This window comes from Leguminivora glycinivorella, chromosome 2 (genome assembly GCF_023078275.1).
Source record: "Leguminivora glycinivorella isolate SPB_JAAS2020 chromosome 2, LegGlyc_1.1, whole genome shotgun sequence".
NCBI classification, from domain to species: Eukaryota; Metazoa; Arthropoda; class Insecta; order Lepidoptera; family Tortricidae; genus Leguminivora; species Leguminivora glycinivorella.
Window position 1 is genome coordinate 28344126 of NC_062972.1, and position 121896 is coordinate 28466021.

The 121896-nt window shown below is 37.6% G+C and overlaps 2 protein-coding genes and 1 non-coding gene across 3 annotated transcripts; 1 reads left to right on the forward strand and 2 right to left on the reverse strand.

The window, feature by feature from the left end:
• Positions 1–57549: 57549 nt before the first annotated feature.
• On the reverse strand, positions 57550–106238 carry LOC125239236 (multiple C2 and transmembrane domain-containing protein-like). The gene is made up of 4 exons (XM_048146772.1): positions 106172–106238; positions 83813–83973; positions 57802–57955; positions 57550–57683 (listed from the first exon to the last, which is right to left on the reverse strand). Exons 1-4 carry the CDS (start codon positions 106200–106202, stop codon positions 57550–57552), a joined length of 480 nt encoding a protein of 159 aa, XP_048002729.1. The 5' UTR covers positions 106203–106238.
• Positions 73096–82654, forward strand: LOC125234607 (3-oxoacyl-[acyl-carrier-protein] reductase FabG-like). Its single transcript, XM_048140933.1, has 3 exons — positions 73096–73661; positions 81277–81471; positions 82170–82654. Exons 1-3 carry the CDS (start codon positions 73262–73264, stop codon positions 82328–82330), a joined length of 756 nt encoding a protein of 251 aa, XP_047996890.1. The 5' UTR covers positions 73096–73261; the 3' UTR covers positions 82331–82654.
• A 2576-nt stretch (positions 106239–108814) lies between the features above and the next one.
• Trnaa-ggc lies at positions 108815–108886 on the reverse strand. Its single transcript has one exon. It is a non-coding gene; the product is annotated as a tRNA-Ala (tRNA).
• Between the last annotated feature and the right edge of the window lie 13010 nt (positions 108887–121896).

Consider the following 121896-nt stretch of genomic DNA (forward strand, 5'->3'; position numbering starts at 1 on the left):
GTTGATGGATGGAGAGGGAGGGGTAAACCCAAACAACGATGGATGGATTGTGTGAAAGAGGACATGAGAAAGAAAGATGTGTGTTGAGATGACGACAGATAGGGGAGAATGGAAGAGGAAGACATGTTGTACCGACCCCACATAACGTGGGATAAGGGTAGGAGGAAGAAGACTTGGTATCTAGAGATTAAAAGGGCAACCTCTCAAAAGCATCTGCCTATAGGTATTTACTGATGGCTATGGAAAACTGATTATTTCAAACCCGTCCTACGCTTATCAACTTATGTAGCCTACATAATAACATAATACAAAATATTTGCTCGTTTCAGGGGCACGTCCGCATTGTTAGCTATCTCATCCCGCCCTCGCATAATGATATTATCCTGTACTGAATTTACTTCAATAATAGGTTACGTATATTAAATTACGAAATACTGATAACACAGATGCTACAACTTATTCGTATTGTCCGATCAAAGCAGATCTACCGTTTAATTTTACTCTTTGGTAGTTTGTTAAACTCACTGAACTCATAGGCCGATAGTGGGACCGGATTTTGGCCCTATCTATAAGATTTGACAATTTTAAAGTTGGAAAAGTGATAGATGCTTAATGAAATAGCAATAATAAATAGAATAGAATATAATAGAATATTTTTTATTCGAAAGCACACAGATAATAAACAATTTTACACTGACATAGAATAGTAATAAAGTGCCACGAAATGGCCTCACCTCAGCATATTGCTGGCGACTTCCAGCGCTGGTCTTCCGGTGAGACCATTAAGAAATGAGGCATATTTACAAGCATTTTGACTCCGAAATAGGAAAGTTCTCAACCTACCATGCTATCCGTAACATGAAATGAAAATTCAGTTATATACGGGGTCATCTTCGAAAACGTTTAATTTTACTTTCCACTAGATGTATTTTGTGTAGGTACACAATTAATGTTTTAAAATGATTGTTAAGGTACAGCGGGGCAAATCTCGAAGGTATTGTAACTGATCCATTTTTTCCATGATTACACTATGATGTGAGTTCTACATGTATCCACTGAACACGCCTACCATATATAACCAGTGGACCACTCTATTAAATAATGCAAACATTGTAAAACATGTAAAAAAAATGGACCAGTTACATTTGCTCCCCAGTCGAGATTTGCCCCGCTGTACCTTATGTAGGTTCATAATACAATAGTTTGGTCATTAGAATTGTAAATTATCTTATTATTGCGGTTCCGCACAGACATTTCAGTGCAAATGCGAAGTTGAGAACAGTGTCGCCATATATTATCTGGTCGACATTATTTTCACTTTATATACGTTTGTTGGCAGCCTTGCTTCTAAAGGCTGAAATCCACTATTGTAGTCCTGTTGAGCTCGAGACAGTATGTTTTTCGTCAAATAAATTAAGAAACTACTTTAGTTATAGTACAGTCACATCTCGGACACTGGCGATCAAATATATGAAAGATGCGCGTTCCTAGTGTAGGTGAACGCGTACTATGCTGGTGTGAGTGAGATATGACAGGTCGACTGTTCGCGTTTTTGACATGCGGTAACTGTGAGGTAACCAAGAGGGGTGGGCGGCACTTTCAGCGGGGAGCGGTAGTGGCCATACTGTACGATAGTACTCTTTATTATACTGTGGTACAGTCAATATTAGCAGCGGATGAAACAACTCACCAAAAGTATCTGACATCCTCAATAACTTTCCTAAATACAGATAAATATATATTATATGTTCGCGGTCAGAAATGTCAAAATTCATTTTATTTTCTACTAGTTTTTGCCCGCGGCTTCGCTCGCGTTAGAAAGAGACAAAAAGTAGCATACGTCACTCTCCATCCCTTAACCACACCTCGGACACTGGCGATCAAATATATGAAAGAGGCGCGTTCCTAAGCACACATTCTAAGCTCGTGTAGGCAAACGCGTACCATGCTTGTATGAGTGACATATGACAGGTCGACTGTTCGCGTTTTTGACAGGCGGTAACTGTGAGGTAACCGAGAGGGGGTGGGCGGCATTTTCAACGGGGAGCGGGAGTGGCCATACTGTACGATAGTACTCTTTATTATACTGTGCCTTAACTATAGGTAATTCCACGGAGGTTGAAGTGAATGATAACACACACAGCTAAATGAAGATTAGTTGTACAGTCTAGCAACTGCACATTTTTCCGTTTACGCTGCAACCTACTTAAGGCCGAGCCGTAATTTATTATTTTAAGTAAAGGTAAATTTAGTGCGTACCTAGCTCTCTTACGATAATCATCAACTAAAGGAACTGCCAATTAAGTTGCCTAGTGTAACCATTTTAAGGTGAAATAAACCAGTATAACATAACTCCATCTCTTCATCATCTCTCAACGCACTCAACCATCTCAAGCAAGGTGTACGGACTAACTGGCCCGTACATTAAATGGTCCTTCGAGCCTCTGCGTGTCCTGGAATCTCAAAAAGGTAATAGTGTTTTTGTTACTTAGTACGATAGTGAATCGGTTTGCTGGCCTCCCACAAGCGGGTCTCCCCAGTAAAATTGAGAAGGCACAAATATCGTATTTAAAGTGCAGAAGCTCTGATTACCTGTGGAAGGAAAGGACGCCACACAGAACCACCGGTGATACAGTCATCAACTACACGAGGATCAGAAGGCGCGCAGGAATCTGGATCTTCAAAACTAGCAACTAATTATCTGCCGTCGGGGTGCTTGAAAAAACGCCGGCGGGGGTGCAACTTCAAATTAACTAACAGCAACTTCAGGCTCAACTTACTACAAAGTCAAGCCTAACTTGAACAACTTAACTCACTTCAAGATCAACTTTCAACTTCCTTCTAACGACAAACTCATCATGACTAAACTTCAACAACAGCAAACCTGCTTTGAGAACATCAAGGCATTGTGTGTCAACTACAAAAAGGATTCGGCAGGCAGGAAAACTCGTGACTACTTAACCAAGCGGATAACTTCTCTCGACGCCTTATGGGGTGACTTCGAGAACCAACATGGGGTCCTTGAAAAGGAAATCGAGGACAAGAACATTAACTACTTCCAGGAAGATATTTACACGAAAACTAAAGCTATGTATGACGTCACTAAGGCGGACATGCTGAACTTGATGCAAAAACTAACTGACGCGAAGAGCACAGTCAGATTTGATCTTACAGATTTTTTGGAAGACATGGAATCTGGTTCGGACAGCGTCATTCAACTTCTTAACAAACAAGAATGCAACTTCAAGGCAATTGATCGAGCGATGTCAAAAATAAATGTCGGCGTAAACAGCGAAAAGTGGGAACTAGAGGACAATCTTAACATTCTGAAGTCAAAATGGACGGAAATCGACAAGCAACACTGGGAAATAGACGGCTTGCTCAAGGGTTCTCACGAAACTTACTACCAAATATTCACCGACATAGAAAATAGATACGATTCTATGCGCAAGGAACTCAACAGCAAGATATGGTCAACCTTACACTATCAGAAATCGGCGCCGCGCATCTCAATACCCGAATTCTCAGGAAATTATAACCAATGGATTTCTTTCAAAGATCTTTTCATAGAAACCGTCCACAATAACCCAACTATCAACAAGGCGCAAAAAATGCAGCATCTGAAAACTAAGCTTCGCGGAGAAGCGGAAAGATTGGTCCAGCATCTGACAATAAATGCCGACAACTAAAAATCATGCTGGGATATCTTAAACCAGCGTTACGATAACCGACGTCTTCAATTTATTTCATTTATGAACACCATGCTGAATTTACCTAACATTCAGCAGCCGGACGGCCACAATCTGAAGAAAATGCATGACGTCATAACTGAATGTCTGAGTGGACTAAACAATATTGGCTTGGATACTACGACCTGGGATCCTATTATTGTTCATTTAATGACTTTGAAACTAGACACCACCACCCACAGCGACTACGTACGGGACCTTCAAGATCACAGGGAAGTTCCAGTCTTACACGACTTTCTTTTCTTTTTGGAAAGCAAATTCATGGCTTACGAAACCATGAAAAGCTCCAAAAAGGATATAAACTCGCAGCAGAAGCCAGCACCCATCAAAACTTTCAACAAGGATCATCAGGCCAAGAAAACTAACTACAATAACTTCAACTATTTCAAGAATAATTCCAAGACATATCACGCGACCTACGGTCAGTGCCCTCTTTGCAATGGGGAGCACGTGTTGATGCAATGTCAGAAGTTTCTCGACCTAGACACAACTCAGCGAAACAACACGGTCGCAAGACTGCAAGTTTGCAAAAATTGCTTGTTTAGTCACGGGGACAAGGAATGCAGATCCAACAAAACGTGCAAGGAATGTAACTTGCAACATCATTCATTATTGCACAATAATACGGCCAAGAAACAAACAACTTATAATTTTAGAAAAAATAACTTTGAATCTAAGCCATCAACTTCAAATTCAACTCAACAAGCATCCAGCCATCATATAGCTACGAATGGCGTGGAAGTATTGCTAACTACGGTTCAACTTCAACTTCAAGCTAGCGATGGAACATACATTACGCTCCGCGCGCTACTAGACCAGGGGTCACAACTTAACATTATAACTGAAAATGCCACGCAACTACTGAAACTACCCAGGAAGAAACTCAACGGAACTATAACTGGAATCGGAACTTTAAGCTGCAAAGGGAGGCAGAGCTTACCTGCAAGTCCTTGCAATCCGATTATACATTCCAAACTAAAGCATTCATTGTTAGAAAAATAACTAGGAACCTTCCCAACTCCACATTCGAGAAAGGGAACTGGACGCACCTACAAAACTTGGAACTAGCGGATGCCGACTTCAACGTGTCGCGCCCTATAGACCTCTTGCTAGGGGCGCACGTTTACGCTGACGCTCTTATGGATGGCGTAATTAGGGGTGGAAGATTGGCTCCGATTGCCCAACAGACCCGTCTAGGATGGATTATTAGCGGGGAACTCGCAACGAATGGCCCACTTAGCTGCCATGTAACTTTAATTAACCTGGAGGAACTTACCAAGTTTTGGGAAACCGAAGACATCACCCAAAGCGAGGAGAATACGTCACTTAACGACCAGTGCGAAGCTTACTACCAGCAAACTGTCCAGCGAGGCTCCGATGGGAAATACATTGTGAAATTGCCATTGAGCGCGGACTACGAAAAAAAACTGGGCAATTCTAAACGAATTGCGGTCTCTCAGTTTTTACAACTGGAACGCAAACTACAAAGACAACCTAAACTGGCCGCAATGTACAGGGAATTCATGAAGGAATATGCCGATTTAGAACACATGAAACCTTCGGCCTCAACTTCATCCCAGGACTGCTACCTCCCGCATCATGGGGTGCTAAGGAAAATGCCATCAGTACGAAGCTAAGGGTTGTTTTTAATGCGTCTCAAAAAACAAGCTCCGGTTACAGCCTAAACAGCCTGCAAGAAAAGGGCCCTAACCTACAAGGGGACATCCAAGCATTGATTCTGAAGTGGAGAGCCTACAAATATGCCTTCTGTGCTGATGTTCAAATGATGTACAGATGCATTTGGATCTCTGAAGACCAGCAGCATCTCCAGAAGATAATATGGCGAAACTCGCCCTCTGAAGCCCTTCAGGAATACCAGCTTTGCACAGTAACCTACGGCCAAAAATGTGCAGGATGGTTAGCCACAAGAACCCTCAAGCAATTGGCTGTTGACGACGGTCATAAATATCCCGAAGCCGCCGAAGCGCTGAAGAATGAATTTTATGTTGATGACCTCATCAGCGGCCGCAACTCAATTGCGGAAGCAATACAACTACAAAAATCCCTAATAAACTTACTTAAAGGTGGAGGCATGAACTTACGAAAATGGTCGGCAAATGACCCAACTCTACTTGAAAATCTAAGCGAAGATCAAATTTCCACACAAACATTTGACTTCAAACATGAAGATTCTATGAAAACTTTAGGGCTTGGCTGGAACCCTAATTCTGACACTTTTTTACTCAACTGGAATCTAAACAATAAGCCTTCAACTAACTTAACGAAACGAACTCTGTTGTCGGAGATATCTCGTCTATATGATCCATTAGGATGGTATAGCCCTGTAACTGTGACCGCCAAGCTAATATTTCAGAAAGTGTGGACAAACAATATCTCATGGGATCAAGTTCTACCACGCGACATTCAAGAGGAATGGCTGAAATTAAAAACAGAGCTGCAACTACTAAGAAAAATCAAAATTAACAGATGGATCGGCGGAACATCAAAACAAATCGAGCTTTTGGGCTTCTCGGACGCAAGTGAGAAGGCTTTTGCTTGTGTAATATACACTCGCATTAGAGACGAAAGCGGGAAGCCATGCACAACTTTATTAGCAGCGAAAACTAGGGTTGCCCCCATATCACAAAAAACTACTCTTCCAAGATTGGAATTATGCGGAACCCTACTGTTGTCTCAACTAATGAAGAAGGTTATGGAAGCATACAAGAATTACGACATAACTATTAAAGCGTTTTGTGATTCTCAGGTGACTCTCGCATGGCTGCAAGGAGATATATCACGCTGGGAAAAATACGTAGCGAACCGAGTAGCAAAGATCAAGCAAATAATACCGGCAGACAAATGGCATTACATTAGATCTGAGGACAACCCAAGTGACTGTGCTTCGAGAGGCGTGTATCCAAGCAAACTAGTTAACCTCGACCTCTGGTGGCACGGACCGTCTCTTCCCGAAACTAGCCCGAAAAATGATGCTCAAAGTTTGACTTGTCTTTTTGCTACAAACATCGGCGCATTGAAAACCGAAGAAGCAACCCTAACCACAAAGCAGGATAAACACTTCATATACGACCTTCTTGAAAAATGCAGCTCGCTATCACGAGTAATACGAATCACCGCATGGATATTACGATTTATTACAAACTTGCGACGTAAGCAGAAAGCCGACACCAACTATATAACTACTAAGGAGCTAGTCGCTGCAAATGAATATTTAACCAGCTGCGCACAAAAGGAGGCATTTCCTGACGAATATAAACTACTGTTTAAAAATAAACCTATTCCAACCCAAAGCTGCATATACAAACTGAAGCCTTACCTAGACGAAAGGAAATTGATTCGGGTTGGCGGACGGTTGAATAACTCTAACTTGCCCTCTGGAATGAAAAATCCAATTATCTTACACAAAAAAGGGCGTATGACTCATCTCGTCATTCATCACGGGCACAGGGCAACATTACATGGCGGGGCGCGCCTAACCCTTAATTACATAAGACAACGTTACTGGATCATAAGCGGCAACAGAGCGGTAAAATATCAACTGCAACATTGCGTTCGCTGCCACCGATTCAAGCCGTCAACCACCCATCAGCTGATGGCGGACTTACCCCCGCAAAGAACTATCCCATCAAGGCCATTCACGCACACTGGTGTAGATTTCACTGGTAGCGTAGAAGTCAAAATTAACAAAGGGCGAGGTGTGAAAACATCGAAGGGATACATAGTTATCTTCGTGTGTCTGGCCACGAAGGCTGTACACATAGAACTTACTTCGGACATGAGCGCTGAAACATTTTTGGCTGCTTTTGAGAGATTATGTGCCCGCCGAGGCACGCCTAAACATGTTTACTCTGACTGCGGCACCAACTTTATCGGCGCATCGAAGATTATACGTCAAGAATTTGAACAATTCAAGCAAACACTGTCAAACTCAAGCTTTTTTGATGAAATTGGAAAACTGGAAGTGGAATGGCACTTCAATGCTCCCGCATGGCCTAGTGGTGGGGGAATTTGGGAGGCAGCCGTGAAATCCTTGAAATATCACCTAAAAAGAGTCCTTGGGGAGCAGAAACTTACATTCGAAGAGTTTATCTCTCTGCTGGCGAAGATAGAAGCTTGCCTAAACTCAAGACCGCTTTGTCCTCTTACAGAAGACATCGATGAATACTATAACTGTCTAACTCCAGGACATTTTTTGACCGGGTCAGCTACGTTGTCACTGCCGCACTCGGATTACAGTGACACCAAACACATCGATCTGCGCCGCAGATGGCAGCTTATTCAACATATGACGCAACGATTCTGGAAAGCTTGGTCATATGATTATCTAACTCAACTTCAGCGTCGAAGCAAATGGAACAAACCAACTCAAAATATTGAAAAGGATGACATTGTTCTTGTAAAGGAGGACAATTTACCTCCGGCAAAATGGGCACTCGGCCGCGTCGTAGAGGTTCACCCTGGGCGCGACGGCCTAACTCGCGTAACAACTATACAAACTCAAAACGGGACTTTCAAGCGTCCTGTTGTCAAACTTTCACCCTTGCCGATGAAACCAAGGGTTGAACTCGAGGACAAGCCATCGACAAGCCACACTGAGCAATCATTGGAAAACAACGAATCTGAACGAGGCAACACTAAGAAATCTACAAGATATCCTAGAAGAAATAAAGCCGCCAAGCTATCCTTCGTAACATTGTTTACAACTTTTATAACCATGTGCGCTATATCAGGGTCGCACGCCGCCAGCGCGTCGACGTCGGCACATATTACGAACCTTGAACCCGAGCGACCGATATATTATGATAAAATCGGCAAGGTACAAGTAATACATAATAAATGGACATTACTTATGTATTACAACCTAACTAACTATTGGGAAGGAGTTCGTCGCATTGAAACATACCTACATGGGGTGGAAGACTGGTGTGCGAAGACGGACCCAAGATATTGCAAAACTACTCTCAACCAACTGTACCACGAAATGGATCTCCTGCAATACTACAACTCTATGCTGCTCGCCCCTCACAAGCATCTAACCGACAGGAAGAAACGAGGACTAGCCGACGGGGTTGGGTACTTAGCTAATAGTTTATTCGGAATCCTGGATCAACGTTTTGCCGAAAAATACAAAAACGACATAGAAGCCGTACATGACAATGAAAACTACCTACTCGAACTCATCAAGAATCAAACAACTATCGTCGAACTAGAAAACAAGGTGCTAAAGAAAAATGAAGTTAACATCCAGCAACAATTCAACGTTATAGAGACCTTCATGAACGAAACGAATATCAACATAGCAAAAATTGAGTCAGCAGTGGAAATCGCCATGGCCACGAGCTACTTTAATTCGGCTTCACTATCAGCCTACCTACTCATCAACAATCTAAAGAACATGCAGGAAATGCTATTCAACACCCTAACTGATGTCTACAAGGGCCATATCGACGTCCACCTTGTGACGCCGGTCAGCCTAATCGAGCAAATGAACATTATCGCTGGCAAGCTGCCAAGAACCATATCTTTACCTGTTCACAACATACGAGAAGACATCAAGGACCTCTACAAACTACTGTACGTTAAAGCTCGAGTCACCGACACTTATTTCTTCTTCGAACTTCACATTCCTCTAATTTCAGATGAAGACTATACGTTACATCGTGCTATACCGCTGCCCGTCAAAACAACTCAAGACACTGTCATCGTGCAAACAAGTGCCCGTTATATAGCCGTTAACCTGCAGAAAAATACCTACATATCCTTTAAAGAAGAGGACCTTCAAGAATGCGTACAGTTGAAACTAGAAACTTTCATATGCAACAAAAACTTGCCAGTGTTTAACCTTCACAATGAAAACATTCCATGCGAAGCAAAACTAATAAGTCATCGCACGAGCACACCATGTGACGTAGCGCATACGTCATGTCAGAACGCCTGGATCGAGTTGCACTCACCAAACGCTTGGCTTGCCATTTGCTGCGATACCTGCACGCTACGAGCCATATGTGAACAAGATGTGACGTCACACACTATGACGTCATCCGGGATAGTCACTTTAGCACAAGGTTGCATACTGCAATCTAAATACCTAACTATACATTCACTAAACCAATACAACAGCAAGATGAAGATGGACTATGAGATAAACGTGCCCTCAGTAACATCATCCATTAATCGGATTGCAAATCTGACCTACCACAACATACCACATCTTTACCATACTGAACGTAAACACAAGGACACCGATGTAGAAGAAGTGGATAATAGAATACAGTTCCAGAAGAACAAGGAACAAGGTTTCCAAACAACTTTAACTACCCACGATATTCATCAATATACTATCAGCTATGTCTTGCTGGCTGCTGTCATATCTGCTGCTGTCTTTTGGGGAGTGGGAAGATGCTATCCCGATCTGTGCAAGCTAAAGAAGCGCAAACAATGCTCACTACAATCAGTAAGGCCACACTACGAGGATATCGAACTTCAACCGATGCCAGAAGAGAAAAGCCAGCCACAACCACAAACCGGTGCGAGACCAGCGAGCCACCTCGCGCCACGCCCGAGCCGTCGCCTCGCAACCAAGGACAACGTGTCATTCGACTTTGATTAATTGGATTTCTTGATTTATTTGTAATGGCTTTTCCTCTTGTTGAAATTTATCTTAACTTTTTCTCTCTCTTTTGGGGTTGCCAGCATGTACAGTCTAGCAACTGCACATTTTTCCGTTTACGCTGCAACCTACTTAAGGCCGAGCCGTAATTTATTATTTTAAGTAAAGGTAAATTTAGTGCGTACCTAGCTCTCTTACGATAATCATCAACTAAAGGAACTGCCAATTAAGTTGCCTAGTGTAACCATTTTAAGGTGAAATAAACCAGTATAACATAACTCCATCTCTTCATCATCTCTCAACGCACTCAACCATCTCAAGCAAGGTGTACGGACTAACTGGCCCGTACATTAGTACTGATTGCAAAAAAAAATAATGAATGAAATGAGTGAGTGAATGTAAAAAAACGATTAATATATTTTTGAAAAACATTATTATTTATTGATATACTTATCATTAATGGTATTAAAAGCAGTAAAATATAATGAACAAATCCTTTTATAAACCACCGTCACTTGGCATATCTTTATCTGATTCGTTAGGATTGATTATAAGGTTTTAGTTTTCGATTAAATCATCTATCATAGGTTCTCTTTCCCTATATCTTTCTTCGTTTTCTTGGGTCTTTCTGAAAATACTGTGAAACGTTTCTTTATCAAGTGCTGCTATTTCTTCGTATAATTTTCTCATGACGCTATTAAAATGTGAACTCAGTATTACTAGCTGGAAGTCGCGGTGGCACGAATAAAATTTTGCTAAGGACAAGCGATATTATTTTATTAAATTAAATTATCCGGTGAACTTTATAGCTCATATGAAATTTTACTTCTAAATAAGTATTCAGCTATCGATATATTTTATTTCGGAAGGATGTCCCTATGTTAATTGACGTTATTGCTACCGCGACTTCTATGTCTGCTAATAAGTAATGAAAAAATAGGTAAACACCATTTTAACAGCTACGAGGATAAAATAAGGCAATTTATTACATATTATCTTTGATTTCTACGATTTATATTACAATCATAATCTGACAATTAATTAATCACATACGAGATATTTTATTTTCTGTTTTGTTTGAAAATTGTTCTATAGACGTAATTCTTAACAAAATAGTAAATATTGTAGAAACTTTTTGGTCTTTCTTACAATTCACTGTTGAATCTGCAGTCAGTACATAAGAACACTAATTTCAAAATCTCGTTGTCATTACATGACAGTGTTATAGTGTGCGTGGCCTCAACTGAGTTGAAACTACCTATATCTCCACATAAAAAACCACGTCAATTCGACGCTCCATTTTGCCGTGAAAGACGGACAAACAAACAGACACACACACTTTCCCATTTATAATGTTAGTATGGATGTAAATAGGCAGGTAAGTCATTTTTTCGTTTAGCGTTTATGGGATGGTAGTAAGGTACTTCTGATGCGTTGTTATAAATAACTATTTTTTTATGGGCGATGTATCAAACATCATGATTTAAACAAGGGCATTAGAAATGATTTATATTTTACAGAATTTAATCCTCGTTACCTCACTTCAAAAAATATGCATTGTTCGTCAGCGCATTTATTCTTGTCTACTTAGGCCGAAAATACCGCTCCACTTTCCATCTTAATTGTCACCGGAGATTTGCGGCGCCGCGGTATTTTATACAGCAAGTACTGAAAAATCCTTTGAAATAGTAGATGTACAACAAGGACATAAAGGGATCCATTTTTACCCGAGGCAATTTTTTGTAAAATAGTAGACGAGGGTAAAATAGTACATTACGATACAAGTGCGTAAAAAAGGAAGTTCGAAAGGAGTGGCGATAAATTAAAACACGACCGAAGGGAGAATAGAATCGTTTATTGCATGTCACAAACCAGGGTGGCTAGCCGAATGGCACAATCGCTCACGAAACGCTCACGAAACGAAGCGCTAGTAGATATCTATCTCTATCGCGCTTGCATATTGGCGCGACAGAGCCAGCGGCGTATCGCTTTCGTTTGGCGTCGGAGAAATGCCATTCGGCTACGGGGCCAGATATAAAGGTGTTACATATAAGGAGTGTTTTAAATCGACACGAGTTACGAATTTCCTTTTCGCACGTGTATCGTACGACGTTTTTCAGTACAGATGAGCCTCCGAAGTTTCGACCTGGCATATAATGAACCACTTCTCGAACTAGTGCGTAAAAAAACGACCATCTGTACTGAAAATGGACATTATTTTATACCTTTGTTGTACACTCTGCTTTTCACCTAGATTGCGAGGAAATAATTATATTTTTTACGGCAATTTACACCACTACACGAAATGGTCGTAAAGCGAAATAACATGATACATGACCAATTCCCGCCAACTAACTTTTTTTTTTTTAATTTTCAACACGTGCTCAGAGTTTCAAATGCTTGGTTTTCTGCCAAATCATTTTTTAAACGACAATCGACTAAGAAAACTATAGGTATCCTTTTCTCTAGCACCCTAAAGAAAAGGATGCATATAGTTTTCTTTGTTCTTATTTACTGACAGACTTGGTTGACAGAGTATATTTAATGTGATTTACTAAATTTAATGACAAAAATACGGAATTCTAATAAATTGTGGCAAAAATTAAATTATAATATTACAAGTTTTGTCATCTACACAATATTATAGCTGAGTAAAATTGTGCAACATGTTTTAACTGTTTGGCTGCTGAGACCGACTTCCTTAGCCTAACTTTATGCTCTAGAATATAAAATGCGATTTTATGTCGTCTATGCACGACATTTAAAGGTGCACTTTTTGAGCATGAGAAGTGAAAATTTGTTTTTCTATGAAACAGTACTTAGACCCTGTGGGAGTCAATACATTATAAGAAAATAATGAAATACTTACATTTATTTATTAACGACATACCATATCTAAAGGAATAAGGATATCATATGGAGGCCCTGTGCACCTATGGCACAGTATAATATTTAAAGAGTACTATCGTACAGTATGGCCACTCTCGCTCCCCGCCAGTGTTGCCAGACGGAATCTGAAGTATACAGTAGAAAAATGAATAAAAAACCAGTAGATCGGGAGAAAAAGCAGTAGATTACAAATATTGATACCAAGTGCAGAAGAATGAAAGAAAAATTATGCTGTTACACGAAAACAGCCCTAGAACTCTTAAAACACTTCTCGCGATTTCAAATTCATGAAGATTGGCGATAGGTTTTGGAAAAAAAACAGCTTACAAAGGTCATTTTTGACAAACTTTTTTTTCTTTCTTATCCATGATCAAATGTTTGTATGGAACAAAAACCGACCCCAAAAGCCGCAGTCAAGAAAAACTTACTTATCCCATACAATTTTTACGAAGATTAAAACTTGAGAGATAAGGTGCATTAAAGTCATTTAATTCCGAAAGTTAAATTTCGAAAGTCGCACATAAATCACCATTATTTCCATCATATCAAGATTCCCCTTTCGGAATTACCAGAGCATTTGTGTCATTCGGAATTACCCTAATGCACCTTACACTATATATTATATGACTCAATATGGCTCAAACAGTTTGGGCAGCGTTTTCGATTAAGGCTCTCAGCCAGTGGGATCGTCATATTTCAAACAAAGTCTCAACAAATTATATGCCTAAACCTTCCCCAAGAATCACTAATTCACATAGGTGAAAACCGCATGAAAATCCGTTCACTAGTTTTTGAGTTTATCGCGAACACACATAGACAGACGCGAAGGGGGACTTTGTTTTATAAGGTTTAGGATGCATTCAATTGATTCCATTCCTATTCAGTATCGATGGGGCAGTTGTACAAATAAGAACTTTTTCTCAAACTCGCTATGAAATGTTTTCGGGAACTACTACGTATCCGGTCAGCTGAGTGAAGATGATATGTAAAGGAATTTCATAGTAATGGGGCCTTACCATGATCTCTTAACGCGATTCAGTTTAGGACCTAAACTGAACTGCGTCGCTATTTCCTACCACGACATTGTTATTGCGATCAAATTTCGACCGAGCGAGCGATAAGCGTCCCAGCCGTTTCATTCACTCATCTCAAGTGTATTTCGTACCATGACATGCCACTTGAGCCTAAACTGAATCGCAGGAATGTCAAATTTAGCGATTCATAAAAAGTTACTCACTTACCGCATTATTCTGAATCGCTTTGTTGTAACACTAGCGATACTAAATAGTTTTGTGTTTTTTATAAGGAGTAGGAGATGGAAAATATAACTAAAGCTAGTTTTATCACCTGATTAATTTATTATTTTGGTTTTTCGATCCTTACCGATTCGATAATAAAATATAAAGTTTTATGATTTTGTTTAGTAATATTTACGGACCAACTATTCCAACTAACTACACGTTTTTACATTTTTAGAGTACCCTATGATCTCGCAACTTTCGCAAAAACGCAAATCAAAAAGAGCGAGAAAAAGTCTGATCCTTTTTTAGTCGATATGCCAAGAGTCATGTTAACACTTGCGACAAACTACTTATGCCTAGAACTAGGATGGCTAAGGAATCAACTAGGTCTAGCATAACTTAGCGGATATACATTAAATTTAGACACGAGTGAGCTACCTACAAATACTAATGACTTACGTATTTGTTAAAATATCATCCAAACACTGCGAGTTCTATAGCCGAGCACAGCACTTCAAATACATAAATAAAAACTTTATTATTAATTACCTTGTTTAGAACATCGCGTTCTAAACATAAGCTTTAACGAACTGTCATTAATGTCATTATATATATTTTTATCATTTATTTATAGTTTTGTTCAAAAAGACACGATATTTTACACAAAATCATTGTAATTATTGTGAATTTTACATTGAAATATTTTAAATGTTTCTTTTTCCAGTTTCAAGAATAAAATAAAATTAAAAATTAGTAATCGTTCCTGGTTTTCGAACGATCAAACGTCACAAGGGGAAAACGAGATAGATTTATACGATTCCTATAGCGTCATCCTTTTCTTGTCAAAACGATTCAGTTGCGAACCACAGACAATATCGGTCTTTCATTCACTTGTACGCGGTTCAGTTTCGACTCTGAACATTGGAGGTCATGGTAGCAAATTGAGACGCTCAGTTTAGGCACCTAAACTGAACTGCTCTGCGTTTGAATCGTTTTTAAAAAGATCGTGGTAAGGCTGCAGTTCACACGAAAGCCTGTAATGCACCCTTCATTTGTTTCTAAACGTCAAATGCTGACACTACACCATGACATTTAGTAATCAAAACTACTTATCAAGTGATTTTTTTTTTCATTTCATTGCAAATTTGAGAAAAGCACTATACATGCCTCGCTGTGAAAAGTGCTTACAGGCTTCGTATCACTAACCTACTCAGCTGGATATACCTACACAGCATGTAAGCCCTTCTTTTCCGGCATCTGACGTAATGTACTATTATTTGATATGAACACATACAAAACTAGTTAGAATACAAAGAAAAAAACTTCTTGCAGCCGCCTAAATCGCTATTGCTACAACTACACTACGGACAATCTCATATATAAAGTCTGTCAAGCGATTTCTTTCACTAGAAAAAAAGCAGCAACTTTAAACATTGAAGGGATGAATGTTGGCCCATAGAAAATTTTAATTTATTGCCTTGACAAAGTTGTTGGACCGTCTATAGTAAAAATTTGAAGCCAATCCAATTGTTTCTACTAAAAAATATCGGTTTGGGAAAAAGCAGGTAGATTTCTTGAAAAATTACAAAAAAAGCAGTAGATCAGTAGATTTTTTCAAAATCAGGTAGATCTACTGCTAAATCAGTAGATCTGGCAACACTGCTCCCCGCTGAAAGTACCGCTCACCCCCTCTCGCTGCCGTGCGATGACAAGACACTGTATCTAAAAAACACCTATTTTCCAGAAATCGCAAAAAACTTTTTTTTTCTTTAATTGGCCACAGAGTCGTTATTTTTCATCCGATTGTAATGAAATTTGGACATTTTACAGATAATATGTTACTATTAGTGACCATTTAAAAATAATGCATTATTTATACTTCTTTCATGCATTTTAGAGCATAAACGTGTTATGTCGTAATAAACTTTATCAGTAATATGTGCGAGTTGCATTGACAAAACACTGTAACGCATGAATTACAGTGTTTTGTCATAGCAGACCATATTACTCCTAAGGGAATTCTAGGTGTGTACTATGTGTACACTATTAACTTAAACTGAAATAGTTGTCATATACCTTCTTATGAATAAGTAACTTTATACTAGTATGTGACATCTATTTCAGTTTATAAATATGTAGGTAATTCAATAAAGCAAACAAGCAAGGGATGCTGCTTCTGCTTCTGTTGCTTTAACATTTTTGTGGGACTACGTTTTCGCTTGTTTTTTCTTTGGCACAACTTCAACCTGAGACTCGGGTACTTCAGAAATCAGGAGCAGTATGTGTATGGAGCGTGCCATGCTCGGTAGTCTCGGTACCAAGATTCAAGATCGGGTGAGGAATGCCAAGATCCGTCGTCGCACCAAGGTGCAAGACGTGGGTTTCGTCATTACCAAACTTACATGGAGTTGCGAGGGACATATTGCTAAGCAGAGTGATGGCTGTTTAAATAGGAATAACTAAAGACGGCACTGTAGTTAATTCCGTAAGACAATCTGATATAGGTTGGTTCATATTTTCGTCTAATTGAGTCACTGCTGGATGTACTTGATAAGGCGAAGGTATTGAGTACTCAATATCCATACTTACCTGTTTCATCGGCTATTGTTGAGCAGCATAATCAGTAGAACAATTTATTTTGTTTGATGCAACATAATCATCTATACTTTTCTTATTAGTTTTGGCGTTCAGGGGTAGTTTATCACTTTCATTTTCTAAAAAACTTTTTAATCTGGCAAAATTCGATGACACATTTGAATGACACTCTCTGTTGCAATGTTTAGAAAGTTTTAACTTAATTTATTCCGTTCTTTACATACTCATTTTACTAGTCTATTGATATCCACACAAATTAAATAAAACAACGTGCAGGCTGCACTTAAGAAGTCCTGATTTATACTAAAAAAATACCTAAACCAAAACACTCAGTCAAAATTTCTCGTCGGATTATTTTGACAAAACACTGTAACTTTAGTCACCGGTTGAAGAAATGGGGAGTTTTATTTTGACAAAACACTGTATCGAGAGATGCAGTGTTTTGTCAAATGACGACTTTAGATTTTAAGAGTTACAGTGCATATTACAATGAAGGTTTTCTATGTTTTTGATAGAAAGTCAGTATACTCTTAACATGTATATATAGAATAGGGCCAGATAAGCTTATTGGACAGTATTACCACAAAACACTGTAACTCGAGTTACAGTGTTTTGTCATGGCACGGCAGCTCGGTTACCTCACAGTTACCGCCTGTTAAAAACCCGAACAGTCGACCTGTCATATCTCACTCATACAAGCATGGTACTCGTTCACCTACACGAGCTTAGACTGTGTGTTAGGAACGCTCCTCCTTCATATATTTGATCGCCAGTGTCCGAGGTGTGTCTATGGGGTGCTAGGACAAAAACAACAACATATCAGCATATAAAGACTGCGACTCTTTCTGACTGTAATGACCTAATGAACACAATTTTATTATAAAATTCTTCCTAACATATTTCCATGTTTTCACCTTCACTAACAAATAAAGCACCACTTAAATTAGATAGCAGTCGATCGTCCGTGCCCTTGGCATAAAACTGACAAATATGGGAGACGCCGGCATTGACCTTCAGGGCACCGTAACTGACTACGCGTAACGCGTAGGAACGACCTCATTGGAGCTTCAAACTACTTCAGGGCCTGTAGCCAAGAGTGCAATCGTTGACGCTGACGCTCGCGCTGATCGAAATACAGTTTAGCTCTGTCGCGCTAATACAGAAGAGCGATAGAGATAGATAGCTACGGAAACCCAGGGTACCTAGTCAACGTCACAATAGCTTACGCTTCGTAAGGGTTTCCTAGCTACCTATCCCTATCGTTCTTGTGGCTTTTGTAGCCTGTGTTTCGATCGCCACGTAGCGTCAAAGTTAGTCATTTTGACTAGGCTGTGCAGGACCAGTAGAAAAGATTGCAATCGTTGACGCACCGTAGCATAACCTATAGTTATCTCTCTCTATCGCTCTTTCGCATTGGTCCAGCAGAGCCAGTTGCATATCTAAGATGCGATTTCACTTAGTGCTTAGTGTTCAGTATGCGTAGCCGAATGCACAAACGCTCACGATAATATTTATTTCGTAGCTATCCACTTTTATCGCTCTTGCGTATTGGCGCGACAGAGCCAGACTACATTTTTGCGCCGATTCGGTGGCGTTTCGTGTCCCAGAAATGCCATTGACAACATTTCATATTTTTGACTACGAGCTATGGAATGTAGAAGTCTGTCAAAGGAAAGGAAATCTGTCAAAGTAGAACAGTCGAAAAATGACGTGTCAAAACCCTTATGTGCTTGCAATTGCAGCGCCACCTATCTATGGTTTTATACGTGCACTTCTGATACTCGTAAAGCTTTCGCTCCTTATCTCTAATCTCCATACTACGAGCGGTGACAAGTGTCATAGTCATACTCAAGTGACATCCCAACCGGAAGATTTTTTTGGTTATAGTGGCAGTTCCGAACAACTATGTAACGTCACTTCCCCTTTATAGTTATTTGTTATACAAGGGGGCAAAGTTGTATTTTAACGCCGAGTGTGGAATTGAAAAACGAGCAAGTGAAAGGATTCTATAGTTGAACCACGAGCGAAGCGAGTGGTTCGAGAATAGAATCCTGAACTTGCGAGTTTTTTAACACACGAGAAGTAAAATACATTTGCACCCGAGTGTAACACAAAACTTTTCCCCTCACTATAGCGAGGAAACTACAACGCAAAAAAATGCGTTTATCACTGCTTCCAGTAGTTCCACAGGTGGTAAATCATCTTAATTACTAGATTCACCTACTTTTATCAATTTTGAAGCAGTTAATTTGACTTTATTCAAGGACAAATTACTTTACCCACTAGTGGATAAAATGCGTTTTTACCCGCTGGTATTAAAGGACAAAACGCGTGTTTCCGAGCTAGTGAGGGGAAAAAGTATTTTTAATAATTTTTACTAAAATATGCAAATAAAATATTAAAAAATATATTTTCATGTTTTTGTGAAACGTTGTCTATTCGGCTACGGGGCCTGAATAGTTCCGTACGAACATTATTCGTTCCCTTGTGCACCGATAAAGGTATGGAAGTCAAGTGTTTTCATCTGCGAACGAACGAAAGAATACTCGCTCTAGTTAATATGTCCGACAATTTAAAGGCAAAATATTGTTATAAGAATGTTAACATTTTCAATTGCATTTGAAAGCTTCTGCTTGCCTAAATATTTGCTCAGCACACATACACAAGTCTCACCAATATCTCTAATCTAAAGCTTTAGCTATCTCAAAAGCTTCATTCTATAGAGCAGAGAATTCCATTCGGGAGCTTAGTTGTATCCCCAAACTGAGCCAAATGTATCTGGCTGAACCAACTTTAGATTAAACTGCAACCAAGAAAACTAAGACATTTATTTGATGGACAATTTAAATATGTAGGCAATATTATGTGACATATCTATGTCATATCATAAAGTTATATTAATTTTATGATTCTGTCGCGCCAATACAGAATGTTAGATATAGCTATAACGATACTATCGCAAGCGTGTAGGTATTCGGCTACGCACCAAAGCGTAAATGATTAAATATTCTAATTAAAAAAAAACAATGTTACGTAACGTGTTGTAAGAAAGACCCCCTCCCGCTACGCGCTCCCAAAGATTAAATATTCTCTGCTACGCACCCAGTAACGCTTGACAATATTATTATTATGAATCGAAAAGATCTTACATTACCAGTGTGCCGAGGGCGACTAAAGGTTTCACCCGACGAGGATACTTATTTATTTTCCCTTTTGAAAGCTAATTTTCCCACGCAAAACTTACAGAAAAACTCAAATAAATGAGTGACATTTAGAAAATAAAGTTAAAATGGCAAAAGCTTGCCCAAATTGGTTTGCGCCTGTCAGAATACGGAAATACGGACGACCTTTGCTGACCTTGTTGTGCCAGACGAGCCCGTATTAGATACTAATGAAAGCTCGATAAAAGTACTATCTACAATCAAGTTATTGAATAATTTCAGTCATTAAATTTATTTTATGAATATTATATCTCAATAACAGTAACACTAATTAGTGTCTTAGTAGACGAGTAGACGCTAGTTTCTTAGACAATTTAATACTATTTGACCTAGAAAAGATTCCCTTAAAGTTAAAATGAAATGTAATCAATAAAAAATGGTGTTTTTGTTTCATACGAAACAAGGACTTCTATATCAGAATTTATATTGGGCATGCATCTGAAAAGAATCCAATTGCAGTTGCAATCCAATGTAATTACACATTTTATTTTAATTCACGTGTTTATAACCAGTGATCGGAACCATGGGAGTAAAACTTTAACAAAACTTGCTAAGTGGACATTTTAAAGTATTTACGGTCATGAAAATATTAATATCCTTGTAGTAATGTATTAGAAATCTTGGATTCAGGTATAGAATCAAATTTAACACTGATCTGATTGTAATCTTGATTTTTTATTTTATCTATGTCAGCTCTAAGGTTTTGTTAAAGTTTTGCACCCATAGTTTTGATCACTGCTTATAACAGGTCGTATTATCGGTCATAGAAAGTTTATATATATAACGGATTTTCGACTTCTATTGACGAAGAACTGAGTAAATATTTATAAAGAGAAACAGAGAATCAAACGTTATTTGATCAAAACAATCAATCTTTGAACCTTCCTCAAACAAGATTTGTCGCTTGATTCTTTAATGCAAATTGTTAGAGGTAAAGTGAATACTGGAATAAAATAAAATTCCATATATTTGAGTAAATAGTGCTATTGTAAATAAATTAACAACAATGTTTTCCTCCACAATGATTAGGACTAATCCGTCTAACAATTTAGTTTTGTTCTGCAATCAACTTTTTTTAATAAATGTCAAAAAAATCAGCATATATGGCAAAATTGGCATTGTAACTAATAATAATTCATTAGTACTAGCCAGGATTACACACATAAGATATTATGATATAACAAAACCTCTTGATACTTAGTTCTCATTAAGCGAAATATCCTGCAATTTCAAATATGTAACAACGAATTAAACGACACCAATAGGGCGGTTAAATCGATATTGCGTTTATAAATCATCAAAACTTTAAACCAAAACGAATTAATAACATCTTTATGGCGTTTAACTCGATTTTGCGATTTAGAATATACGCTTATTATAATTTGTAAAAGTAAATTTGGCGTTCAATTCGTTTTTACGTAACGACTTAGTACACAGGGCCATACAAATTTTAACGTGTCGCTTGATTCTACCCCTTAAAATAAGGCTGTAAGCATGATTTTTCAACAAAGAAATAATCAATACTATAGATTATCACATTTATATCCGAACTGCACTCATAACTTTTTTTTCGGATTTTGGCGCTTAGTTCGCTATTCCATAACACCGTCCAAGTGTGGGTTAAGATAAGAATGCCTTTAAAGTTGTTCAATGTGAGCAGGGTGAGCAGGGTGGGGTTGCATGCGTGGATCTAGGGGGGGGGTCATGGGGGTCATGACCCCCCCCTGGAGCCTAAGTTGGCCATACAAATAGACCACGTGACTCCCCCTGGGGCCCCGGGCCTTTACCACGTGACCCCCCCCTGGGCACGAAGCTGGATCCGCGCTTGTGGGGTTGTTGAATGAGTACATGATATCAGAAGTCTGTTTCACCACTTCACCATAGTGACAATAATTGTCGCTGGCAACAACACTTCGCCGTTCATTATCGGTTCAATAAGTACCTAAATATTGACGCTGAGTAGTGAGTGCTATTAACGAATCATAAATATACACGAAATTGTCAGTGTGAATATCGCTTAGGTGCAACAAACCACCGATATCAGCGTACAAAAACCGGCCAAGAGCGTGTCGGGCCACGCTCAGTGTAGGGTTCCGTAGTTTTCCGTATTTTTCTCAAAAACTACTGGACCTATCAAGTTCAAAATAATTTTCCTAGAAAGTCTTTATAAAGTTTTACTTTTGTGATTTTTTTCATATTTTTTAAACTTATAGTTCAAAAGTTAGAGGGGGGGGGACGCACTTTTTTTTTCCTTTAGCGATTATTTCCGAAAATATTAATATTATCAAAAAACGATCTTTGTAAACCCTTTTTTTAAATACCTATCCAACAATATATCACACGTTGGGGTTGGAATGAAAAAAAATAACAGCCCCCACTTTACATGTAGGGGGGGTACCATAATAAAACATTTTTTTACATTTTTTATTTTTGCACTTTGTTGGCGTGATTGATATACATATTGGTACCAAATTTCAGCTTTCTAGTGCTAATGGTTACTGAGATTATCCGCGGACGGACGGACGGACGGACAGACAGACATGGCGAAACTATAAGGGTTCCTAGTTGACTACGGAACCCTAAAAAAGTTCAATATAGTTACCTTCAAAAAATTACGAGTTCTTTAATATACCTCAATTGATATTAAGATTTTATTTGAAATCTTTTGTTTGGCCACATTCTTAAACGTTTACCAAATCTGAAAAAAAAAACCGTTGAAGTTAACATTTATTTTCTACTTTGAAAAGATACATGTAAATTTTAACAGCGGTTTTGTACAGTCAGCAGCAGAAGTTGCGTAGCGGGCAATGTGTTCACAATGATCCTAACACGCTCTTATTGTCTTAAAAATAAGATCGTGTCAAGTTCATTTTGAACACCTTGCCCGCTACGCAACTTCTGCTGCTGACTGTAAGAGGTTCAAGTTTTATGAACTAGCTTAAAAACGAAACATTTTTATACATACATAATCTCTTTACCTACATCTGTGTTGTATATAAGATTTGACCTTTTCCACCTAAATGTTCTCTTCTAAATGTGAGAAAGGACGAAGGTAACATTAAAACTTTCAAGTGACGAAAACAACAGCACTTTTTGTTTCAAAGTACTTTAACCTTTTGTCTTTTAAAGTACTGAGCGGTATCATGAAGAATAGAGATTGCGTTGAGTTTTCTAGACACAATTTTATGTTTAGCAGTAGTGCACAATAATAAACAATTTGATATAAATAGTAATAAGCAACATGTACTTATTCAGCTTATTCTACTCGTGATATTAAAAACAATATTTACTAAAAATGTGAGTGACTAAACTTTTTCTTTAGACTTTAGACTTTTTTTGTATTTGTATTTTTTATATTTAGTGTAGTTCTTAGTTGTAATTCGACATTTAGAGACTTTGTACATCTCTAATTAATTGTAGTAGAGTTATACTTTAGTTAGAACTTAGAATTAGTAGTACTTATCAATTGTAATTTCAATTCAATTTTAAATATTTTCTAAATATGTACATGTGACGTGTAAAAGTGCCCCTGTGGCCTATTTGCTGAATATTTTTTTTTTATTAATGGGTATGAGTTTTAAATAAAAGGTAAAGTACAAAAAACACAGAGTAACAGTGTCTCATAGAATTTTATCACTGTCATGTTTTTTATGGTTTGTGTCAATTTCCCTTGATGAAATGTCGGAAATGTAGTGCAGCAGATATCTGATTGCCGTCTTAGAATAATTCACATCGCTCATTATTTATTATATGCTTTTTGAAATTTATACCCATAAGTCAATAAGTTATTTTGAGTACTTAACTTAATAATAATTAGGCTGGAAAACTTTAACAAAGTTAATTTAGGTTCACGTCACTTTTAATCAGGTATAGTTCCAACCATGCTTAAAATCGGGTCTGAGGTTATTTAGGTTTACTGGAAATAGGCTAGTTTCCTATACTTAAAATAATAGTACATTACGATACAAGTGCGTAAAAAAGGAAGTTCGAAACGAGTGGCGATATTAATTAAAACACGACCGAAGGGAGTGTTTTAAATCGTCACGAGTTACGAATTTCCTTTTCGCACGTGTGTCGTACGACGTTTTTCAGTACAGATGAGCCTCTAAAGTTTCGACCTAGCATATAATGAACCATCACTTCTCGCACTAGTGCGTAAAAAAACACCATCTGTACTGAAAAATATTTTCGAACTCGTTTCGAACTTCCTTTTTTACGCACTTGTATCGTAATGTACTATTATGCAGTGCACGAAATAAAGCATCACATAATTAAAAGAAAAATATGGACAGTAGTTACTTTTAATAGTATTTTTTCTACTTGTCGACTGTAATCTGTCAATTAGGACACCACAGACTAAACTATAAGTGCTAACTTTTCAGTGTTGGATACTCTATGGCAGTTTTATTTTTTTTCTGTTTAAGTCTATAAATAGGCAGTTCCGACTCAATTATAATAAGCTCATTATAGTTGACTTAAGTTAACTGTAATAATTTCAAAAATAGAACTTCATACAATTTCTATACTAATTTGCGATACCTGGCAAATTTTCCTGCATCTGAAACACATTTTTTTTTATCTGTCGCGTTATCGGCCAATCAGAGACGGTTATTACAAACAATTGGTTGCTAGGTAAGTAATTCGATGTTGATACAACCACAGAATATATAATAGTACAAATACAACGGTGAACGACTCTATTGACATTAATTTTAACTTGCATGAATGATGATATTTCCGTCCATTGATGATGAAGATGATGACTCGTAGAAAAAGTATTGTATACAATAGTGATATAATTAAGCTTTTCACTCTCGTACCGTACTATTAGGCCACTCAGCAAGCTTCGTGGCCTAAACATGGTACTCGACTGAAAAGCTTTGTATTATATATCACGATTGTATAAAATACTATTATGCAACTGGCGTTTAAGTGAGGTCAAAAAAGACGAGTGGCGTGAGTAACAATTTGAGGCGAAGCCGAAAATTGTTAATAAAGACGCCACGAGTATTTTTTGACCCAGTTAAACACCGTTGCATACAATACTTTTTCTACGACCATGCACTTACTTTTTAATAGTTTTCTAGAATGACTTTCGTGAAATTCGGCGGGCATCTTTTATGTAGGGTTTTAAAAAACGATCTATGCACGACACTGTAAATGACGAATAACAACACGGGAGTAGAAAAACATAATTTCTATTTAATAAGTCAAGCAGAAAGATATAAAGTAAATGAATTGACCGTGACGTCACTCATGCGCGGATCCAGGGGGGGGTCATGGGGGTCCCATGACCCCCCCCTGGAACCTAAGTTGGCCATACAAATAGACCACGTGACCCCCTCTGGGGCCCCGGGCCTTTACCACGTGACCCCCCCTGGGCACGAAGCTGGATCCGCGCTTGACGTCACTCCTCAGTATTTCATAGTAATTCCATATTAGCAAATCGTTTTGACAGTTCTTAAAAAGAAGCTGTTTAGACTAGTAGGAAACTAGCCTATTGTGTTGACTATAGTCGATCAAACAAGTTTGCAGCTAGAAAGTCGCGAAATTCAAATTCTCTGTGAGACGATAAACATTCTTACCTACATTGACGGAAATGGCTTGACAGACTTTATCTACTGCGTTTGATAGTGAAGCTGAAATGTGGCAACGGTAGTATGTATAAAACATCCACATGTCGCATTACATTTTAGTATTGTTATACACCGTGCTTTTTTAGGGTTCCGTAGTCAACTAGGAACCCTTATAGTTTCGCCGTCCGTCCGTCCTCGGATAATCTCAGTGATCGTTAGCACTATAAAGCTGAAATTTGGTACCAATATGTATATCAATCACGCCAACAAAGTGGTATAATAAAAATTGGAAAAAAATGTTTTATTAGGGTAACCCCCCCCTTCCTACACGTAAAGTGAGTGATTTTTTTATTTATTTTAACCCTAACGTATGATACGTTGTTGGATAGGTATTTAAAAATGAATGCGGGTTTACGAAAATATTTTTTTTGATATTACAACTAGGGAAGAAATCAAATTATTTTATTGAATATTTTGATTTGTTCTTTTTCAAGTAGTCACACTTTAGTTTTTTCTTTCGTGTATGAAATAATCGCTCCAAAAAAAATGCACTCCCCCCCTCTCTAACTTTTGAACCATGAGTTTAAAAATTATGAAAAAAAAACATAAAAGTAAAGCTTTGTAAAGACTTTCTATGAAAATTATTTTGAACTAGATAGGTTGATCAGTTTTTGAAAAAAATACGGGAAACTACGGAACACTACACTGAGCGTGGCCCGACACGCTCTTCGTTCTTCGTTCGTTTTTTTTGTTCTTCGTTAAATTCGACTCGTATTTAGGCTCATTGACCTGATTGCTATGAATACATAATTATATTAATTGGTAAGTGTGTGTAAACCTTAAAAATAAATAAAAGTTAATATCACGCACATGACAAAATAAATAGATAAGTATCTAACACTACATTTGCCCAGTCATAAAATTATATTTTCCCCTCACTAGCTCGGAAACACGTGTTTCGTCCTTTAATACCAGCGGGTATAAACGCATTTTATCCACTAGTGGGTAAAGTAATTTGACCTTGAATAAAGTCAAATTAACTGCTTTAATATTGATAAAAGTAGGTGAATCTAGTAATAAAGATGATTTATCACCTGTAGAACTACTGGAAGCAGTGATAAAGCGCCTCCTTGCGTTGTAGTTTCCTCGCTATAGTGAGGGGAAAATTTTGTAAATTTCACTAGATTGCAAATGATACGTTTTACTTCATCGTGTGTTCAAAACAAAATCGTCAAAAATCAGGATTCTATTCTCAAACACACTCGCTTCGCTCGTGGTTCAACTATAGAATCCTTTCAAATAAATCGTTTTATCAATTCCACACTCGGCGTTAAAATACAACTTTGCCCTCTTGTATAACAAATAACTTTTTAAACAACTTAATAACAGTAAGAATTGAAAAACTAGTATTCAACCTTCCTTTAAATTTAACGGAAAAAAAAATAAAACATGTTGTACCTATTTCAATTCAATAAACTCATCTCAAAACAATGTAGAACCTGTCAAGTCAAAAAGCGCTCCTGTTTTCTTGTAATCCTGTTTACGGGAATAATGGTAAAACAAAGAAAATGTTGAATTATTCAACGACAGTAACAAAAAACAGACAAATGAGGTGCGAAGTTCAGCGTCTTTGCCTTTTATATGTCAGCGACAATAACAACATTACCTTTTAAAATGTATCTGTGGCTTATTATATACTAGCTTTAGCCCGCGGCTTCGCTCGCGTTAAATTCGAAAATTGCGGAATGCTCCATACAAACTTCCAACCCCCATTTTAGTGCAATTGGGAGTTAGAAAGAGACAAAAAGTAGCCTATGTCACTCTCCAACCCTTCAGCTATCTGTACTTAAAAAATCACGTCAATTCATCGCTCCGTTTTGCCGTGAAAGACGGACAAACAAACAGACACACACACTTTCCCATTTATAAAATAATATATATATATATTAGTTGCCTGTGTGGTGACGGGTTAAGAATTTCACCACCCCCTTTCTTCCCGTGGGTGTCGTAGAAGGCGACTATGGGATATGGGTTAAATTGTGGCGTAGGCGAGAGGCTGGCAACCTGTCACTGCAATGTCACAGTTTCGTTTTCTTTCAACCCCTTATTTGCCAAGAGTGGCACTGAAGCTTTAGTAGTTTCATGTGTTCTGCCTACCCCTTTTTGGGATACAGGCGTGATTGTATGTATGTATGTGTATATATATATATTAGTATGGATTCGATTCTTATAAATTCATTGTAATACAGGGTGAAATAAAAAGACCGTTCAAACTTTGCATAGTGACTTTTGAGGTCATAATGAACAACTTTTATAAAGGTACCAATGCTGATATCGCAAAAAAAATTGTCTGTTTTATACATTTCGACTGTCATGATCAGCTCATTTCTATGAAACAGCCAATTTGTTTTTCGCGTTTTCAGCATTGGTCCCATAGTAAAAGTTGTTCATTTTAACCTCAAAACAAAAGTCACTAGGCAAAGTTTGAACGGCCGTTTTTATTTTACCGCGTATTTTAAGCAATCTAGCTTTGCTTAGGAAATGTATTATTTGAAATTTCGGAGAGTACAAAAAAGCAAAAGTCCTACCTAAGAAGATTTTAAACAGTTTTATGTCATAACATAACGTTTAAAGTTCCAAATTATTTTATGAATATTTAATGTTTACTTGCTCTGTTCATATACTTGGGTACATATTTGTAGGTATAATAGAAATTTAAACCTCAAACTAATGACGATATTATAAAGACCTCTCAATTAGATACCTAAACCGACAAATCACAGACATCAACCCTTTAGGTTCAGATTATTACCGGAAGACCCGAAAAAATTATGTTTCCGCAAATCCTACTAAATTACCCATAAATAAAAATTAATGTAGCATGTAGCACTTTATCATCACATCACGTTCAAAATTTCTCAAACCAGCACCAACTTCCGCGCACTGCATCCAACATTTTCAATTTGCACTTTAGGTTTCACTTGAATAAAATACCACAGCTGGAAGAGCTTTATTATCTGTGCCACCCGTTCGCAGCACTTTTAAAAATAAAACAGGAGAGGTTATAGGCGGGAAAATATTCAAATGTCAAACGGTTTGAAAATGGAACGCGACCTTTTGCCGCGGAGGCGTGGAGCGGACTGCTGGCGCCGAGGGTTGCCAGGCGAAGCTTTTTTAGCTTTTGTACAGAAAACTTTATCATTGTTGGAATTTCAGAAGTATAGCATTTGTAACCTAGTCGTCATATAAATTGGATTAGATGAGATACTCAATAATATTAGAACCACGCATGTACGAGTCGGACGCCTTGATAATTGGTTAAATGGTTACCTACTCAAAATCGAGCTAAATGATTAAGATATTTGATATTGGTATCATTTAAGAGCCTATTTTTCATTACATTTGCATAGGTATACCACTGTTATAATTCATTAATTCATTAAGTTGTATCTACATATGTAGGTGGTTCACGAAACAAACGAGAACTAAAAAAATCCCTTTAACGTCGCAAAATTTTGCAGAAAAACTTTATATATGGACAAATATGACTCGAGCTTGCGTATGGCCAATATAATTTACTATGCAACTTTTGTTTTTCTTTCGTAAGTATACCTTTTAGTCTTAGAAACTTAGTCTCTGGAGGCCGATTCTGTTGTAACAATTTGTTCATGGTTCTCATTTCATTTTGATAAGACGATTGAGTTTTGGTAATTCAGCATGACTTGCACAACGCACGCGGCATGTTACTGCACCAAACGGTCATATCTCTCTATCACTATTCTTTATCACGGTTACAGAAAGAAATGACACGAGCTTTTCGTTCGTCCTGGCAAAAACAACACATAGGCCAGGCACTCAGATTGAATTTCGTTAACACCAATCAGCAGCAGCTTACCTGAAGCACGGGTTCGTGATAAACGATATAACGTCACTTCAGGCCGTCTGTTTCGCATTAAATATATGTAAGTGCGATAGGGACGCACCGATGCGATAATTTTTATCACACTAGTAAGCTACGCCCGCAGGAGTCGCTAACGCCCAAGGATCCCGAGGTCGTATCAAAATCAGATGAAGCTCAAATCAAATTAAAAAATCATAACCAGCTTACTAAAATATTCAGCACGAACAACAATCTTACAGCAATCCTATAATTCTTTCAGGTAGTACGGGACTAAATTTATAGTCTGGCATTTAGGTCTTCACCTGTGAGGGCTACAATTCTGTATCACCGGAGATATTGGGACCACGGTTTATGAAAATGGACATTTTAGTACTGGCATGAAATTCAAGATAAATTTTATATATCATGCCCCTGCTGTGTTGTAACTCAAGGAATGCTTAACATTCTCGTAAGCAATAAATGTACTATCAAATGGACATTGTAAACAGAACAGAACATAACCGACTTAAATTGTTCACGTGTTTGAACTACGACATTACTTAACTAGAAAATTATTCATTTTTTTTCAATCAGAAACATCGCGGCCAAAATTTTAGTTTAAAAAAACTTTTTCCAAAAAAAGATAGACCGACTTCAAAAATTATCAAATAATATTATCATTTTTGAAGTATGTGCGTTACTAATGGATATGTTGGAGGTCGGTGCCAAGTTCAATAGTAATATCATTAAAATTCTACGACACTTTAAAAATGAATGGAAAAATTCTCACCTCGACAGGACTCGAACCTGCGACTTTTTCAAAACACAGGTGGAAGCGCTCTTCACATTGCCGTTACAAGTCAAGTTTGGAAACGTTAACCACAGAAAACCAACAAGCAAAGAGGATCGAGTATTATAGAGAGTTGTTGTAGAAGTAAAATGTGCACAGTGCATAGACTGCCATCTCTTGACACAGGCTTAAAACTTTTGAACCTCAGCTTTGACAATTTGACCCATATTCTTAGCTTGATATGTTTTAAAATGCCAAAGGTGTAATGCCATCTAGGCCACCGTACCTTTTTCTGTATGGTACTGAGGTACGTTTTTTTTTCTTAGACTTTTTCTGTCTATACGGAGTTATATATGTCTTTTCCAACAAGTAAAATATTACCGGCATATTCATAACACATGTAGCGTAGCATATATTGTTATGAGCTTAAAAGTAATTCATGGCAAGAGTAAAAGCGAACGACTGAACCTCTACCAACAGTTCTATCGTTTTAAATACTTGTACGTTACACGACAGCGTAAATATCAAGGAAAATTACTTTCATTGTATGGGGAAATCCCCCAACAAACCTATCGACGCGGAATCTGTTTTCGCCGATCAATCGTTCGCTTGTATGAAGACGCTTACGCGTCGGAAAGCTGAGAGCATGCGTTCGAATATTCATACTAACGAGTGATTTTAGTTTGACGAAAGCCGATTTCACGTCGATAGGTTTAGGAAACCCTTATACGATTGTCACTCATAACTCATAAATAACTTGAAATTAAAAGGGACTTAAACGCGTAACACTTAGAGTCGGTTGCACCAAACCGTCTGTCACGTGCGTTCGCTAAATTTTATTGTATGGAAAGCTCCATAGACCTCTTCCGCGTGCCGTTGATGTGTCTGTTAACTATGTTTGATGCGACTGGCCCTTAGCCTGCCTCTGTGGAGTATGCCTGTCAGCACGGACGTAATGTCACGTCCTAAGCGTCGGGCCACATATACGTCAGTATTACACGGTCGAGTCCCGTTTTAATTAAAATAAATATTTTCTCTTGTATTCGTATTCTTACGTATTCTAAAACGTAAAAAAACTCATGGTAGAGGCTTTAGTCCCTAGAGCGTAGTCCATTATGTAACTCAACGAATGGAGGGTAAATGCGAGAAAACCTTTAAAAATATACCTGTATTACCTCCCGAATGATGAATTCCGATGTTTTATGGCATGCGTATTTCTGGCTGTAATCATGCGTGAGCGCGAACTTTTGGGATTACGTAGTTTGTTCCTTTACGTTCATAGCTGATTAGATACTTTAAAAAAAAACTTTTATCTTCGTCTGTCAATGAAAAGAAAATTGTAGTGAGTATGTATGGAATCATGGAATGCATATAGACTGGGTACGTATCGATCGATATAACTTTGTTTGATATATTTTTAGTCATTATAACGGTGATTTGATAGAATTATTGAATAATATAACAAAAAAAAATATACTAACAAATTGTATAATTCGATCATTTTTTCGAATAACATTTATTATAACATACTTTGAGGCTTATTTCCAATAATAAATAAATTGTTAACACAAATTTTTTCTTACGATAAAATAAAAAAAATTGCACAATAAATTAGATCATCATTTACCAGAAAAGTAGGTTAGGTTAGAACTGTGACCACTACACACAAGACCAGAAAAATAGGTTAGGTTAGGTTAGAACTGTGACTCTTAAACATATGTACTACTATCAGAAAAGTAGGTTAGGTTAGATTAGAACTGTGATCCCTTCAAAAAAGAATAAACTTAATTCATGGAATTTTTATATTGTTTGCAATTATACTAGATAAATAGATAGTTAACCATATAACGATTATTATAAATAAGTGTTATACGAAATATTGATTATACAAAATAAAAGTAGATATTTTGTTGTTATACCAAATGTTGATTATGTCAAATGAGTAATTATATCCTTTAAAAATATACCAAATGTTGTTACTGCGTTTTAACTTTGAGGAGCAGCGTGAGATACGAGATTTTTTCCAAAGTAGTGACGATATTTTGGTTAATATTATATGAATGAATACATTTTCCAAGTGAAATGAGCTCAGACAGTAAAAGTTGAAAAAAAGATCCCGACGAATAGGGAACCTCCTTTATTTTGAAGTCGGTTAAACATAAATTAAATTTTTAGGTAATGAAATAAAACCGTTTAAAAATGTCTAAACTCACCTGCGGTAAATGCATGGCATGTTGTTGTAAGAGCGTCTTTTAACGAAATCTTACAAATATATATAACATTTATAAATATTGCAGCCAACTATGCTCAAAGTATGGTTACCGAATTTTTGATCTAGATGTCTTTAATAAGTATTTATGCTATGTTGTGTTTTGAAAATATCGTCAAATTAAGCATTTAGAAAGTTTTCTTTTAAAAACGCAATAGCTAGATCGCTATCACGGTAATGTTTTTCTAACCCCTTAATTGGCGGGGTATTGTTCACGGTCGTTTCGACTTAATAGCCCATATGTATCGTTCGCGAGGTCAATATGTGGGTCAAGTTCAATTTATAGCCGGCTGCGGTCAAATTATGCTTACAACGGCCCGTCATTACGTCATAGGTGATAATTTAGTCAATTTTCAATGATTTCGTCTAGATGTAGGTAATTGAAGTTATGCCGTGACTTTGACATTTTCATACATTTAATAAGATGACACTGTCATGCCACGTCAATGGTTTAAAATGTGTGCAAAGTTGCTTCAAGTGACCCTACATAATTACCACGTTCGTTGTTTACTGAGCCGCTCTAAATCGTAACTCTTACGACTTTGTAATAAGGTGCGACGACGAGCGAAGCGACGAGGAGCGTGTTAGTGACCGTGAGAAAACCAGAAACTACTTTTTAATGTAAGGTACAGAGGGGCAAATCTCGACTGGGGGGCAATTGTAACTAATCCATTTTTCCACTGAACACGCCTACCATATATAACCGGTGGACACTCTATTTAATAATGCAAACATTGAAAAACATGGAAATAATGGATTAGTTACATTTGCCCCCCCAGTCGAGTTTGCCCCACTGTACCTTACCTAAACTGCATAATAAGTTTATAGTTTTTCATATAACTTCCCCAAAACTTCTGCGATACAACATTTAGCGATTACCGTGGTAAATAAGACCTAGGTTTTATCAAATCAATGTCTGTTTTTAACCCCCGATAAGTTTGACGTGTCCGTCTGGCTGTTTGTCTGTTTGTCTGTCTGTTTCTCTGTTCGTGTGTCTGTCTGTCTATCTGTAGTGTGTCTGTCAGTGGCATCGGAGCTTCCGAATGAGTGAACCGATTTCGATTTAGTTTTTTTTTGTTTGTAAGCTGATAAGCCTCAGCTGACAAACAAAAAAAACTAAATCTAAATCGGTCGGGAGTGTTCATAGCCATGTTTCATGGAAAATTGGTCCACTATGTCGGGGTTTTTTTTTTAATTTTAATTTTGTGATTTTGAGGTTTTCCCTTCTCACTTCGGACTTTTACCGATCGTCATCGGTAAAACCTACGATATTCCACCACTGTAACCAGTGTTTGTTTTCACCCGAAGACGGAGCCCGAAGCTGGGCTTTTACAGTGACAACTATAATAATAGATCTCAAAATTGCATATGATTTTATAAACAGTGTCTGAACCCCACGTGCTTTATGTACAAGTACCATATTTTCAGGGAGACGTCAATATGTGTGACCTAGATTTAGTCAGCCAACAACCTAGGCGGAGGCTCTCGATTTGACACAACCCTCGTTCTGGCATTGTTAAGATCACTCGTGTCATGATCCTTGTCATAATTGGAAATTAAGCGTATATACCGAATTCGGGAATCTCGGAATAACGGAATATTGGACCGATATTTGCCTACGGTACTTATTACATTAACTAATTTACGAGGACTTCTTCTTAGGATCTTAAACATAGTAAACTCGTATGTACCTTCGCCACAACATACAATATAAATTATAACAAACTAGCTTTTGCCCGCGGCTTCGCTCGCGTTAAGTTCGAAAATTGCGGAATTCTTCATACAAACTTTCACCCCCTATTTAAGGGAAGTGGGGGATTAGAAAGAGACAAAAAGTAGCCTATATCACTCTCCATCCTTTCAACTATCTCCACTTAACAAATCACGTCAATTCGTTGCTCCGTTTTGCCGTGAAAGACGGACAAACAAACAAATACACACACTTTCCTATTTATAATATTAGTATGGATGTTAATTATTTATTCAAACCTATTTGCACAAAATAAAACTCATAGTATAAAAGGCGGACTTAATTTCAAAAGGCATTCACTACCAGAAAACTTAAGATTATATACCTAAGTAGCAGAAGCTACTGTAAATTACCACCAGCATGGGTAGCATGGTCGCGCGATAGACGATAAAATATCAGGCCGTCCCTATCGCACTATTAGTAAGTGCGATAGGGACGGCCAGATGTTTTATCATTTATCGCGCGACCATAATTGCCTGCCTGTATCATTTAAAAAGTTAATCAAAGCGATCAAATATTTTACTGCACCTTTCGTTTACATCCGAACGCTCCGATGCAATAGGGAACTTGACTGTAGTTAAAACAAAATATTTTATACCATGCACGAAATAAAGCATCAGATTATTATAAGAAAAACATGGACAGAAGTTATTTTTAAATCCAATTTCTATTTAATAAGTCAGGTAGAAATATATAAAGTAACTGAGTCGACCGTGACGTCACTCAATTCGATTTCACATAAATTCCATATTATATATTAGCAAGTCGTCTAAATTCGTTTTGACAGTTTTTAAAAAGAAGCTGATTTGACTAGGAGGCAAGTAGCCTATTCCTCCAAACCCAATCCTCCAATCTGGGATCGGTTCGAATCCACCGCAAATTGATCTAGTAATGGGCTCCACAGACTAAATTATCCCAGTAATAACTGGGATAATTTACTGAATGAGTATACCTAGTATACCTACTCAAAGCCTGACCAAAAATATATGACTACGCCATGTTGCGTAATTTCTTTAGAACTATTTCGTCACTAATTTAAAAAAAAACTTGTATCTTCGTCTGTCAATGAAAAGAAAATTGTAGTAAGTATGTATGGAATGCATATAATTATAGACTTATAGTATGAATTTTCTGAGATGCACTTTTCGCTTTTATATGATAGTTGCTTTTTAACTACCTACACTGAGACTTTAGCACGTGCTGTGGAAACGGGAGCTAACCACCGCGAATAATAGAAACAAAGGCCTTTGTTTAACAGATTAGGGCAAAACCGAAAAGTTCATCTCAGAAAATTCATACTATACTGCGTTTATACTTTGAGGAACAGCGAGATACGAGATTTTCTTTAACAGTAGTGACGATTTTCTTCATACTATAGGTACTGCAGAACTGTCTGCACATAGGTATATCAGAATAACACCGCCCCTTGACAATACTCGTATATTGGTCAGGCGTTACTTGTAATTATACAAAATTTTGACAAGGTTTATTATTTATTGTTACTAATGACCTAAAGAACTCGAAGCTAAATCGAGATCAAACGTACTACTAGATACTATTTTAGAATATCATTTGAAAATAAACTTATTGTTATTTAGTAGTAATACGTACATTTTAAAAAATCATAAAAAACAGTTTAAATCAATGAACGTGACAATGTTCGTCGTAAAAATATTTTAAGAGCATATCGAACCCACATTGTTACATGTAAAGACCTCATAAGACAGATGAAAGCGGTCTAATGGATATCAACTTGTCTACACAACCTCATATTTCACTGTCGTTTACTACAAAAGTGCCCATGTGACGATAAGATAGAAGTTTACATTTCCACGGAGTGTTTCGTGCAAATTCTAGAGAGTCCCCTAAGCGAGTGGATGTTTGTGGATTTCGTTTTTAGCGAAGGAACTTGAAGTAGGTATATTGAAATGTAACTACCACGATATAGTACATTACGATACAAGTGCGTAAAAAAGGAAGTTCGAAACGAGTGGCGATAAATTAAAACACGACCGAAGGGAGGGAGAGATAGTACATTACGATACAAGTGCGTAAAAAAGGAAGTTCGAAACGAGTGGCGATAAATTAAAACACGACCGAAGGGAGTGTTTTAAATCGACACGAGTTACGTTTTTCAGTACAGATGAGCCTCCGAAGTTTCGACCTGACATATAATGAACCACTTCTCGTACTAGTGCGTAAAAAAAACACCATCTGTACTGAAAACATCTTTTTCAGTACAGAGAGTGGTTCGTTTCTTGTCAGGCGGAAACCAGGGCCATCTGTACTGAAAAACGTCGTGTTTTGATTTATCGCCACTCGTTTCGTCCTTTTTCGCACATGTATCGTAATGTACTATTATAACGTTAGGCTACTAGTGAGTTTGAATATTAGGCATTAGGCACACTATATTTATTTATTTATTTATTTATTTAAACTTTATTGCACAAAAGAACAACTTAATGTACAAAAGGCGAACTTTATGCCATGAGGCATTCTCTACCAGTCAACCTTTGGGCAAAGCAGAGAAGATTGTAGGATTGTATATTCCGTACTTACATCTTTGTACGAGTTAGTACGTTTTCACATTATCCGATCCGATATCGGATGTCGGACCGTTATCCCATACATTACAGGCGCCATCTTGGATTTTTTCTATTGAAATCCTTCCGACATTCGATATCGGATCGGATAATGTGAAAGCGCACTTACTGTGACTAAATAACTTTAGGTTAACCTAACTAGCTCGCTTCGCTCGTCGTCGCACGATTGTTTGGAGTGCATGTTGGTTGCATAGCGTACGTGTTATTCTGCGAAGTGCATCTGTGCCCGCATAATGGAGCCGCCATATTGAAGCCGGATTCAGCCCACGGCGTTAGTTCACTGTGTGGCCACGAAACAAGCGGTTCTAACAGCAAACTGTACGGTCGCCACGCTGTAGTGTGAGCGGGAGACAACAGCGTTCTCCCTGCTCGCAAAATATTGATCATGCCCTGATCAGATTGAAGAGTATTCATAGTAAAATTGTTAGTAGCGTATACGTGTTATTCTGCGAAGTACATCTGTACCCGCATAATGGAGCCGCCGTATTGAGGCTGGATAGCCCGCGGCGTTAGTTTACTGTGTGGCCATAAAACAAGCGGTTCTAATAATGCAGAGCAAACGGTACGTACGCTACGCTGAAGTGTGAGGGAAAAACGACATCGTATACCTACATACCAGTGGCGGAGCGTCGATACAACTCGATTCCCAACGGGTTCCCTAAAATTCTCTAGTATCTGTGGAATTCCATACAAAACAGATTCCAAAAACCCATCCGGCTTTACCAACGAAAATTTTCACGCCCCGCCACTGCTACATACATAATTATATATTATACTCACACCCACATTCCTATACCTAAGGGGTAGGCAGACAGAGCATATGAAACAGCTCAAGTTTCTGTGCTACTCTTACACTGAGAGAAATTTGCATTGTGAATTTAACATGTTCGACTTGTTGCGGTTTATCCGTTTGAATCAGCCAAACGTATGTTTAAAACAATATGTGTCAGGTTGTTTTTATAAAATCGACTTGTTGATTCTAATATATTGCCGATTCAAATGACAAGTAGCTTGTTGTTTGAACCAAAGAGCACGTAAGCGCTATTTTAACCAAAAAACTTGTTGAACGAACATGAAAACTGGTTGTATTTTCTCTCAGTGTAGCAATTGAAGGGTTGAAAGAAAACTAAATAGTGACATTGCAGTGACAGGTTGCCACTACCAGCCTCTTGCCTACGCCAAATTGAAGCTATATCCCATTGTCGGCTTCTATGACACCCACGGGAAAAAAGGAGCGGTGAAATTCTTAACATTTTACCGAATGTGACGTATACAATATTTGTTCAAATTTGAACTGTAACAAATGTCAGTGGAGAATTATAACGGCCAAATATGGAACAATATGCGGTAAAGGGTTAACCTGTCACCACACTGGCAATACGCAGGACACCGTATACCTGTAGCAAAGTCCTGCTCGTAGAATGACACGGCGGGTAGTTACACAACCACCAAGAGAAAATGACTTCGTTATCAATGCTCTGTTAAAAATCAGCGGGTCGGCAAATCGTAAAACTTGTATCTTCGTCTGTCAATGAAAAAAAATTGTAGTAAGTATGTATGGAATGCATATAGACTTACTGTTTTAACTTTGAGGAACAGCGTGAGATACGAGATTTTTTAAAAGTAGTGACGAAATATATCTACTACCTACTACGGTGGTTCCCTATCGTCACCGGTCGGATCCCAATCATCGTCCTCCTTGCGTTATCTCGGCACTCTGCGGGTCTGCGTTGACACGGCTCATGAGAGCCTGGGGTCCGCTTTTACAACGAATCCCAAGATTTGGCGTAGGTCTGCCATCTGACCTTCCAACCCGAAGGGTAACTAGGCCTTATCGGGATTAGTCCGGTTTCCTCACGATTTTGTTCCTTCACCGAAAAGCGACTGGTAAATATCAGATGACATTTCGCACATAAGTTCCGGAAAACTCATTGGTACGAGCCGGGGTTCGAACCCGCCACCTCCGGATTGAAAGTCGTACGACCTTACCGCTGGGCCACCAGCGCTTCACCGGTCGGATACCAATGAATCAATTAATTTGCAAAAATATAGATACAAATTAGGGGTATACCAGTAAGATAAACTTAATAATAACCAAAACCTTAAAAATAACTATACAAAACTAAAATATAACAAATTAGGTAGGTAGGTAGGTATATTAAATAAAATGTGTAGGTGCTAACAAGTTTACTATGCATTCTTCACTGTAGAGTGTAGGTACAGTCGAGTTCATAAATGTGTACATTTATTCACTTAATTGCAACGAGTTAAGGTGACAAAATGTACACATATTTATGAACTTGACTGTACTTACTGGGGATGGATGCAAATCCGCATTTTTAGTGGCCGTGTCAGTTGTAACAAAGCACATTCCGAAGGAATTGTTTTCTCCGGGTTTCAATAACATTCACCTAATTAGTAACTACATTTATTGCACATTTATTGCTTTCGTAAAACTAGTACCTACGCCAAATCTTGGGATTAGTTGTCAAAGCGGACCCCAGGCTCCCATGAGCCGTGGCAAATGCCGGGATAACGCAGGGAGGTTGATGATTTAATGCACATTAAAGAAATTGATGAAGATAGCATATATGGGATCATCCCCACACAAGAGTCGCATGTCCTGAGGCGCGGAACGGACGATGGAATAATTTAATTTATTTTTAACGCTATTTTCTTACCCCCTTATTCATAAAAGTTCACTAAAGTTATCAAGCCGATAAAGTTCGTTTGTCCCTTTCTATCACACCAATACGTCAAAAAGGCAAAAAAAGAACTTTATCGGCTTGATAACTTTAGTGTACGTTTATAAATAAGGGGGTTAAACTTTACACAGTTTTTACAATTCATTGATCCCGTAGCACTAGATAACACATTGAATCCGCTAAGTGACAGTAAACGGAAAGTAGGGCAGCTGAATGCATCAGACTATTTGCTATTCCGAACTCGACAGCTTTATCTTATTCCGTTTGGGTTCTCTGTCACATCTCCGGAACCATTTTATTGTTTTATTTTACTTTTCCGTCCAAACATTAAATTTACTTATGAAAGTTAACTATACACCCTGTTTTTATTGAATTCCGTTAAATTTAAGGCAAGGTTCTTTAGATCAAATACAATTAATTTAAGTAACTAGCGTCTTAACTCTTACGGTTATCGGGTTATTAAGAAAATAAATATAATTACTGAACCTGTGTGTGACAACCTTTACCAATTCTTAATATTATTTGTTTTGACATGTGCCGTCAATCACTTGACACTAACTTGAATGTTATTCTTAAGGGTCTCTCACACTAATAAATTCATTTATTATGTATGAAAATGATGAAAAAATGTTTTTTGCGAATTTAACTAACTTTAAACTGAAAATGGTGCGTGTCTCTAAAACAATGTTTGGCAAAAAGATTATCGGTATAAAAAAGGGTATTGTTAAATTACTCGGATTGGAAGTTAATTAATAATAGAATCAGTAACAAATAACCCTCTTTGCATGGAAAACTCCTCTAGCCTATAGCCCTCCCAGCAAACTCAACACTGACATACTTATTCGCTATCGTAGGCGCACTTACTACAAAATTTACTTATTTATGTTTATTTCGCTCTTCACAAAATTATTGAGAACGAGACGTAAAGAAAGTACTTATTGTCCCAAAGCTGTAAAAACTTCTTTTTGACACATTACAGCGTCCACAAAACGTAAACTCGCGCAACCTCATGAAATTTTAAATAAAATCCTGTTATAATATTTAAAAAAATCAAGTACTTAAAAACTATATTTCGCTTACTTTTAAACATAATCTAACACATGTTATATTTTTGCGGATCTTCGTTAATGAGTATTTTACGATATTAATTTATCACGCAGGATTTACTTAATATGTCATTTATCATTCATTTTTATTTTTAAACTAGTGCTGTGGCAGAGTCTGTCATTTCGATTCAAATGACATTTCAGTAAGTTGACAGAAATCGTATATTTGTTTAAGCGCCTCCTTGTACATAGGGCCTAATCGATTCAACCAATTCGAAATTAATCGTTAAATTTGGCAAACGATACGTCTTAGCCACATCGCAACATACTTCAAAACAAATGTGTTAAAAATGTGAACTTACAGATCCGGGGCAATAAGTTACGCAGACGTTAGGGAATCCGTCAGTGTCAATTTTGTGGTAAAGCTACCTAACTGATTGATTTAAAACTCTTCATTATAAAAGCTAGCCTAGCTCCACGTTTGTGTAGGTTTGACCGTACATGTCATGTCCATGTCGCGTGTGCTGTCTAGTGCCTAAACATGTTCGCGCATGCAAATACACACACGCCATCGGCAACGCTACCAACTACACAGTTTACGCTTTAACTGGCATTACAAAACTAAATTTAGTAAATAGGTACCTGTACAGTGTGCTGCGAAGGTGTATGGAATTTATCAAAAAAAATACTCATAATTTTCTCCATGCATTTTTGCAGCTCACTAAAGGTACTCTTTTAATAAGACCAATACGGGTAAGTGAGCCATGCGGAATAATGTGTTTCTGGCCTTTTTACATGTCACGTGTGTTTTTGAGAGTTAATTTACTAGGTACTTAATCGCATTTAGGGGTAAATATATGAATTCTTAACAAACATTGATCGTGATCACTGTTTATTGTTTAAACAGGACAAATGTGGAGTAGATATTAGAAACACTTTCTCATATGACGCTCTTATCCGTATTAAACTTTCTGTACCTAATTATTTGTTTTTAATAGATATACGACCGGACGACCGGTCTGGCGCAGTCGGTAGTGACCCTGCCTGCTACGCCGCGGTCCCGGGTTCGAATCCCGGTAAGGACATTTATTTGTGTGATGAGCACAGATATTTGTTCCTGAGTCATGGATGTTTTCTAAGTATATAAGTATTTATATATTATATACCCCTAAATACTATACAATAGAAGGGGCACGTAAAAAATAATTAATAATACTAATTTAAATAAAAATATTACCCCCATCAAGATATAGCTCAATCGATTCTACTCTCGATTCTGAACAAACTGTTTTCAGGTTTTTAGTGTTAAGTGAAACACGTTGTATATATCGTTGTCTGAGTACCCACAACACAAGCCTTCTTGAGCTTACCGTGGGCCTCAGTCAATCTGTGTAAAAATGTCCTATAATAATTATTTATTTATTTTATTTATTTTTTATATATAAATATTAAATTAATAGATATCCTAAAAAAAGAAAAGCCCGGGTTATGTACCTGTAAATACCAAATAATTACCTGTTATTTCATTCATTACAACTTTTAAAAAGTCCATCGGATATTCTTGTTAACGAATGATTTGTTCTTGGCACGAAATGTCACACTCGCACACTATCACCATAAATTAATCTTAAATGAATGACCAAAACACTTCCGCGGGTATAGTCCATCTAAAATTTCGAAATCAGGAGAGCGATTTTTGAATCTCTCATACGGGATTTGGTCACTAAAATACCGGTTGAAAACGGTGACTTGCTTATTATTTTCGGTGCCAATTTTCTGAATTCGAACGCGTGAGACTCAAAAATCGGCCCGCAAGAGTGAGACAGTCTCAAATGTAGGGAACGTAAATTAAACAGTATTTAAATGATCATTTTTAAAAATTTAAAACACTTTAAACCAATTTTACCTACCTGATACCTACTCGACTAACCGATAGCCTGTAAACCTTGTTTTTTTTTTTTATAAATCGCGAAAACTAAAACTACCTAGATCCCGCGTGCGATTCGCACACGCGAGACAAAATCACTGAAATGAGCTCACGTCAGGCGTCACGTAATTGTCACTGAGGATCCCGTTAAGGTGACAACGTTACACACTTTAACGTAGTTTTATGTTGATCACAGTTTGCTCTATTTCCCGTGAGGTCAATGCGACCATCCTTCTGTGAAAAAATCGAGTGTTTATTGAAACAAATGTACTTATTTTTCATTCAGCCGAGGGGCATAAAGTATCAATCCTACTCTTTCTAGCTACATATATCGTCACTACTTTGAAAAAACCGGCCAAGTGTTCCGTACAAACCTTAAAAAATATATATTTTGTAATGTAACTAAAAATTTAAGGTTTTCGGAATTTTTCCTTTATGTGTGCTATAAAACGTTGCTTCATGCCAAATTTCAAGATTCTAGGTCGACTGGAAGTACCCTTTAGGTTTTGATTCCCTTGCGAGTACTTGCGAGTTTCAAAATATGCAGCTTAAATTGCTGTTTCTTTTGATTGCGTTGACATAGAAGTTTGATTTTATTACAGCTTAAAGGTATTATAGACCTGAGTATTTGGTATAAATTTCAATTTAATACCTCTACGCGTTTATGAGGAAATGGGTAGTAAGGTTAAAATTATTAAAAAAAAATATATTATGTGATGTAACTAAAAATTTATGGTTTTCGTAATTTTTCCTTTATATATGCTATAAGACGTTGCTTCGTACCAAATTTCAAGATTCTGAGTTCACGGGAAGCACCCTGTAGGTTTTGATTCCCTTGCAAGTGTCGAAAATTTGCGGCATAAACGGCTGTATCTTTTGATTGCGTTGGCTTAGAAGTTTATTTTTGTATTATCCAATAAAGCTTATTTTTAGTATCCCTTCCTTATCAAAACGCAGGCGAATTACCTACACAAACAATTTTTTAGAAAATAATGAACGATTCAATATAGAATTTACGTCAATTTCTTATACTCATAAATGTTAGTCTAAAAACATGCAATAAACGAAATAAACTATTCATGCATGATAAAAGAGAATGATTAGCTAATCCGCAACGCGAGTGCTTTATCTAATTAAAGCTAATCAAGGACCAGACGCCAATTTCGGCACCTCATCTTACTAGGTAACAATCATTGTGTAGTGAGGTCATGCATGCATTTATCCAGGTCCAGATTCCTTATTTCTCGAATGGTGATTAACTAGAAGTTCTGCCGGCCTAGCATACCAGTGTGATATAAATTATATAATATAGCCTATCGCGTAGGTGGGTCCTTTTTACACTTAGGGCAACTTGCACCAACGAAAATGGAGGGTTAACCCAACATTTTATATGGAATTTGACAGATGACAGCCCACTAACCCTGAGTTAAGTGGTTGGTGCAAGTGGACTTTAAAAAATAAGTACGTCTCTCTTATATTAGGTACTCTTTGTTATGTTTCATTCTTCAAGTTCCAATGACTACATCGCTAACTCAGGTTTTATGTATGTTTAATATTTCTTTGACTTCCTAAATGTATTTAACAAAGAAACGAGCCGCACGTGCGCATATTGTTTAATAATACTCAGATAAAATGTTATACTAAGTACAGGTATTTATATATTTTTGGATGCCTTACTTGAATTCCGTGTCCATTAGTAGATCTAAGACCGTTTTCAATGTCTATTTAACTAAGCATTATTAGCATTCCACATGCGGACATCGATCCTTATATCAACAATAGGATGCGTCCGGAAACGGCGCCAACCCTTTCAATAGAAAAAGAATCGCGGAGTGAGCCGCCCCTCACTTCTAGATGTTTGCGCTAACTGTAGGTGAAGAATGCTACCTCTTCGGTCCCTAACGTCTTAACTAGGAGCAATTTAGATGAATATCCACCAAGACTTCCCATATCGGATCCACTATAAGGTCAATGGGACCCGTAGCGACATCTACCGAACGTCTTAAACTAGGGCAACCGGAGTTCCAAGTCATATTGAAAATCACCAGTTATATGAAATGCTAGTTTTAAGTTTAGGTAAGGCATATAATTATTATGATAAATTCAATCACCATCAGGTGCCATCTGTCTTAAACAAGACATAATTATAATACAACTTTTTATCTGCGTAAAAAGTTGTATTATAATTATGTATTGTTTAAGACGGTATAAAATTAAAAATCACTAAATGTATTTATTCATAGTAGATTGTGGTAAGTCGAAAAGTGGTTTGCTTTTAATATTACCGATATCTTGATGGATCTCCTAAGTTATTAATTGGCAGATCCATCAAGACTGCTAGAAACTTGGTATCGAAAATTATCCAATCAACAAAGTTTCGTTGGTTTCATTAAAACTGTCTCGAAATGGTTATTGAGTTGTGAAAATAAATTTCTTATTTGTAAAATCCGTAGGTAATTCTTATATTTATTGGGGATTTTATACTAAACAGATAAATTGCAATCCAATAGCAACTTGCATCAATATCTCGCGGAATTTCCGATCCCTGTAAGTCTATTTGTTTATAATTAGTGTCATACACAATGGAGGATACACAAGACATATTCAAAAGTTATTTTTTTATTTTTGATTATCATAGGAGACTGTAGGTACCTAAGTACTTACAAAGAGGATCGAGTGTTATAGAGAATGACTGTCAAAGTAAAATGTGTAATCACAATGCATGCACAGACTGCCATCTCTCGACACAAGCTTAAAACTTTTGAACCTCAGTTTTGAGAATTTGGCCCATATTCTTAGCTTGATATGTTTTAAAATGTCAAATATTAATATTAGCGCCATCTAGCCGAGCGTACCCCAAAGGTGTATTGCCATCTAGCTCACCTGGGGCATACACCTTTTTCTGTATGGTTTTGGGGTACGTTTTTTTCTTAGACTTTATCGGTCTTTACGAAGTTATATAGGTCTTTGGTACTTATAATCGATAACATGTTATCGACTTTATCAGATACTAGAAACTATGCTTAATAACATATAACTATTATATTATATCTCTGTATATCAAAGTGTAAGCAAACACTTATCTATTTAGAAATTGGTAAATATTATATTTATTTATTTTTTGAAGGAAAATTGTTCGTACAAAGCGGACCCCAGGCTCCCATGAGCCAAAACATAACGCCGGGATTATTAATCAACTCCCTCGTGTTATAAACTAAAAAGGGCCTAACTTACAGAAAACGGAAAAACCGAGAACTAACCAAATCATTCTCACAAAACGGTTTGCGTAGTTCTAAGTGTAACACCTAGATGGCGCTACTAACAACAATTGGTGGCTTAGTGAAACTCAAAATAGCCTTTCAGGCTTTTGTTTGCAGCGGCTGAAGGCAATCGTCAAGACATAGCTTACAAAGAGATGGCGCCACTGTGGGCTATAAACACTCTGTAAGCATATTTAATAGTACAAACATCTAAGTAGCCTGTCGATGATTAGATGAGCGGAGCGGAGATTTTAAGGGATTTTTCTTTAAAAACAAATGGTATTTAGGTAGGTACTTTAAGCAGTTCAAATACATATTAAACCGTGGATTTGAAGAAGTACCGTATTTTGAAGAGTAAAATTCAGTAGGCTACTAGACTCATGACGAATTTGGCACAATAAATGATTGTCTTCTGTAGTGTTTGACATAAAAAAACAATATTAATAGATTTTGGTTATTAAAAATTGTATGATGACTACGTATTTTCGATTAAAAATGTGTGTAATTTTTTATTTATTTTGGCCACCGAAAACGCTGTCAGCGATGTAGTGATGTCATCTAGAATTCGAAACTTACTGCATGTCAAAACAATTACTGACATATTGAACTTTATGCCTTCATAGGTACTTAAAAAGTCAGAAAATATTGTTTTCGAGTAGAATGACCTGATGCACAGATAATCTATAGATTAACATGACTGTGTTGTTTTCGCCTGATTACGTAAAAGTATACTTTAAAAATATTTTTTGCTATTTTTAAGTCATAATAAAATATGGTAACATTTTATTTCAGTTAATTGGACAGTACTTAATCATATAAGACAGACTTTAAAAAAGGGTCAAGTAGCCTGTTATTTGCTCTATGTACACTCACTTAGTTAATTGTTTACAGAAAACACTCGGTATTGAGAAAGTTTAGGGCGATTTTTGAAAACACTAAAATACCGGTCGGTATTGTGAAATTTTCTGAATTCGTTCCGAATCGGAGTATCTAAGGATGAGCGATTTTAAGAGATAGAATCTCGCATACGGTTTGTTTTTGTCACTAAAATAGTAAACCGGTTATCTCACTTTTCTCTAAAACACATTAACCATGACTAAAATGCTTTATACACTTAAATAAACTCACAAAGTATTGAAATCAACCAAAAAATCACTGAAAAATATCATTTCTAAATCAATTTTCGTCAATAATTGTAATTAAGAACGGATGACATCAAAAACTCCTGACATTACGAAGTCTAGATTGTCTATGAGTCGTAATGTTGGGATGACAACTTATCGTTATGAACGATCGATATGAACGTTTGAGTTTGTATAGCTTGAAAAAAAATGCGTTGATATGAACTACAATAATTTATCAGATTTTTAAACCAACTTCTTTGCGTAGAAGGAGGAGGTTCTGTATTCAGTTTCGTGTCTATTTTTCACATAGATAATGTGTGACGTAAAATTGAAAATCAGCAGCGAAATTATCGTTTACATCATTTTATCGACACTTCCAATCATTAGTAATTGTCTTTGATCATATTTGACGTTTTGTTTGTTTACTATATTGGACAAGTTAGGCTGAACTGACTTTAGTTCAATGCGTATTCGCTTTTAGTGGGATTTGTACCTTAAACTAGCTATCTTTATATTTATGTAAGTATTTTATGACTTCGTATTTTACGACAAAAGTAAATTCATATTATATTCTACACAACAAGAGAATACAACTGTCCTAAAAGCGACATTTAAGATAAAAGGGGAATTTATCGAATAATCTTCAAAGGAATTTCAGGGAGATTAAATGTTTTGTGAGTTTTCTCCGCGACAAAGTAATTTAGACCGATTTATTATTGCCCCAATACCTTCAGGCAACGACTCTTAATAAAATAAAGAGTTCATCACGTTCCTTTATTGAGTCAATCTCTTTATATTATTTATTTCATCTTTTGATTTCTGAATTTTTATGGTATCCTAATATCTTAGTCAGTAGGGATTTTGCCCTGCGCGCCAGAATTAAGTATAATGCTACAAAGGGCGTTCATGATTTTATTGTATATAAATATTTAAGTCAGTTTCCTTTCAAACGGGAGGTCCAGAAATGTAATGCTGACAATGTTGTAAAGGACGTTTAATATATTTGGCTTCATTATGGCCTAGTTACACTTTAAGTTGGAAGGTCGGCAGTCGCTTTCGTAAAACTAGTGACTACGTCAAATCTTGGGGATAACGGATGGAGGAGGATGAATGATTTATTACAAACGTTTGCTCCTAAGTAAGGAATGTTTTCTATGCTTGTACCTTTATAAATATAGTAATCTGCAGTGTCTTCCCATAGGCCATAACCGAAATCCTTCTTTGGTTTCATATGGGACCATTTTTGCGCAGTTATCAATAAATATCTTGATAACTGCGTCCAGGTTTCAAAAATGGTCCCATATGAAACCAAAGGACTTCGGTTATGGCGAATGCGATGTTATGGTAATAATGCGAGATACACTTAAATTCAAACTCGGATAAATCCATTCTGCTTTCAGGTTGATTATATAAAAAGTATAATATTGATCCGAAAGATAATCAACCTTATAGAAAAATGGATTTACCCAAGTGTGAAGTTAAGCGACACATCATTTATCAAGTCAAGCTGTGTAAAATATCGGGCCTACTTAATTTATTATTTACTATGCAATAAGGTTTCACAAAAGTTTCAGCAAATTACCTTATTAATGATTCAAACTCGCATCTTCAGGTAAAAATCGCTGCACCATTTGGCTATCAAGCTTTGTAAACGACACGAATTTACTGGACCAGAAATCATTCGCCAGCCATTTTCTACATCAATTCATCTAGCTACGATTAAAAATGAAAGTATTTTGATGTCTAAACTTTTAAATACGGTCTAGAGAGCAAAATTATACCTAACGCCAAATTACATTACCGTTATTTCCCTTGGCGAACCTATCTACATAAATATAAATATAGAGGTATAAAAGAACAAGCTTACTGACTGACTGACATATCAACGCACCTCCGAAACCGCTGGTCCTAGAGATTCCAAATTTGGCATGTAGGTTCCTTATACGGTGTAGAGAAGCACTAAGAAAGGATTTTTCAAAATTCACATTCTAACGGGATTAAATGGAGGTCCAAATTTCAACGTTTGAATAAGGTTACTTTAGTACGCAGGCGAAGCCGCGGGAAAAGCTAGTTTCTGAATAAAGTAACTTTTTCAATATCTCACTCTAATCGGGAATTTGGAGAAATAAGTTGTGAAATCGTTCACCCAGACGGCTACAATCAAAAGCAATTTCTAAGAAAAACTGTTTTTCACGAAGAGAAGCTATTCTCTTCGTGAAAAACAGTTTTTCTTAGAAATTGCTTATGATTGTATTTTAACACTACATGTTTCGCAGGGTTTCTTAGAGTAGTTAAATGTTAAATAAATTATACCTGTCGTAACATCGTCACTATTTTTTTCAGGAATTGTATTACCTACATTGCCAGTAATGAATGGAACATTAGAAAATTTATATAAATTAAAATTAAAATACGGAACCCTAACAAGACATTATATTTTTCCCTACTTGGTTTCGAAAAGTAAATTTAGTGTTTATTAAAACCGTTCTTTCACTGAACGACCTTGCTGGCTAATTATAAATGTTTCCTTTGTGCAAAATCCGCACAACTGCTAAGGTTGATAAAAATCTATCTTTTAATTTCATTACTTCCCTAATTTCTTTGAGTGCCTTTGGGCACAAGCACTCATAAACAAAAGAAAGTTTTGGGATTCCAATTCTCTGGGTATGTAGTGAAATGCACAAACGCTTGCGATAATATCGTTATCGTAACTAGCTGTCTCTATCGCTCTTTTATATTGGCGCGACAGAGCCAGACTGCGTTTCGATCAGTGTCTAGCGTCAGCGATTATCATTTCGTCTAGGCCGGCTGAGCAGAAATGAGACCCAAATAAGCAAGGTCAGTGTTAATCGGAGGAAATGGGGCAGAAATAGCTAAGCCAGAAGGGCCTACCACGAACCACGTTCGAGACGTATTTCTTCTCTAACACTCTAAAGTTTGATAGGGAGCAACACGTCAAGCGTCGTTCGCGGTGAGCCCTCAGTTGGGAACGATAAAAAGGTATTGGATTTACTTATCACGGTCAAGATCGAGACGAGATGTGTGGAATAAGGTCAATGATAGCATTACCCAAATGAAAAATCTAGTACAGACAATATTCTTAGAAAGATGCATCAAAGCAAAATACGTAGAAACCTGAAGACGATAGGTAAGAAAAAATTCTTATTATTTTTGCCATTTTGATTATTTTGATTTTTTTAGGGAATTTTAGGTCAATTGTACTCAGAATCATGAGTACTTTCAATCTCACTGGGAGACAAAAAGTGTCCTAGAATATACATTTTTGTTACTTACCTTTTTTGTTACCCCACACAACATGTACGGAAAATGGTAACAAAATAATAAAAAATCGTATGGGACAATTTTTTTACCTACTAGGATTGAAAAAGCTAGTGATTCTGAGTAGAAATACCATTTTTTTTTTTAAATATCACATTTCATAAAAGTGGCGAAAAAAAAAAAGAAATGCTCAAATGCTGCATGACTTTAACTGGTGGTGCTATGACTTTTTTTAATATCGTAATCACAGAACTAAATCGTAATAATAATTTAGCCTAAGTATATTAAAACGGGTTGAAGTTTCCGCATAAAACATTGAATTACTTCGCGTAACATGTGTAGGTTTATCTGCATAGACAAAAAAAACGAGATACATATAAATAAATAAATAAATATTGGGGACACCTTACACAGATCAACTTAGCCCCAAACTAAGCAAAGCTTGTACTATGGCTGCTAAGCGACGATATACATATTTAAATAGATAAATACATACTTATATACATAGAAAACACCCATGACTCAGGAACAAATATCTGTGCTCAAATATCATGCCCTTACCGGGATTCGAACCCGGGACCGCGGCTTAGCAGGCAGGGTCACTACCGACTGAGCCAGACCGGTCGTCAAACCGAACCGATATATACTTCTTTGTGTAAGGCCTACCCCAAGAAAAATCAGCATGGCAAACACAAAAATAAATAAGAGGGATGTAATATGCGATCCGGCTAATAACCGGCGTTTGAGGGTTTCCGGGCCCACAAATGTCAAATATGCTACCGATGAGGAAATTAACAAGAAACAGAAGATCAAGAAACCAGAGAAACAACTGCGAATAGGAACTTGGAATGTCAGAAGCTTAAAGAAGAAAGGTAAACTAGAAAATGTGTTATTAGAAATGAAAAGACTTGAGACGGACATCATAGGGCTCAGCGAAACTAAATGGGCAGACAATGGCATAAAAGATGTGGACGACTATGTACTATATCATTCTGGGAAACCAAAGGAGGAAAAAGGTCATCATTATGGAGTTGGCATTTTAATAAAAAAGGAACTTAAACCATTTGTCTCAAACTTCACACCATTATCAGACAGATGCCTCCTACTTCAACTGAACAGTAGTCCAATAAAGACAAATATATTACAGATATATGCACCAACCGCAGCCAAAAAACACGATGCAGAGATAGAAAATTTTTACTCAGATATACAAACAATATTAGATTCAATAAAGTCTCAGGAAGTAGTAATGATAATCGGAGATTTCAACGCAAAAGTAGGAAACGGTAGTATAGGAAGTCACGTTGGAAAATATGGGTTGGGTGAAAGAAACAAGAGAGGGGACAGACTAGTTCAATTCTGTTCAGAAAACGATTTTGTAATAACCAACACATGGTTTGAACACCCACCTCGACGATTGTATACCTGGACGTCACCTCAACATACGCCAGAAAACATAACAAGAAACCAAATCGACTTCGTGCTTATACAAAACCGTTTCAAGAACTCAATAGTAAATGTTAAAACATATCCAGGAGCAGATATCTCATCAGACCATACCCTATTAGTAGCAAAATATAAACTAAAACTTAAATCAATAAAGAAAACCAGACAAAAAACAAGAGTAGACATAGAAAAGCTTAAAGATAAGGACACACTGCGTGCCACGAAACAGTACCTAAATAACGAAATCCATAAAATCAATACTCTGAACCACAACGAAACTGATATCGAATTGCTGTGGAACGAAATAAAAACATCCATAGAGAAGACATGCATAGAAACCTTGGGTCATAAAAAGAACATTCAGAAGACACCATGGATAACAAACGAAGTCCTTGATCTCATGAAGGAGCGAAGAGTCCACAAAAATACAGATATCAGGAAATACAGAGAAATAGACAACCGCATCAAACAACAAATACATCAACTTAGAAATAACTGGTTAGAGAATAAGTGCTGCGAAATTGAAGATTTAGAAAAGAAACATGATAGTTTCAATTTACATAAAAAAGTAAAGGAATTCACAAAAACAAACAGAAAAAAAACAGTAGCAAAATTATTTAACGATCAGAACAAACTTGTAACTGATATAGAAGAAATAAACAAGACATGGGAAATATATGTCGAAAAACTTTTTGAAGACAACAGAACAGAATCAAGCCCAGAAGAGATTTGTACTTACGAAGGACCATCTATACTTAGCCAGGAAATAGAAAGAGCCATCAGAAATATGAAATCAGGTAAAGCGCCAGGCCCTGATGGTGTATACGTCGAACTTATTAAATTAATATCTGAAGACAATATCAAAGTTTTAAATAAATTATTTAACTTAATATATGAAACTGGCAGAATGCCAGCTGACTGGCTACACTCGACCTTCATAACACTCCCGAAGAAAACCAATGCAAAAACTTGTAACGAATACAGACTAATAAGTTTAATGAGCCACGCCCTAAAAATATTTTTAAAAGTAGTATTAACCAGAATACATCACAAAATTGATACAGAAATTAGTGACACACAATTCGGCTTTCGAAATGGTGTTGGTACCAGAGAAGCTCTAACTTCAATCCAGGTTTTAACTCAGAAATGTTTAGAAAGTAACCAAAATGTCTACATCTGCTTTATCGATTTTGAAAAGGCTTTCGACAACGTTAAACACGATACATTGATGCAATTAATAGATAAAACCGAAATAGATAGCAAGGATAAGAGAATTATAAAACATCTTTATTGGAATCAAACAGCAAATATAAAGTTAGATCATAGTAGTACAAACAACATACACATACTTAAAGGAGTCCGTCAAGGCTGTGTATTATCCCCGTCACTTTTTAACTTGTACTCAGAATACGCATTCAAAGAGGCATTCGATGGAGCAGAGGAAGGTATAAAAGTCAATGGCAGAATTATTAACAATCTAAGATTTGCCGATGATACAGCCATTTTGGCAAATAGCTCAAGAGATCTGCAAATACTAATCAATAAACTAAGTACCTCGCTAAAGAGCCTAGGATTGAAAATGAATGTTAAGAAGACAAAGTACATGGTAGTTTCGAAATTTCCTGATAGAGTAAGATCAACAAGCCTTAAAATTGAAGATCAAACAATAGAAAAAGTTAAGCAATATAGATATCTAGGAGCGTGGTTCAATGAGAAATGGGACCCAGATCAGGAAATTAAAACAAGAATAGAAATCGCAAGGAACACGTTTGTGTCAATGAAATCGCTATTCAACAATAGAAGCATAAATATCAAACTGAGGTGGAGACTCGTCAAATGCTATGTTATATCTACCCTGTTATATGGCATGGAGGCATGGACACTGAATAAATACACAACAGATAGACTTGCTGCCTTCGAGATGTGGCTCTACCGAAGGATGTTAAAAATATCATGGACCGAACACGTTACGAACAAAGAAGTTTTGCGTAGAATGAAGAAGTCTCCAGAAATACTCAACATCATTAAGAGACGAAAAACAGCATACCTGGGTCACATATACAGAAACAAGAAATACAACTTATTACAGACAATTATCGAAGGAAAATTCAAGGGAAGAAGAGGGAGAGGTAGACCTAGATATAAATGGATAGATAACATTAAAGACTGGACGCATACGAAAGACGCAGCCACCCTCACGATGTTGGCAAAGACCAGAAAGCTTAATGCCATGCTGACCGCCGACGCCCATTAGATGGACATGGCACCAGAAGAAGAAGAAGTGTAAGGCCTGAGTGGACGCTCGGAGTGGAGCGTTCGGCGGGGCGTGAAGCGAAGCGACCGAGCGTGCGTCCACCCTATGCAGCGTCGACTCAGGATACTTGTATGAGCTTCACTTGTTTGACATGCACGCCGCACGCCCCGCCACGCTGCACGCCCAATATGGGCGTGCACTCAGGACTTAATGCTACAGTAGTGCGCTTTCCAGATTTATATTAAAATTATAATGTTTTTATGAATTCAATTTAATGAATTCAATTAATGTTTTTAAGTGTAGCTAACTAGTAGCTACACTTAAAAACATGAATTGAATCCACACAAATATAGTTTGCATAACTTCGTAACTTATTAAGAAACTAATTAGTCTGAAAAGTGTAGAACTGGGTTAAAGTTAGATGTTCAGCAGTACATGTATCTGAACGCAATCATTTCAGTATTTTTGGTACGGTCGTATTTTTCTCAAGTAAATCACCGAAAAGTAAACGTTCTGTAGTATGAATTAGAGTCTACATTTCGCAAAAAAGTAAAGCAGGAACATTTGATTCGGAAAGTTAACATAGATTCTCATTGCATGCTTTCTCAGTCCCAATAATGACTTATATCACACAACTGTGTTATTATAAATAGAGTTCTATGGCTTTGAAAATAAAGGAGAAATTTATAGTAAATGTAATATTTATGAGGATCATGTAAATGTGTTACTGTAATTTATGCGAGCCAAGTTAAATTTTAAAATGGCGGCTGCTTTTAGCGCTGCAAGCCAAGTGTTTGTGTTTGTGCTCGTTGTATGGTTGAGAAACGTTCATTTACATATTCCAGGATGTATATATACTGCCTGAAAAATCGCAATAAGTACCTTTAATGGTTTGTGTTAAACATAAGATATTTTGTTACAATTTCATGCTTTTTTCCTACACCCTAACTCATACGAATATAAAAAAAAAACCTATAAAAATCAACCTGTGGCAGGTTAAATTAAAATCATTTTTTTTCTCTAACAGAAACCGGTAGCTTCTCAGTGTTATAAAATAGTACATTTCGTTATGAGTGCGAGAACTATGTGATTACTGACAAGAATGACATTCTCGCACGTGTGACGAACGACGTTTTTTAATACAGTTGCGAAAAAACACTACTACAACCACAGAATATATAATAGTACAAGTACAGAAGGCCCACTGCTTTGATGTTTACGACATGCCGCCTTTTTAAATGCCTACAAAACTCTTACAAAGAAATGAGCCGCACGTGCGCGGCGCCCGGCGATAGGATTGCCTATGGACTAAAACGCATTAATACTCAGATAAAATGTTATTCTATTATATTCAAGTCTTGGTTACTTTCTAGGTATATATATAGTATTTATTTATTTTTGTTTGAGTTCCAACATCACAAGCCTTATTGAATCTTTTTGGGGGAGTTAATCAGTAGTAGACCTGTTTAAAAATGTCCTATGGTATTTATTTTATTCATGATATCTATTTAACTAAGTATTATTAGCCATTCCACATGCGGACATCGCATATGAACCTTAAAAAAAACTCGCGACGTAAAGCAACATTACAAAGTGCGAACGTGCGTTCCGTGAGCACACGCGCCACCCCTGATTAGGCCGCGAACTCGCGGCCGCCGGCATGTACTTGTAGCGCGGCGATAGAATCGCGGAGTGAGCCGCTCCTGCTACAACGAAATAAAACAATAAATAATCCGAACTCCCAATTTTCGCATTGACATTGGCGCATTTTTTGATAATTCAAGCTTTGAAGCTTTTAAACTTGCGTTCATATTTTCGATTTTGCTATCCATCCAACACAATTTATTTATTCCATTGTGTGCCATAAAAAACATAAACATTTACGATTTGGGACGATTGTTTAATATATACCTACATTTTAATTCAATCCACCATTTATGCCTCGAAGTATTGCAAATAACATAAAATAATTATGACAAATCGCTTAACATATTAAGGTTTTTGAACGTGCTTGTTGGAGTTGGTAACATTGGTAAGGTTCTGTTTACACGACTCATTATAAGCCACTTTTTCAAATTATAAACCATTTTATAAATTATGTTTAGTATGACTAAAAATAAACAATTACATATGAAATATCAATGTTTTAAACATTAATCACTTAATAGTATGTTTATAGTTTTATTCCGTCTTAGTAAAATATACTAAAATATTAAAACAGCTCGTTAATTAGTCGTAAAATGGAACGCATACTTTATAAGCACGAGTGCGAAAAAGACAACTTCTCGCACGCTAAACAGCCAAAAAAACGGGCACTTTTTGAGCAACTGTAATAAAAAATATATTAAAAAGAAAATAAAAAATAAGTAGCAGTGTAATTATCATGCCAAGTTGTAGCGAAAGTTCGAGACGCATCAGACGCAACATCCTATACCATGTTGAATTGCACGGTTTGATATTGATGTGAAACCATAGGCACAGTATAATAAAGAATACTATCGATATCGTACAGTATGACCACTCCCGCTTCCCGCTGAAAGTGACGCCCACCCCCGCTCGGTTACCTCACAGTTACCGCCTGTCAAAAACGCGAACAGTCGACCTGTCATATCTCACTCATAAAGGTAAAATACGCGTTCACCTGCACGAGCTTAGAATGTGTGCTAGGAACGCGTCTCTTTCATATACTTATATTTATTTTATCGCCAGTGTCCGAGATGTGCCATAGGTGTCATTAGACGTTTTGCATCTTCTTCTGCGTCTTATTTTAAGTGTACGGCATGAGTGCACGCTCATATTGGGCGTGCAGTGGGGCGTGCGTGCGGTGTGCATGTTAAACAATTGATACTCATACAAGTGTCCTGAGTCGAATCTGCATAGAATGTATGAGTATTGACCAGTCTTGCCTCTCTCTGTGCTCCGAGCTGCCTTCGCAAGCGTACTTGTGTGTGAGCGAGAGAGAGAGCTCTGTCTCACTCTAACACTGACCAGTCTTGCCTCTCCTGGGGGAGTGTACCGGCGTGCTGCGCTCCGAGCTGCCGTCGCCAGCGTACTGCTGTGTGAGCGAGAGAGAGAGCTCTGTCTCACTCTAACACTGACCAGTCTTGCCTCTCCTGGGGGAGTGGGCCGGCGTGCTGTGCTCCGAGCTGGCGTCGCAAGCGTACTGCTGTGTGAGCGAGAGAGAGAGCCCTGTCTCACTCTAACACTGACCAGTCTTGCCTCTCCTGGGGGAGTGGGCCGGCGTGCTGTGTTCCGAACTGCCGTCGCCAGCGTACTGCTGTGTGAGCGAGAGAGAGAGAGAGCTCTGTCTCACTCTACCACTGACCAGTCTTGCCTCTCCTGGGGGAGTGGGCCGGCGTGCTGTGCTCCGAGCTGCCGTCGCCAGCGTACTGCTGTGTGAGCGAGAGAGAGCTCTGTCGCACTCTAACCATGACCAGTCTTGCCTCTCCTGGGGGAGTGTGCCGGCGTGCTGTGCTCCGAGCTACCGTCGCCAGCGTACTGCTGTGTGAGCGAGAGAGAGAGCTGTGTGAGCGAGAGAGAGAGCTCTGTCTCACTCTAACACTGACCAGTCTTGCCTCTCCTGGGGGAGTGGGCCGGCGTGCTGTGCTCCGAGCTGCCGTCGCCAGCGTACTCGGTGCCGCTGCTGTCGGGCCCGGGCGCCAGCGAGAACGCCGTGCCGGCCGGACACCGCTCTCTGCTTCTGCTGCGCTGCCATCGGCTCTAGAACAAAATAAACAACATTTAGAACACTTAAACAACAAAATTTTAACATGGATGTGTCACAAAAATGTATAAGTCATTTTCCTGTCATTAAAAAGGTTTCCACTCAGCTCGGTGTCAAGACACCTTTTATTCCAAAATTAATGTTGCTATCAAGAATCTTTGTGAGGCAGAGTAAATTAAAGTATAATATCCTGACGAGTTGCAAATCGATCATCGCGGCACGGCGTATTGTAATTATCTCTTTCTAATGTTCTTTTTAGGGTTCCGTACCTCAAAGAGGAAAAACGGAACCCTTATAGGATCACTCGCGTGTCTGTCTGTCCCTCTGTCACAGCCGATTTCTCCGAAACTACTAGACCGATTTACTTGAAATTTGGCACACGTATGTAAACAAGTGGCCCAAAGACGGACATGTAATATAATTAAATGAAATTAAACGAAATTTAATCATAGGGGCCACTTTTGGGGGTAAAATTGACAATTAAAAATCAAAGTTATTAGAACTATATTGTGTTACATATCAAATGAAAGAGCATTTTATAAGCATCTCAAATATATTTTTTTTATAGTTTTTATTTTGGTAATTTAGAAGTAATTTAAGAAAATAAGCAAAAATTTACCATTCCCCCCTTATCTCCGAAACTACTTAGCGGAAAATTTTCAAAAAAATACACGAGATAGCCCTCTACCTGTAGATTACAGGAAAACCTATTAGAAATCTACAGTCAAGCGTAAGTCGGACTTAAGAGAAAAAACTCAAATTGAGATTTTTCACTCACTGCCGCTGCAAGTACTTACTAAATGTTTTGAAATTTTGTGAGCGCCATGGACAGGTAGAAAGAAATTCATTTCTGTTTAGAAATTGTTAAAAATTTTAAGCATTTGCCAAAATGACTTAAGTTCCTACTAAAAAAGAGGCGCTTACGACTGTTTAGAACTGCACTGACCATAATATTGCCCTAATAGGTCCAAAAAATGGTGTATATATACGAAAACAAAAAAATTGTGCCACCGACAACCAAAATCTGAAGTCTATTTGCTCTATCTCTTATAGTTTCCAAAATATACGCAAAATCTTTAAAGTACAAATCTAGTGTAGTCAGGCGCTCATGACCTTTTTGTATGGAAATGGCGAAATCCGACTCGCACTTTACCGATTTTCATAGAAAGTTGTGTTTTATTATAGTTTTGAAGGAGGTTTCTTGTTTCTAACCACCAACGCAAAAATATTATAATAATAATAGGTTTGACGCTTGACATGTCTGTCTGGCATCATAGCTCCCGAACGAATCAATCGATTTTGATTTAGTTTTTAATGTTTAAGGTGAATTCGTCGAGAGTTTTTTTTTGTACCACGTAGGTGGCAAACATGCATACGGTCCGCCTGATTGAAAGCGGTGACTGTTACATATGGACGCCTGCCACTCAAGGAGTGGCACATGTGCGTTGCCGACTCGACTCATTAGAAACTTGTACAAACCTGTACTTAGAAGGGGCCTGGGTGCCGACGACTGAAGGAAGGAGGGGGAAGGAAGGAAGGAGTACCGCACCCTCGTTGAGCTCTGGCTGCCTTACTCATCGGCAGGAACACAACAATGAGTAAAGTCTAGTGCTACTTGATTGCGGTCTTTTGTAAAGCGGAGGTATTAGACTCTGCTCTACCTTAGAGTATATTCAATTTAGTATTAGAGTTATCAGTCAATCTATTATTAGTTTCGACAACTTTTCATGTGACTTTCCATGCCTAAAGGTTCGCACAAGTCTCAAGTCGCGTAAATTACTTAGTAAATTTTGCCGAGAGACGGCGCTAAATACAATAATACTCATTAGAGTACCTATACTTCTAGTCAAAGACATATATAACTCCGTATAGACAGATAAAGTCTAAGAATAAAACGTACTTACCTCAGTACCACACAGAAGAAGGGCTCAGCTAGATGGCGCTAATATTAATATTAACACGCTTTTATTAGGTCGTCGTGTATGTAACTAACTATGTAATGGAATCTACGGAGGCTAATTTAACCATCTTCCAAGGATCGTAGCGTAATGATAATTGGCAGCTGTATGTAGTTCTGATGACAGTACAATAATATGGTACTGTTGAACTGATCTGATGATGGAGCCGGAAGATATGAACTGGAACTACATGATGGAACATCGTATCATAGCTGTTTTTGGGTTTCTTAGAAAAGTCTTGTAATGAACTTTGACTACGATTAGGTTTCAAGGTCTGATGATGGAGCCGGAAGATATGAACTGGAACTACATGATGAAACATCGTATCATAGCAGTTTTTGGGTTTCTTAGAAAAGTCTTGAAATGAACTTTGACTACGATAAGGTTTCAAGGTCTGATGATGAAGCCGGAAGATATGAACTGGAACTACATGATGTAACATCGTATCATAGCTGTTTTTGCGTTTCTTAGAAAAGTCTTGTAATGAACTTTGACTACGATTAGGTTTCAAGGTCTGATGATGGAGCCGGAAGATATGAACTGGAACTACATGATAGAACATCGTATCATAGTAGTTTTTGGGTTTCTTAGAAAAGTCTTGTAATGAACTTTGACTACGATTAGGTTTCAAGGTCTGATGATGGAGCCGGAAGATATGAACTGGAACTACTAAAAAGATCAAAGTAGTATTTAAAATAAGTTGGGATAGGGTTTTCTTGAGACCCTTAAGAGCAAATAAAGGGGGCTCAGGGGCGATCGAAGCCCCCCACAAAAAAGACAGATCAACGTAGTATTTAAAATAAGTTGGGTTAAGGTTTTCTTGTGACCCTCCAGAGGAAATAAAGGGGGGGCTCGGGGGGCGAAGCCCCCCGCAAAAAAGAAAGATCAACGTAGTATTTAAAATAAGTTGGGTTAGGGTTTTCTTGTGACCGTTTAGAGTAAATAAAGGGGGGGGCTCGGGGGGCGAAGCCCCCCGCATAAAAGAAAGATCAACGTAGTATTAAAAATAAGTTGGGATAGGGTTTTCTTGAGACCCTTAAGAGCATATAAAGGAGGGCTCGGAGTAAATGATCTTTATTACTAGATTCACCTACTTTTATCAATTTTAAAGCACTAGTGGATAAAATGCGTTTTTACCCGCTGGTATTAAAGGACAAAACACGTGTTTCCGAGCTAGTGAGGGGAAAAATTCAATGTTGGCTGCTCGCGTGCGGTCCGTTTGTTATGTAGGTAAGAATTTAGAATGGCGTCATTTTGTGAACATCAAAGGAGTGAGCCTTCTGTACTTGTACTATTATACATATATTCTGTGACAAAACTAACAACATGTGTTCCAATTACAACATTCGAAATGCCGGAAAGTTAGTAGGTATCGACCGTAAATTGGCGAAATCCAATTTACGGTCAAATTAACACATGTGATGGACCCTGCCGTCTATAATAAATTGCCGCAATATGTGGTTGAAGCGCCTAAGTGTGTCGAACTTTAAGTACCTATCGCTTAAAAAATTGGCTGGTCGAGCACCCGTTCTACACTTATGACAATTTTTTTATTACCTAATTAGAAAAATATTTTTGTGCATTTTTTATGTGAATATTGCCTAACTTTTTGTAATTTCAATCTTCTGTCTATTTATTCTCTAAGTATTATTGTTGTATGAATATTATTTTTTTAAATCAAATCTTGACGTGTAAAATGGCGTTGAATGAATAAATGAATATGAGTATGAGTAGTATGATTATTTTAACCATTGAAAGTTTGTACGGAACCCTCGGTGGGCGAGTCCGACTCGCACTTGGCCGGTTTATTTTTAACCACATAGTGACAAACAAGCATACAGCCCACCTGATAATAGCGCTTTGTTCACATTTGAGGAATCTGTACACTCCTTTTTTGAAGAACACCCTCGGGAAAACTTTAGAATAGCTCATTCCACAGCCGCAGCGTTCGCGAGACGAAATAGCTTTTAAACCACACAGTGTGGGACTATGTAGGCTTCAGGGTGGTAATAATAATAATTAAGTCCATGGGTATATATCTACTCTTCTCCACTTCTCTACATAGTAAATAGTTTGAACGCATTAGCAGCATTATTCTAAAAGCGTTGTTTTACAAACAAAATACACATTCATATACCCGTACAGGTCCGTTTTCTAAAAGGATAGGCAGACTACTGAAATTATATTGTAAATTAAGTAAAAATTGAGAGCTTTTGAAAGAATGGTTTATTTATTAGAAATTCATTTCTACATAAATTAACAAAGGACGTCAAGTACCCCAAGTAATGAAGTGAAATTCAGTCTCCTTAAAACAACACTCAACAAGATTCAACATTTTCATTAAGATGCAAAATTGTGACAGACAAGCTCCGTAAGTAGCTGATAAAGTTAAAACTTCACTCAAACTTTAACTACCTTATTCATAAACATACACTAAATTTATCAAGCCGAAAAAGTTCGTTTCTCCCTTTCTATCACACCAATACGTCGGAAAGGGACAAACGAATTTTATCGACTTGATAACTTTAGTGAACGTTTATGAATAAAGAGGTAAAACATTTACTGAAAGTCAGAGAGAAGTTTTAAGATCTTCATTCATTTTATCATGATGAATGGACGTATGCGAATGGTTTCAAGCTTTTATACCCAGCGGTGGCAAAGCCAAATGGATAATGATGGGCCTATGAGAACATTCTCGTTTCTGAGAAATTATTTCCGAAGATATTTCCAGAAAATTTACAACTTTCTCGGGAACATTCTCTCTGATTAGCAAACATTTGTGAACTATCTTATTTTATTTAATGGAAATTTTCGTAATACATTTTTTTATGGGATAGGAGGCAAACGAGCAGACAGGTCGCCTGATGGTAAGTGAAAAATATTATTTTCTTTTCGATATACGTAATTTGCTACAAATAACGTGTTTGGCTAATTTTGTGAGGTTTTACTGCCGGTCTTTAATTAATTAGATAATATAATGAGCCATGTGACGAAGCATTTAAGCGCAAATTGAGAAACCTTTTGTTAGATAACCCCATGTACTCTGTAAATGAGTACATGGATTTGAATTTTTAATGACCGATGATATAATTATACCTATATTTCTCTGTTATATAATATTTTCTTGCTTCGTGATAATTTCATGATATTGTAACTTAATTTATTAATTTTATTTAGCTTGGCATGTGTATTTTCTTTCTTTGTAAATGACGATCCTCATTTGGGAGACACAATTATTTTTATTTGGAATTTATTATGTAATTTTTGACGATCATGATGAGAAGATAAACATAATTTTGACATGTAGCAAATTTATAGTGTAATTTTTATCATGAAATAAAGAAATCTAATCTAATCTAATCTAATAATTAATACATATAACCATGAACATTACAAAGTACCTATTGGTATTGAAGTTTCTATGGTGTTTGTTTTTATTTCCTAGACTAAGGGCCACTTGCACCAACGAAAATGGAGGTGTAACCCGAAGGTTATACCATTTTATATGGAATTTGACAGTTGACAGCCCACCCTGAGTTAAGTGGTTGGTGCAAGTGGATCTAAGCGATTAAACAGGAGCGACAAAAAGGTTTTAGATACCAGGCTCCGTAGCCGAATGGCATTTCTACGACGCGAAACGAAAATGAAACGCCGCGAAAGGTAGTCTGGCTCGTCGCGCCAATACGCAAGAGCGATAGAGATAGATATCTACGTGCGTTTCGTTTCGTGAGCGTTTGTGCCATTCGGCTACGTACCCAGAGAATATTTCCAGAAACCGAGAACCTTTCCGATAGACTCTCTGTTCTCGAGAAACGGTACATCGCTAAATGGAATAGATACTATACTCGTAGCATGAATCTCTTCTATTGTTATGCACGCATAAAGTGCACTTACTTACATAATACATTTCTAACCTCCCATGCCTACACTTTGTTGGGCGTATCTATACCACAGTATAATAAAGAGTACTATCGTACAGTATGGCCACTCCCGCTCCCCGCTGAAAGTGACGCCCACCCCCTCTCGGTTACCTAACAGTTACCGCCTGTCAAAAGCGCAAACAGTCGACCTTCACTCATAAAAGCATAGTACGCGTTCACCTACACGAACTTAGACTGTGTGCTAGGAACGCGCCTCTTTCATATGTTTTATCGCCAGTGTCCGAGGTGTGCCTATACTATGACTTCTAGGTATTTTGCTTGGTTTTATGTCTAAGCAGTATTATTTTTATTAATATTCAAGAAAAAGGTCTCTGTGTAACGACTGTAACGGGTTTTTAGAACCATAATTCAATTAATTAATATTATAAACTCGTGTTTTTATTTTGTGTTTTTTGGACCGGAAAAACGAAATTCGTACGTTCACTATCGTGTTTACTAGTTCAATCAGAGTTTGCTAGTTTTTTTATTTATTTCCAGTTTGTCCCTAGACTTGGCTGGCACACTACGTGCCCAGACTTCATCGAGCTTTAATGACGGTATTCAATCTAGTGCTGGAAAAACCTGTTTCTTTTTTCAGTTTCCAGTTCACAGGCGTTTTATTTATCTTGCAATGTACCTACTTATTTATGTTTGTAAGCTCACACAGGCAAATGATATCAAAATCACACGGGACTATCCTTATCATAATGTGGTACGCGATAGAATATTGTCATCACAGAACTAGATTTAGATAGAAGAAACAAGTTCATTTATTTGTATAGGAGCCGAGCGTGACAGATTTTGTACTGAAGTTGTTACTTTGCCTGTGATTTTAAGAGCGCTATGACAAAAAAAGGCGATATATTGTAAAATGCACAATATTTATCGACAAAATTGTACACTTTACTCATACTAAAAGACAGTGAAAGTACTTGTTTCAGTTAGAACATCTTATTAACTGTCGGTTAAATAAAAAACATATGAAAAAAAAAGCTTTTTCAATTAGTAATGATTGTTTTTCTGATGCTCGTTTAGGAAAAACCGCGTGAAGCACAGAATTCGGAGCTCTTATTATGTACAATTTGATAAGATCACTCTCATAAATGAGGTAAATTTAAGTTCCAAATATCTTGTACTTAAGGCCCATTAAACAATATTTATCATTTAATCCTTTGAAATTGAGAAATTGAAAGTAAAACGAACTCAATTATGTCTTGAAAATACATCGAAACAAGTGATCATTTCTCCGAAAATCTACATGTTATCGAAGTTATTTTAGTATATAAATAATCTGCACAATGTGCTTAAACTGCTGTTATCCATTTGTCGTTATAATATTTTATCATGATTTTTTGCCAATTTTTTGAAAACTAGCCTTCCTGTCGCTATTTTACCGGCGACGGACGCCTGCGATTTCAGTTCAGTGCCGCGCCGGAGCTCGAGCAGGTAAGACGTATGTCGCTTTGGTCTCCGATTTTTCATCGCAAACGTCGAGAATATTTATTGTTGTGTGGGTCGGACGCCTTGTGTCTACACGGGCTATCCTCGCATTGTGTGTGTGTAAACAGCGACCAACGATTTTGATCCTAGATCCGTAAATATTTGCTTTTGTAATACTTTGTTATGTTTGAATGTTAAAGTATTACAACGTTGTGATGATAAAAATGTGAAAATTACAATACGGTCAAGATGATAAGACACATCAAGATGGTACTCGGGATCTGATGATGGAGCCAGAAGGTGGTCACCAGTACCAGTGAACCATGTAAGTAAACGACTTCGTGTTTAGGCTCGTTGGGTTCGTCTCAACAAGACCTTTGACAAGAGGTGGTACTCAGGGTCTGATGATGGAGCCAGATGGTGGTCACCAGTACCAATGAACCATATAACTAAACCCAGAGATGGGGAAATCGTAATCGATTCCGGATTACACGATTACTTGATTTTACTTTGTAATCTGACACTACTGGGTGTCAGATTACTTGTAATGTAATCAAGTGAAACGGTAAATTACCATTACATGTAAAGGAATCACTAATCATCTATCTATACAATCATTACTATTACCAATAACTCGGAATCATAGTCGATTCAAAATAACTGAAATTATTGACTTGATTACTTTCAGATTACGAATATGTAGTACCTCAGATTGCCGACTGTCACTTTGACACAAAAGTCATCATGGGTGTCGTAAAATAGGTTTTAGGGGGTGCTGATTCCAAAATTAATGACCAATGTGGAATCTGACATTGCTGACTGTCACTTTGACACAAAAGTCGTCATGGGTGTCGTAAAATAGGTTTTAGGGGTGCTGATTCCAAAATTAATGACCAATGTTCAATCTGACATTGCTGACTGTCACTCTGACACAAAAGTCGTCATGGGTGTCGTAAAATAGGTTTTAGGGGTGCTGATTACAAAATGAATGACCAATTTGGAATCTGACAGTGCTGACTGTCACTTTGACACAAAAGTCGTCATGGGTGTCGTAAAATAGGTTTTAGGGGGTGCTGATTCCAAAATTAATGACCAATGTGGAATCTGACATTGCTGACTGTCACTTTGACACAAAAGTCGTCATGGGTGTCGTAAAATAGGTTTTAGGAGGTGCTGATTCCAAAATTAATGACCAATGTTCAATCTGACATTGCTGATTGTCACTGACACAAAAGTCGTCATGGGTGTCGTAAAATAGGTTTTAGGGGGTGCTGATTCCAAAATTAATGACCAATTTGGAATCTGACATTGCTGACTGTCACTTTGACACAAAAGTCGTCATGGGTGTCGTAAAATAGGTTTTAGGGGGTGCTGATTCCAAAATTAATGACCAATGTGGAATCTGACATTGCTGACTGTCACTTTGACACAAAAGTCGTCATGGGTGTCGTAAAATAGGTTTTAGGTGGTGCTGATTCCAAAATTAATGACCAATGTTCAATCTGACATTGCTGACTGTCACTCTGACACAAAAGTCGTCATGGGTGTCGTAAAATAGGTTTTAGGGGGTGCTGATTCCAAAATTAATGACCAATGTTCAATCTGACATTTCTGACTGTCACTTTGACACAAAAGTCGTCATGGGTGTCGTAAAATAGGTTTTAGGGGGTGCTGATTCCAAAATTAGTGACCAATTTGGAATCTGACATTGCTGACTGTCACTTTGACACAAAAGTCGTCATGGGTGTCGTCAAATAGGTATCCGGAGGTGTTTGAAAACTAATGACCAATTTGGAATCTGACACTGTTGACTGTCACTTTGACACAAAAGTGATCATGGGTGTCTTCAAATAGGTTTTCATGGGTACTGATCTCAATATTAATGATCAATTTGGAATCTGACATTGCTGACTGTCACTTTGACATAAAAGTCGTTATGGGTGTCGTCAAATAGGTTTCCAGGGGTACTGTGCAATGTCAGGTTCCAAATCGGTCATAACTTTTTAAATCATTTCATTAATTTTGGAATCTGTACCCCCTAAAAACTATTTGACTACACCCATGATTCCTTTTGTGTCAAAATGACAATTAGCACTGTGAGATTCCAAAATAGTCGTTAATTTTGGAATCAGCACCCCCGGAAACCTTTTTGACGACACCCATGACGACTTTTGTGTCAAAGTGACAGTCAGCAATGTCAAGATTCCAAATCGGTCATTAATTTTCAAATCAGCACCTCCGGAAACCTATTTGACGACACCCATGATGACTTTTGTGTCAAAGTGACAGTCAGCAATGTTAGATTCCACATTAGTCATTATTTTTGGAATCAGCACCCCCTAAAACCTATTTTACGACACCCATGATGACTTTTGTGTCAAAGTGGCAGTCAGCAATGTTAGATTCCACATTGGTCATTATTTTTGGAATCAGCACCCCCTAAAACCAATTTTACGACACGCATGACGACTTTTGTGTCAAAGTGACAGTCAGCAATGTCAGATTCCACATTGTTCATTAATTTTGGAATCAGCACCCCCGCAAACCTATTTGACGACACCCATGACGACTTTTGTGTCAAAGTGACAGTCAGCAATGTCAGATTCCACATTGGTCATTAATTTTGGAATCAGCACCCCCTAAAACCAATTTTACGACACCCATGACGACTTTTGTGTCAAAGTGACAGTCAGCAATGTCAGATTCCACATTGTTCATTAATTTTGGAATCAGCACCCCTAAAACCTATTTTACGACACCCATGACGACTTTTGTGTCAAAGTGACAGTCAGCAATGTCAGATTCCACATTGTTCATTAATTTTGGAATCAGCACCCCCAAACCTATTTGACGACACCCATGACGACTTTTGTGTCAAAGTGACAGTCAGCAATGTCAGATTCCACATTGGTCATTAATTTTGGAATCAGCACCCCCTAAAACCAATTTTACGACACCCATGACGACTTTTGTGTCAAAGTGACAGTCAGCAATGTCAGATTCCACATTGTTCATTAATTTTGGAATCAGCACCCCCGCAAACCTATTTGACGACACCCATGACGACTTTTGTGTCAAAGTGACAGTCAGCAATGTCAGATTCCACATTGGTCATTAATTTTGGAATCAGCACCCCCTAAAACCTATTTTACGACACCCATGATGACTTTTGTGTCAAAGTGACATTCAGCAATGTCAGATTCCAAATCGGTCATTAATTTTTAAATCAGCACACCCGAAAACCTATACTCGTGGTATATGCACTTGAAATGTGAAAGTGAAAATGCTAGAATGACATGTAAACCACGAAGTTGTATAGTCATATTGTTCATTGGTATTGGTGACCACCATCTGGCTCCATCATCAGACCCTGAGCACCACCTTGAAGTAATTAGAATTGTATTTGTCTTATTTTATCATCATATTAATATATACTTTACTCTAATACTTATCATATAACAAAAGCAAATATTTGGGATGGGATCTACTTTTATAATTATTACTTTAATTTTTTAAATAAATTTTAACATAATTGATATTATTTCGCGCTATATTCTCGTATTTTCGTACAAAATAATGTTTATTAGAAACCAAAAGTTTATATCGAGATAGTAGATTGTGGTTGTTATCAAAATTCCATAGAAAGGATCAAGATTGTTTTGTCCATTATTGTAGTGCGAGCGAGTGATAAGACGTGCTAGAAAGGGTCGGCATATTGGGCTCGCGCGGCGGGTAAAATACCTAATTTCGCCCGACGCCGAAATGTTATAACGCTCTTAAATATGTCTCAGGCCCTTGTGTGTTCATAATGTTTGTGTTGTCGCAATTAAGTAGGTATGACGTAACGAGGCATTTTTAATGTTTTTGTTGACTTCAACTTATAAAAATGGATGCCAGAAAGCTGCAAACTGCGATTAAGGGCCAGTTGCGTCAACCACATTTAGCAGACACATCATCGTCACGCAGCAGACGGCTATGGAACTTCCCATACAATCAAATTTAACGAACGCTTTAACGGTGACAGATGGTTTGGTGCAACCGGCCCTAAAGAAGGTCAACTCAGTGGATTTTACTGGATTTATTTGACATGCTAAGTAGATACTTTTGCTTGATCTATGGTATATATGACATCTGTGATTGTAATCCATGAAATCATTCACATACACAGCATATACCTAATGCTGTGTTTATGTTCCTCGGGCAGTATGTAAGTGTAAATAGCTACTCATTGTTAATCCAAGGTTATCTTTTCATTTAAAACATAAAACTGGATGGCTCATCCCTTCCTATAATAAAACTGAAGCAAATTATGGCAAATTGCCACTTTGCAGTAATTGTCTGAGCAGAATACTCTAGATTTTAGATAAAATGTGCATTAACATTTCAAGCTTAACTTATATAATGTACTTTACAACGGCAAAGTAATATTATATTCTCTTTTGACTTGAGCTTATCCACTTTGTGACAGTATGTACTAACTATTTTGTCTCAGTGATCCAAAGAGAATCAGATCTTGGACTCTGAAATGAAAGCACGCAGTGAGACAGTTGTGAAAACAATAAGAAATTTATTTATTTTTACCACAGAGGATCGAGTATTATAGAGAGTTACCGTCGAAGTAGGTAAAATATGTAATCACAGTGCATAGACTGCTATCCCTTGACACAGGCTTAAAACTTTTGAACCTCAGTTTTGACAATTCGGCCCATATTCTTAGCTTGACATGTTTTAAAATGTCAAATAATAATATCAGCGCCATCTAGCTGAGCGTACCCGAAAGGTGTAATGCCATCTAGGCCACCGTACCTTTTTCTGTATGGTACTGAGGTACGGTTTTTTCTTAGACTTTATCTGTCTATACGGAGTTATATATGTCTTTGCCCTCAGTCAAATTTTACGACACCCACAAAAGGATTACCTAAGGCGGCGGGAAAAATCTGAAGCTGTCACCAAAAATAATAAGAATCATCATCCTCCTTGCGTTATCCTGGCATTTGCCACGGCTCATGGGAGCGGTCCGCTTTGACAACTAATCCCAAGATTTGGCGTAGGCACTAGTTTTACGAAAGCGACTGCCATCTGACCTTCCAACCCGAAGAGTAACTAGGCCTTATTGGAATTAGCCCGGTTTCCTCACGATCTTTTCCTTCGCCGAAAAGCGACTGGCAAACATCAAATGACATTTCGCACATAACTTCCGAAAAACTAATTGGTATGAGCCGGGGTTCGAACCCGCGACCTCTGGATTGAAAGTCGCTCGCTCTCAAAAATAATAAGAATGAAATTCTATAAATTTATTTATAGAAATAAAGACAGTATAAAATCTTGACACGTCATGTAAGTGATAAAAACAACTCCATTTGAGTTATTTTCCTGTTCTCAAGAGAACATTATCATAATGAAAATCTAAAATTTAAGTAAATGCTTACATTGTCTCTAAGCACCCACGGGGTGAAATTATATGTGTTACGTGCTCAATTTATGGTACAGTCAGCACAATATGCTACGCGTATGAAGTAGGTAGGTATTCAAAAACTGAACACAACGTACTGTTATAAGAGTAAAAGATAAATGACGAGAATTTACGCGTAGTTTTTTTCGAACTTAAAATTGCAGCAATTTTAGTTTTTTAGTAAAGACAGCTAATTGTGTTGTGTTATTATGAAAGGAAGTACAACGCAAAATTAACTAATGACTTATAATAACCGTGTTTAGGGTCTACGTTTTATGCCACTTTATGTTTTTTTACAAGTACCTATGACATGACGTTAAAATGTTGTTATTATAAATGTAATTATTATTATAAATGTAATTCCATCACGATATACATTATTTTCTGGCAACCCTAAATCTAAACAGACATACCTACAACACGCACACAATAATTTGGTTGTTATTTTGATACTTACTGTGAAATGTTTCTGATTAACTTCTACTTCGTGTTTAATTTTTCTATTAGTGGGGTTATTACTGGCAGATTCGTATGGACGACCTTGCAAAATGTTAGCAAAAAAAGTCACTTGGCACAGGTTGTTCCTTGGGTTATTCTGAGCTATTTAAGCCCGGAGGAGGGGGGGGGGGGGGGGGGTAATGGTACATCTCTACACTCTGGGCTCTATATCTTCCCCCAGAAAGTTACCAGATCGAGTTTGGTGTCTTTGTCATATTGTCATATAATGTGAGGATGGGCTATTCATTTTTGAAACAATTTTTTTGCCCGTTCATAGAAAAAACGGAGAAAAATGAAAAATCACAAAAATATTCAATGAAAATTTTCAGAAATTCATCCATTACAATCAAATAGTTGCGAAATTAACTAAACAAAAAATATGTTGACATAGCCCAGTTACGAGTAGTATACGGAACAGAAGTGGATCACGTCAAGACGTGTCCTGGCGGTACGTCCACTACGTCTCTCGCAATTATTGGAAGAAAGAATAACAATCGCGCGTGCCACGCCATCCCGCAGCAGTCTAGTTCGCCACCATGCATCTACACTTGTAACATTTCGTTGTACTCATGGATTGTGACCGTGTCTGCAAAACCTAGATCGTCCACATTTAGTGTAACGTCCTGTTCAATGCCACGTAGTCCGGTCCGTCGCCATGGCCATGACTGTCACAAGTGTGGACCTAGCTTAGCTTCAAATGGCTTCAATGTATGCCATTATTATTGTCATTAACGTTATCTGTCGTGCTTTAAACTTAACATAATTCACAGTAAGTTCACACTATCTCTTAAAACTTTCAAGGGTGATAAAATCAAAATAGGTAAAAGTTATTTTTAAAAGTCGCTGAACATTTATATTGGTTAGTATAACAAATATAGCCTACAGTTTAATTTTTTGCTTTTATTACAGGGCCCACCCGGTACAGGAACTGTCATTTAGATGTCAGTACATATTTGTTTGATTTCGTGTGTAAACTCCTTTCATTTCCATTGTTCAGCCGCCATGATTCCAATTCCCGATTCGAAATTCGAATTCCATAACTTGATTAACTTTGCGTGTATTCCGCACTGTCATATGAATCGATTGCGGGTGGAAATAATTTATATGTACGGCTTTAGCGATAGCACTAGTAACACTGTTATCTGAATAACTATTGATCTTACATGAAACATTGAAACATTTATTTAAAATAACACAGTGAGTTACATATTAGTCTGGTCCCCACACTAGGCATAGCCTGACTTTTCATAATAAGAAGGCATTTACCTAAACTATTTAAAATTTTAATGTTAAATGCAGTATTTTTGTTAAATATCAATCCATACTAATATTACAAATAAGAAAAGGTGTGTCTGTTTGTTTGTCCGTCTTTCACGGCAAAACGGAGCGACGAATTAACGTGATTTTTTAAGTGGAAATAGTTAAAGGGATGGAGAGTGACATAGGCTACTTTTTATCTTTTCCTAACGCGAGCAAAGCCACAGGCAAAAGCTAGTTAAATATACTCTGTCAAACAAGTTTGTCAGTAAATAAGAACAAAGAAAACTATAGGTATCCTTTTCTATAGCACTATAAAGAAAAGGATGCATATAGTTTTCTTTGTTCTTATTTACTGACAGACTTGTTTGACAGAGTATAATAAACTAAAGCCTAATATTTTATAAACAACCCATCTTTAACTTTGGACTAATTTAATGTTCTCCATTCCGAGTGGACAGTTTTAGGCTACGAAATTTTAACATGAAGGTGTAATACTTAAAACAATTTACACCAATTCAACATAAAACTATTTGATAGTGGTAGTGTGCAAATGTTATCGTCATCAATAAAAATAAATAAGTACTTCAGGCATGCCGCACACACATGGTTCTATTGTTATTCTACCACCCCAATTAGTTCTACAAGCGAACAATGTCCATGAAGGTGACTTACAATTACTACAAAACGACATACATTATCCTCAAAATTGCTGTATTTATAAAGCTAATAGTCGTATAACTAGCTTCACTTACGATACACGCATCAGTGACAAGCATGGCGTTCAGAGACAAGGTAGTCTTAGTGACCGGCGGGAGTTCCGGCATCGGCAAAGCCATAGCCTTACATTTCTCTAAAGAAAAAGCTAAAGTAGTCATCATTGGTCGTACTAAAGCCACTATAGATGCAGTTAAGGATATTTGTACGGCGAACAGTGGGAATGAAGCTGTGGGGATACAAGCGGATGTCAGCAAGGACGCGGATGTTGAAATGATAGTAAATAAAATCACTGAAAAAATGGGAAGACTGGATGTGCTTGTGAATAATGCTGGGGTATTCATATCTGATGATATATTTACGGCTACTATGGCAAGCTTCGATGCGCATATAAACACGAATCTTAGAGGGACTTTTAACCTGACGAGGCTGTTTGTGCCACTTCTTATCAAGTCACAGGGTAAGTCTCTTACATTTAGGGCCACTTGCATCACCCGTTTAACTCAAGGTCAGTGGGTCAACTGTCAAATTCCATATGAAATGGTGCTCCATTTTCGTTGGTGCAAGTGACCCTTATAGTACGTTGCTTCTGGAAAGTTATGTATGAAAATATTGGCATAATTAATGGAAGATTTTTTTTGATTGGGATATGTACAATTGTACATTATAGGCCGAAGTTATTTTTCATCAACCCTCCCCATCTCTCCCCCCCCCCTCTGCGTCACCCCTCTTCCCCCCTTAAATAGCCGAAAATGCGGTTTTTCGTGATTTTTGACAAATCTGTTGCAGATACAGAAAAAGCGTGTAGGAATAAAGTAATCCTTAATAAATTTACTACAAATCATTCATTGACACTTTGGTTCTAGCACTTATAGTTTTCGCGTGATCCATCACGAAAGTTGGTCCTTTGCTGCAATTTTCTTTAGTGAATGTTAAGTTTACTCCCAAATTGCATACGAAATCTGTTTGATATTACTAAAATATTATAAACTGAAAATGGATTTCAGGGGGAAAAATCACTACCATGGGTGGAACTTGAACTCACGGCTTCTGGATTGAAACTCCAGGGCTCTACCAACAGCTACCGAAAGCTCATCCCGTCATCGATATACTATATGGATCAATGGTACTCCTAGCGACTACTACCGTGAAAATATTATGTCTTAAATAGTTACTGGAATTCCAAGACATATTGGAAATTCCACCCATGGTAGTGATTTTTCCCCCTTAATTTTAATTTAGTCATGGGTTACAATATTTTAGTCATATCAAACAAATTTCGACGATTTCGTAAGCATTTTGGGCGAAAACTTAACATTCATTAAAGAAAATTGCAGCAAAGGACCAACTTTCGTGACGGATCACGCGAAATCTATAAGTGCTAGAACCAAAGTGTTAATGAATGATTTGTAGTAAATTTATTAAGGATTACTTTGTTTCTACGCGCTTTTCCTGTATCTTCAACAGTTTTGTCAGAAATCGAGAAAAATCGCATTTTCGGCACTTTAAGGGAGGGTAGAGGGGTGACGCAGAGGGGGGAGGAGTGGGGAGGGTTGATGAAAAATAACTTCAGTCTATAACGTACATATTTCAATTTAAAAAAACCTTCCATTAATTATGCCGTAATTTTAGCTAATTTCCCCATACTATTAGTGGATAGTCCTACCCTAACGATGTTGCTTCCGGAGAAAAAATCCATAGAGGGAAGAAAGCTCAGCAAAGGGTGTCGTTTGTTAGGATCGGCAGTTACTATACACCTCTGCTACATGGAATACAGGAACATAAATGTTTATGGGAATTCGATCATCAACATCATAGACTTCTAGACAGAATCACTCTTCTGGTGGTTTACTAATTTTTAAATCTGATGAAAATGAAAATGAAAATGAAATATTTATTTTTCAAGTAGGCATATTACAATGCGCATACTTTTATGCGCTTACCCTAATTTTTAAGACAAGATTGTGTTCGGGCACCGCATGCTACCCTCTCTTACCTAGTTTTAAGTAGATTTAAGTAAATAATGTTTTTCTCAGTAAGTGATTTTGTAAAATCTTATGAGAAATAAATATCTTAAACCATAAACCATATGAACGTCAAATAAAGCTACGCCGGCTCTAACCCTACGCCTCAGCCTCGAGAAGATTTCAGTCCCCCCTCAGTTGGGAGGGGGGTATCCACTATGGGACCGGCAAGAAACTCGGCGGGCAACTTCTTTTCAAAACATTACATCTTATAACTAACATGCATTAAATAACAAGATACAATTTAACATGCAAAAGTATTCATCAAAGAATATGAACAGACTAGGTACTCTATGGAAATTAATTTCAATAAATTATATTATTGCTTAATAATACGTCGTTCTTCTTCAGAGAAAACATATCAAATTGTCACAGAAGAAAAAGATAATATGAATCTCAATATCATTAAATATGTAATTTACCTACACAACATAAAATATAAAATATTTGATGTGCTTTCTTATCTGAACTGTGTCCTCTATACATAATACAATTATTTTAATTGCTATTCGTTTTTTGTAGTTTCTGGTTCGGGCCATGCATTTTTGTCTGTCAAATAGTCCTCGACTCTGTAATAAGCCTTTAACATCAATGATTTTTTTAAGTAGTTCTTAAGAGCTGGGAGGGGTAATCTCAAAGCAGTGTCAGGTAACTTATTATAAAAATGAATGCATTGCCCAACAAATGACTTCTGTACTTTACGGACACGAAACTTCTTTATGGCAAGCTTATTTTTGTTTCTAGTGTTATAATTATGGATATCAGAATTCTTAGTGAAACAGTCTAAATTCTTAACAACATAAATTATACTATCATAAATGTATTGGGAAGCTACAGTTAAGATATTAATTTCTTTGAAGAGTTCTCTTACTGATTCACGTGTTCCTAAGTTGTAAATAGAACGAATGGCTCTCTTTTGTAATCTATATATATAAACGGCAAAGTCCTGAGTGACTGACTGACTGACTTAAATCAACGCACAGCCCAAACCGCTGGTCCTAGAGATTTCAAATTTGGCACGTAGATTCCTTATATAGTGTAGAGGAGCACTAAGAAAGGATTTTCCAAAATTCACCTCCTAAGGGGGTCAAATGGGGGTTCAAAGTTTGTATGGGGAAACAAAATTAGTTTGACTATTTTATTCGAAACTTCACAGGAAGATTCCTTAAGACATATGACTGACTACGTGTTTCAGGTTTTTTGAAAATTTAACCCCTAAAAGGGTGAAAAGGGGGCGATAAAGTAAAAAAATCAATATGGGTATCGTTTTTATGGTTAATCGGGTCGCTGATCACGATAAATACAACGTTTTTAAAATCTAACGAGGCGGAAGTGAAATACCTTCTCCCCTGTTGTGGTGCAATGGGGTTTAAATATATAAAAGAAGATATTGACTGACTGATTGACATATCAACACACAGCCGAAACCGCTGGTCCTAGAGATTTCAAATTTGGCACATAGGTTCCTTATATGGCGCAGAGGAGCACTAAGAAAGGATTTTTCAAAATTCTCCTCTTAAAAGGGTGAAATGGGGGTTCAAAGTTGGTATGGGGAAACAATATTAGTTTGTCTATTTTATTCGAAACTTCACAGGAGGATTCCTAAAAGGCATATAACTAATACATGTTTTAGGTTTTTTGAAAATTTGACCCCTAAAGGGGTGCAAAGGGGGTAAAGTCAAAAACACAATATGGGTATCGTTTTTATGGTTTATCGGGTCGCTGATCACGATAAATACAACGATTTTATAATCTAATGAGGTGGAAAAGAAACGTTCCCCCCTGTTGTTCTGCAATGGGGTTAAAATATCCAAAATAGCCATAAGTATAGCTTTAGTTTTTATCTTTACTTCTGGTTCAAGAGATTTCAAATTGACACGGAAGTTCCTTAGAGGAGCACTAAGAAAGGGTTTTTCAAAGTTCACCTCCTAGCATGATAATTTGACAGGGGCAAGGACAGGGACAGGGCCAGGGATAGGGACAGGGACAGGAACGGGATAGGGTTAGGGTTAGGGATAGGGATAGGGATAGGGATAGGGATCGGGATCGGGATAGGGATAGGGATAGGGATAGGGATAGGGATAGGGATCGGGATCGGGATCGGGATAGGGATAGGGATAGGGATAGGGATAGGGATAGGGATAGGGATAGGGATAGGGATAGGGATAGGGATAGGGATAGGGATAGGGATAGGGATAGGGATAGGGATAGGGATAGGGATAGGGATAGGGATAGGGATAGGGATAGGGATAGGGATAGGGATAGGGATAGGGATAGGGATAGGGATAGGGATAGGGATAGGGATAGGGATAGGGATAGGGATAGGGATAGGGATAGGGATAGGGATAGGGATAGGGATAGGGATAGGGATAGGGATAGGGATAGGGATAGGGATAGGGATAGGGATAGGGATAGGGATAGGGATAGGGATAGGGATAGGGATAGGGATAGGGATAGGGATAGGGATAGGGATAGGGATAGGGATAGGGATAGGGATAGGGATAGGGATAGGGATAGGGATAGGGATAGGGATAGGGATTGGGGTCGGAATAATCGGTCGGCAATCGATATCTAGGCAGTGTAAAATGCAGGTGGCTCAGTGGGAAGGGATTAGTATGTAGGCATCGGCGAGTATCCTGCATCCGTAATAACTATTACAATGTACTGTAAGAAGATCGTTGTTTTGCTTGCCTATTATATGTTTACGTTTGTAATAAGTATAATGGAAAAAAATGAAAGGGATAATGCAAGGAAGTACTTTTTACCCTACCGACCATAGCGTCGAGATACTGGCTATGTGGGTTGTATGAAGTTTCCCCAGTATAAATATTTATATAGGTAAAATACATACATATTCGTACCTACTACCTACGTTGTGGTCGCTGTGTAACAATTCTATAATCATTGCGAAAATTTCTTTAAAAACAATAGTAATATGTGTAAGGTACAGTCAGCCAAAACCGGACCGTACAGCAAATAGATCAGTTACAATGGCCCCCCAGTCGAGAATTGCCCCGCTTTACCTTAATCGAAATAATCGCGGACAGATGTACCTACAAAGAAACCTACGGATCCAAATGAAAATCTTATTTTTTGTAAACGTTTCAATAAGAATACTTTTATTACGCGGGCGAAGCCGCGGGTAAAAGCTAGTACAAAGATAGTCTGTATGTCAGCTGCTTTGCCCCAAACCAGAATACCGTATGACATTACACTGTGAAAATAACTATGATACACTAGGCGAGCTGTCTCAACATTAGTCAGTTGCCTGATTCTCCTAACGGCGTATGCGGCTGAACTTAATTTGCTTGCTAGTTTCCTTATATGAGGACTCCATTGTAGATTTTTGTCCAATGTTAAGCCAAGGAACAGTGTTGTATCTACCATCTCTAAGCATTCATCATTCAAAAGTATTTTTGTATCGATTGGTTTAACATTCGGCAGAGAGAATCGAATACATTTGGTTTTCTTAGAATTAAGAAGTAAATTGTTGACAGTAAACCACTGCAGTACATCAGCTAACGTGCTATTAATTACATTGTAATCCGTAGATTTTCGGTCAACATTAAAAAGCAGTGATGTATCATCAGCAAAAAGTACTATTTCACAAAAGTTTTTTACTATACATGGCAAATCATTTATATAAACCAAAAACAGGAATGGACCTAAAATTGAGCCTTGTGGCACTCCTAATTGGACAACAGTCCCGCTAGAGCGAGTTTTGTTAACAACTACTGTTTGTGTTCTATTGCTAAGGTAAGAAGACATAAAGTTTAGGGCATTTATAGACAAACCATAGTGTTCTAATTTCAAAATGAGCGTTCCATGATCCACACAATCAAAGGCTTTTGAAAGATCACAAAATATGCCAATTGCATCACAAGAATTTTCCCAAATATTATATATATGTTTAATGAGTACCGAAGCAGCATCGGTCGTGGAACGGCCCCTTGTGAAACCGAACTGTTTGCTTGTAAGTAATCTATGTCTGTTGAAGTGTCCCAGTAGATCATTTAACATTAGCTTCTCAAAGACTTTACTTAGAACAGGAAGTATTGATATGGGACGGAAATTGGTTATATCACTCGAATCACCCGATTTAAAAAGCGGTATGACTTTGCTACATTTCATAAGATCTGGAAAGGTGCCTTGTGAAATTGAAATATTATATATTACGGCCAAGTAAGGTGCTATTATATCTATGACATGACTAATTACTTTAACTGATGTTCCCCATAAGTCTTCCGTTTTCTTTAAATTGAGTGACTTGAATGTTTTAACAATATTTACAGAGTCTACTTGACTAAATTCAAATGAATTATTACATTTCTTAACATTAGCACAAAGTAATGAATGGGCTTGAGCCGCAGAAGAATGTAAACATTTTTTGGTGTTAACGGCTATGTTTGAGAAATAATCTTCGAATGCCGAGGCAACATCGCTGTTCGACACTATTTGTTGATTATCTGATACAATGTTGACTTGACAATCGCGTGATTTACATTTACCAGCTTCTTTATTTATAATACTCCAAGTTGTTTTCACTTTGTTGTCCGACACTTTCAATTTAGAACTAATAAAGTTTTTCTTGGCAGTTAAACACACTTTCTTGAAGATTCTTGAGTAGTTTCTTACATAGTCCAGGAATTCTGAATTCTTGTTCAGCTCTCTCTCACCATAAAGTTCATAAAGTCTTTTTCTACTTTTGTGAATACCTACAGTAGCCCATTCACTAAACTTTGTTTTAACTTTTGACCCACTAATAGATTTCACTTTGAAATTGTTATTAAATTGATTCAGAATTACATTGAAAACTTCTTGATACAAATGATTACAGTCATAATGCGAAAATGGTATTATAGACAAACTATGTTGAATTTCATTTTTGAATGATTCCAAGCGAGATCCAGTAATGGGTCTATATGTTATTGTTTGTGGAGTATCATGTATAACGTTTAAGAAAGCTGCCCTTTGGCCGCTGTGATCGGAATGAAAACAGTTAAATAATTTCTTATCTATACATTCACAGTTACAAAAAATATTATCTAGGCATGTTGCACAAGTCACACCTACCCGGGTAGGTTCAAGAAATAAATTAAATAAATTAAATGATTTAAACAAACAGAGCATTTTAACAGTATTACTAGATGACTCGAGCAAGTTAACATTAAAATCTCCACATACAATAACATGTTTTTGGCCCTTGCACACTAACTTCAGAACATTTTCCATTGTAGATTCAAATATGCTGAAGTCAGCTGATGGTGGTCTATAAACACATACAATAATATATCTGTCTAATTCAACACATGAAATTTCTATAGTTCTTTCTATGGAATATTTTACAACATCTTTGCGCTCTTTACACTTCATACAATTTTTAACAATAATAAGGGAGCCACCATGAACAGCAGATTTTCTGGCAAAAAAAACTAGCTAATTTAAAATTAACATAATCAAATATCAACTGTTCTTGTTTCAACCAATGTTCAGTAATACACATAACTTCAACATTATTACTATCTAAAAATAATCCTACTTCTAATTCTTTGCTGGAAAAACCCTGAATATTCTGGTGAACAACGTTCATACTCAGGTGTTTTTCCGCTGTCTTACAATCTAGTTTAAATGAGGCATGGGGTCCTTGGCTTTGTCAGCTGACTGAGACTTATATATAACACTATTACATCTATTTGGCTCAATATTGAAGGCCAATAACTCCACTAAATATACAAAAAATTTCTTTGGCAAAAATACCTTCCGTGGAGCTAGCATGAAGCGCTCAATGAATTTATTTAAGTCAAAGAAATGGTACTTTTTATTAACAGCTATGGCATGGTACATTAAAGAATTGTAGTAAGTAATAATAGTAAGTAGTAAGTAGTAATGATTTACGTTCGACCATTAATATAATATTGCTTTTGCGATCCTTATCTTATTCGTCAAAATGTTCATTGTACAATTGAAAAGGTTATGATCATAACTCAAACGATAATAGCCAATAATAGATTCAATAGCTCTTTATTATAATAATTGTACGTTTGCGTGCAGGTAATGTCATCAACATATCCGGAGTGGAAGCGGTCAAGTATTGGGAAGGGCTCTTGACTGACAGCCTGTCAAAGGTGGCGATCCAGCATTTGACTAAGTATGTTGCTTACGAACTGGGACCGAAGAAGGTTCGCGCTAACTCTGTAGCACTTGGCTATGTGACGGGCACGAAGATTATAGAGAGAGCGAATATAGGTGAGATTATTATTATGATAATAATGTAGTTGTAATGAGATCATTTGTTTTCATGAGTTAATATTTTTTCCAAAACTTGTCTTTAGTTTTGTACTCTTCGAAGTACCAGTGTGCATAGCCGAATGCACAAACCCTCACGAAACGCTCACGATAATATCTCTTTCGTAGCTATCAATCTCTATCGGTCTTTCGTATTGGCGCGATAGAGCCAGACTACATTTCTGCGGCGTTTCGGTGGCGTTTCGCGTCGTAGAAATGCCATTCGGCTACGCGGCTAGGCTCGTTGTACCAGTATAAATTTTATACATTACTAGCGACCCGCCCCGGCTTCGCACGGGTACTATACCTACATGTAAACCTTCCTCTACAATCACTCTATCTATTAAAAAAAACCGCATCAAAATCCGTTGCGTAGTTTTAAAGATTTAAGCATACATAGGGACATAGGGACAGAGAAAGCGACTTTGTTTTATACTATGTAGTGAAGTAGCTTTGCGGTGCGGTGCTACTACAAAATCCACCAATTAGGTAGGTACATAAATGTCGATTTTTATCTGATTGGTGGATTTTGAAATTTGCTGTCAGAAAGACCTGGCTCCTCAGTATCGCCGAAAGATATTACCATGTCAGCCCTTTATCGCCATCTGCTGAGCCTCTCTCGATTTACAAGGGTTTTTCAAGAACATTTAATTTCCCAGATCCCGAGGAGTTCGGTCGAGGGTTCCTTCCAAGCGTGCCCCTAGGAGAGTTCATCAAGCCTGAAGATGTGGCGAAGACAGTAGCGTTCATTGCCAGCGACGCGGCCAAACATATCACTGGACAGAACATAATTATGGATGGAGGATTCAGCTGCTATTAGTGATAGTCAAAATCAACCTTGACAAATTGATATTTACCAAGATTTCAAGATGAACCTTGAAATCTTGAATCTTGGAAGAATCTTAAAATCTTGGTGAGATATATCTTTTCTAATAGCTATCATACAATGTTGTATGTATTGGTTCTATTTAAAAGACAACACTGTTTGTGACTGTACGAAAATGTGTGTACTTTTTAAATTACATTTCTTTTATATTGTTAAGTAAAGGGACAAAAATGTAATTAATTAACATGGTTTGGATTTAGGGTTGGACAAAATGAGATTTGTGAATAGTTTGATATATATTAAATTTGTATTTTTACATACCAACTTTAATATTTGAATTAGCCATGTTTATTTTTACGGTATAACTGAAGTAAATTCATCAGTTTCATCAGTTGCCTATATTATATTAAATAGATCGGAGGCAGACTTTGACAGCCGACCGCTTAGCAAACAAAGTACATCCTACTTTAAGTGTACGGTGAGCCATTGACAACGCTATCTAGTGACTCACCTTCAAGTTGGTAAAGAAGTGCTGTGTTCGGTGCACGACCGACAACGGCGCATGATAGTGCGCGGAGCGCGAGCAGTATGCATCCTAAGTACCTAAGTATTCTACTGCGACACATTGATAACGCCATCTACCGGACGAATGAGAACTCACTTTCAGGTTGGTAAAGAAACGCTGCGTGCGGATGTACGACGGACAGTGGCGCATGGTGGTGCGCGGCGCGGGTGACGCGCATGATAGCTCGGAGGCAGACTTCGACAGCCGCCCTCCTACTAACAAAGTATCCATTCTACTTAAGTCTACTATGAGGCATTGACAGCGCCATCTAGTGACTCACCTTGAGGTTGGTAAAGAAGTGCTGCGTGCGATGTACGATGGACAGTGGCGCATGGTGGTGAGCGGAGCGCGCGCGCGGCGGCGGCGTGCGCGGCGCGGGAGACGCGCATGATAGCTCGGGGGCAGACATCGACAGCCGCCCTCTTACAACAAAGTATCCATCCTACTTAAGTCTACTATGAGGCATTGACAGCGCCATCTAGTGACTCACCTTGAGGTTGGTAAAGAAGTGCTGCGTGCGATGTACGACGGACAGTGGCGCATGGTGGTGAGCGGAGCGCGCGCGTGGCGGCGGCGTGCGCGGCGCGGGAGACGCGCATGATAGCTCGGGGGCAGACATCGACAGCCGCCCTCTTACAACAAAGTATCCATCCTACTTAAGTCTACTATGAGGCATTGACAGCGCCATCTGGTGACTCACCTTGAGGTTGGTAAAGAAGTGCTGCGTGCGATGTACGACGGACAGTGGCGCATGGTGGTGAGCGGAGCGCGCGCGTGGCGGCGGCGTGCGCGGCGCGGGAGACGCGCATGATAGCTCGGAGGCAGACTTCGACAGCCGCCCTCCTACTAACAAAGTATCCATTCTACTTAAGTCTACTATGAGGCATTGACAGCGCCATCTAGTGACTCACCTTGAGGTTGGTGAAGAAGTGCTGCGTGCGATGTACGACGGACAGTGGCGCATGGTGGTGAGCGGAGCGCGCGCGTGGCGGCGGCGTGCGCGGCGCGGGAGACGCGCATGATAGCTCGGAGGCAGACTTCGACAGCCGCCCGCTGAGCGCCTCGGACCGCTCTGTTGACAAACGTTTATAGTATGAATTTTTGGAAACGAACGTTTCTAAACAAAGGTATTGTTCCTTTTGTGTTGCGCTTCTGTTTAGGCACGTGCTAAGACAACAAGTTAGTTTAAAAAGCAACTGTATCCTGATAGTTGTAAGGTTACAATCTGTGCAGGAGCAAATTTGAGATAGATTGTTTTGGAAATGTGAAGCGATAGACCACACCGGTATAGGTGCGAATACTGCGAATACACAGCGCCTATAATACTTTGATACTTGGTAAAGTAGGGTAAGATCTATTTTGCATTCAAACGTTGTCGATGTCTTCCATAAGGTCCTTAATAAGTATATCCAGGGAAAAAAAGGCAGCCTACGAGAATACTATCGTCTTCTTTCGCCTTAAAACTCATGTGTAAAGTAAATTTGGAAACGATTTAGTAGTGCTACTTTATTGACTTTGTATTATGTTAAAATCTTAGATGTCCTCTAGCAAGTTGTAATAAGCTTATTGCCACCTTCAATTTTATGTTAACGGATTTGCCGACAAAAATTACCAATAATATCCAAAGTACGACGAGCGATAAAATATTAATTGGTATTTTTTAAATTACTAGACACAAAATAAAAAGCGGACGATATTGAAGCATTCTGCATATTCGCAATGGCTATATCAAATTTTACGACCTCAAAGCTCATGAAATAAAACGTATTTGTGGCTGAATCATACTGTGTAAAACGTTGAAATGTCACGCTATGATAAAGTTTCGATGTAGCACAATGTTGGAGTGAAAAGCAAAAGGAAAGTTTAAAACATAATATTGTCTTCGGTTACCGCGATAGTTACTCATGAAATAAAACTATGGAAACGGATTAAATCGCGTATAATTAATTTAAAAATACATCCCGACGTTTCGAACTCTTTACAGCGTTCGTGGTCAACGGGTGACTGAGGAAAAATTACAATGTGCAAAAGCTACCCACATAGAAGAAATATTAACGAACCATGACCACAAATAATATAGATTTCTAAGGCAGGTTCACACACTATATAAAGCTAGTTATACAATATTCAAAAAAATTACCATTACTTTGTTAAAAAATAATTAACCAATGAATCTACACAAAATAACAAACTGCAAATGTCCAACACCATACAACACAAATGCCTCACAGCCTTCGTCGTGCTTGTTCCATTATCAGATGTACTACTGGATCCCAAGCCAATTCATTCAAGCAATTCATTAACGCGATTTAATCCGTTTTCATAGTTTTATTTCATGGAAAGTTTAAAGTTACAAATGACTTTACCTACAACGAAATGGATATTTTAAACCTTAGAGTTTACAAAGAGCTAAATTACATCATAATAGAACAAAATATCCTACGTATAAAATAACCTAACCACTAAATCATAGAATGAAGATTAAATTTGTTACATGTACCTATCCAAAATCGAATGAATCTTTTCTTCTAAATATCATACATAATTTAAGAACTACACATGTAAGGAAAAACCCTCTTCAAATAGTTGGCGATATTACATAGTGACTTGATTCGACAGGTAACACAATAAAGTTTCCAAACATCCACGGCCTACGCAATATTTACTGTATTTCCAATTCCCAAACCACCTTCCCATTTGATAACATTTGACATCCCTTCGGGTCGCTAACTAGTTTGATGTCCTACGCCCTACGCATCGACAACAATGTTGCAACTCAAGCCAGCCTAGCCGAAATGACAATCGTTAACGCTAGACGCCGATTGAACGCAGTCTGGCTCTGTTGCGCCAATACGGAAGAGCGATAGATAGCTAGCTACGATAAGGATATTATCGTAAGAGTTTGTGCAGTTAGCTAGGTACATACCCTGATTGCCTAGCCAACAACGTCACAATCGCTTATGGCCCAGCCACGACATTGGTCTAAGCGCGACAGCGGTGAGCGGCAGCCATACATTGGAGTGAGACACAGCGATGGGACTTTTCATTCGCACGTATGGCTGCCGCTCACCGCTGTCGCGCTTAGACCAATGTCGTGGCTGAGCCGTTACGCTTCGCATGCGTATCGTAGCTACTAGCTGACCCTACGAGTATCGCTCTTCTGTGTACGTAGCCAAAAAGCACAAACGCTCACGAAACGAAACGCTCGTAGATATCTATCTCTATCGCTCTTGCGTATTGGCGCGACAGAGCCAGACTACCTTTCGCGGCGTTTCGTTTTCGTTTCGCGTCGCTGAAGGGCATTTTCAGAATTTGGGTCCCCCCAATTAGCGTAAGTTGTTAACAAAATTTAACTCGCTGTCAGTTTTGTGACGACAATTAAGCAAAAATCTGTATAATTTTTTTTTTATTATTATAAATGGGCTTACGAGTACTCTTGACCACAGACTAGCCAAAGGCAAAGACGTGGCCTGCGATGGAGTGAGCTCGCCCAGAAGATGCCTGTTCACTCTTGATTTGAAGGTTGCCGGGTTATATGAGCTCGGAAATATATATAATATTTTACTTATTTCACATTCTGAATGTAGATTATCGCATAAGGTTTATGTAATTAACGCAAAAACTATATTTTTATTGAAATTTCATGCTTAATTATCGTCTCAAAAACTGACAGCGAGTTAATTTTTGTTAACAACTTACGCTAATTGGGGGGTCCGAAATTCTGAAAATGCCCAGAAATGCCATTCGGCTACGGTAGCTGTAGTGGCGCGACAGAGCCAGACTGCGCTGCGTTTCGAATCGAAATTCAATCTTTGAACATGGCGATCGAAACTTTCGATCGCACAATCACACAAATAAATGCCCTTACCGGGATTCGAACCCAGGACCGTGGCTTAGCAGGCAGGGTCACTACCGACTGAGCCAGACCGGTCGTCTATTCGTTGCATCTATCATACTGACATTTATGCAAAGCGATATGCACAGCGTTTGATTGCTTTGGGTGATGTACCGGTACAGCTGCCACCAACCACCCCCAACTGTAATAAACACTGTTCCATTCAGCCGCTAGCCCCCATAGGTCAATACCATATGCAAGGATTGAATTTATGTATGCGTAATATGCCGCACGACGGTTCTCGCACGAAAGTGCCGGAGTAAACCGAGATTAGGTACAAAGACAGTGCAAACGACGCTTTAGTAAGTAGGCCTAAGTTGAAATTAAATCTAAAATGTAACTTCAAATCATACATGAAGAGGAACTAAACGGACACGAAAGTGAAAATAAACCACAATCCACGCCGAGGGTAGCGATATAATCTTATTTATTGCTAAATTTATTACGACTGTTTCATATCTCATGCTGTATCATAAAACCTGGCGGGCAAGCACGGTAGCGTAATATAGCCCATCGCGTCAGTCCGTCCTGTACGTTACCCCACTTTCTGTAAGTTGCGAAAAGGACGCACCGACGCAATTAGGCTATATCACACAGGGTCTCCCCTAACCTATCGACGCGGAATTGGTTTTTGCCGACCAAAAATCGCTCGTTAGTCTGAACAATGCATACGGCGTCTTTCAGAGACGACGTCGCGTATAAACGTCTTCATACAACGAGCGATTTTTAGTCGGCTAGACCCGATTCCACGTCGATAGGCTCGGGGAAGCGTGCTAAGCCTGCTGGATATTGTGCGGGTTAATTTCATGGCTAACTAGATGAATTTCTCGGAAAGATGTGGAAACAAAACAAAGTGAGCGAGGTCGGAAGGTTCATTAAAACTCAGAATGAGCGGGGTTTGAAGTTGAAGTAAGTACGAGTATGTACTTCGTGTGGGTGAACCACGTATACTAATAGCACAGTATAATAAAGAGTACTATCGTACAGTACGGCCGCTCCCGCTACCCGCTGAAAGCGCCGCCCACCCCCTTCTTGTTGCTTCGCAGTTACCGCCTGTCAAAAACGCGAACAGTCAACCTGTCACATCTCACCCATACAAGCATGGTACGCGTTCACCTACACGAGCTTAGAATGTGTGCTAGGAACGCGCCTCTTTCATATATTTGATCGCCAGTGTCCGAGATGTGCTTATAGGAAGGAAGGAGATGGGACATGCCGGACGATTGGTATTGAATACGCCTGTCGAACGTTTTTGAACCCGCACAAAGCACATAATTATGTGAGTGTGCACGGAAAAACGTCCCACTTTGTCGATTGCTATAAAGCCGCTTTTTCAGTTTATTAATATAAAGATACAAGTAAATCTCGCCTTAATGGTAACCGACAAAGTGGGACGTTTTACTAAACACACTCACATATGTAGGTACACATACAGATTTATCGCGCATTTTACTTCAGAGGTTTACATTTAGAGACATTTAACACCCAGAATCCAATTATTCTGTCTGCTCAGCAGACCTGAAATTTGTCGCTTTCCGGCCTCCGGGCAGAAAATTAATGAATGATGATGAATTAATGAATTTTACACAAGAGTTCTACAACGTAGTATAAATAAAGGTAGGTATATGTTGGTTCGGGGTTTCTGCCGATTGGTAAAACAAGAAGATTCTATTAATTGATAAGATTATGTGCCTGATCTAAATGTCACGTGGATAGCAAAAATCAATACCAGCTTCAACATTTAACTAAGGTACAGCGGGACAAATCTCAACAGGGGGGCAATTGTAATTAATCCATTTTTTCCATTATTACACTATGATGTTGACTTCTACATGTATCCACTGAACACGACTACATATATAACCGGTGGACACTTTATTTAATAATGCAAACACTGTAACATGGAAAAAATGGACCAGTTACATTTGCCTATCAGTCTAGATTTGCCCCGCTGTACCTTATATAGACAAATTAGTTTGTCTTAGAGCGTTTTCACACTATCCGATCCGATATCGGATGTAGGAAGGATGTCAAAGGCAAAAGTGTCAAAGACGGCGTCTTTAATATTAAGGATGTTGGTCCTACATCCGATATCGGATCGCATAATGGGAAAACACACTTACATTCATATGTAGGTATTTGTATAATACAGTGAAACCTGGTTAAGTGGGACCTGGATAAGTGAGAAACCTCTTTAGCTGGGACCCAAGGTGCGGTCCCGACACTTTCGCACCGATTTACCTCTGTTAGTGAGACAAAACAGACCTCTATAACTGAGATAGCCTTTTCGATTTTTTAGTCACATTTCCCTCTATTAGTGAGACAGAGCGTGTATTTTACCTCTGTTACTGAGACTATATTTGAAATGTATATTCACTTAATTGTTTGTTAAGAATTTTATAGAAATTTACCTCTGTATCTGAGATACAGTCAGTCTATGACCTCTGTAACTTGGACTTTATTGAAAATCTATTTCCATATTTTTAATAACTCTTTACGCGATTGATTCTTTGTGTTTAGGTGAGTTTAAGGGTTTTCTTTTAAGTAATTAAAACTAAAATTTCGATTTGTAACATAAAAATTATAAAATAAAATATAAAATATAACTTTCATAATATAAAATTTCTATGACACAATGACATATGACATGTCTTATATATTATTTAAAGGCTTATTTACCTTTTCTTTTAGCATGCAACTAATAATAACTATATGAAAAACACCTTATCACCTCTATAACTGACACATCCCCTATTCTGGCCTCTATTAGTGATACCCTCTGTAAGTGAGACAAACTTTGTATTATACCTATCTAACTGAGACCCTGAATAATATAAGTGGAATACCTCTTTAAGTGAGATAAATTTTGTCGTCCCTTGAAGTCTCACTTATCCAGGTTTCACTGTATTAATATAAGAGTTAGGAATTATATACAGGAATGTTTAAAATTCGTAACTTGACGAATGTTTTTTGGCACTTATTTAATGAATTTCCTTTCGAAAATGATTAATTCTTTTTACAAACTTTTATTCAACTTGCCTTGTTAGTATGTTAGTGTGCGTCAAAATGTAGAAGCTGGATTTGACCCACTTCCCGGTTTTCAATTGAGCTGAAATTTTGCACACACATGTAAATCACGTGACAATGCAATATTATGGTATCTTGGCGCTGACCTGATGATGGAGCAGAAAGGTGGTCATAGGAACCCTGTCATGAAACGTCGTATCCCCATCGAGTAAGGGGTTTTTAGAAACGTCTCGGAGAGCAGTAGATGACTTTTGAAAGAAAGGTACAGTCGGCGATAAAAGCTTGTGCCAAAAATGAAATTTTTGCAAAAAACTTATTTCTATTCCTGTGCCAGCCCCCGGCCGGCTTTAACGCATTGATAGGAAGCCTTTTAATGGATATAGCGTGGGTGCGCGGGGAGCCGGCCGGGGCTGGCGGCGGCACGGGGAAGTGCGAGCGACAGCGTTGAGTGAAGGAACAGAGGGGAGGCCGACGCGTCACAGGAAACAATGTGAATTTCACGAAAGTTATTCTAGAAAAATATTAAAAAGTAAGTGCATCGTCGTAGATAACGGTGTTTAACTGAGTCAAAGTACTCGTGGCGTCTTACAAAGCGTTGGCGTGGCGTACCCACGTCACTGGCCTTTTATCATCTCCTTTAAATTGCCGGTTGCATTAAATACTATTTTTAATAGGTACGTACTTTATTTGCTTAATAGCGTGTTTTACAAACTGTTTAAAATTACTTGTAAGTCAGTTGTCGTGTTAACAACTTTTGTGATCAGACAAGCCCCTTCAGTTCGTTGACCTTTGACTTTTAATCAAATTAAACTTACTACAGTAAATTAATGTATGTCTGCGAAATTCAATGACCGAAACGTAGGTGCGCAATAAAAATATGAAATCAAGTATTTTAACTTTGTAATGCACAATTAACATGCACATTGTTATTGAAAATAAATAAATAATACGGATTTGCTCAATATTACTCGTATGATATGCGTTGGATTTAAGTAGATTATATAAAGCATAATAATGCCTGTATTAATCGACTTATTTTTTCCACATTTTCTATCTACACGGTAGTATGATAAAATTGATAAAGCCTATCACGTGCTGCACTATGATACACATGCACATATCCTGCACAGCTGCTGGTATGCCAGCTGCGTAAAAAAATAAACAAAACCCAGTCTATGATATGAAAATAACAGTCATAAAACTGGTGAAAATATAATCGCGTAACCGAATAAAAAATGCAGAACCAGAACATGCGATGTTTCGTGACACTTTTTGTCACTCGCTTTAATTTCAGATATGGCCCTCGGACTAACATTTGGTTAACAATTTCATTATCAAAACGTGACAAGCGAGTTTGTTCAAACTTCATAGATGATGAAATAAGTTGTTGATTACTTAATACGAGTAGGTAGGTTTTTATTTTAAAATGGTCCACCCATGCTCTCTGAAGTTAATGCATTTAACTTTTTTAAACTAAATAGCTTATTATGATTTCTGAGTTACTTTCCAGGTTTTGGAAGTTTTTTGCATAGGTACACCTGTATTTGTATGTAGGTACAGTCAACCAATTGGAACCCTAGGCCACTGTAGAACTATGTCATGGTGACGTTATAATCAGATTGTAAGAAATCTCTTACCGCTTGTCATTTTGACATGGTTGTAGAGTGGTCTAGGGTTCCAATTGGTTGACTGTACTCCTTCTAAATAACTTTCTTATTTTTGAAGCAATTATCATACATTTACATTCAACACTAGTTTGTAGGTAAATAACCATTTATACAGTATTTATACAGTAATAATATTGGTTAAATTCTAAATAAATTTAGACTTAACTAGTGTTGAATGTAAATTTAAATGGTCTTCTGGCAGCATAAAAAAAGTAAACTATCATAAAACCTACAAATAGTGGTGCCATTAGCCCGTCCTATATAAATTCTACCCTCTGGGGTCAGTCGTTTGGGTAAAGTAGACAAGTACTGGCTATATTTAACTCAGACCCATATAAACTATAAGAGTTGACATAATTTACTAGTCGCTAGTCGGTCGAAACCCTTATCGGAAAAAGGTATTACAGCTTACAGTAAGCCTCAACCATGGCTGATAAGGCTGTCACTTTTGAGAAAAAAACGTGTTTTTTCCTCTGCCTTCAAATCCTCAGAACGCTCACTACGCTCGCGGTTCAATATTGGAATCTTTCGCTATCTCGGGTATCAGTATTGGCACGTGCGATTAAATAGTAATTTCCCACCATGTAAAACAAATAACTATTATATAGGTCTTTGCATCTTCCTCGTTCTGTACTTATTACTTATTAGTGCAAAAAACTAGGTTACACACACACACACAGGCGTTAGCGATTATGTCAGTGTCAATAAACTCGTAGCTGTACATAAGTATTCGTTTTCGCTCATTAACCCTCCACACTAAGTATTCACTGGGGGTATAATTATACAACGAGTCGCGAGGGACACTTGAGCCACTTAATTTACGGCATTACGAGGGTTACACCAATTACGAGGTTACAGGTGCACTTAAACATTTTTTGTACTAAAATTATTTTTAATTTTCAAAATGGTTGTTCTTACAATCCTAATACTAAGACCGTTCTTCAAAGAAGGAGTTCGAGTTTGAGTTGTTCAGTCACCCGTGGACGCTGTAAAGAGTTCGAAGGGCATTTTCAGAATTTGGGTCCCCCAATTAGCGCAAGTTATTAACAAAACTCTCTGTCAGTTTTGTGACGACAATTAAATTAAGCATAAAAATCTGACTAACAATTTCCTTTTTTTACATTCTTAATGTGGATTATCGCTTAAATTAACACAAAAACAATATTCTTACTGAAATTTCATGCTTAATTATCGTCACAAAACTGACAGTGAGTTAATTTTTGTTAACAACTTACGCTAATTGGGGGGTCCCAAATTCTGAAAATGCCCCGAAACGTCGGGATGTATTATGAATTCATGATAGATTAGATTAGATATATTTATTTCACAACATGATTACAGTACAAATTACATGGGATATAATCCGTTGTATTATTTCAAAAGTTCTTCGATTTATGCTGAAAAGGAAAATTCAGGGATGGAGACATAATGGCCGATAATACGATTCATACAATACGATCTTCTTCTTCTTTAAATCCTGTTGCCCTCTGCTGGAGTGTAGGGCTCGAATCATATTTGTCCATTTACTCCGGTCTTAGGTAACATCGATACGATATATTTATTTATATAGTATTATTTGTGCGCTAAATTGTATGTACAGTCAACCAATTGGCAACCTAGGCCACTGGTCACTGTAGAATTATAAATCAGATTGTATGAAATCACTTACTGCTTGTCATTTTGTAAGTCAACATGACAGATAGGGACAGCGATTTTTTGGCTAATTCAGGTTTTTAAAGCGTTAATGAAAAGCGCCATTAGTAATTCATAAGATATTATTATCTATTTACACTAGAATAAGTCTTTTAATATAATTTAAGGTACTAACTTTGAAAACGAGTGCTTCATTTAGCCGTTAAACGTAAGTTTGGCGAAAAAACTAGAAACTGTATAACTGTAATCTTTGTTTTCAATAAATAAAAAAAAAAATGACATGGTTATAGAGTGTCCTAGGGTTCCAATTGGTTGACTGTACAAATAAACCTTGAACGTCATATTTGCGGCGTACTTTTATTACAGCATAAAACGTAAAAGCTCTTAATTACTGGCACGCGAGTGAAGCCTGTATAATTTACTCCAATCCCCATGGAAGGCTTAGGGTTACTGAGCCGCTTAGCATACTAAATACCTGATAATAAATACGTTTTGCTACCACCTGTACTACCTGTAAGGGCTGTAAGCACAGTATAATAAAGAGTACTATCGTACAGTATGGCCACTCCCGCTCCCCGCTGAAAGTGCCGCCTGAAGGGGGTCCTCTCGGTTACCTCACAGTTACCGCCTGTCAAAAACGCGAACAATCGACCTGTCATATCTCACTCATACAAGCATGGTGCGCGTTCACCTACACGAGCTTAGAATGTGTGTGTCATCATTAAACTTCTAATTTGTTCGTGTAATATATTCATTCACCCTCAACTAACATAAGGAGCCTTTTAATTATAGATTTTGTTTAAATTAGCTAAAGATACGGACTTATAAATTTACTCCATAAGATAGAAAAGCCTCCAAAATGGCGGCAGCAGCACCAGTCGTGGACCTAACGAATAACTAAGCGTCGGTGAAGGTCACACGCTGCGTATCCCCAAACTAAATGTTTACAGTTTTAGGGGTGTGAATTCTATTGCTTTGAGCAGGTGAGGACGGAATGTAAATGGTCGTTATCATGCGAACGGCTAGAAAGGGCTAAATGAATCCCAGGGGGCCTAGGCAAGGTAACAATCATTTAACCCTGTATGTGCCAAATTAAATTTAAATTTGTGTTTATACAAGTACAAGTTTCATTCGAGATTTGAACTCTTATACTATAAAAAAACGTTCTAAATACAAAATCAGAGAAATTGGTCTAGGACTTACGAGAATCGAAAATTATCTGCAAATAATATATTTCTGCGAAAAATAAGTTAACAGAGACGCCGATTTCTAGAAGTCGTGACAAATGAAAAGATTGAAAAAAAAAAAGATTAAGTCTTTATGCCTCAAAAAATTGAAATAGACTAAGTCTCCAATTTCGTTTAAATAAAATCCACGTAGAACTTAGATTTTTACAAAAATAACCCTAAGAGGTTTTTGTACCTAAGTAAAAAGTAAAACCGATTAACTTTGTGCGCTGACGATTGAATAATACATGAGCCATTAAGAACCTCTTGTTTTTTGATAAATTGATTCGGTTCTTGCCATCTTTTTGCTCCCGAATAATGATCTTTTTTCTAGAAAATCTTATAAATATTCAAACTGGTCTTCCGATGATACCATTGAGCGAGAAAATTCACGAAAGGCAACAGACGAAACAAGGAAACATAATAAAACATAAAGAACAAAATAAAGCTTAAGATTGTAAAGTAGGCACCTACAACTCGTATGGGTTACATTATGACGTGGGCGATGGGCTAGCAACTTTTGAAGGCAACATCTCAAATTCATTGGGTTGGACCCCGTAAATAAGTGTAGTGCTGGAATAGTAATATATGGTAAAATCGAAGTTTTTTGGTTGCCTAGTTTTATTTAGTCGTAAGACCCAGTATTGTTTTTTTCTACTTTTCTAGAGTTCAATTCGAATATAATTTGTACTTACATATAACAAGTACGCCAGGCCTTATGAGGCTAGTACATAATTATGTAGTCTGTATATGACAGGTGATTGAGACCATAAAAAAATCAACAGGTCCGTTCGTTACAAGGCAACAATTGTTCATGTTCAACTCTCAGCTACAAAATCTATTTAAACCCAATAATGTTCTTCTTATTTATTCAGTAGCACACGAGTCCCAAAAGGCTGTTCTATATAAATTCCCTAAAAGAGCAAACCGGTGAAAATCGTCTTCAATAGAGGACTCGTCAGGTGAAAGATTTCCCGACTTTAGCAGCTTATCTTGAGGAGGCTGCTATTGCGATCCAGTCAAACGTAGTTAAACCTTGACAAAGATTTATTCAAATTTGAATTTTGACATGCTGTCAATAGAGTCAAAAATGCATGATGCATATATATGTACATCACTATGCATTTAAGGGTTAATCTATAAAAGTGGCTCGCTACTCAGTACTCACCTGTATAATGCATAATGTTATAAAATGTTGTATCATAGGGACAGCATAAAAACGACGTCAATAATAATTATGATATAGCTTTGTAACATTATATACCTAGGCAGCCGATAACAAAACACATTCAACCTAAAGATTCAAGTATTCATAATTATATTTTTAATGAGGTAAATTAATAGTAAGCTCATAAGCTGACCAATCGCAAAGCGGTACTCATAGAGACGTTCAAAATGCATTGCTGGTCTTTAAAACGGTAATAAATTTTTGAAAGCTTGAAGTTTGTATCCGTCCGAGAATACCATAGACAATGTTCGTAACGTAACGAAGTCAGGACTCAATTATTTTTTATCAAGCAAAAACATCTGCAAAAGATGCTATTAAACTCGAAATAATAATATATTATATTATTCCACTTTACATTTTCAGCTTAACCCTTAACTCGCTGAGCAATTGCAACTCGTCCGGAAACTGTCGACTATGCAAGCCGACACTTAGGACACCGGCTGAATGCCCTAGAATCTAGACCATCTAAAATCTAGATGCTACCGAGCTTTATGCAGATCGTAATGAATTCTATTTGCCAGAAGCCACGGCTATTAACTGTGACATTGCACTTAGTGCACGGTCTAGCCTCTAGTGCATTAGGAAGAGAGATAACGTATGTATTTGTTATCGGCTGGAGAGTTAATAGGAATAATTTTGATCAACTTCCCGGTTTTTAATCTAGCTAAAACTTTGATTATGTGCGTAAGTCGTGTAACAATGCAATGTTATGATACTATCTAGTTGATCAGGTAATGGGCACTGGAGGGAGCGATTGGAAGAGTGTGATAAAATAACGTATACTTGTATTTGGACTGTTTGGAGTTGTTATACTTGTTATACAATTGCCTTGTTAGGTAAATTGTAATTGCTAGTAGACAGAAAATACAGTCAGAGATAAAGGCTTTTTGACAAAAAAAAACTTATTATGCTCACTGTTTATGCCGAATTTAAAATTATAACCACCCGGACCAAGTTGTGGGAAACAGCCAGTACAAAATAAAAACAAAGTAGTTTTCAGCAAAACCATATTATGTAAATCGAGGGGCAATAGCATAGTTGTCATAACGATATTTTTCCTTACTAGTTTATTTTATTTGACTTGCTACATTCCATCCGGAGCACGGAATGCCAGTATTTGAAGTTTAGAAATCGTTCCTCGATTTAATATTAAGATTTTTCAGTTCACCTCGCGTTTCCTACGAAAATCAAAATTGCATTAGTAGGCATTTCTACGTAGGGAACAAATCAAATTATTTTATTAAATATTTTTTGATTTGTTTTTTTTTTAAGTAGTAACACTACTATATATAACACAACTATTTCACTTTATGCATTATTTCTGATTCTATCCATCTGATGTCCAAGTGATAGGTATAATTATTATTAAAAAACCTATTTATTTTGTATTAAGCAGCAGTTCTTTTGAATACAATTCTACGCTAAATAATACATACAATATGCTTTGAAATATCTATGATAACTATGCAATTATGCATTGTCTCTAGTCCGTCAACTTGCCAAGTCAATACAAACTAACAATAACAAATAACATGTTCAGTCTACGAGCAAGATCGACTGCGAATAATATCTCAATTTCAAACAAGGATATAATTGTCAAAGTTCGAACAGGCGTGGAGCCTTTGAATACGTTGTCTTGGAAGAAAATCCAGCCATATTTCACTCGTGAAGCTAAACGGCAGCGCCTAAACAACGCAGGGGAAAATGCCTCTCCATGACTTCCCGCGCAGTACACAGAATTTATTTTTCATATTTATTTATTTATTTAAACTTTATTGCACAACTAAAGAAACATGTACAAATGGCGGACTTAATGCCAAAAGGCATTCTCTACCAGTCAACCATTGGGTTAAACAGAGACATATATGTTGGCGCAGGAGAAATAATAGCTAACAGAGACAAATATAATCGTGACATCAAACATAAATTTACTAAACTCAGGTTGAATACTAATACTAATATAAATTTATATAAAGATAGACTAATATATATAATTACATATATATGATGGTGAACATTATTTGAATTCTTCTGCCAGAAGATGCTTGCGGAGCAGTCGTTTGAAAACGAGTTTGTTTGGGGCTTGTCGAATAGAGAGGGGGAGAGAATTCCAAAGGCGGATTGCCTCGACGGCGAAGGAGTTAGAGACGAAACCAGAACGGTGAGAAGGAATGGAGAGTTTGAGAGAGCGGGAGGAACGTAGTTCACAGCCTGGACGGGGAGTAATGAAAGTGAACTTACATTTCAGATAACTGGGAGAGTAGGGCTCGAACAAAATGGAGAATAACATGCTCAGGATTCTAAAAGACCTACGACGACGAATGGAAAGCCAATTTAACTGACAACGATATGAAGAAATGTGGTCGTATTTGCGTAGGCCGAAGATAAATCGAATGCCATTGTTAATAAGACGGTCAAGTTTGTTGAGATGCTCCTGTGAGATATTGGTCATGCACGCGTCTGCATAGTCAATGACTGGTAAAATTAGCGCTTGCACGAGTAATTTCTCATATCACCAAATGGCCCTTGATACACAGAGTTCAAATATGAATCCTAGATGTTAAATTGATGGTTTTGATTAAAATAAATAAATACATATTGGGGTACACCTTACAAAGATCAACCTAGCCCCATCAAACTAAGCAAAGCTTGTAGTAAGGGTGCGAGGTGACGATATACTTACTTTTATATGTAGATAAATACATAGAAAACATCCGTGACTCAGGCACAAATATCTGTGTTTATCACACAAATAAATGCCCTTAGTGCGTTTTCACATCATCCGATCCGATATCGGATGTCAGAAGGATTTCAAAGGTAAAAATCAAAGATAGCGTGGCGGCTTCAATGTATGGGATATCGGTCCGATATCCGATATCGGATCGGATAACGTGAAAACGCACTCAACGGGATTCGAACCCGGAACCACGGCGTAGCAGGCAGGGTCATACACTACGCGCTAGGTTAGACCGGTCGGTTAATTTAATTTGATTGAAGTTTTACAGATAATATTTTCTTCGTTTTGGTGAAAAATCGTGCGTTTCACTCGGTGGCAAAATTCGTTCAAACTACGTGCCTTGAAACTCTCGCAACGCTCAAGATTTCACATTTGGAACAACTCGCTTCGCTCTCATGCGCGCGATAAAACTATAAGTAATTATATAAAAATAAATCGAAAAAATCATAAAGCTACTGTTTTAAACCTGTACAATGGGCTGAAGGTGCGATAATGGATAAAGTGCTCCTGAATGATCGCATCATCGTTCAGCGAAGGTTTTTATAAGAAAATGCCAGCCTTTCGTCCTTCACTCTTATACTCTTTCGTTTTTCTAGTGCTTAGATTATAGTATTTTCCAATAAGAAAAATGGTGAGGACAAAAACATACAACTAACTACTATAAGGTACAGCGCGACAAATCTCGACTGGGGAGCAAATGTAATTCCATGTTTTACAATGTTTGCATTATTAAGGGCCGGTTGCATCAAACCATCTGTCACCGTTAAAGCGTTGGTTAAATTTTATTGTATGGGAAGTTCCATAGACGTCTGCTGCGTGACGATGATGTGTCTGTCAAATGTGGTTGATACAACTGGCCCTTAATAGAGTTTTTCTACTGGAACTGTTATTCGTCATTTAATAGATCTTTAAAACCCTACATAAAGGTCTATTCCACAAAGCCAGCGTTATATGGTTGTTTGGCTCTGTAACCATGGCAACGCCTGTTCGCGAGTGGATACAAACCTTTGCGTCAAAATACAGGAAGCAGTGTGAATTTCACGAAAGTTATTCAAGAAAACTATTAAAGGTCGTAGAAAAAGTATTGTATGCAACGGTGTTTAACTGAGTCAAAAAATACTCGTGGCGTCTCAATAACAATTTTCGGCTTCGCCTCAAATTGTTACCCATGCCACTCGTCTTTTTTGACCTCCTTTAAACACCTGTTGCATAAAATACTATTCCACCGGTTATATGGTAGGCGTGTTCAGTGGATACATGTAGAAGTCAACATCATAGTGTAATAATGGAAAAAATAGATTAGTTACAATTGACACGTCAAACACCCCGTCGATTTTGCTTCGGGGGTTAAAAAGTTGCACAGTAATTATAATTATTTCTTGTTTTCAGTCACGCAAATGTAATTAGAATAAATACTATAATGGCATCCTTTCGGACATTATCCTTCCCTTTTCTTATACAGGTTGAAATAAAAAATTACAATTTTGAAAAAACCCCCGGCCGCGACATAGTGGACCGATTTTCATGAAACATGGCTAAGAACAGATTAACTCAGCTCTCAAACAAAAAAAAACTAAATCTAAATCGGTTCATCCGTTCGGGAGCTACGATGCCACAGACAGACACACACAGACAGACAGACAAACAGATAGACAGACAGACACGTCAAACTTATAACACCCGTTCTTTTTTGCGTCGGGGGTTAAAAAGGGCCGTTCAAACTTTGCTTAGTGGCTTTTGAGGTCATAATCAACAACTTTTATTATGGTACTAATGCTGAAACCGCAAAAAGAATTTGGCTGTTTCATATAATATTTCGACAGTCATCATCATCATCATCATCATCATATCAGCCGAAAGACGTCCACTGCTGGACATAGGCCTCCCCCAAAGATTGCCACAATGACCTGTCCTGCGCCACCCGCATCCAGCGGACTCCTGCGACCTTCACTAGGTCATCAGTCCACCTTGTTGGGTGCCTACCCACGCTTCGCCTTCCGGTACGCGGTCGCCACTCGAGAACCTTTCCGCCCCAACGGCCATCGGTTCTACGTGCAATGTGTTCGACTGTCATGATACCGCACATTTCAATGGAACAGCCAAATTTTTTTTCGCGATTTCAGCATTGCTCACATAATAAAAGTTGTTCATTATCACCTCAAAAGTCACTGTGCAAAGTTTGAACGGTATTTTTTATTTCACCTTGTATTTTTCCTCCGAGTGGTGACGGGTTAAGAATTTCACCACCCCCTTTCATTCCTGTGGGTGTCGTAGAAGGCGACTGTGGGATATGGGTTAAATTGTGGCGTAGGCGAGAGACTGGCAACCTGTCACTGCAATGTCACAATTTCGTTTTCTTGCAACACCTTATTTTGCCAAAAGTAGCACAGAAACTTTAGTAGTCTCATGTGCTCTGCCTACGGTACCCCTTTATGGAATACGGGCGTGATTGTATGTGTGTATTTTTAAATATGTAGCTACTTAATAAAAAAACCGTTTAGCATCTTTAGCTACTAAATCGTGTACAGTGGCAAGAACGTAATTACAGCTACCACCTAACAACGGGAAATATCCTGTAAGTTGCTAATGTTGGTACTACCGACAGGACCTACGTTACTATTATGTGGCCCCAGCACGAGACTTGGCGTGTTGGAAATAATTAAGTCTTACTTGCGAGGGCTAGCATGGAAACTGTTTCAGAATGGAGAGTTCTGATTTTAAATCCTTGGTTTTGATGTTTTGGGTATAGCTGAATCGGGCATCTGTCGCTGCAGGAATTTGAAATTCAAATTGTAAACTTCGGTGGGCTAGCATAGCTTGCGTTGGCGCGCGCGAATCCATACATCTAGCGCGACTTGACGAATGAACTCGCGCGCGAGAGCGCATGTTGTGCTAAACCACCAGATGTTTTAAAACAAGAACATTTTAAAAGTTGCACGAAAGGGATTGTGACCGTTCGGCACTGGTGCCGTAGCCGAATGGCATTTCTGCGACGCAAAACGAAAACGAAACGCCGCGAAAGGTAGTCTGGCTCTGTCGCGCCAACACGCAAGAGCGAAAAAGATAGATATCTACGAGCGTTTCGTTTCGTGAGCATTTCGTAATTCACACTTTAAAGACAGGACTTGGCAGTGCGCGAGAAGAAAAGAAGGTATGTAGGTACTCAAAAGATATCTAGCACTTCGTGCGAATTCGCGGAATATGTATTTACCAAGAAAGGATGGAGACCGGCCGTGCGTCTAAGAGTCCGATGGTAGAATGGGGACGGTGGAATAAGCTCGCTTTTGGCGTAGAGGCGAGCTAAGTGGATGAAGGATAGTCCGCGAAATTGACCCGTTTTAAAAATAATTACAGATCTCAGATCTCACAATTTCCAAAAAGGCAAGGCGAATGAAACGAATGATGAATGACTTGTTTAGTTATATAATATCTAGCCCTGTTTTATATTCATTTGCTTTCCTACAGACGTATCATTTATTTTATAGTATATGTCATTATTGTGTGAATTCATTTAAATTAGAATTGTCTCTTTACCTACTCAATTTACCTTCTGTTTTTCATTCCTCCGCCGCTCATTGAACAGCGAGTAGCGAAGAAATTAAATACTAAATTAAAAACAAACAATGCAAACAAATCACAACAAAACCAATTTTGTACGGTGAGCAACAAATCTATGAATACAGCATACGTGGCAAAAATATTTATACAGAACTTTAGTGCCTGTACATTAAGGTTTGTATACATCTTTTTGGCACTTTGTCTGTATTTACAGCTTGGTTGCTGACTGTGCCGACATTACAGCGTCGAATTACACCTGTCAAATTATGACAAATTACTGGTTCTCCGACTTCCTCGTGCGATCAATTATTTATTCATTCTGTTCTTTAATTTATGATGGAGATATACCTATTTACTTGTGTGGTTTGCTTTATTTTTATGGGATAGGAGGCAAACGAGCAGACAGGTTGCCTGATGGTAAGCGATCACTGCCGCCCAAGGACACCCGAAACACCAGAAGTGTTGGAGGTGGGTTGTCGGCCTTTAAGATGTGTAGTACTTTTATATAGGTAATACATTTTATACATGATGCGATAGTTACCACTTTACATAATTATGGTAAGGGTAAATTTCTTGGTTAAAAATTGGCTTGGCTAAATTGTTATAAGCCTAATTTATGGCTTGACGCCTATTTTGTGATTCTAACCTCTCACACCCAAAATTACTATCATAATACTTACCAAACTATATGTACATCAGAACATTGAGAACGTTTGTTCTCTAATAAAAAGATCATTAGAGAAAAAACACAGAGACAATCTTAATACTTAGAAACATTTTTTTTAATTCTTATATCTTAAGTTGTAACGAAAAACCACTTCATCATTTCCATTATGGTTAGACTGTAGATCTACAGTCACCGGCATAAATATGTGATGATTTCTATACCTTGTCACATTAATCTTGTTTGAAATAATTATCATACGAAATTGTCAAAAATTATTGTATTAAACTCAATAACATTATTGTTATGTTTCTCCAAATTAGTAGGCGTCAATTAACCAAACTCAGTCGAGTCATGAAACTTATGAATAATCTGCGGGACCTGAGTAGAGAACACGATTTGATTTGATTAAGAGGCGTCAGACCGCAGACCTTCGGCGCGCTCTTTGTGCTCATAATAAAATGACACGACGTTGAACATCACTAACTTTGTTATAACTATGACTAGCATTTGCCCGCGGCTTCGCTCGCGTTAGAATGCCCACTCTTTTTAAAAAATCCCGTCAATTCGTCGCTCCGTTTTGCCGTAAAAGACTAAAAAACAAACGTTTGGTAACAAGGTTTTAAGCCTAGTTGTAGAGTTTCCAAAACACGTTTGAAAAAGTTGAGTGTGTTTCTAAGATTTTGTTATTTTGTCAATAAAATTGCCGTTTGTCTTTCATTTACACTAGGTTACAGCAGCGGCTCGATCCCATGTAGAAATGGTCGATGTGCTCGTGATGTTACCTGATTGCCTGATTGCTTTAGTGAACGTGTTAAATAACAGATTTAGAAGAATAGGGAACTTGACTGTAGTTAAAATAAAATATTTTTCTCAAACATGGTATGAAATATTGATGTTATGTGCCTTATAATTGGCAGCGAAGTATGACGTTGCAGGTGCGGCTAGGACGATTGATAGATAATGGAATTTCATACAAACCTTGCAGGCCAAGGCCGGCAAAGTCCTCTTTTTTAATTTCCAAACACAAATAATTGTGACATAACATCCAGGTATTTAGCCAATTAAAAAAAAAACTATAAGGGGCTTTATAGACGTGCCGACTGCAACTGGTACGGGCCCTAGATAATATTTGATTTTGGGTGCGTTTTCATACAAAAAAATTTTTTTTCGTTTTTTTTTATTTTTTTTTTAACTTTCTGTTTTTTTATAAGCGTATACGAGGTATCAAAGGGGAACGAAAATTCGATTATTTTTGCGCTACGACGCACCGTTTAGGAGATACAGCCATCCAAAGTTACTATTTTCAGTAGACTTTATTTATTTCATACCATGTTTGAGAAAAGCACTATACATACCTCGGCGGGAAATGGCCCCTTTGTCCCGGCGTCTGTAGTAATGTACTATTATATCAGTGTATAACTAGTGTCATATCGAATCCAACAAGTTCTATTTCAGTGCCCTCAATTATTCATGAAGGCCCCTAGCTACTACGTCAGGATGCGTAGCCAAATGCACAAGCGCCTACGATAATGTCGTTATCGTAGCTAGGCTATCTCTATCGCTATTATAGTGACACACCTCGGACAATGGCGATCAAATATATAAAAGAGACGTTTTCCTGGGCGTTTTCCAAATTAAATCCCGAATATCGAATTTCACCAGATCTGGACGTGTTTGAGCTCATTCTTCTCAGAATCACTAGCTGATTCGATCCCGACGATAAAAAATGTGTTCCAAATTTTCCACACAAAATTCGAGTTACCAATACGTCACGCTCGTAGTAAGTTCATACTAAAATCGTGACGGTAAAAAAAAATATTAGGACACATTTTTTTATCATCGGGATCGAATCAGCTCGTGATTCTGAGAAGAATAACACGTCCAGATCTGGTGAAATTCGATATTCGGGATTTAATTTGAAAAACGCCCTCCTACGCACACAGTCTAAGCTCGGTGTAGGTCAACGCGTACCATGCTTGTATGAGTGAGATATGGCAAGTCGACTGGTCGCGTTTTTGACAGGCGGTAACTGTGAGGTAGGCGAGAGCGGGTAGGCGGCACTTTCAGTGGGGAGCCGGAGTGGTCATAATGTACGATGTAGTGGCGAGACAGAGCCAGACTGTGTTGCGATAGGCGTCTAGCGTTAACGATTGTAATCTCGGCTAGCTCGGTTTCTAGCGATCGTTTTCGCCATTGGGAATACGATGTTCGATTGGTATACGTATTATTAATGAATCTAATAGTCTAGAATGACTAGATTTATTATGCTCGAATTGGAATTATTGGAAAGTAGATTTTTCCCGCGGCTTCGCTCGCGTTAGAAAGAGACAAAAAGTAGCCTATGTCACTTTCCATCCCTTCAACTATCTCCACTTACAAAATCACGTAAATTGTCGCTCCGTTTTGCCGTGAAAGACGGACAAATAAACAAACATACACACACACTTTCCCATTTATAATATTACTATGGATGAATAATGTTTTGACATAGTTATACATACATTAATAGTGGGTGTTATTTTAACATTTTACCCCGTGTGGTGACAGGTTAAGAATTTCACCACCCCCTTTCTTCCCATGGGTGTCGTAGAAGTCGACTGTGGGATATGGGTTTAATTGTGGCGTAGACGAGAGGCGGTTGTCAGCCTCTTGTCACTGCAATGTCACTAAGAGTGGCACTGAAACTTAGTAGTTCATGTGCTCTGCCTACCCCTTTATGGGATACAGGCGTGATTATATGTACGTATTTTAACATACAGTATTTTGACTTAAAATTAATTTTCTTTAGAGAGTTCAACTTAAAAGCGAAACAACCAGCTTGCGAAGAATGCTGCTTAGAAGGAATCTTGAAGTGTTTCGGTTACATTGCCTAGTTGAACAAAAAAGATGATTGCCGAGACAGTCTATGGAAATGACTAAGGCACTGGTGCCACAGCGAGCTAGTAAGCTATGAGCTATCGGCTATAAAAACGAACAGAAGATAAGCACTCCCGTGCAAATAAAAGAGACAGGGCGATATTGATAGCTCACCGATGGGCGAGTAACTATAAACATCGCCGTGTCTCTTTTATTTACGCGGGAGTGATTATCTTTTGTTCGTTTTTATAGCCGATAGCTCATATTAGTCTCGCGGTGGGATCAGTGCCTAAGATAGATCCAAAGAGAATAACAATGAGAGATCGTAGTCTAGGCAGATCGTCCGACCCAATCACTCAACTGTTGTTGGCTACACAATGCTTTTCATGCCACTAATAGACAAATGTTCCGACCAGGCCGACCTGGCACAGAACCGCCGCTTACAGAACAGAATGGAAATCCATGAAAGAGGCATATGTTCAGCAGTGGACGCAAATATGCTAAGAAGAAGAAGAAGAATAGACAAGTGACCCGCCAACCTTCAAATCAAGGGTGAACAGGCATCTTCTGGGCAAGCTCACTCCTTCGTAGGCCACGTCTTTGCCTTTGGCTAGTCTGTGGTCAAGAGTAAGCCCATTTATAATTTTAAAAAAAAGACCGATGGAGGAGCGTCATTGTCATCAAGCAAAAATCGACCAGGTTGTCATTGTCATGTGGATAAATGTGCAATATAAGCTAGGTACAGAGGGCACTCACTGGTTTGCGGCGAGTGTTTCTTGGTGGACATGACCTGGCGCAGCTCCTGTCAGCTGTCGCAGCGCACGCACGCGATCATGGCGCGTGCGCACTCACTCTAGCGCTCGTCTGGAAAGAACAAAATGAGATTGAGAACAAATTTGAGTTTTTGGCAACTTTTTTGAACTAGGAAACAAATCAAATTATCTTATTAAATATTTTTTTATTTGTTATTTTTCAAGTTATCACCGGATCAGGTTACAAAACTTCATGAGAATCATGAGAATCGGTTGAAGATTGCGATCTGTAGTGGAGAGCATCCGGACATACAGTCGAGTAATAAATATGTGTACATTTTTTCACCTTATCACAAGGAGTTAAGATGGAGAAATGTACACATATTTATGAACTCGACTGTACAAACAGCGAATCAAGTTAAAACGCTGTCGCTGCAGTGAAATCCTGTATTTAGGTAGTTAGTTTAGTTAGTTTTGTTGGGCATTTTCCGCAAGTCGACAACTATTGTGCCTATTTTGCGTGAATTTGACGAGGTAGCACTACTCTAGCCACCCCAGCTCCTCTACAAATCCTAGCAGTGTTTTCAGGTTGCTAAATACCTATTTTAGTGTGTTCGGCGTACCTAGGTACTTGTTCTATTTAGGTAGTTATTTTTACAAGCTTTTATTTAACTTGCAAAGTTATATCTACGTTCGGGTGGAATCTTGCGACTCAATTTTAAAGCAGGCGTCTTTAACCGTTTGAACTGAAATTTCGCACACATATGTAAATCACGTGACAATGGAATATTATGATATCATGGAGCTGATCTGATGATGGAGCCGAAAGGTGGTCATAGGATCTCTGTAATCAAATGTCGTATCCCATCGATTAAGGGGTTTTTAGAAACGTCTCGTAGAGCAGTAAATGACTGGAGAAAGAAAAGTACAGTCGGCGATAAAAGCTTGTGCCAAAAATGATTTTTTTACGAAAAAACTTACTCTTGAGAAACCTTGACTAACTTACCTGCCTATTAGTTGGTATGTACCCTGTACATAACAACATTCCTCAATTCTAAAGAAAACCACCTTCAAAATTACTATTCAGCGCAACCGCCCGCGTTGTTCCGATTCAAAAGGCCCTAGTTAGTTCCCTTTCCTTTTAGTCGGAAGGCTTCACAAGTTCCGTAGAAGCCTTCAAAGGAGCCGGGGTTAATGCACTCAGGAGTCCACAAACATTGTTAATGCATGGCTCTACATGCGTTTCTCATACCTATCTTGACGACTCGACGACCGGTCTGGCTCAGTCGGTAGTGACCCTGCCTGCTGAGCCGCGGTCCTGGGTTCGAATCCCGGTAAGGGCATTTATTTGTGTGATGAGCACAGATGTTTGTTCCTAAGTCATGGATGTTTTCTATATTTATAAGTATGTATTTATCTATGTAACTATGTATATCGTCGCTTAGCACCCATAGTACAAGCTTTGCTTAGTTTGGGGTTAAGTTGATCTGTCGAAGGTGTCCCCAATATTTATTATTTAGGTATTATCTAAATATATAAAAGAAGAAACTGACTGACTGACTGATTGACTGATTGACTGACTGACTGACTGACATATCAACCAACCGCCGAAACCGCTGGTCCTAGAGACTCCAAATTTGGCACATAGTTTCCCTATAAGGTGTAGAGGAGCACTAAGAAAGGATATTTCAAAATTCACATCCTAAGGAGGTCCAAAATTCAATAAATAAATAAATATTATAGGACATTTTTTTTACACAGATTGACTGAGGCCCACGGTAAGCTCAAGAAGGCTTGTGTTGTGGGTACTCAGACAACGATATATATATAATATATAAATACTTATACACATAGAAAACATCCATGACTCAGGAACAAATATCTGTGCTCATCACACAAATAAATGCCCTTACCGGGATTCGAACCCGGGACCGCGGCGTAGCAGGCAGGGTCACTACCGACTGCGCCAGACCAGTCGTCAATGTTTTAATAAGATTACTTTTAGTACGTGGGCGAAGCCGCGGGATAAAGCTAGTTACTTTCTGTTATAAAAAGTAGATATAAGTTTGATCTCAATTTGATGAGATAAAGATCAGGTGCCGTAGCCGAATGGCATTTCTGCGACGCGAAACGAAAACGAAACGCCGCGAAAGGTAGTCTGGCTCTGTCGCGCCAATATGCAAGAGCGATAGAGATAGATATCTACGAGCGTTTCGTTTCGTGAGCGTTTGTGCCATTTGGCTACGTACGCAGAAATATCATTTATCATCTTATTTATTATTTATTTTATTTATTGAATTATTATACAGTCGACAAATATTACAATTTATCACAGGCCCTGCAAAACTGTTTAACAGTTTGACTGCAGGATTAGAGTATCTTATTAAAAATAATTACAGGAAGTAATATCCAATTAAATTTAAAATTAGGACTTAACAAGTTACTATGGCAGGCTGTTTAATAAATACATTTTTAATTTTCTCTTAAGTTTATGTTTGTTTGGTTCGAGACGGATGTCCACAGGTAGACTATTAAAAGGACATCCTGTATAAAATCAATTTTATGACTACTACTTATATTACATATTTTATTGCAAATTATAAATGCAGACATCAATCGCAATGAAAAAATCAACAGTAATCGACTCTGGCCAACGTGGGACTCGAACCCACATCCTTGGATTGCCGGTCCAATGCGTTACCAATTGCGCCAGCCGACCATCCGTCCATGACTGCGAATTTAACCATTGCGACTGTGATGCACGACTACGTCACCGTGACGTAGCGTGCATTTATAATTTGCGATTTATAAAATGGTACGTTCCACAATAAAAAAGGAAAATCTATATGTTTATATTTAAAATAATTTTTAAGAAAAAAAAACCGTCGCCTTTCGGGTTCTGGTGAAAGCTACTTGCGAATGTTGGATTATGTAGAAATGTGTAAGTATTTTTTAAAACTGCTTTTAATGCTTTAATTATTAGATGGCAACACAAATGAATACACGACATACGTACAACGTTAAGGTTAGAGGAGTTTCCTCAATTCCACATGAATCCGATTATATTATAAGAAATCGAAGCTTGACAAACTTTGACTTAAAAACTCAATATGCTTAACAAACATAACTAAATAAATGTCACTGTTCTGAACTGAAATGCATGCTTTTCTTACAAAAATACTAAAGTCAAAATGAGTGTGCCGTTCAGATTTGAGGAGTTCGGTTCTGACTATCATCAGCAGTTCCACTGCACCAAATGTCACTGTTCTGGACGTAAGTGCATGCTGTTCTTATAAAAATACCAAAGTCACTATAAGCGTGCCGTTCAGATTTGAGGAGTTCGGTTCTGACCATCATCAGCAGTTCCACTGTACCAAATGTCACTGTTCTAGACGTAAGCGCATGCTGTTCTTTTAAAAATGGCAAAGTCACTATAAGCGTGCCGTTCAGATTTGAGAAATTTGGTTCTAGCCATCATCAGCAGTTCCACTGCACCAAATGTCACTGTTCTGGACGAAAGTGCATGCTGTTCTTATAAAAATACCAAAGTCACTATAAGCGTGCCGTTCAGATTTGAGGAGTTCGGTTCTGACCATCATCAGCAATTCCACTGCACCAAATGTCACTGTTCTGGACGAAAGTGCATGCGGTTCTTATAAAAATACCAAAGTCACTATAAGCGTGCCGTTCAGATTTGAAGAGTTCCGTTTTGGCCATCATCAGCAGTTCCACTGCACCAAATATCACTGTTCCGTACCTAAATGCATGCTGTTCCTTTAAAAACACAAAAATCACCATATGTATGCCTTTCAGATTCGAGGAGTTCCCTCGATATCTCCAGGATCCCATCATCAGAACTGGGTTCTGAGAAAAATGGGACCAATCTGTATGCATATACAATACAATACAATACAATACAAATATTCTTTATTGTTCACCAATATAACAAGATTACATCACATAACTTTAATTAACTATGGCATATACATTCAATCAAAAAAAAATTTTCAAAATCGGTCCAGTAACGACGGAGATATCGAGGAACAAACATTAAAAAGAATAAAAATAAAATAAAATAAAAAAACATACAAACGACTTGATAACCGTCCTTCTTGAGAGATATGAGGCGACGGTTAAAAACATATGGATTATTAACATTACATTTATTGCCTAAACTAAAACATCAATAAATTACTCTTATCCCCACTATTATTTGTGACCATTAGTGCGTTTTCACATTATCCGATCCGATATCGGATACTGTAGGACCGATATTCCATATTATATGTATTAAGCCGCTATCTTTGGCTTTTGAAATTCTTCCTATTACATTTCTCAAAATTTAAAGTTACAAGTTACAAGCGGAAGTCTCGTTTCAACTTGTAATATTAGACAGTGACTTCCGCTTGTAACTTGTGACTTTCCGCTTTGAGAAATGGACCACTGGTATCGGATCGGATAATGTGAAAACGCACTTATGTAATTTGTCACTGAACTTACCACCCTGTCGCCCAAACCGCCAAGTGAGTGTGAAATTACTCGGGATACCGACGCCCTTATTACGAGTATAACCTTTTAACAGGATTAGCGCCACAGACCACTTACATGTAGACGGATTTATGAAAGGACTCGAAAATCATAATTAGTATCGCTTTTCAGTTCAATAAGGCACTGGTCCCACCTAGTAAGAGGTAGAAACAAACAAAAGATAGTCGCACCCGTGTAAATATTAAAATAAAAAAAAACCCCCGACATAGTGGACTTCATGGAGTGGTTTTCATGAAACATGGCTAAAAACACTCCCAACTAATTCAGCTTTCAAACAAAAAAACTAAATCTAAATTGATTCATCTGTTCAGGAGCTACCTGTCTGTCTGTCTGTCTGCTTGTCTGTCTGTCTGTGTAGCTGCCAAACGGATGAACCGATTTAGATTTAGTTTTTTTTTTTTTGAAAGCTGAGTTACTCGGGAATGTTCTTAGCCATGTTTCATGAAAATCAGTCCACTATGTCAGGGTTTTTTCAAAATTTTAATTTTGTGGTTAGGTTATTTACACGGGATCTTTTCTTCGTTTGTATCACCGAAGCTCCTCGCTTACTCGCTTTTGGTGGAACCAGTGTCTAAGGTGATTGGTTTTGGTACCACCAATGACATGAAACTCCGTATAGACAGATAAAGTCTAAGAAAAAAACGTCATACCCATACAGAAAAAGGTACGGTGACCTAGATGGTGATACACCTTTGGGGGGACGCTCGGCTAGATGGCGCTAATATTAATATTTAACATTTTAACACATATCAAGCTAAGAATATGGTCTAAATTGTCAAAACTGAGGTTCAAAAGTTTTAAGCCTGTGTCGAAAGATGGCAGTCTATGCACTGTGATTACACATTTTACTTCGACAGTAACTCGATACTCGATCCTCTTTGATACTACTAATTAAATTACTACCGCAAACTTCCTAAACGTTTTCAGTCTGTTAGAGACAGTCTGTGGCTCTCGCTAACGATTTAACTCGTAATTCTTGGCAACGTGCCAGCTTACTATAACACCTCATTCAAACTCATTCTGTCCCTGTCACTCATTTACGTAAGCCCTGGCTTTGATCAGATCAGAACGAATACATTCCCATTCAAGCCTTTTGAAGTGTTTTAGTACCTACCTATTTTCTCGACTTTCCAAATGCCACTGGTACGAGCCAAACTTTGAACCCTTGATCTTTGAACCCAATATAATAAGTTACCACCGCTTCGTAAACAATACTAAAACAAAATGATAATGTAACTAGATTACCGTAAAAATATTGTGTGAGAACTCTTTTTAGGTTTTTTAATGTACAACCTTTCCATGAAAAATTGCAAACACAATTTATTAAAATTCTTAGCTTTTCAGCTTAGAATAAAAATGTAATATTTTATTATGTTTCTTATCTATTCACAACGCTGATGAGTAATGTATTAAAACATGATAATAAATAAGAGATATTTATTAACTCGCACTGTTCGATCCGCAGAATGCGCCCGATAAAAAACCTTATTTCTCGTTCTTGACAGGTCTCTCTAATGCTAAAAGAAACGAAGTATAAGTTACCACCGCTTACAACTAAAACAAATGATAAACATACATTACCTACATATTTTAGGTTTTTGCGACAAGTTCTAATGGCTGTACAAGTAAGATCGTGTCAAATATTTTTGCGGCATCCATTGTCTCGCATTATTTTTGTAGGTGATGCCTACAACTATGTAAATGTTAGTTTAAGGCCTGAGTGCACGCTCATATTGGTCGTGCAGCGGGAAGGAGCGAGCGGCGTGCGGCGTGCGGCGTGCGGCGTGCGGCGTGCGGCGTGCGGCGTGCGGCGTGAGGCGTGAGGCGTGAGGCGTGCATGTCAAACAATGGAAGCTGATACAAGTGTCTTGAGTCGATGCGGCATAGGGTGGACGAATGCTCGCCCAATAATGGCAGGATAGTTACTTCGTGTATTGTTTTGGCAAAATACTGATGTAGGTATTATAATTTTTTAAATCAAGCTAGGTTAGGTTTGGTACATTACGCCATGCGATGAATCCATAAAACTATATGTTAACAAACTAAATAAAACACAAACAAGACAAAGAACACATCCAACCTTAAAATAAAACAGTACTTAACACTACTCCCATGCGAAAATTCATCCGCAACGCAGGCTTCGTCATGTGGCCACAAATCCAAATCACAACAATTTTTTAAATTAATAATAATAAGAGATTTGAATTCACGGTTATTTTCATTAGACTTATATTGACCGAGATATAAACCGTGATTACTTTTTAGTTTTTTGTTGTAGTTTTGTGCGCTGTCTACGCAACTTTGACATCCACCCGCCTTCTTCAGTTTTCCGTGATCATGGTGCATGCAACTGCGTCGAAATATCGGGAGCTCGACTAAAATCAAAAAGGTAATTACGGCCTTTATCCCGGCCAATATAAGTCTAATTAATAATATTTTTATGAAAAACAATAAGCTTTTATCTACTATTAGGTTTCAAGCCTAACAAGCCCAAAGCAGATTAGGTAATCATGCCTAAAAGCTGGCTAAATTTAAAACGCCTACATCTGTCCGCCTGAAATTAAATTATGAGGTTCTGAGCCGCATAATTTGGTTTCTGAATATTTGGGCTTTCCCTTTGTTTAATATTTATGTTTCGAATTAATTGTGTAAAGTAATCCCGTTTAAGAAATATGCCTTAATTGTGCCTGATTATTATTGAAATGAAATGAAATGAAATGAAATATGAAATGAAATGAAATATTTATTTTTCAAGTAGGCATATTACAATGCGTATGAACGTCAAATAATAAATTAAATAAATAACAACATACAATTTAACATGTATTCATCAAAGCAGACAGTTTAAAATTTTCATAAATATATTATTGCTTAATAATACGTCGTTCTTCTTCAGAGAAAACATATCAAATTGTCATAGAAGAAAAAGATAATATGAATCTCAATATCATTAAATATGTAATAAATTAAATACCTGCCAGTTTAAATTATAAAGTCACAGAATAACGGTAAAATTCTAGTAAATGTTTTTTGATTGAGGTTTTTTGTGTTTCTGGACTTGCTGGGGATCATTTTAAGTAGCATTTGACATCGTTCATCGAATTGAAAAGATCCGAATATCCAATTTAGATTTCCAACAAATCGGAAATTGCGTTGCCTAATAGCGGCACATATTCTGAGACATGTTTCCTCGTTATTTTCATCAAAGAAATGATGTTTTTTTCCAATACTCTTGATAATATTCACTTTAGATATACATTATTACATACGTATCGGTAGGCATGGCTTCGATAAAAGTAGTACATATATATATAGGTAGAATATGACAATTATAAAGAAAAATTTGCAGTGCAGCAGACCGATATACAATATTATAAGGTACAGCGGGGCTAATCTCGACTGGGGGGCAAATGTAACTGGTCCATTTTTAAATATTTTACAGTGTTTGCAGTATTAAATAGAGTGTCCACCGGTTATAAATGGTAAGCGTCTTCAGTGGATACATGTAGAACTCAACATCATATTGTAATAATACAAAAAATGGATCAGTTAAAATTAACCCAAAGTCGAGACTTGCCCCGCTGTACCTTAAAACTTTTTATGTTTATTTTCTTACACACGAAGTTAGTAAATAAACAGTGTTGTTAATTTCCAAAACTGCCCCTAATATTATTCTATAAGTAATTTCATAGTGAGGTCTATCCAATGATGAAATTGGAATTATTTAATAAAAGCTCCTATTTAAACCAGATTTTACACCCATTTTACGATTAATTTCCCTTTACACCCGCAGGGTAACTTTGATAATATAAACACATCTCACCCGTATGTAAATCGCAGACGTAATCTTCCCACGCAAGAGACTGAAATAATACGAATATTTATATAAAGGTAACTAATGCAAATATTGAAGCACGCGACTGAAATAACAGTACCCAAGTACAGTCAACCAATTGGAACCCTAGGCCACTGTAGAACTGTGTCATAGTGACGTTATAAATCAGATTAAAATAAACCTCTTACTGCTTGTCATTTTGACATGGTTGTAGAGTGGCCTAGGGTTCTAATTGGTTGACTGTACCTAACATACATACATACATACATACAATCACGCCTGTATCCCATGAAGGGGTAGGCAGAGCACATGAAACTACTCAAGTTTCAGTGCCACTCTCGGCAAATAAGGGGTTGAAAGAAAAACGAAAACTGTGACATTGCAGTGACAGGTTGCCAGCCTCTCGCCTACGCCACAATTTAACCCATATCCCACAGTCGCCTTCTACGACACCCACGGGAAGAAAAGGGGTGGTGAAATTCTTAACCCGTCACCACACAGGCGACTGTACCTAACATCTTGAAAAAATACAGTTTATGAGAGAAATCAACCATGGCTGAGGAACAAATATCTATGTTCATCAGCATCACGTAAATGTTATGAATATTGTGTTACCATAATAAATATATTCGAATTCTGGACTTCAAATGGCTTCCTACCCACTAGCATAGACCGATCGTCTATGAAAATATTACCTGAAAGTGAGTTAAAAAAAAACTAACTTCGGAAACTTCGGAGAGCCATCTGTACTGAAAAACGTCGTCCGATGCACGTGCTTTTTTACGCATTTGTATCGCAATGTACTTTTGAGTACGTGATGGTGTTTTTTTTACGCACTAGCGAGAAGTGGTTCATTATATGCCAGGTCGAAACTTCGGAGGCTCATCTGTACTGAAAAACGTCGTACGATACACGTGCGAAAAGGAAATTCGTAACTCGTGTCGATTTAAAACACTCCCTTCGGTCATGTTTTAATTTATCGCCACTCGTTTCGAACTTCCTTTTTTACGCACTTGTATCGTAATGTACTAATTTATTGGTGTCCTAACAACAATAAAAAATGCACTCTTTAAAATGAGTGTTATGGCTTCGAATTCCCTTAAAAAGCTTAGATGAAGAAGAATGACCCTTGTTGATATATTTTTGAACAAACGGATAAAGATTGCGGTGCTATTCCCAAAAGTCCTTGATCCAAACACGAAATATATTATGAAAGTTTCGTTAAACTTTCGGCGTAAAAGGTCGACACCATATTATTTATCAGATTACAAAAATAACTTATTTCAGAAGTCCTTTAATGTCTTTTTTTCTTTAAAGATACTTAAAATATGAATTTACGAGTTTTATGACAAATGGGAGGGTGGTTTTATTATTATTAGGGCACAGGTAATCCTTGACTTTAAAAAGAATCTAATATTTAGTCTCTAAAATTATACAATTACTAGATTTTGCCGAGGCTTCGCTCGCGTTAGAAAGAGACAAAAAGTAGCATAGGTCACTTTCCAACCCTTCAACTATCTCCTCTTAAAAAATCACGTCAATCCGTCGCTCCGTTTTGCCGTAAAAGACGGACAAACAAACAGACAAACGCTTTCCCATTTATAATATTAATATGGAGACAATAAAATCGCTTGCCAAAATTTTGATACTTACTACTTACCTACTTATTCGAACTCATGTAAGGTGCATTAGGGTAATTCCGAATGACAAAAATGCTGTGGTAATTCCGAAAGGAGAATCTTGATATGATGGAAATAATGGTGATTTTTGTGTGATTTTCGAAATTAGACGACTTTCGGAATTACCCTAGTGCACCTTACCTACTAAACTTTATTAAATATGTTTATTTTAATAGTCTAACAAAGGCTCAATAGTTATTTGTTTTACAAAGGAGCAAAGTTGTTGATTAACCGCACGTGTTGATACCTGAGCAAACGAAAGATTCCAATATTCTCTCGCTCTTCCTTCTACTCGCTACGCTCGCGGTTCAAAAAGTGGAATCTTGAGCGTTGCGAGGGTTTCAAGGCACGAAGGTTAAACAAACTTAGCCACCGAGTGAAACACAAATCTTTTCACCACACCAACACGAACAAAATATTAACTATAAAACATCAAATTAAATCAAATCCATCAATTTATTCAATATTTATGTAGAGATGGGTAACTACCCAGGTAAATACCCGACGGTGGGTATTTACCGGGTAAATACCCGATATTTACCTACCCGCGGGTAAATACGCGGGTATTTTCATTTTTCTTCCAAATTTGACGTTTTTAAATGGTGTTTGGGCTAAAATAGATTAATTTAAGTCAGTCTTTGTAATTGTACACATAATGTTTATTCAAATTGGGAACGAATAGGTTGCTATCAGATAAAATGTGATTTTAGTGTATCACTCCAACTATAAAAATCGTGTAATATCATTCTCTGACATACGGAAATAATTTCAAATGCTTTTAATATAAATTATAAGTTTGATAAATTAAAACTGTAAATAAAAATATGAGAATAAAAATATTAAAAATATAAAAAAAAATCTTTTTCAAGCTCATAACTCATACATAGTATGTTTTATGACAAAAATGCATATAAACTTTTTTGTAGGAAATTGTGTGTACTTTAGTTCGTACATACAATACTTTTCGATATTAATGATGGTTTCCATGAAATATGAAAAAAAATACATTTTATCCCCCTAACCCCACCATAACCCCCTCCAACCAGTACTAGGAAGTTTATCTTTATCGTATAAATACGACTAATTAATACAATCTAAAAAGCACACATAAAACATATTTTTTTAATTATTTTTAAATTTATTTATTAAAACTTATGTAAACTTAATTGTCTATTTGACTGAACAGTTTTGTTTTAAATTGTGTATAAAAATTACAACCACGAACTTAGTATTTATCTCCATTTTAACACAAATCAGCATGTCCAACATGAAATGAATCTACCCGTCAATTTGGGTAGATACGGGTAAATACCGGGTAGATAGGTATTTACCGGGTAAATACCTGGGTGGGTAGATTGGGTATTATTACCCACGACCCATCTCTATTTATGATTCAAAATCATCATTTATAGGTAAATTCTACCAGCGAGCTTAAGACATCAAGTTAAAATTTGTATGAAATTACTTTGCACTCTTGTGGATAAAATGCAATTTTGCTATCTGTTTTCGAATTGGTACCTACCAAAGTGAGCCTTTAGCAGTTGGTGTGGTGAAAAATACTTAAATAAGTCTTTGATTTTTTTAATAATACCTTATCGAGTGCAGTTTATATTATCACTTCAATATTGTCTGCATATGACGTACAATTCAAAGGTTTATCCAAATATTATACATAGACTTACTCGAATTGCCAATAAAACAACCATCTTCGAATGTCGACACTTTTTAGAATAGCCTATTACGAGTAAGGACGTGATAACCGTAAAACGTTCAATAAAACGATTATTTATTACGTTTACGTGTAAGCCACAATATTATTCGTGAATATTTTTGGTTAGTACAGTCGACTACAAAGAGATGTACCACTTTTTCACCTTATTACAATGCAAGGTGAAAAAGTGGACACATGTCTTTGTAGTCGACTGTACCTATCTATACGTACAGTGGACTTTTTACAGATGAATGTTATCACTTACCTATACAACTGTATATAGATGTAGTGAGAAAAGATTTTCCGTTGCATTTTTACGGACATGGACTAATGTGTCATGCTATTTCAGTGAATCTCAGTTCAAGACGTACTGACCCTGTCTAATACGCATGATAAATACGCACATTTCCGTACCTTTAAGGTAAAAGTACACTGAGAGAAATTTGCATTGTGAATTTAACAAGTTCGACTTGTTGCGGGTTTATCCGTTTGAATGAAGGTATTTTAGTAAACGGAATAAATCACTATGATACAAGTCTAATTTGTTCGAACAACAACTTGTTGTTGTTGTTGTGTTGTGTTGTTATCGAATCAGCCAAACATAATGTTTAAAACAACATGAGTCATGTTGCTTTTATAAAATCGACTTGTTGATTGAATCATAATAATCATAATATATTGTTGATACAAATGACGAGAAACTTATAGATACTAGTTACACTTGACAAAATCTAACTTGTTGTTTGAACCAAAGAGCACGTAGGCACTATTTTAAACAAAAAACTTGTTGCACGAACATGAAAACTGGTTGTTTTTTCTCTCAGTTTACCAGTGCTAGACAGTGTCCCAATACTTAGTTGCCATCTTCAATCTTAAAGCCATTGACAATAAATGTGAAAGAAGGGAAACACCTTTTGAGCATTAGCGTGTCGAGTTATTGGTGCCTTTGACATTTATTACATGATGTATAAAGTTTCATGTAAAATTAGTAGATGATGCTAACGTTAGTATGTCAATATCATACTCATGATAAGTTTAAATACTGATTAATGATTATAACTTCTCTGTTGGACTCCGGTTAAGCTCTGGTTTCCTATGATAGTGGTGCCGTCATATAGCGGTCATCTCCATACTTAGAATAGAATATATTATTTACACAGATAATAAAAATATTTAAGCATGACATAGAATAATAAAGTGCCATGAAGTAAGTAGGCCAGTATGTTATTATGACGCCACCGCTATCCTAGGAATCAAGAGTTTTAGACAGCTGTCTAAGCAGACACCGCCGCTGTGACTTAGTTGAGTGCGGAGTCGACACAGCTGATACGACACTTCATTATCGGAATAATGAAGCCGTAGCTGCCGACCTAGCCGAAATGACAATACTTGACGCTAGACGCCAATTGAAACGCAGTCAGGCTCTGTCTCGGCAATACAGAAGATCGATAGAGATAGCTACGATCCTAATACGATAACGACATTATCGTGTTTTTGCATTTGGCTACGTACCTACCCTGGGTAAGAGCTGTAGCACAGTATAATAAAGAGTAAGTTACTATCGTACAGTATGGCCACTCCCGCTCCCCGCTGAAAGTGCCGCCCACAGTTACCGCCTGTCAAAAACGCGAATAGTCGACCTGTCGTATCTCACTCATACATGCATAGTACGCGTTCGCATACACGAGCTAAGACTGTGTGCTAGGAACGCGCCTTTTTCATATATTTTTTTACTTGTCTAAATAAAATAATGTCCTATAATAATATTTACGAGTATTTATTTTATATCTAATATTTTTAATATATTATGTCTGGCTTTATTATTTGCTAAACGTCCAACAATTCAATTTCGGCTTTTTTTCAGATATAAATTCTATTAAATAGATGAGCAGACCATGTCTTCCTTTCAGAGGATTACTTTTTGCTGTCTGTGTATTATCACAAGCGCCCACATCAATCTTTGTTACTTTGCTATTATGCTTATTCGGTGAGCGAGAGAAAATATACCATTTGGAACCGAAGTGTCACGAGAAGTGACATGGCATGGCTTTTTAATTGACCTAAATTCGTCTCAGGGAAAAAGTAACTAATAAAATGGCGTCACATATGAGTCGCTTAACTTCAAACTTGGGTAAATCCATTCGGCTTTAAGGTTGATTATATAAAAATATAATATTGATCTGATAGATAACCAACCTTATAGCAGAATGGATTTACCCAAGTTTGAAGTTAAGCGACACATATGATTGTCACGACATCCTGAATTATATTTAGTAGTCCCTGACCATCTATATCTTTAACATGGGCTATATATTTAACATATAAAATGTATGGTGCACTGGGACAATTTCAACTGGCGGGCAATTTCAACTTGGTTAACACTATTAACTAGTGTGCCATATATATATCCACTGAACACGCATACCATATGCGACCAGCGGGCGTAGCACACTAGGGTGATAAACATTATCACGTCGGTGCGTCCCTATCGCAATTACAAATACTGTACTTGTCCCGCAGTGGATTGGCAACCACGATGATAGGAACCCGGCCATGGAACTGCCTAAACTTAACACCTGAACAAAAAGTCCTTAAATGTTCAGTCAGAACCCACACCACAAAATCAAATGAATGCTTACAAGATTACGTATCTGCACTGCTACTGCATCCCTGACACAGTTTGCTTTTAAAATCCCTTCTTACCCCGCGTTATTTATAAAAGCAGGTCAACTGAAATGCCGCCCGATGTGAACCTTGATTAATAAATCACGTTGATACTTTCGTTCGCTCGTCAACACTGGAACTCCATTATTACTGGCCGAGTGTTATTGCAAGCGGGAGAACCAATTTCTGGAGTCAACCAGTGTAACGTGACTTAGAATTCGGTCTTTTGCGAGATACGCTGATAGCGCTTGATCATCATCGCTCGTCTCATTAGTTTGAGCTAATTTCTTCTTTAAGATAAAGATACCTAATTTATTTTCCAAGTAGGCATATTAAAATAAATAAATAAAATAAAAAGCCTGTTTATTCCAAACCAAAAATTATAGAACAATAATATGCTTTTAAAATATAAAAAAATAAAAATGCTTAAAAAAATAATTTGGTTTGGACCCCTTTCGGGTAAAGGCCTCCTCCAGCTCTAGCCATCTGCCTCTGGTTTTTGCCACAGTTGGCCAATCGGTGGCTATTTTGCATAGGTCGTCCGACCATCTTGTGTTATTTGGGTCTGCCATCTCTCCTCTTGCCACTAGTAGGCAAATTACAATGCGCTTATTATCGTCAAATAAATAAAGCTACTTCATTGTGTTTGTTTCGCTCCTTCTTTTCTTTGGTCAAAGGTCTTGACGGAAAGCGAATTAGACTTATTTGGAGAGGAACAACATACGAAAAGGGCTCATTGCCTATTCAATCTAGGATTGTCCATAATCTTTGAGCGGTATCCCATAGGGTTCTAGTTCTGTTCTAATCCTTTTAGACATTGGTGGTCAACAGTCAGCAGGTCAGCAGTGTCAGCAGTACATGTAAGAAGCTGTGTATTGCTATTTTCTCTGACTCCTGTTTCCCTGTGCAGTAGTTAACAGCCTCTCGTAATTGGTGTAAGAGTATAAAAACCACCGACGGTCAGAATTTTTCCGTTAAGTAGTAGGTAGCAATATTTAACTGGTTTTCCTCAACCCTTCAACTCAATCGTACTTCTCATATTGGAATGAGTTCCTTGCAATGAATGGCTCGAATTGATACGTTAATCTTTTAATTGAAGTCTCGTAATGCTGACTCGGAGAATTGTATTCAAAATTAATTGAAATGACACCTTTTGTTTTATGGGATATTGCCTGACCTTCACCTGGCTTTTGTCTCTTTAGTAGGTATTTTTATTTTATACAGAAGCAGCGATGAGAACTTAATTAAGTATGTAAGTAGTGTGGGATCAAAAAGTCGATTCTAATTACCAT

What these genes read in the sequence shown, in the direction of transcription:
- LOC125234607 (XM_048140933.1), top strand. Translation starts at nt 73,262, where the DNA reads ATGGCGTTCAGAGACAAGGTAGTCTTAGTGACCGGCGGGAGTTCCGGC. An exon ending in ACTTCTTATCAAGTCACAGG is followed by an intron (nt 73,662 to 81,276) that starts GTAAGTCTCTTA and finishes GTTTGCGTGCAG; the next exon opens with GTAATGTCATCAACATATCC. An exon ending in TATAGAGAGAGCGAATATAG is followed by an intron (nt 81,472 to 82,169) that starts GTGAGATTATTA and finishes TTAATTTCCCAG; the next exon opens with ATCCCGAGGAGTTCGGTCGA.
- LOC125239236 (XM_048146772.1), bottom strand. Translation starts at nt 106,202, where the DNA reads ATGTCCACCAAGAAACACTCGCCGCAAACCA. An exon ending in GAAACACTCGCCGCAAACCA is followed by an intron (nt 83,974 to 106,171) that starts GTGAGTGCCCTC and finishes GTTTGTCAACAG; the next exon opens with AGCGGTCCGAGGCGCTCAGC. An exon ending in CCCCAGGAGAGGCAAGACTG is followed by an intron (nt 57,684 to 57,801) that starts GTCAGTGTTAGA and finishes ACACTCCCCCAG; the next exon opens with GAGAGGCAAGACTGGTCATG.